General features: G+C 35.6%; 16 protein-coding genes and 6 non-coding genes across 26 annotated transcripts; 10 read left to right on the top strand and 12 right to left on the bottom strand.

Moving 5' to 3' along the window:
• The first annotated feature begins 17,815 nt into the window (after window positions 1-17,815).
• Window positions 17,816-24,257, top strand: LOC113781140 (nitrate regulatory gene2 protein). Its single transcript, XM_027327002.1, has 4 exons — window positions 17,816-18,812; window positions 19,082-19,257; window positions 20,752-20,975; window positions 23,342-24,257. The coding sequence occupies exons 1-4, from the start codon at window positions 17,828-17,830 to the stop codon at window positions 24,144-24,146; spliced, it is 2,190 nt and encodes a 729-aa protein (XP_027182803.1). The 5' UTR covers window positions 17,816-17,827; the 3' UTR covers window positions 24,147-24,257.
• Window positions 24,258-25,480: 1,223 nt separating this feature from the next.
• On the bottom strand, window positions 25,481-25,676 carry LOC113781810. Its single transcript, XR_003469715.1, has one exon. It is a non-coding gene; the product is annotated as a U2 spliceosomal RNA (small nuclear RNA).
• Window positions 25,677-27,647: 1,971 nt separating this feature from the next.
• Window positions 27,648-27,843, bottom strand: LOC113781871. The gene has a single exon (XR_003469770.1). It is a non-coding gene; the product is annotated as a U2 spliceosomal RNA (small nuclear RNA).
• Window positions 27,844-34,202: 6,359 nt separating this feature from the next.
• Window positions 34,203-34,398, bottom strand: LOC113781860. The gene has a single exon (XR_003469759.1). It is a non-coding gene; the product is annotated as a U2 spliceosomal RNA (small nuclear RNA).
• A 1,511-nt stretch (window positions 34,399-35,909) lies between these two features.
• Window positions 35,910-36,105, bottom strand: LOC113781849. Its single transcript, XR_003469748.1, has one exon. It is a non-coding gene; the product is annotated as a U2 spliceosomal RNA (small nuclear RNA).
• Window positions 36,106-37,791: 1,686 nt separating this feature from the next.
• LOC113781765 lies at window positions 37,792-37,987 on the bottom strand. The gene has a single exon (XR_003469671.1). It is a non-coding gene; the product is annotated as a U2 spliceosomal RNA (small nuclear RNA).
• A 4,518-nt stretch (window positions 37,988-42,505) lies between these two features.
• On the bottom strand, window positions 42,506-46,192 carry LOC113779406 (two-on-two hemoglobin-3). 2 transcript variants are annotated; one of them, XM_027324975.1, is made up of 4 exons: window positions 45,964-46,192; window positions 45,337-45,467; window positions 43,961-44,105; window positions 42,506-42,888 (listed from the first exon to the last, which is right to left on the bottom strand). In XM_027324975.1, exons 1-4 carry the CDS (start codon window positions 46,098-46,100, stop codon window positions 42,786-42,788), a joined length of 516 nt encoding a protein of 171 aa, XP_027180776.1. In that variant the 5' UTR covers window positions 46,101-46,192; the 3' UTR covers window positions 42,506-42,785. The 2 variants fall into 2 exon arrangements, with proteins under 2 accessions (XP_027180776.1, XP_027180777.1); XM_027324976.1 differs by having other exon boundaries at window positions 42,886-42,947.
• A 9,699-nt stretch (window positions 46,193-55,891) lies between these two features.
• LOC113780968 (serine/threonine-protein kinase AFC3) lies at window positions 55,892-60,418 on the top strand. The gene is made up of 12 exons (XM_027326766.1): window positions 55,892-56,186; window positions 56,392-56,515; window positions 57,220-57,246; window positions 57,335-57,488; window positions 57,581-57,629; window positions 58,052-58,166; window positions 58,339-58,430; window positions 58,511-58,655; window positions 58,935-58,999; window positions 59,106-59,203; window positions 59,322-59,424; window positions 59,614-60,418. The coding sequence occupies exons 1-12, from the start codon at window positions 56,085-56,087 to the stop codon at window positions 59,749-59,751; spliced, it is 1,212 nt and encodes a 403-aa protein (XP_027182567.1). The 5' UTR covers window positions 55,892-56,084; the 3' UTR covers window positions 59,752-60,418.
• A 237-nt stretch (window positions 60,419-60,655) lies between these two features.
• On the bottom strand, window positions 60,656-61,183 carry LOC113780716 (putative ripening-related protein 1). Its single transcript, XM_027326494.1, has one exon. It carries the CDS (start codon window positions 61,181-61,183, stop codon window positions 60,656-60,658), a length of 528 nt encoding a protein of 175 aa, XP_027182295.1.
• A 1,180-nt stretch (window positions 61,184-62,363) lies between these two features.
• On the top strand, window positions 62,364-64,548 carry LOC113779762 (54S ribosomal protein L24, mitochondrial). Its single transcript, XM_027325473.1, has 2 exons — window positions 62,364-62,758; window positions 63,785-64,548. The coding sequence occupies exons 1-2, from the start codon at window positions 62,559-62,561 to the stop codon at window positions 64,248-64,250; spliced, it is 666 nt and encodes a 221-aa protein (XP_027181274.1). The 5' UTR covers window positions 62,364-62,558; the 3' UTR covers window positions 64,251-64,548.
• A 1,337-nt stretch (window positions 64,549-65,885) lies between these two features.
• Window positions 65,886-68,853, bottom strand: LOC113781475 (putative pentatricopeptide repeat-containing protein At3g15130). Its single transcript, XM_027327418.1, has one exon. The coding sequence runs from the start codon at window positions 68,523-68,525 to the stop codon at window positions 66,447-66,449; it is 2,079 nt and encodes a 692-aa protein (XP_027183219.1). The 5' UTR covers window positions 68,526-68,853; the 3' UTR covers window positions 65,886-66,446.
• A 71-nt stretch (window positions 68,854-68,924) lies between these two features.
• On the top strand, window positions 68,925-70,683 carry LOC113781706 (pentatricopeptide repeat-containing protein At2g20540). Its single transcript, XM_027327673.1, has one exon. It carries the CDS (start codon window positions 68,925-68,927, stop codon window positions 70,551-70,553), a length of 1,629 nt encoding a protein of 542 aa, XP_027183474.1. The 3' UTR covers window positions 70,554-70,683.
• A 1,018-nt stretch (window positions 70,684-71,701) lies between these two features.
• On the bottom strand, window positions 71,702-73,527 carry LOC113779689. Of its 2 annotated transcripts, XM_027325372.1 has the most exons (3): window positions 73,252-73,527; window positions 72,173-72,544; window positions 71,702-72,097 (listed from the first exon to the last, which is right to left on the bottom strand). In XM_027325372.1, the coding sequence occupies exons 1-3, from the start codon at window positions 73,421-73,423 to the stop codon at window positions 71,877-71,879; spliced, it is 765 nt and encodes a 254-aa protein (XP_027181173.1). In that variant the 5' UTR covers window positions 73,424-73,527; the 3' UTR covers window positions 71,702-71,876. The 2 variants fall into 2 exon arrangements, with proteins under 2 accessions (XP_027181173.1, XP_027181172.1); XM_027325371.1 differs by having other exon boundaries at window positions 71,702-72,544; window positions 73,252-73,526.
• Window positions 73,528-73,712: 185 nt separating this feature from the next.
• TRNAL-CAA lies at window positions 73,713-73,796 on the bottom strand. Its single transcript has one exon. It is a non-coding gene; the product is annotated as a tRNA-Leu (tRNA).
• A 2,619-nt stretch (window positions 73,797-76,415) lies between these two features.
• LOC113781493 (DDT domain-containing protein DDR4) lies at window positions 76,416-80,800 on the bottom strand. The gene is made up of 11 exons (XM_027327438.1): window positions 80,733-80,800; window positions 80,515-80,625; window positions 79,890-79,976; window positions 79,770-79,807; window positions 79,588-79,669; window positions 79,219-79,325; window positions 78,991-79,144; window positions 78,795-78,887; window positions 78,552-78,666; window positions 77,762-77,804; window positions 76,416-77,148 (listed from the first exon to the last, which is right to left on the bottom strand). Exons 1-11 carry the CDS (start codon window positions 80,796-80,798, stop codon window positions 76,575-76,577), a joined length of 1,470 nt encoding a protein of 489 aa, XP_027183239.1. The 5' UTR covers window positions 80,799-80,800; the 3' UTR covers window positions 76,416-76,574.
• Window positions 80,801-92,136: 11,336 nt separating this feature from the next.
• LOC113780715 lies at window positions 92,137-99,004 on the top strand. The gene is made up of 4 exons (XM_027326493.1): window positions 92,137-92,328; window positions 92,439-92,649; window positions 93,610-98,534; window positions 98,912-99,004. The coding sequence occupies exons 1-4, from the start codon at window positions 92,137-92,139 to the stop codon at window positions 99,002-99,004; spliced, it is 5,421 nt and encodes a 1,806-aa protein (XP_027182294.1).
• Window positions 99,005-102,155: 3,151 nt separating this feature from the next.
• On the top strand, window positions 102,156-106,331 carry LOC113781216 (putative receptor-like protein kinase At3g47110). 2 transcript variants are annotated; one of them, XM_027327106.1, is made up of 4 exons: window positions 102,156-104,596; window positions 104,687-104,774; window positions 105,570-105,985; window positions 106,135-106,331. In XM_027327106.1, the coding sequence occupies exons 1-3, from the start codon at window positions 102,185-102,187 to the stop codon at window positions 105,980-105,982; spliced, it is 2,913 nt and encodes a 970-aa protein (XP_027182907.1). In that variant the 5' UTR covers window positions 102,156-102,184; the 3' UTR covers window positions 105,983-105,985; window positions 106,135-106,331. The 2 variants fall into 2 exon arrangements, with proteins under 2 accessions (XP_027182907.1, XP_027182906.1); XM_027327105.1 differs by having other exon boundaries at window positions 102,156-104,774.
• Window positions 106,332-114,050: 7,719 nt separating this feature from the next.
• On the top strand, window positions 114,051-115,064 carry LOC113780714 (putative receptor-like protein kinase At3g47110). Its single transcript, XM_027326492.1, has one exon. The coding sequence runs from the start codon at window positions 114,051-114,053 to the stop codon at window positions 115,062-115,064; it is 1,014 nt and encodes a 337-aa protein (XP_027182293.1).
• Window positions 115,065-120,605: 5,541 nt separating this feature from the next.
• On the top strand, window positions 120,606-124,088 carry LOC113781171 (probable LRR receptor-like serine/threonine-protein kinase At3g47570). Its single transcript, XM_027327043.1, has 2 exons — window positions 120,606-123,344; window positions 123,573-124,088. The coding sequence occupies exons 1-2, from the start codon at window positions 120,608-120,610 to the stop codon at window positions 123,971-123,973; spliced, it is 3,138 nt and encodes a 1,045-aa protein (XP_027182844.1). The 5' UTR covers window positions 120,606-120,607; the 3' UTR covers window positions 123,974-124,088.
• Window positions 124,089-125,604: 1,516 nt separating this feature from the next.
• Window positions 125,605-126,664, top strand: LOC113780713 (LRR receptor-like serine/threonine-protein kinase EFR). Its single transcript, XM_027326491.1, has 2 exons — window positions 125,605-126,522; window positions 126,638-126,664. The coding sequence occupies exons 1-2, from the start codon at window positions 125,605-125,607 to the stop codon at window positions 126,662-126,664; spliced, it is 945 nt and encodes a 314-aa protein (XP_027182292.1).
• A 383-nt stretch (window positions 126,665-127,047) lies between these two features.
• On the top strand, window positions 127,048-131,436 carry LOC113781267 (putative receptor-like protein kinase At3g47110). 2 transcript variants are annotated; one of them, XM_027327176.1, is made up of 3 exons: window positions 127,048-128,326; window positions 130,672-131,087; window positions 131,318-131,436. In XM_027327176.1, exons 1-2 carry the CDS (start codon window positions 127,126-127,128, stop codon window positions 131,076-131,078), a joined length of 1,608 nt encoding a protein of 535 aa, XP_027182977.1. In that variant the 5' UTR covers window positions 127,048-127,125; the 3' UTR covers window positions 131,079-131,087; window positions 131,318-131,436. The 2 variants fall into 2 exon arrangements, with proteins under 2 accessions (XP_027182977.1, XP_027182976.1); XM_027327175.1 differs by having other exon boundaries at window positions 127,048-128,341.
• Window positions 131,437-133,370: 1,934 nt separating this feature from the next.
• LOC113781299 lies at window positions 133,371-136,516 on the bottom strand. Its single transcript, XM_027327215.1, has 3 exons — window positions 136,244-136,516; window positions 135,509-135,676; window positions 133,371-135,389 (listed from the first exon to the last, which is right to left on the bottom strand). Exons 1-3 carry the CDS (start codon window positions 136,508-136,510, stop codon window positions 133,614-133,616), a joined length of 2,211 nt encoding a protein of 736 aa, XP_027183016.1. The 5' UTR covers window positions 136,511-136,516; the 3' UTR covers window positions 133,371-133,613.
• Between the last annotated feature and the right edge of the window lie 4,098 nt (window positions 136,517-140,614).

Raw genomic sequence — 140,614 nt, 5'->3', positions numbered from 1 at the left:
CCAGGTCAAAAATGTAATATACGAAACCAGAATCGCAAAAACAGGTTCACAAACCGCATTCTGGTTCAAACATCATAAGTCAGGCTACCTAAGTCCAAATCAAGTGATTCCAAAATCATCCGAAAGCTAATCGATTCCAAAGTCATCTGAAACCTAAGATACATCGATACAATTCATCAGAAGACCTCAACAACCAATTTTGAAATATTCCCAACCAAAATAACCAATTACAGACGCAATTCTCAAATTCGGGTAGAACCAGGGTAGCGGGGGTATTTCAGTCTTTTCACAAGTTACGTTGCTCCGATTGACCTGAAATTTTGCAGAAATCTCTAAAATATCATTTTCTACAACTTTCATGTTTTAACCCAAGGCTAATTCGGCCTCTAACTATGAGGTACTGTGCCGGGCAGAATGTAGGACATGAAATCCTAATTTTCCAATTTTCCTTCCAAAACAGAAATTTCCTGCAATTAACCACTTTTTCCACCTTCTAACTTTCTTAAATATCATTTCCAATCATCATACATGATCACATAATAATAATCATATGAAAACAAAAAAATCACCAATAATTATAAAACGTCACCAATTACACCAATATCAAGATATAATCCATAAAATTACATCTTAAACTACCACCAATCATGAATTAAACATCATTAGATGGAGGAGAGGGGTTCCTTCACAACTCACCTTAGCAACACAAGAGAGAGAGCAACTAGTCACCTTAACTTTCCAAACAACTTCACCAATCACCTCACCAACACTAAGTGAAGAGGTTTTATGGAACAAAAGCAAGTTTAAGTGGTTGTTTTGATGGATTTGAGCTAAATGGAAGCAAGAACTTGGAGAGTTTTCTTTCTTTCTTTCTTGGAGAGGGCCGGCTTCAAGGAGCTAATTTTTGAGTGATTTTTGGTCAATTTTGGAGTTATTTTAACCAAATGGTAAAAGGGTGAATAGTGTTCAAAAAGTGAAAACTAATCATATGGTGAAACTTGTCACCCTAGTTATTGCATCCATATCTCTTTGTTCCCTCTCACATCAATCCACTTGATAACTTCTAATTATCTCTTAGCACCCGATAATTTAAACCCAGTATCCGAAACTTAACCTAATTGGCCGAATTTTTTCGAACTTTCCGCACTAGCGGGTCCCACGTCCGATATACACTCTTAATTTCTCAAAACCTAATCGATACTAGAAAAATCATTTAAGAATTATATTTACTCATAAAACTTATTGTCACAATTTTTCGAATAAATAAAAGGTGGAAAAGCATGCAATTAAAAGAAAATAAAATCTAGCAATTACGAAAATTACGGGTTCTCACAAAAAGACTGCATGCTCACGTATTGAAAATCATAATCTCGAGATCATTGAATATACTGATTTCAATTATGTTGGATACTAAAATCAACATCAGACTATATCTACTTGTTGGTTAGAGGTACCATATCTTGAAAGAGTGTTAGAGAGTCACTTATAGCCTCTTTCAGTATGGCTGCAGAATTTATAATTTGTTATGAGGCATCCAATCATAAAATTTGACTGTAAAATTTTGTCACAGAATTACATGTAGTGGATGGTATTGAAAATCATTCAAATTATTTTGTGACAATAAGTCAGTAGATCTATATTTCAATAACAATAGGAGTTCGACAAAATCTAAACATATAAATATCAAGTTTTTGTCTAATAAAGAAAGAGTACAGAGTGGACAATTATCGATAAAGTATATCGAGATAATGTGACGCCCCCACTTCTCCCTAAGGCGAACCAAAGGGTATCCGCGGGATGTCTGCCCAACTCTCGCCAGGATTCGGTAAAATTCTCATTCAAACTTAATACAATAGTAACCAAAACGACAAGACAAAGTAAGAAAGTGCAGAAACTTCTATAAATAATATACAATCTTACACCACAAGTTCAAAATACATCAATTTTCAAAATATACAATTGCCAAAAGGTATAGTCTATTAAATTTGAGACCCTAATACAAAAGTACATTCCAAGGGTTTTCTCGAGTTTCACTCCAAATCCGTTCCTGTTAAGGAAAACAAATCTACGGGGTGAGCAATTGCTCGTGAGGCCAAGAAAAACACATGCAAGCACGTTGTTCAAGTAACAATCCCATTTGACGAGTAGAACAATGATATTCAAGTAAATAACAATTCGAGCTAGAAAAGTAAACAGAAACAATTCAAGGATATAGGAGCTCTCAAGAGCTATTTTTCACTTGCACGATCAAGAACCTCCACGAGTTGACACTCCGTCAATCGGGTAGGTGATAGTCTGTAGAACTTCACTTATCATGTTCCCGTTCACCGTTACATACCCCTGTACCGGGCCCGCCTGTCATTTGTTTGAGGCGATACTGCTCGATTATGCCAAGCAAGACCTCTCAATAAGTCAAGCTTATATTTTCTCACGGCTCGCAAAGGAGTCCGACCAAACCCGTGCCGGCTCGAGTCCAAGGTTGGCCAGTGAGAATTTAGGCGTCCCCCATTTAGCACTTATGAGTCGAGGAGATTCATTCCAACGACTTATGCAGCCATAGTACAAATAGTCACTTAAATACTTCACTTAATTCACTTAACAAGTCACTTCAAGCAATTCAAGTATTTCATGTCAAGTAATTCAAATACATTTCACTTAAATGAGAACGAGTGCGATAAAGTACACACTCGATTCAGCATTTTCAAAATATTCGATTATCAATCACGATTAACACGTAACACGTATTTCACGCATTTGACACTCACCAAGTAAAAGAGCAAATTATCCCAGTGGCCACTAAACTTTTCCCATCGTCGAGTTTTGGTCACTCAACTATTAAAAGTCTGGTTTTGACCACCAAACTGTATAAAAGGTAGACGCGAGGCCATTCTGTTAGATTTAGTCGTTAACTTCACCGATATATCTGTCCGCGCGATTTCCAATACAAAAGATAGGGTCAATTTAGGAAGTCGAAAATATCACTTGCAACTCTTCTTCCTCTTCCATGCATCTGTTCTTCTTCTTCCTTGCCTAAACCCAAACATCAAACAATTGACAATCAAAGAAAAACGCAACAACGAAGAATTTTGGGGGATTGAGCGACAGCAGAACAGGTTGACAAATAAGATCTTCATTTCCTGGAACGATGGAGTGGCCCAAGTGGGTGATTAGACCAAGGGGCCAGCATTTTGATCCATCTGATGCATACGGTAAAGTTTTAAAATCCCTAAATTTGTTTAGTTATCCACATCCCAGAATAGATTGTGTGTTTCATGTATGTATGGGCTACATTTTATCGTTGTTTTGGCTTTTTGCAATAAAGTATAGAGATTTCATAGTACACTAATTAAAGTATTCTTAATGCTGGAAAAAGGGGTTAATAAATAATTCATTCATTGAATTTGGGTTTACTAGTTTTGACTAAAATTTTAATTTTTTTAACTAATCGCATGTCATGCAGTGCCAGGTTCTTCTCTCTTTACCATACAGATGTATCATGAGGGTAAATTCAATTGGCAAAATTACAGATACATTGATGGGCATGTAGATTATGTTGATTTATGTGATGCGGAAACAATGTCTGTGCATGAAATAAACTACATGGTGGATAAATTAGGGCATTATGGATGTATGGTGTATTACTATGTTGAGCCTGGAAAAGATTTTCGAAGTGGGTTGAAGGAATTATCTACTGATAAAGCCATTATCAGTTTTTGCAATTGGGCTTATAAGCATAAAATCATGGAGGTGTACTGTGACCACAAGTCAAAGAATGAAATCAAGATGATGGCCACAAAGTCCCTTCCTTCTGATCTAGAGCTGAGTAAAAAAGCCGCAGTCACCATCGAGGAACTTGATGAAAATGGAAATGTTATTAGGGAACCTGGATTTGAACTAGTGCCATTTACAAGATCAATTGGCAAGATAGATGTTGGGAACTCTTCTAAAGAGAATGCCTTGAATAATGGGGATGATGGGGATGCAAATGATAGAGGAAATATAGATGGCCAAGTGGAGACTGATACTGATTCGGATAGAGACTGTGATCGCTTTAGTGCTGATAGGGATTTCTGTAGGGATGAAGAAATGTTAGAAGAATTGATTGTTGAGGGGCTAAAATCTGGTGTGGATTCTTCAAATACAGAGCAACCTAGATCTTCACAACATCCCAATTCTAATGTTGATTGTAATAATGCTGCACAACAGCAAGAATCAGTTGCAGATGAGCTAGGCAGACAACAACAAACAGCTGGGATGGATCCATGGTCACAACAATCAGGACTTGAAACTGAATTTGAACCTCAGCAGCAGCCTGAGACAAATGAAGAACAACCTACGGATGTGGGAACTGGAAACCAGCAGTCGCGGAGGAAGAAGCAAGTTAGAAGGAGAAGAAACAACAATAGAGCATCAGGAGAAGAGGCAGCTCCTCATTTAGATGATGTCCATGCATTAGATAGAGACACAGTGGTGACTGAGTTGCATAGTGATGCTGGCTCCTCAGATGAAGAGAATGATGATGACTGGAGGAATAGGTATGTTGACTTCAATCCGGAGAGAGATCTAAAAGACCCTAATTTTGAGTTTCACATAGGAATGAAGTTTGAGTCAGCTGAACAGCTAAGATTAGCTGTTAGAACATATTCCATCATGAAAGGAAAACCAGTAAAGCCATACACAAATGAAAAAAAAAGGTTTAGAGCAAAATGCAAACCTCCTTGCCAATGGTTTGTTTATGCTTCAGTTGAGAGGGAACTTGGGACAGCTGATTTGGTTGTCAAGAGCATGAATAATGAGCACACAAACTGCAGTCATGTATGGAAGAACAAGAATATTTCTGCTAAGTGGCTTGCAAACAAATACATGGAGAGGTTTAGATGTAATGTTGAAATGCCTCCAAGATTATTAAGACAAATAGTTGATGAGGACTTCAAAGCTGAAATTTCAAAATGGGTGGCATACAATGCAAGGGCAATTGCTAAAAAGGAGATTCAAGGGAATGCAGAGCAGCAATATAAGGACATATGGAGATATTGTGCAGAAATTAAGAGGACACACCCAAATACCACAATGGAAGTTATGTTTACTCCCTTCAGACAACCTGGATGCAACCAAAAATTCATGAGACTTTATTGCTGTTTGGGACCATTAAAACAAGGCTTTCTTGACGGTTGTAGGCCCATTATTGGGGTTGATGGATGTCACATAAAGGCTGAATATCGGGGACAGCTATTGACTGCTATTGGAGTAGATCTCAACAATGGATGGTAGCCCATTGCTTGGGCAGTGGTTGAGAGGGAAGCAACTGAACAGTGGAAATGGTTTTTTGAGCTGCTGAAGAATGACTTGCAGATTGAAAATGGGTACAGCTACACCTTTGTTTCTGACCAGCAGAAGGTATTAACTCCTTCCATTTGTATATGCACTGTACACAGATCTGTTTCAATTTAGTAATGCCTTTTGTTTGTAATAATGTATAGGGTCTTGACCGAGCATTATCTGAGGTACTACCAAACAGTGAGCACAGATACTGTGTGCAGCACCTGTATAACAACTTCAAGAAGAAACATCGTGGACTTGTCCTGAAGACAAAACTGTGGAACATTGCAGCAAGTACTACTGAGGGACTATTCAAGAAAGCAGCAGCAAATCTAAAAAAATTTGACAAGGGAGCATATGAATGGTTGAAGAAAGCACCACATCCCAGTCATTGGTGTAAGACTTTTTTCTCAGAACATACTCGATGCGATATGTTGGTTAATAATTTGTGTGAAAGTTTTAATGATCATATCCTTGAAGCTAGGCAGCAGTCAATTATCACAATGTTAGAGTCCATTAGGGTATTTCTGATGGAGAGAATACAGAGAAGAACAACTGCAATGGAGAAGTTTGAATTGTCCATTGGCCCACTAATTAAAAAAATAATTGATGATAGAGTGATAGAATCAAGGCAGTGGAGGACCATTTGGAATGCTGTGGTTGGATACCAGGTTAGGGGACCAAGAGGGGCCCAGTTTGTTGTTTATTTAAAGAAAAAATCGTTCACATGCAAACTGTGGGATCTATCAGGTATTCCTTGCTGTCATGCTATTGCAGCAATTCACAGAAATAATGGCGACCCCTATAAAGAGGTGTATGATTGCTACAACAGAGATCTGTTTCTAAAAATTTATCAAAATATTTTGTATCCTATCAATGGACAAGTAATGTGGCCTGAAGCTGATGGGGTGGATCTTGATCCACCAGAAAGGATAGTGCAACCTGGCAGACCTAAGAAGGCCAGGAGAAGAGATCCTACTGAAATTCAAAAGACTGGAAACAGGTTGCGGAGAACTATAGTCATCCATTACAGAAAATTTGGTGTTGCCGGCCATAATGCAGCTAGTTGCAAGGTATAGCAACAAGACAATCAACAACAGCAGAATCAGGATAGCGAGGAGTAGGAGCAGAACCAACAGCAGCAGCGTGTTTCTAAGAATATGCAGCAGCAACAGCAGAACCAACACCAGCACCAGAGTCAGCATGAACAGACCCAACACCAGAGTTAGCATGAACAGACCCAACAGCAGGACCAGAGGCAGCATCATTAGACCCAACAGCAGCACCAGAGGCAATATCAGACCCAACACCAGCATCAGATTCAGCATCATCAGGCCCAACAGCAGCACCAGAGGCAGCATCAGACCCAACAGCAGCACCAACAACACCAGCAGCAGGATCAATATCAGCAGCAGCAAAATCAGCAACACCAGCAACAGGATCAACATCAGCAGCAACAGCAGGATCTGCAACAGCAGCAGAATCAACAGCAGCAGGATCAAAAGTATCAGCAGAACCAATAATAACAGCAATTACAATCTGCTGTTGAGGAAAGTGAACGTGCACAACATCGACAGCAGGAAGAAGTTGTACAAAATCAACAACAGTCTCAGAGCCAAGGGGCTCATCAACAAAAGAAGGCAGGAAAATGAAAGTTAACAGATTCAGAAAAGGGGCGGATCAACGCCAATTATGCATATTTAGGTAAAGAACCTCATTTCACTGTTGGAAATTGGAGAGGAAGATGGAGTAGAGCTGGTACTAGAAGAGGAGGAACTTCAGCAACAACTACCAGAGGACAACCAAGAGTCAAAAGATGATCAACATCTGGAAATTGAAGAGGAAATAAAGCTATAGCTAGATTGTGACATAATTCAACTACATTTTACCTTTTTGTATGAAGTTTGTTTTGGATTTGATATGCTGACCTATTACGAACTTGGTCCACATGTACAAACAATTTATTTTGTCCAATCTACGCAGATTGTTTTATGTTAATGCAGCACTTCTGTTTAGTTCTTATATCTCTGTAATTGATTGATGAAATTAGTAGAACTGAAATGTATTGTTCCAAACCTTTTTTGACACCAAATAATAACTATTTATTCATGTGAACAATTTAACTTTTATACATCAAAATGTTTATACAGAGGGGTACAAAAGGGGCTTTATAAAGCCATTTGCCCTTTCCCTTTCAATATGCTACCATTACAACCAACTGAGTAGCTATTCTTCAGTGATTTTCAACGATGCCACAAATTTGTAGCATGCCACCAGAATTATCTATTCTCCTAACAAACATTGCTAAGACAACTATTAGCCAAGGCAACACTGCACATCGAATGAGTCGCTTATTGGCTGATTTGTACTTGGCAATTTCAATTTTAAGTGGCTTCATTTTACCCTCCAATTTCACAGCTTTTGCTTCCCACTTTCTTGCAGCTTTTTCAAATTCAACCATTTTTTCCTCCATTCCATTGATCTTTCTGAGTAGACCCGGTATAATCATTGTAGATCGAGCACACATTTCATCATCTATCCAACCCCAATAGCCACAACCATCCTTAAAAAAAAAAAATTCATTATATTTCTTACACAATAATAAATTAAGTATCTAAAAAGATGTTACAAACCTTCCCCAATGCGCATTTGGCAAATCTTCTTCCCGAATTTTGTGCAGTCCATGAAGTTATTATTATTGTCTTCATCCCACAAACACAAGTAGGCAAAATGGGTGCCATCGATGTAGGTGGCATGGATCTTGCTGGTCCGGCTCTTGGTGGCGTTGATCTTAGTCCTACTTCCTCTAATCCAAGTTGGGCTTCTTCCATTTCCTTCTCTTGTAGTTTCTCTCGGGTAAGTAATCTTTATTAGCTTTATACAAGAAGAACAAGAAGATCTATTTTCAACTTCCTAAATTAACCCTACCTTTTGTATTGGAAATCGTACAAACGGACAGATCAGTGAAGTTAACGACTAAATCTAACAGAATGGCCTCGCGTCTACCTTTTATACAGTTTGGTGGTCAAAACCAGATTTTTAATAGTTGAGTGACCAAAACTCGACGATGGCAAAAGTTTAGTGGCCACTGGGATAATTTGCTCCCAAGTAAAATAAGGAAGCAAGCACAATTGTGTGTTTAGGCGTCTCCTGTGAGATCCTCTTGAGTGCCTGAACAATTAATAATGAACTATTACACACTATAGCTTAAAATCCCTAATTATCGAGAAAAATTGCACTCTTGTACAATCTAAGAAGAAATCATGAAAATGAGCCTTAATTACTCGCAAATCGAGACTCAAAAGTGAGGTTTTAATAATGCAAAGAAATCTAATTTTTATCTTTGAAATCAAGTGCAGAACGGTCGGGCAATATCGAAGGAAAATGGAGAGTTCTAAAAACTCAATTTCCTTTAAGGTTGGAAATTTTAGATTTGACAAGCAATCTTTGAAAAATCGTATCTCACTCTCTGTAGGTCCAAAATTAGAAACCTTGGTACCGTTGGAAACTACTTCCAAAGTACTAAAAGTTCTTAGAAAATACTTTTTCATGATTCAAAATGGAAGACACTCAAATTTTGGCTTCAAGTTGCTAATTTGGACTACCAAGACAGTTCTGGGGTTGGTTTTTGGCCAACTTTGAAAATTTGGCAAAATTCACACAATGTGAACTAGCCTCTAAAATTTGAAACTCAATTAGAGTTATAATCAAGGTTTAAACCACCACAAACGGAACAAGAATCGGAGTTTTGAGCGTCAAGATATAGCAGCTCAAAGTTGCTGAAAATTTCTCACCAAACAAAGATTTTCCAGATTTGAACATAAACTTTGAGACTTCAGTTCGGCATCGAGAAGGACTTGGAATGGTACCAAATTTTGTAGTATTACCCTACCATATAAGGGCTATTCCTCTGTCAAATTTCATGCAAAAATTTGCACGGAAGGTCAGTTAACAAAGCCACTAAAATTCCAAGAATTTCCAAGGCAAATCTGCCTTGTACTTCCGTTTTCCTTTTTCTAGCTTTTGGCCAATGGAATCGACTCAAATCTGGTTCATTTATAAAGACAAGGTCTAAGAAACATCCAAAATATATTTGGTAGGTGATTAACACCAAGAGTTTCAAAATAACAAGTCCCAATTCAAAATAAGCCATTGGCTAGCCAAAACGTAGGGTTTTCTTTCTTTGAAGTAGGTTTGTAATTCTGCCACAAGTCACTCAATTCAACTTGGAATTGGGTGTGGTTGGTGGTGTTGGAAACTACATTCATAAAGCTACAATTTCTGAGAAGAAATTATTTTGAAATTCTATCCATAACTAACTCATATTCGAGCAACAAGTCGTAGCTCATAACAGGTTTTCTAGCACAGCAAAGAAAAAGGACAGGTGACTTTGAAAGGCTGGTACGGTTCACTCAAGTGGAATTAGGGGATACATTATATACCGTTAAAAAACTAAAAATGTCTAGTTTCAAATGCCATAAATGGCACTCGATTTCGACATCGGAGCAAAGAGTTATAGTCGTTTGAAATTCGCTGCCAGAGTAACTCTGGACACGTTTTCCAGCCATGAAGAAATTTCGAAATCCAAACATTTACCCAACCAAATCAAGTGAATTTTGGTGGAAACTTTCCACACAACCTATACAACATATTTACATCAAAATCAAGACAATTTGACCACAAGAAATTGCACCAGAAGGCGCGGCAAGGACAGGGCAGAACCGGCCCTTCCTCATGCATCACTTCCTTTGATTTTCTTTTCACTTTTTCCACTTATCTCTACTAGATTAACACTTAATCAACACAAATAACATTCAATCTCATCAAATCAGATCATCAAGTCCATTGTGGAATTTCATAGAGCCCACTCACATGATTTTCAACAATCCAAAGCTACCCACATGAAGCTACAAGTTTCTAAGTTTAATCTAACTTGCAAACGCTAAGATTCAAAGGTTGGATGATGATTACCTCCTAGATGATGATAAACCAGAAAATTTCGGTCCTTTGAGCTCCAAGAAAACCGTGAGAATGAAGCTCCTTTCCTAGTTCAAGATGATCTCCAAGTGGTTTTGAGTTTGTGGTAGAAATTTGAAGGGATTTGGTGCAAGATTTAGTGAGATGATGAAGAAGTTTTGGGTCTTCTTCCTCCTTGTGTGGCCGGCTGTCTTGAGAGAGAAAAGAGAGAGTAGAGAGTGTTGTTTAGCTTCTTGAGTAAGCTTGGTAGGTAAGGCCTTAAGGTGCACAAAAGTCAACTCTCCAATAGTGCGCGTACGCGCGCGTTTCGTGCCCATTTTCTCTCGGGTTTGTTTCACTTGTGCACTAAACCTCCAATGCACTTCCTTTAACACTATTATTATTCACTCTTAATAGTCTAAAAGTAAATGTCCAAAGTCCCTCAATTAGTCACGTGCGCGAAAACGAGAACTTCCGACTTGTACGCGTTAAAATGAAATTTCTAAAAAATTCTTGTAGCGATAGTATAACTAACTAATACTTGGGTAAATAATCATGAAAATAACTATTTTAGAAATAAAACATGAGTCCTCACATGAGTGTAGTATTAATTCCTCAAATCACCAGTTAATTTGTACCAGTGCGTCTTTCGGAAAACTTTCAACGCGCGCACAGTATAAGCTTAAATTTTAACGTACTCACATCTAATCTCTCAATTAACTTTTCTTAATCTACTATTAATCATTCTTAATTCTCCAAGATAATTGCACTCTCAGATAGAATATCGCCTCGAAACACGCGTACTCATTATTCCTCACTTAAACGAACCTTCGAAAATTAAATTTGCTAACGGGACGTTTTAAAAGCATAAGAAAGACATTGTTTCATATGAATAGACTTAAAATGGTTGAAATAAATTATTCGGAGAAAGCAGGTGAATAAATATTTAAATAAACCAATAACATTCGATAAAATAACAAAATTTTCGGGTCCTCACAGATAAACTCTACGGTTACGAATCCACTTACTAAAGGATTGTCACCCAAAATATTTGATGAGCATACTACTGCTCATATGGGTGTCATGTTATTAAGTGATGTTCAATTTTAATAAAAATTTATTATTTTAAATATTCTTATGATATTATATTTTTTGATTATTAATATATTAAGAATATTTTATGCATAAATAAGTTTGGATTTATTACACTATAATTGTGGTATGATTTGATCTCACAAATTTTAAGATGGATCAGTTGAAAATAATCATATTATGATCACATGGCATGAAATTTTCATGCTACACATCCACATCATGATTCATGCCATTCAATTGCATCAACATATGTGACCATTGATGAGTTGAATTACGAAATTATAACAAAAGTCATTTTGATCCTATGTTGGTGTAATCGATGGACCGAATTGGCTGTAGATACATTTTGATAATGACAGTAAAATTAAACTCATACGGTTAATTGCAAATTATAATTATAAGATTACACCTATAGCCCAAATGGGAGATTGTTGAATCCTTAATCCAACGTTGGATTTATATATGAATAATTATGTATTGCAAACTGTCAAATAAGATTAAATCCAATTAAAGTGATCAATTATGATTTGAATTTTAATATATCTAATAAAATGTGGACCTTTAATATGTAGAAATTTAAGGGTTATTTCTATTTCTATAATTGATTGAAATAGGAATCTGAAAGGTAACAAGAAAGTTATCTATAAATAAGATTATGGTCTCTACGTTACACGTTTTATTATTGTCATATTTTTAGTACCATAAAAATAGCTCTTTCCATATCTCATCGTCAGGAAAGATATCAAAGAAAAAATAAAGGATTTTTTCAAAGAATTAGCAAATACGTGTTGATCTGAAAGTCCATTCCAAAAATCTCTGGGGATTCAAGTATCACTTAGTCAACATGAATCCAAGTACGCTTTCACAATTTTGTTATTAATTTATTTCTTAATAATCACCATAAAAATTTTAGATTTAATAGGCGATGGTTTTCGCCAAAAGTTGATATAAGCAACCACTAGCATTCATCCTTACATAGAGACACTACCGATTAATATTTCTCCGGGACAAAAAAATCAGCCAATCAAAGGCAATATAGAAAATAGAAATCAGGGTCAACATTAAAACAACAATAATGAAAATTTCCAACATGTAGAGAAGGACAACAAATTTTGTATCAGATTGGGGAGAAAAAGCAAGAAAAGGCAAATATTTCACAAAAAAGAAAAACAGAAAGCTCATTATTTCTTCTTTTTCTCTGTCTCATCGCCACTTCTTTCTAGCCTTAAAATGGTTGGAATTCTTCTCTTATTTCACAAGCAAGCACGAATACACAATAACAAATGCATACAAGTCCACTCAAGAACAACAAAAACTAAAGAAAACCGCATTTTAAAAAAATGTTTGCTAGCTTTGTCTTTGCCGGCAAAAATGGCAAGCTGACCCAAACCATGGCAGTCGTTGTCCTTGCCCACCCAAAATCACATTTGATAGCTTTGTCTTTTGTTTTTCTTGCTAGTTTTAACTAATTTTCTTAATTTTATTCTAAAAAATGTTTTCAAATTTATCCTTTAATGGAAAGTTCTTTGGTTACAACCTTATTTTAATATGTTACAATCCAATAAAAAGTGGGGGTTTCTTACGCAGACAAGAATTTTCTTAGTCATGCTTTTTATCAGTAAGTTTATGCTAAAATTATTTCTTAATTCTTTTTGGCATTTTTCAAGTTTCTAAAGTGTTTATTTCCTTCTTTAGCTTAACACTTGGATGGGTAGTTTGGACGTAGAATTGATTCAGAGGCCTATCAAAATTAATTTAATATTTTAGCATAAACTTATTAAATAAAAGTAGAAAAAACCTTGGACGTGTTTTAGATATTGAATTATAACAAGTTAATATAACATGGATATTGGATAGATAATGATAAGACAAGAAATTCGTGTATGACCCAAATCTAAATAAACAAAAATTGTTTGTGTATTCTAACAAGCCAAAAATGTTAGGGATTGATGCATGAGAGTTTCTGCAATGCTGCCTATTGCTAGTATTCTCTAGTTTTTTGTGAAAGTATTGCTACTTCCTATTCTTTGATAAGGTATTCAATACTTTTCTATTGTTGTTACTGTGGGATAAGTTATCTGAAAAGGTATCGAATGTAAATATCCTTTTGATATTGGTTGGGTGATTTGGCTTTGTTTGCAAATTTTGTACTTATTTTCTAATTCCTCCTTTTGATCTCGGTCTAATTGTGACTCTTTGATTCCTTAATTGCTTTTCTAATTTCTTGGCTGAAATATTGTACATCTTACTTGATGGTTTCTCTGACCAATCTCTCCTTTTTCTCTAATCAAGCATGTTTGCTAGATTATGAATTTATTCATTATCCACGTACGACGTCTGCTAATTCTTCTTTCTCATTGTTATCTCCATCCACGAATAGATCTTGAGTTTTTTGAGAAATTATTCAGTATAGAATTGCACCAGATTTTCTAATTGCATTTGCTAAAAAAATTTAATATCGAAAAATTTTCATCCACAATCAATCTTTTAAAAGTTGTCCTCAATTGCAAGGGATGACCAATTGGAGCAAACTTCATTTTCTTCTATTCTATCATATGCGATCCGTCTTACAAGCCAATGATTGATTGCTCCTTAACCGAATGATTCTTATACTTGGGACAGACCAATGCTAACATTTGAGAATCATTCATAAGAGTGTAAAAAATCATTCGGTTATGGAGCAATTAAATCATTGGATTTCAAGACAGATCATATATGATAGGGTAGAAAAAATTGAAACCCGCTCCTATTGGCCATCCCTTACAATAGAGAAGAAGGGATGAGATGAGACTTGAGAGGAGAAAGGAGAAAGGTGGTAGGCGGAGAGACAAGAAAGGATGAGATGAGAGGAGAAAGGCCGGTAAGGGAGAATGAAGAGGGAGGATATGGTGGTGCTGGAAGGGTAAAGATGGTGGTGGGGTGCTTTTAGGGTAATAGGAGTTTTTTGAAAAAAAAAAAAACTATTGTATTTTTTGAGGTGTTTTTAGTAAGTACGATGTTTTAGTAACAATTTTATATTTCTAAACACACTAAAAACTTGGATGACAAACAGAGCCGTTACATTGATTAGAAAAATCTTAGAAGCTTGGTATATTATCCAACTAATATATCTTATTGTTAAATCTAGTTTATAACTATATGCCTAATTGGAAGGAATCGAATTACATGTTATGGCCTGCTAACTCCATCCCTACCATTAATTTACTTCAGAAATATGGAGAGATAACTTCAAATCCAACCTCAGTAGCCATACATTTTTTTTTGCTAATCTACCATTTGTGACAGGCTTTACGAATTAGTTCCTGCTTTGGCTCGAGCAATTTGTTAGGGATCTGCAATTCCATTAGATGGTTGGGTAGCGATCTCCCGGGGAGTTAGATTTTGGTTTCATTTGCTTACTCAAATACACTTGATGGTTTTCATCTAGTTTAATCAACACAATAACTTCTCATCAAACCAAGAAAAGATCCACCTAGAGAAAGATGGATCAGTGTGGAAGATATTGATCCCATGATGCATGATGTGTTTGCTGGAGTGAATTGTTTGTAAATATTACCTTGAATTCAAAGTCTATATATATATATTAGTTAATCATTTGAATATTCGTCTGGATTCGTTATACTTAATATTACTATATGCCTGTAAATAGATCATAGACCATTGTAACCAAAAAGTGAGAAATAAAGAAAATATTTCCCTAATTTCTTTCTTTATTCACCGTGTTCATGATAATTATTTCAACCTACGGGATTATCAACGTAATTAGGTCGACATGCATTGGATAACTACCTCCCTTTAGCCCTTTTCTTATGACACAACTAGACCTACATTACTAATTACATTTGATTAGTGAAGAATCATGATTATTAGCCGAAGTAACAATGACCCCATTACTGTTGATCATGATAGTAGGCTATGCCTTTAGCAAGGTAATTTTCTTCGAGAAATATACTATTAATCATTTGCCAGTGCAATGAAATTTTACAGATCATGAAATGATAGATATAAACATAGAAAGCCAATGATGCGTGAGGTCAGGGACAGCTTTTTCCTTCTTTTTTTTTTCTGTGAAGGAAACTACTTGTAAGGTACTCTTGAGTTTTACAGAGGGTTATGGAGTTAGATTAATTATGTTAGATAAAGACGAAGAGGTGACCAAAGTTCTAGAGGGGAATTCCTATGAAGTTCCTGTACTTCTAAACTGACAACATGATGAACTTGAGAAACCTAGATATAGTATTGTCTTTTAACTCAAGCATTAAAAGTTAAAAAAGAAAAATGTATTGAGTTTATGTGAAATGTTTGTTGGAATAATTACTTATGATTTGAGTTATCAAATAGCAAATTGGAATTATATTATCGAAGTATTTCTATTACATATGTTAGTTTAAAATATAAATTAATCTTTTTTACACTATCAATGATATATTGACGAGTTTAGATACTTACCACATTGTTTTAATTTGAATTTGAATATCGAATTTTACATATATGTGACTTGCATCAATACCCATTAGTCCATGTAATGTCTGTGCACGGAAATTTTACCTAATCAATTATATATTGTGCAGAATAGATCAGCAAAAGCCCATATAAGACTAGTGCTATTGATTCACAGCCATCAGAATGATGAAATAGAGACTAATTATGAAACTTGAAGGACCAATCTGGTTTTGCATTCAAATAATAAAATATGATTCTGCCGCGCGCTCTGCATATTCACTTTTGATACACCAGAGAAATGTTTCTCTATGCTATGCTATTGACAAGATAAAATTTCAAGAATTCTTAGGCAGATTTTTTTTTTTTTGCCCAAAAAAGACTTTCTTATTCTTGACACATAATAAGCACAAAAGTATAGGACGGTGAACCCGGCATGAAAGTTTGACTACTTTTTTTTTTTTCCATTGACATTCACTTATGCATCTTTTGATAAAATTTGAGTGACCTCACTTTTTATCACGAATAAATAACTCAATTTTAAATACCTTTACAAGGTAGTTTACCTTAACTTACATGATAACTTCTTTATCGTGTGGCTGAAATCCAAGTTTGAAAAATCTATCTATATTTAAGGCAATTCAATGTAGATTACAATAAAGGATGCCATCTGTTCTATGCCTTCAAATATTAATTTTAAGTATTCTATTTTCTTTTGTCTCTCTTGTTTAAACTCAAATAGTAAGAGTGTCAATTAGGTTTTTTGAGCAGGTTTTGACAAGTCTAGACTTGACTCACAAATAATACGAATTTTTAAATTTTAGATTCAAATTAAAAGACTCAAACTCAACTAATATTATTATATGAGTTTTCTATAAATTTATATATAAATTATTAACATTTTATGTCATAATATGTATAATTATAATTTATAGATATAATTATATATATTTATATACATAATTATACTGATGTGGGTTGAGTTTTAATTGAGCATGAACCTAGTCTGGCTCAAGGTAGGCTCATATTTGGGTTATATTTAAGTCTAAACTTTATCCAATCTGATTGAAATTTAAGTACAATTGGTTTTTTGGGATCAAATAGGGTGGGCTTGAGGTGTCCAACTCCGTTAACAGCAGGCAGTATATTATTCCGTTTGGGACAAACATTTCCGCAATAAACATCTCCGCAATAACCCAAAGGAAAGAGAACACAAAAAAGCCCAAAATGCAGATAGTGATAGACAGTTAGTACAAGTACAAACTACAAAACGCTGTCGTCCTACCTCGTGAAATGTGACCGTTATAGGAGGCTAATTTCAAAAAGGGTAATTGTAGACTGTAGACTAGAGATGATTGAGCTCCCAAGCTGCCATACACCCTCCCACATCCAACCCAACACACTCCCTGCACCATGCTCTGTATTCACTGCTCCCCTCTGCCCAAAATTTTTGTCCATATCTTCTTCTTTCCTTCCTTTTCTTTCTTGCTTTTCCAGTCATTTATTCATTTTCCCTTCCTGGCTTCCTCACCCCACCTTTCTCCCCCTCCAGTCCTCATCACCACCACCATCACCATAACCATCACCACCATTGTCCTTCTCCAGCCTCCTCATTTACACACACACACAGAGTGCACATTTTCATGTATTTTTAACTCTCTCCCCACCATCTTCTTCATGCAAAACCCATTTTTCTTGAACACTTGAAGCCCCCTTCCCCCTCCCCCACCCACTACCCCAGCAAAAAGCAAAAGCTGAGAAAAGGATCTTTACACCTTAACTGCATAATCTTAGCCTCTTGCAGACTCATCTGTGCACGTAGCCCCCATATTTATGTGATCTTTGGTGATTTTTCTGTCGAACCCATTTCGCTAAAATGCCCTGAGAATCTCTAGCACCATTTTTTTTTAATTTTTAAATTTTCAGACTGAAAATCCCAACTTTATTTAAACCTTAAAAGTTCCGAAAAGGGGGTTTTGAAAAAGATTGTGTCTTTTTTTTTTTTTTAAATATTGTCATGGGTTGTACACAATCTAGAATAGACAATGAAGAATCAGTGTCAAGATGCAAAGAGCGGAGGAACCTTATGAAAGAGGCGGTTTCAGCTAGGAACGCTTTTGCTTCAGCACATTCCGGTTATGCCGTTTCTTTGAAGAACATCGGCGCCGCCTTGAGTGACTACGCACAAGGCGAAGCGCCACCATCCGCCACCTCGGCGGCAGCTGTCGGCATTGAGCCCACATTGGAGCCACCACCGAGGCCTCCTCCTCCTCCTGGGTCCCCCCTACCCCCTCCTCCTCCTCTGCCTAACTTTTCGCCTTCTCCATCGCCACCGCTCCAGCGGTCCGTGACCATGCCGGAATTTTCATCGTCGAAGCTGATGAGGGTGAAAATGAAGGGAATTGACGAGGATGAGGATGAAGAAGAGGAATTTGAGGAGGATGATGAGAGAAATGGTTCTTCATTGAGGCCTAGAAATAGGCGAAATGCGGTTGAAGAAATAGCTCCCGAGACCGCTGTAAGGACGCCTTATACGCCGCCCCCACCGGAGAGTAAAGGGATGGCTTGGGATTATTTCTTTATGGTGAATAATATGCCGGGTTCAGATTTGGGGGAAGTGGAGGAAGAGGAGTATATAATGGAGGAACAAAATGGGAATGAGGGTGGAAGATTTAGCAATGTGGGTGGCAGTGATGACTTCAAGACTCCAGAGAAGGTTGGAATTGATAGAAGAGGGATGGAGACGGAGGAAGAGGTGACCCCTGTGGTAGTAGTGAAGGAGAAGCAATTTATGCATTCGAAGACAGCGCCTGCAGGAATTAGTGGAGTAGGGAATGGTAATATTGAGAAAGTAGTAGCTAGTAGTAGTGGTGTTGATTTCTTGAAGATTCTGAGTGATGTTGATGATCATTTTCTCAAGGCTTCTGAGAGTGCACAAGAGGTTTCCAAAATGCTTGAGGCTACAAGAATGCATTATCATTCGAATTTTGCTGACAATCGAGGTTAGTGACGCTACAATTTGATGGAAAGTAGGAATCTTTCATTGGTGTTTTCCACTAATTTTCTTTCTGTTAGTATAACACTCCTGATTGTTTTTGTTATTGAGGGATATCATGGTTTTAAGAGTCATCTTTGCTGTTAGTACAGTTTCTTTGGCATCTGGAGTGATGCAATTAAATTATCAAAGATTTTCTTGGTATCAGCAGCTTGTGACAAAAGTTTCGGGCTGGTCATTTTTCTTCCAAGTCATGAACTGATTGCCAATTTGCAGGGCACATTGACCATGCTGCAAGAGTCATGCGAGTTATTACCTGGAACAGATCGTTCAGAGGTGTGCCAAATGGTGATGTTGTAAATAATGATCCTGATGCAGAAGAATACGAGACACACGCCACTGTTTTAGATAAGTTGCTAGCATGGGAGAAAAAGTTATACGAGGAAGTCAAGGTACGCCAATGTCTTAACTGGTTTAATACTTGTTATAGCTTTTTTTTTTTTTTTGGCACCTGCTTTCTAGGGAATGAAAGGAGAATTGCTCAGTACAATGTGTGTTTCGATTACATAAAGTGTCAAAAATTTCATGCATTAATAGCCGCCAGTCTGTTGAACAAATGGCTCAAGTAAATCCTTTTACAGTTACATGATATTAGCTTGTGTTCAGATTAACTGTAGTTCTGAAATGCACATGGAGTACACGGTATGCTGAGGATAGTGGGATGGACTACAATTGGTTTAGCCTTTTACTCATGCCTTGAGTTTAAACGGGCTTGGTGTGCCAAAGTGTTTTGCATGGTACTTATTGGCCTTTTTTTTTCAAAGATGTAGTTTAAATAACTCTGACACATTAAAATTAAAAGTAATGTTGTAACCAAAATATGTTGTTTTGAGTTTCTTCTCGCCTCCCAAATTGTTAAATTATAGTTAAACCACTTGTGGTTGCTAATCCTTTTTTTGACTTGATCAGAATTAATGTCCATGTCCCTCCCCCCGGGGGGTAGGGTGGTTCGGGGGGAGAGGGTGTAAGTGAGAAGTCCCAGGTTTGAGCCTTGCCACTTACACGGTATGCTGAGAATAGTGGGATGGACTACAATTGATTTAGCCTTTTACTCATGCCTTGAGTTTAAACGGGCTTGATGTGCCAAAGTGTTTTGCATGGTACTTATTGGCCTTTTTTTTTTCAAAGATATAGTATAAATAACTCTGACACATTAAAATTAAAAGTAATGTTACCAAAACATGTTGTTTTGAGTTTCTTCTTGCCTCCCAAATTGTTAAAAACATTGGAACTCTATAGTTAAACCAGGTTCAAGAGGGTGTAAGTGAGAAGTCTCAGGTTTGAGCCTTGCCACTTACACAGTATGCTGAGAATAGTGGGATGGACTACAATTGATTTAGCCTTTTACTCATGCCTTGAGTTTAAACGGGCTTGATGTGCCAAAGTGTTTTGAACTGAGTTTCTTCTCGCCTCCCAAATTGTTAAAAACATTGGAACTCTATAGTTAAACCACTTGTGGTTGCTAATCCTTTTTTTGACCTGATCAGAATTAATGTCCATGTCCCGTCCCGGGGGGGGGTGGTTCGGGGGGAGAGGGTGTAAGTGAGAAGTCCCAGGTTCGAGCCTTGCCACTTACACTAAAAATATTTTAAAAAAAATGAAAGGTCCATGTCTAAAGCAATCTAAGAAAGCCTAGGTCCTGTGCTAACTAGGGCTTGTCACCTGTCTCAGTTTGCGATGTAGCTTATTCTGTAATGATGTTCTTTTGCATGATGTCGAATTGAGAATTATTAGCATCATTTGGATCTCATTCTTATTTAAACACTCTCACAGACTGGTGAACTTATGAAACTCTGCTTATTCTGTAATGATGTTCTTTTGCATGATGCCAAACTGCGAATTATTAGCATCATTTGGATCTCATTCTTGTTTAAACACTCTCACAGACTGGTGAACATATGAAACTCGAATATCAGAGGAAAGTCACTCTCTTGAGCAAGCTTAAAAAACGTGGTGCAAGTATTGAATCACTGGAGAAAGCGAAGGCTGCTGTTAGTCATTTACAGACACGATATATAGTTGACATGCAGTCACTGGATTCAACGGTCTCAGAAGTGAATGATATCCGTGACAAGCAACTGTATCCAAAACTTGTTGCTCTCATTAATGGGTGAGTTTTTGTTTGTTTCCTCCATTTGTTCTATCATCCTCAAAGACATGATAGGTTTGTAGAGAACAGGAGGTAGTTACTCTGAGCACAAATTTTAAAAATTTCTCCAAATATTGGACAGTAACCTTTCTTATGCTCATGGCAAAGCTTTTATTTGTTGGTCATGCAATGAATGCAATGACATGGTATACAATTTGGACCTCCACCTCATGATATCATTATTTGGTCCTTTGAATGGTATCAAATATCATATATTTTTTATGTGCTCCTTTAATTGAAATATATTAGGCTTGACATGCCAAAGGAACTCTCATTTGGACTTCCACTTCAATAACAGTTTTGGTCCTTCATATTGTAATTCTATTTGAGAAATGTTCTTTCTTCAATCGTTTGTGTAGCATGATAGCATTGTAATTCCACTTCTGTGTACTTTCTTCTTCCTTGCCAACTAGATAATTGTCTAATGGGTTCTATTAAACCAGAGTGCTAGACTTACTAGTGAATACTTTCCACAGGAAACAGATAGATTGAAGTTAGTTAGGTTGAAGTTACTCATTAACAGTTAATCTCGAGAGAGATACACTCTTAAGCAGTCTGGCTAATTATTGTTGATATGAATTGATTCTCTGGTTTGAGTTCTAAATTGACAGCTGGAGAATAGTAGCCCTCCAAACAAGTAGGTGATTTTAGGGGTGGCAATCGGGTCCAAATCAGGTTGGCGGGTCGGGTCCACCAGAAAATCTGTTGACCTGAACCCGACCCGTCAACCCATTTCGGGTCAAGTATGCTGACCCGAACCCGAAAATTTCGGGTTGGTGGATCAACCCGAAACTTAATTTTAATTTATTAATTTATCACTGTAATTTCTAATAAAATCAATTTCTCACAAAACTAATTACATAATCAAGTAATAAAAATTTAAATAAATAATTCCAAACCAAATCTAAAATAAATTAAACACCGTAAAAGTGTTTTATCCCAAACAGTATAAAAGTAAAAAATAATATAATATATTATTTGTCCAAATATAATAATTTCAACTTCACACAAATTAAATAAATTCATTTAGGATTAAGTAATTAATGCCTTTGAAAAAAAGAATAACTTAGTTTAGTTAGATAAAATTATTTTTATGTTTATTAAATTATTTTTAATTCGTAAACGGGTCATATCAGGTCATCACGGGTTGATCTGAAATCGACCTGTTTTCTTTTTGGGTTCAACCCGATTCTGACCCGAACTCCCGAAACCTCAACCCAAATCCATTAATTTCGTGTTAGGTTCGTGTCGTGTTTTCAGGTCGTGTCGAAAATTGCCACCCCTAGGTGATTTGATAGAGGAGATGGCATTTTAGGATGAGTTGGAGAAATCAAAGTTGATTAGCTAGCTGAGATACATTTAGCAGCAACTCTTGATGAGCCATGACAGAGAGAAGAAAACATTATAAACAGTAGCTAAAAAAACAGTGCGTACTCACAGAGAGAGAGAGGAGATTGTTCCACTAAGCAGAGCATATCTTCTCTGATAATGTCATCGTTAATGGCAAGCAATTTTGAAACACTGGCTTCTTCTTGGTTCACTCTGAGTCAGCCATCAATCGTAGTTCTGAGTAAAGGGGGATGGGCTAGGTCAAGGCCATTTAGTGGAATGGTTTTGTTCCTGTATCTTTAGTGAAACAGCAGGTTTTTCCACATGAATTGGATGCGTTGTCTTGTTTGATGTTGAAGGTCCAGCTCGTATAAATGTCTTTGGTGCTTCTGGAATCCACTCTGTGGTGCATCTGAAGATTCAATGGCAGCTGGAATTTAAGTCTGGATATTCCTTGCATTTTGTTTCCAGCTATTTAGTCAGATTTTTGCTTTTTCATCTTTTTTGCTCCTTTAAACCATAGGCTGGGCTGTGAGTGGCTACATAACTTTATTCAACCTCTTAATCAAGTTTTATCCCCTTTCACATTTGAGCATCACTTGCAATTTAGATCCTTAAAAGGGACACAGATGACAGTGATTTCTTTCTATAAAATAAAAACTGTCTATATTTTTCTTAAGCCTCTTCCCTCTCCCATTCTCCTTACAACTTTGACATTTGAGTCCCATCTTTTGAAAAAATCTCATTTCTTTTTTCATTTAAATGTCTGGGTCGTTCTATTTTTGCTTCTCATTTAAAGACTTTTTTTAAAGTGATTTGGCACTTGGTTCTTCTTTGCATGGACCTTGTACTGAGTATGTTTTGTGTAATTTTTCCTTAGTTCCTAACAATCTTGGATTCATTTCTGCTTAACCTTCTGGTCCTTAATTAGTATTATGGAATACAGTGAATCATGCTCTATCTGACCTGGAGTTTAATCTGTGCTTCTAATTTTGCAGGATGACCAAGATGTGGGAATCAATGTGGATGCATCATCAAGATCAGAAGAACATTGCTACTGACCTCAAATTGCTTGATGTTACTGCTGCTCCCAGAGAGACGAGCAAACATCACCACGAGCGCACTCGCCAGCTTTTACATCATGTCGAAGACTTGCATTCACATCTGGAAAAGCTCATGACAAATCAGAAACAGTACATCCATTTCCTTAACAGCTGGTTGAAGCAAAATCTCATCCCAATTGAAAGCAGTTTGAAAGAGACAATATCATCACCACCCAGATCCCAAAATCCTCCAATTCAACCCCTCCTTCAAATTTGGCATGACCATCTTGAGAAGCTTCCTGATGACGCCGCCAAATCTGCAATCCATACCTTTTCTGAGGTGGTCAAGAGAATCCTTGTTCATCAAGAGGAGGAAATGAAGCTCAAGGAAAAGTGCGAGGAAACGAGAAAAGAATATTTGCGCAAGAGCCAGGCTTTTGAAGACTGGTATCACAAGTACATGCAACGTAGAACTCCACATGATGATGCAGACCCTGATAGACCTGAAGAAACTAATCCCAATGACCCTCTTGCCGAGAAGCGGTTTGTGGTGGAGAGCTTGAAAAAGAGGTTGGAAGAGGAAATGGAAGCTCACCAGAAGCACTGCATTCAAGTGAGGGAGAAGTCTTTAGCAAGTCTCAAAATCGGGTTGCCTGACCTTTTCAGAGCTGTGTCAGATTATGCTGAGGCATGTTTAAATGCTTATGGTAGTTTGAGATCACTCGCACAGTCACCCAAGCCAAATGGAGTTTCTTCATGACTGTGTAACGCTTGCTTCACTATTAAGTTAGTACGTTCTTGGCTTTCCCTAGTAAACGCCTAATTTATTGTGGAAATACTTTTGTGCGAGTTCTACCTTGGAATTTTGTGAAGGCAGACTTTTACTGTTTTAAATTTGTTATGTTATAATAATTAATCGTTTGACTTGTGATGTTGTTATAAATATTTCATAAATAACTTTATTTAATAATTAGAATAATTTCATATAATGAAGATTTCATGAGATGATTGAGTAATTTTAATATTTAATTATACATGTAAATTTATCATGTCAATGAAAACATATAGCATTTGAAATCATGAATCAAAGTGGAAAAGTAATTAGCATTAAAAAAAAAAAAAGAAGAAGAAGAGTAATTGACTAAAAATCAATAATGTTAAAAGTCATAAATGTTAATATACCAGTGACGTTTCACTAAAAACAAAATTTTTTTTTTTTGGTCTTTAGTAACTTAGTGGTAGTGAGCATGAGTTTTAATTAATTCATGGAATCTGGAGGCAAGTTTAAAATAAGGGAAAAAGAAAAAACTAAAAAAAAAAAAAGAGAAAGCTAAATGAAGCAGAAAGGGCAAAAAAAAAATGCACAAAGTAAAAAACCAAAAAGAAAAGTCCCCGGCCATTTATTTGCAACTTTGTCGCATGAGCTTGGTAATCAAAGTCAACTGTCCGGCTGTTAGTCAAAATGGTCGGCTGGAACAAAAGATAAATGCAGCTTTAAACTCGGGCGGTTCTTCAACAACCGTTCCGATCTAATGGTTTAGTGGTTCAGCCGTCCGGTTCAGCACTTATGGGTTATAGGACTGAACAGCCCAGAAAATGGTCCGATCGATGGTTTCTATGGTCCAACCAAACAGTTCCGGTTGAGTTTTAAAACATACACAGTTTGTGTAGATAGCTACTTAAAAAAGTGTTATAGTATTTTTTCAAAAAATTATACCAAATAATTTACTATTCAAGCATACTTACACCAACTTGTGTGGATTTTTAGGGTAAATACTGGAGAACATGTTAAAAACTAAAAAATTGTGAAAATGGTTGAATTTTAAGGGAATTGGAGAAAATATTAGAAACTAAAAATTTTGAAAATGGTTGATTATTCTTCCAAAAAGCCAATGTAAAGGCATCTCTTTAACTATTTATCTAGAGACATTACAAACTTTCAATTAAATTCTTGATTTACACTTCCAATTAAGATTAACAAAATTCAGGATTTAAAACTAAAATTAAATTTTGATTTGAACCCAATTAAATTACTGCCTGATTTGTATCACAATTAAATTTTGATTTGTAACAAATTCTTCCAACTATGTATTTGTGGGGCGTGCCAGGCCCAGGCAGCAGTGCAAAGCCCAAGCGACACGTAAGAGCCGCAGTAGCAAGCCACTGTATTGAGCTCTTCCCCCAGACAAATTAATTTAATATCATGCAAGCCGATGGCTCGCGTATCAGATATTAAACTGATAAGAACAGATACTACACTTGATCTTAGCCAAAAGGCCGAGAAAGGTATGCTGTGTAACGTTGTTTCAGCAACCTTTTATAGTGCCCTGTTTTCGACCGGTCCTTTTACTCTTTCTATGTGGGATGGGAAACACCGACTTTCTTCTATTTGATCCAAATCCTATTTTCACAATATAATGGTTATACTCTGCAACTAAATTGGGAAGAAATTTTCCTATGGCAGAATCAAGGAGATAATGGTGCAACAATTATTATCTTGAATAGACGTAATTTTGATAAATATGCAATACTACATAGGTTTGAAGGTTGAGAAAGTCTTTGGATGGTTTTTTGTTGTGATAATTGGTTTGTAGTACCTCTTTGTACCACCCATGGTTGCTCTAGCACTTGGATTTTGGTAATTTCTGTTGCTATTCAAGTCTTTTGTTTTGGACCAAATCGAAATCTAAAATTATATACAGTAGCAGAAACAAGAATACCACATATGCGGAAAAAGGCTTGAATTGAATATATTTGCCATAGAGTTTGTTTATTGTAGACTAGTATGGTCGAGTGCACAAGGTATTGCACTGGCCCGGGGTATACAATTTGCCATTTGCTTCTCAGGACAGAAAACAATTCCAATATCTTGATACCAAGAACCAAAACTTTTTAAATTTTCTTTCAATAAATTTCTTGTAAATATGAAAGGCTGAATTGACTTGCACCAAATTTTCATTGCATAGGCATGTGGCATCTTTGTTTACATATATATATATATGTGTGTGTGTGTGTGTGGTGTAGAACCTCTGCCCAAATTTGGTTGCCTAGGCCTTTTTTAATAAATCAATTCAGCATTTAAATTTAATAAATTTATATCTTAACATGGTTAGACTATTTAGTGACAAAAAAATTGAACACTTGAATTAATTAAGTGGCTTTGAATTTTTAAGCCAAAATTTGTTATCAAAAATAAGTGATAAACTATTCACTTATCACTTAATATGATATAGACTCAAGTATATCATATTTAGTATTTAACAATTCAATAATTTAATGAATTCAGATTTCAAATTTTAGTTTTCAAACTTCAAGTTTTCTCTAAGCCATGGCATCAAGCATTCTGTCCTTTTCTTTTGGGTTAATAATGTCAATATGGTCTTTGAAAGTATTCCTTTTTTTTTCAACAAATATTAATTACACACACACCCGGAAAGTAAGGTGAATCCACAACCATACCCAAAAGGCAATTGCTGTCTTTGAAAGTATTCCAAAGTGTCAATTTTGGCCCTCAAATTGAGAACGCCTCAATTTGATTCTCCAAACTGAGTAGAATTTTCCAATTCAACCCTCATAGTCGCAAAAAAATGTTTAAGCTGGTCAAGTAAACAAATTCTGTTGAGCACTTTAAAAATAATATTTTAACACATAGTGAAATATTTAGTGCTAGAATGGTCATTTAAAGGATCAAATTTCAAAATTAGTAAAAACAGACATATTTCACACATTTAGTGAAATATTTCTTTCTAGATTGGCTATGATAGAGTATTATTTGGAATAATTACTGTAGTATTTTTTGTAATGTGATGTATGTGAGATAAAAAGATAGTTAGGAGTATAAAAAGATGGGTTGGAAAATATGTTTATGATGTAAGCGAAATATTATTTGGAATAATTTTCTATCGAAACAAACTCACTCCTGCAAATTATCGGTTTAAAAAGCTTTATCGCCAGTATAATTTGGAATCTGCTCTAATTTTTAAAGTATTTATCATCTCGAAGTGCGGCTGAACCCGAGAAAGACGTGAATTATATATCATCTTAATCTTTGACATTTTTCTGCCAAATTCTTTTGCTGCTATTTTAATGAACAAAGAGGTGCAAAAAATATGGGTAACTGCTACTTCTATTTTAAATGAATAAACATGCAAAAAATTCCCAAACTTCCAATTAAATTCTTTATTTAATTTTTTACACAAAATCAACAACACTTGAGATTCAAAAATCTTGATTTGTAGCAAATTTTTGTAACCTTGAATTGGTGGGGCGTGCCAGGCCAAGGCAGCAGTGCCATGCCAAGGCGACACACAAGAGCCCCAGCAGCAAGCTACTGTATTGGGCCCTTCCCCTAGAAAAATTAATTTAATATCATGCGAGCCGATGGCTCACGTATCAGATATTAAACTGATAAGAACAGATACTACACTTGATCTTAGCCAAAAGGCCGAGAAAGGTATGCTTACTAACGTAGTCTGAAGAAGCTTTTATAGTACATTTGTCTTCAATTTGTGCTTTCAACATGTCCAATGTGGGACTCGGGAACAACCGACCTTCTTTAGTTCGAACCAAATCCTAATCTTCATAGTGGCAATTTAATCAAGAAACAAGTAATATCCTGAGGCTCTATTTATTTGACGGGAAAGTTGTGTAAATAAGTATATCGTAGGAAAAGTGAAGTGAAGTAAGATAAAGGAAAAGAAAACTGACCTTCCTACATGTGTTTGGTTAAAAAAAATGATGGAAAAAATATAAATTTTTTAGTTTGTTTAGTCTAAAAGTTGCAAAAAATTGGTTTGTGTATTCATTAATAGAAAATATTCTAGATCGAACCTCTCCAGTTTTTATATTTTGTATACATAAAAACATGTAATAAATATAACATTTTGTATATTGGAAGAGTTATTTACCTCAAAATTAATCACACTCTTTAATAATAAGTTCATATATTATATGTGTAATAGTTATTTCACAAATATACAGGCACATAAGAAGAGCATAAAATGTAAATGAAACAAAATACTAACATCATAAAGATTCAACAAATTACTAATTAATTAATTATTAAAATAAGAATAAAATATCTAACTACGAGTTGGTTTTTTGAATTGTCGATTTAAGATGTTCTATTTGTGTAGAAGTTTAGAATTGAGGAAATAATTTAGAAAAAAAGGAGTTGTAAAAGAAATTGAATTAGTTGAAACTTTCCAATGACTTACTCTCCTATCGAGTTTTGCAAGAAAAATTTGCTAGAAAATTTATGTGACGGGTCCATAAATTTCCTAACAAACAAACATTTAAAACTTGCAAAAAAAAAGTTATAACCTAAGATTTTAAAGTGAATAATAGGTTGCGTGTGGCCTAAATAGTCTTTTTGAGCCCCTCTCTCTCTTTTTTTGCTTTACTCGTGCTCCTCATCACAACTCATCCCATCCCCAACCTAATTGTCAGACTCTAGAATTCAAACCTTAAACTTTGACGGCAAGAAGAATTCTAAAAACTGTTTCCTAATCCTTCGACCAACCCTAGTGGTTAACTTTTTTGAGCTCCTCATATGAATCCTTTTCGTCTCAACTTGGCTAGCCATATCCATATTTCAATAATTACAGTTGAATTACATGAAAAATTTTCCAGGTCTATCACTATTGCACCATCTTGATGAATGATGATTAATTTGCCTCCAGACCTTTATCCATGGCTACTGAATATTCCAGCCTTGGCTATTTCCCCATGGGGGTGATCCTTAGAAGAAGAGAATGACAAAAAAAAATGTACAAAAATGAGTGATGATTCCCGCAAGAAATCGGTGGCTACTCGAGAAAAGGAGCCAAGAAGCAGATAACTATGTCTGATGCGTCTTCAACCTATATAGTAAAAGCACAAAAGGATTCGGTGGTTGTGCTGATGTGGCTGCATTTCATTCGCTGGAGGGTCGTCGTCCATCACGTGGGGCTCGTGTGCTTTCGCTGGGAGGAGAATTCGGATTCTTGCTTTTGTCCGCTGGGAGGAGAAGTGCAATTCCTGTTTTTTGTCCAAGAGACGAAAATGAAGACCAGCTGTGCTGACCTGCTGAGACGAAAGTGATGGGCTCAATGTGAGTTTCCATGGTTTTACGATTTTGCCCTTCTTTTTAAAAAACAGATGCACCGTTGTTTGTTGATGAGCTCAACCTATTATCCACTGGATCCAATCTAAGACGTGCAATGGCAGAGAAAATCACATCAATTGAAGGTTGGTTAGTGGCTCGAGGATCACTTCCATCAAATTCTTATCTTCTTCCTCCCCTGATTTCTGTACGATTTGCGAATAGGGCTTGGTAAACACTCTCCATACCTGTCACTTACTTTCTTCTCTTATCAAACTCACCGGCGGACCAACAATTCTTCCATACCTCTCCGATTTTTTCTGTATTGTTTTCTCTAAAAATTAAGGTCAACAACAGAAAGGTAAGATATTTTTTCTCCTTCTGAGGAGTGGGTGCTTAGGATTTGATGAACGATGGGCTCGAGAAAGAAAATGGCTGGTAATCTTCTTCCCCTTCTATTCCCGGTTCTCCCTCTTGTTCTTTTTCATCTTCCTCCCTCCCTCGAGTTGTTAGGGCTAATTTTTTCTGTTTTTCTGAAAATTTTCCTAATATTTCTATTTTCTTGGCTAAAAGCAGCAAATCTTTTTTTTTCCCATCTCCTTCGTGTCCTTTTGTGAAACAATGAAGAAGGGGAAGGTCAATATTTCATCTCTGCTATCTGGTGCGAATTTCTTGAATGCAGATATGGTACTTTCCTTCCCCTTTCTTTCCATGATTAATGTCTCCATTTCATTTCTGTTTTATCGTTGATTTTTTATTTTTAATTAGAAGAAAAACTTTTAATATGGTCTGTGATGATGAATAATTGATGATTAGCTGGCTTTTAGATATTTATTTACCTGGTGTTTTGTTGTTCCCTTTTTTTTATTTAGGTTGGAGAAATCATCAAAAGGTAAGCTTTTTGTGCCCGAATTTCTTATTTTCTTGCTTTATGTTTTATCTTTTCCCCCCCTAATTTCTTCGCTTAAAGCCTCTTAGATCATTATTGGGTTGCTGCACTATTCTAATGATAGAATGAAGTTTGAAAGGCATTTCTACATTTAAAACAATGGTATTTTTTCAGCCTCTTAGATCATTATTGGGTTTCTGCACTATTCTAATCATAGAATAAAGTTTGAAAGCCATTTCTACATTTAAAACAGTAGTATTTCTTCGGCCAAAAATAACAAAAGATGCAAATATTTAACTACTGACCTCATGTTTTCTTAATCGCTGACCTCATGTTTTCTTAACAAAAGACAAGCTTCATGTTATCTTAGTGTTTCTGTCACATTTTTAGAAAAGTTGCTTTTTTTTTAATGATTCTACTATATTTGCTAGCTTGGTTAGGGATGATGTGTAATTATCATATCAGATTGTTTGGAAAGTTTGTTATGTTGTTATAAGGAGTACAAAGACTTTACAAAAATGGTAATTTATTCTTTATAATTTCCCCTTCTGGTTTCTTGTGTATTAGTAGAAATCTTATGTGATTTTATGTCATAGGGTGCATGGTGTTGTTGTCCGCTTGCTTAGGGTGGTTCAAAATTTTTTCATGTGTTCACCTATGGTGCAACAAAAGTAACTTTAAAAGTTTCTAAGTTTTAACTGTTTGCTATTTTAAGTTTTAGGTTTTTTGTTATCTATTTAAATTACAAACTATTTTTTTTCTTCTTTTTGTTATAGGCGTCTTTATTTTCTACTGAATTTTAAATGTTTGTTATAGGTTGAGCTATTAAAATTTGCAGTATGGTACAAAAGGATTGGGGGAATTGTTTTCTCGAGGTGAGTTTTATTTGGGTGTTTTTCTTGAACCAAAAAAAAAGGGAAATGGTTTGTTTAGTGCATCTAAGGTTTTGTCTTCCTTTTTTTTTCCTTCTATTAACAGATTTTTTCACTTGCACATTACTATAAGTTTTTGCTGTCTTTATGCTATTATTGGTCATTAGAAAGGTGCAGGATGAAAATTAATAATAATGAACTATTTTGTCACTTTGTATGCTGTCAAAAGAGGCAACCAAAATTTTAATGATGTTTGCTTGCTGTTAGAATATAACATCAGTGTATTGTTTTGTCATATTGTATGCTGCCACAACATAGAACAGGGAAATGATAGCAGTAAATTCGGACTTTGGTAATAAGCCTGACATAGAAACAACATTTTTAAAGTGTGATCGCTTGCTATTCTATTTATTAATTTCTAATATTTTGTGAAGATTGACAACAGCCAACTGTAACCATTTGCACCTTTTTTTCCCTGCGTACTTTAACATTTTAAATTGAACATGTTAATAGTATCAAACATAATTTTTCCCTCATTCATTTTAGATCTTAGCCTCTCAACTCAGTCATTATTAGTGATTCTTATAATTCCATGTTTTCGAGGAGTTGTGAATCTATATGATTGTTATAAATTTTTAAATTGTCCTATGCACTGATCTCATGATCATTATTTTTTATTATTTTTTATTTCAAATCAGGTTTCAAAAGAGTGGAAACCAATTACTGCAAATGGATAATGAAAGCAGCTATGCTAATCGGCAAGTACTCCTTCCACCGGTCAGTAATAGCCAATTGTAAGGCTCTTTAATCCTTTCATCATTAAAGGTATGCAGATTACACATAGCTACTGCATTACAGTTTGTAAGACTCATTAATCCTTTCATCATTAAAGCTACTTTCTCTATGTATACTCTGCATATGTTTTCATTCTGCTTCTTTCTTTTTTCTGTTTAATGGAAAACTGGCACAGCATGGATCACAACTTGTGTTGGAATGAGTTTTAAGGATGACGAGATTTCTATTTGGCTTGTCCAAACTATGAACGCCCAAATAACTTTCAATACACATGGAAAGTTTTATGCTGATATTGTCACTCTGTTGTTCACCATTTACCTAGGTACATATGCAGATATTGACATTTCATCTATTTTCATAGACCTTTTCTTACCTTTTTTTTTAATTATTGTATAAATCTTAAATCATGGTTCTTTACTGAATATTTTCAACAACTTGCAAATAATTGTCGTTTGCTTGTGTTGCTCTGTTACTTGTATGCATGTTCAGTTACATTCAACTTAAAAAAGGAATCAGACAGAACCACTATATGCCTTATATTTTGATCCATGTTTAGTTCTCATAACCTCCTCTTCTTATTGGCCAAAAAAATTTCCTAATCATCGACCACCTGTGCCTTCCATGCATGAGTAACTACTTGCACTATTTGTTTATGGTTGTTCAATGGCACTTTTCATACTAGAATATAAATGTTTGTTATCCAGAAAAGTAATGATGTTATTAAGAGTTTTTTTTTCTATTTTTTTTATAATACTGCATGTTATAATAATCTTCTCTGTAGTCTGAAGGAATTATGTCATTGCATGTGTTAGAGTTTGCTAGGTTTTTACAAGCAGAAGACTCAAAATTTTACATAAATTTAATTGTAGTACTTGTTACTTACATAGAATGGTAATTTTTGCCATACTATAAAAAGTACTGTTCTAAGAGTGTGTGACCTTTTTAGAAAGTTGGAAGGAGAGAACTGCAATTGGAGTTTTGGTGTTTAAATTCGATTTAAATATGAATTGCAAACTACTTTCACTGCTAAAAACTAACTCTTGTTTGTGTGCAGCTTCTCTCTCTAGGACCGATAGTCCATCACAGAAGAGTGAAAAGCTTTACCTTCTAGCTGTTGGTTGTTATTGAAGTGGTAAGTATTTAAGGAGCCTGCAGCTTGTATAGACATGTTTGGAGGTTAGTTCTCTGCTCCCATTAATAAAATTGCTCATAGTTTAACATGCTTACCAATATTACTTGTCAAAAGAAAGAAACTATAAAACATTTTGGTTCTATTCAAGAGTGGTGCTTTTATCCCATTGGTTTTGCCTTTGTTTGCTAGATTAAACCTGTTTGGAGGCGGGCTTCGTACCTTGAGAAGACAATAAAAGAACAAATTACAGAAGGTGATAACCATATTGCTTTGAATCCTCGGGATTTTTTTGTTCGGGTATGGCAATGCATGAAATAAAAGTTTAACTTATGGTGCAGATGACGTCATTGGAATTGGCATTTCAGTTACTACTGTGGTACTTATAGCTGGTGGAATTATAACTGCATTAGCTAGAAGAAAATCATGATGACGGATTGTTATTTTAAGAGTAATTTCCCTGATTTGCGGTTTCCAATCTTGGAAGATGATGCATTTTAACCCTATTAACTATGAACTGATGTCCTTTCTGTTACTTTTAGTTCAAGTCAAGACTTTGTAAATATATATTTCAATGGATTTCATATGGCACCTCCGGAAACAAAGCATATTATCTCAACTAAGATGTGTGGGCATTCTGGGCAAGCTGTAGCGGTGTTCACCTCCTAGTCATTCTTAATCAGTGCACCAATGTTGGCAGAGATGGCTCTTCGTTGATGTCAGAACAGCTGCCAATATTGCTAGGAAGACTACTGTTTTCAATACAAGATACTGCCAATCAATTATTACAATACAAAACCAGTGTTCATGAGAATTAATCATTAAGTGTACCAAGTACAAGCCAATCAATCAATGGCGGGTCAATTACCACCACATATATTCAGTTTTTTCCACATATAATTAGACACGTTGTGATTGGCATGTGCGCATAACATAAAGGTTTAGCAATTTCAAATTCAAGAGGTGCTTCAATGAGATCAATCTTTCTTTATTTTGTTGGAACTATGTTTAGTGAGATCGCAATGCAATGGATTTGTAACTGTGAATTGGTGGGGCGTGCCAGGCCAAGGCAGCAGTGCAATGCCCAGGCGACACACAAGAACCCCAGTAGCAAGCCACTGTATTGAGCTCTTCCCCTAGAAAAATTAATTTAATATCATGCAAGCCGATGGCTCGCGTATCAGATATTAAACTGATAAGAACAGATACTACACTTGATCTTAGCCAAAAGGCCGAGAAAGGTATGCTTCATAACGTAGGCTGAAGAAGCTTTTATAGTTCATTGGTCCTCATATTGTGCTTTCAACATGTCCAATGTGGGACTTAGGGAACAACCGACCTTCTTAATCTTGAACCAAATCCTAATTTTCATTCCGGCATTTTAATCAAACAACAAATAATACCCTGAGGCTCTATTTGTTTGACGGGAAAGTTGTGTAAATAAGTGCATCGTGAAAAAGGTGAAGTGAAGTAAAGTAAGATAAAGGAAAAGAAAATTAATTTTCCACACGTGTTTGGTTAACAAGAAAATGACGCAAAAAAATACAAATTCTTGTGTTTGTTCAGCTGAAAAGTCACGAAAAATTGGCTAGTGTATTCATTACTAGAAAATATTATAGATTGAATTTCTTCATTTTTGGTATTTAATATACATAAAAAAAAATGTAATAAACATAACATTTTGCATATTGGAAGAGTTGTTTACCTAAAAATTAATCACATTCTTTAACAATAGGTTCATATACTATGTGTGTGTACTAGTTATTTCACAAATATATAGACATAAAAAAAATATAGAATGTAAAAGAAAAAAAATTAATGTCATATACACTCAACAAATTACACACCTGAATTAATTAAGCGGCATTAAATTTCTTAGGTAAAATTTGTTCTAAAAAATAAGTGATGAACTATTCACTTATCACTTAATGTAATATAGACTCAAATATATCATATTTAATATTTAACAATTCAATAATTTAATGAATTTAGATTTCAAATTTTAGTTTTTAAACTTCAATTTTATTAAACACCCTTAGCTTTTCTTTGAGCCATGGCATCAAGCATTTTGTCCTTTTCTTTGGGAATGTCAATATGGTCTTTGAAAGTAGTCCGTCAATTCTGGCCCTCGAATTGAGAACGTCTCAATTTGATTCTCCAAACTGAGTAGTGTGTTCCAATTCAACCCCCATATAATCGCAAAAAAAAAAATAAAAAATGTTTAAGCTGGTCAAGTAAACAAATTCTGTTGAGCACTTTAACAATAATATTTTTAACACCTAGTGAAATATTTAGTGCTAAAATGGCCATTAAAAGGATCAAATTTCAAAATTAGTAAAAACAAACATATTTCACACATTAGTGAAATATTTCTTTCTAGAGTGGCCATGGAAAAAAAAAAAGAGCCTTTTGTTCTGCGAATTATCAGTTTAAAAAGCTTTATCGCTGGTATAAATTGGAATCTGCTCTAATTTTTAATGTATTTATCATCTAGAAGTGCGGTTGTACCCAAGAAAGACGTGAATTATATCATCTTTATCTTTGGCATCTTTCTGCAAAATGCTTTTGCTGCTATTTTAATGAACAAAGAGATACAAAATATATGGGATAATTTCTACTGCTATTTTAAATGAATAAAGATGCAAAAAATCCCCAAACTTCCAATTAAATTCTTTATTTAATTTTTTACACAGAATTAACAAAACTTAATATTTAAAAAATCTTGATTTGCAACAAATTTTTGTAACTGTGAATTGGTGGGGTGTGCCAGGCCAAGGCAGCAGTGCAATGCCCAAGCGACACACAAGGGCCCCAGTAGCAAGCCACTGTATTGAGCTCTTCCCCTAGAAAAATTAATTTAATATCATGTGGGCCAATGGCCCACGTATCAGATATTAAACTGATAAGAACAGATACTACACTTGATCTTAGCCAAAAGGCCGAGAAAGGTATGCTTCATAACGTCGGTTGAAGAAGCTTTTATAGTCCGTTTGTCTTCAAATTGTGCTTTCAATGTCCAATGTGGGACTTGGGAACAACCAACCTTCTTTACTTTGAACCAAATCCTAATTTTCATAGTGGCAATTTAATCAAGAAACAAATAATACCCTGAGGCTCTATTTGTTAGACAGGAAAGTCGTGTAAGTGTTTCATGGAAAAAGTGAAGAGAAGTAAGGTAAAGGAAAAGAAAACTGACTTTCCTATATGTGTTTGGTTAAAAAAAATGATGCAAAAAAAAATAAATTCTTTTGTTTGTTTAGCCAAAAACTCACAAAAAAATTGGTTAGTGTATTCATTAATAGAAAATATTCTAGATCAAACTTCTTCATTTTTTATATTTAGTATACATAAAAACATGTAATAAATATAAAATTTTGCATATTGAAAGAGTTATTTACCTCAAAATTAATCACATTCTTAAATAATAAGTTCATATATTATATGTGTAAATAGTTATTTCGCAAATATATAGGCATATAAAAAGAGCATAAAATGTAAAAGAAAAAAATACTAACATCATAAAAATTCAACAAATTACTAATTAATTAATTATTAAAATAAGAATAAAACATCTAACTACAAGTTGGTTTTTTGAATTGTAGATTTTAAGATGTTCTAATTTATGTAGAAGTTTAGAATTGAGGAAATAATTTAGAAAAAAAGGATTTGTAAAAGAAATTGAATTAGTTGAAACTTTCGAGTGACCCACTCTCCTTTCGAGTTTTGCAGGAAAAATTTGATAGAAAAATTTATGTGATGGATCCCATAAATTTCCTAACAAACAAACATTTAAAACTTGATTTTAGAGTGAATAATAGGTTGCGTGTGGCCTAAATAGCCTTTTTGGGCCCCCCCTCTCTGCTTTCCTCCTCCTCATCACTGCTCTTCCCCATCCCCAACCTTATTGTCAAACTCTAGATATCAAACCTTAAACTTGACGATAGGAAGAATTCTAAGAACCCTTTCCTAACCATTGGACCAATCCTACTAGTTAACTTTTTTGAGCTCCTCATATGAACCCTTTTCGTCTCAACTTGGCTAGCCATGTCCATATTTCAATAATTACAGTTGAATTAAATGAAAAATTTTCCGGGTCCGTCACTATTGCACAATCTTGATGAATGATGATTAATTTGCCTCCAGACCTTTATCCATGGCTACTGAATATTCCGGCCTTGGCTATTTCCCCATGAGGGTGATCCTTAGAAGAAGAGAATGACAAAAAAAATGTACAAAAATGAGTTGATGATTCCCGCAAGGAATCGGTGGCTACTCGAAAAGGAGCCACGAAGCAGATAACTATGTCTGATGCGTCCTTCATTCTTAATCAGTGCACCAATTTTGGCAGAGATGGCTCTTCGTTGATGTCAGAACAGCTGCCAATGTCGCTAGGAAGACTACTGTTTTCAATACAAGATACTGCCAATCAATACAAAACCAGAATTCATGAGAATTAATCATTGAGATAAAAGCGTACCAAGTACAAGCGAATCAATCAATTGCGGGTTAATTACCAACTACCAAATCCAAAATTAGACACGAATTCAAGGGGTGATTCGATGAGATCAATCTTTCTTCATTTTGTTGGGGACTAGGTTTAGTTAGAGGGCAATGGAATGGATTTGTAACTGTGGATTGGTGGGGCGTGCCAGGCCAAGGCAGCAGTGCAATGCCCAGGCGACACACAAGAGCCTCAGCAGCAAGCCACTGTATTGAGCTCTTCCCCTAGAAAAATTAATTTAATATCATGCAAGCCAATGGCTCGCGTATCAGATATTAAACTGATAAGAACAGATACTACACTTGATCTTAGCCAAAAGGCCGAGAAAGGTATGCTTCATAGCGTAGTCTGAAGAAGCTTTTATAGTTCGTTGGTCCTCATATTGTGCTTTCAACATGTCCAATGTGGGACTCGGGAACAACCGACCTTCTTTATCTTGAACCAAATTCTAATTGTCATACAGGCATTTTAATCAAGAAAAAAATAAGTGTATCATGAAAAAAGTAAAATGAAGTGAAGTGAAGTAAGATAAAGGAAAAGGAAACTAGTTTCTCACACGTGTTTGGTTAACAAGAAAATGATGCAAAAATAAAATACAAAATCTTTGTTTGTTTAGCTAAAAAGTCACGAAAAAATTGACTAGTATATTCATTAATAAAAAAATATATTCTAGATTGAACTTCTTCATTTTTGGTATTTAATATACATAAAAAACACATAATAAATATAACATTTTGCATGTTGGAAGAGTTGCTTACCACAAAATTAATCACATTCTTTAACAATAAGTTCATATACTATGTGTGTGGTTTAGTTACTTCACAAATATATAGACATAAAAAAGGAGTATAAAATGTAAAAGGAAAAAAATATTAATTTCATATACATTCAACAAATTACTAATTAATTAATTATTAAAATACGAATAAAATATCAAACTGCAAGCTAGTTTTTTGAATTGTAAATTTTAAGATGTTTTGATTTATGTAGAAGTTTACAATGGAGGAAATAATTCAGAAAGAAAGAAGTTGTAAATAGAATTAGTTGAGACTTTTCAGTAACTCGCTCTTACTCTCCTATCGAGTTTTGCACGAAAAATTTTATAGGAAAATGAGTGAGAAAATTTTATGTGGTGGGTCTCATAAGTTTCCTAACAAACTAACATTTAATACTTAGAAGAAAGAAAGTTACAACCTAGGATTTTAGAGAGAATAATAGGTTGTGTGTGGCCGAAATAGCATTTTAAGCTCCTCCCTTTTCTTTTTTTTCTTTTCCTCCTGCTCCGTGTCACACAAGACTCACAACTCTTCCCATTCACGATCCAACTACCAAACCCAAAATTTAAACCTCGAACTTGATAGCAGGAAAAACCCTTCCCTAACCATTGGACCAATCGTAATGGTTAACATTTTTGAGCTCCTCATATGAACATTTTCGTCCCAACTTGGCCAGCCATATCCACATTTCAATAATTACAGTTTTACTCTATATTAGGAACAAATAATTAGGACAAAATTTTCGAGTTGCAGAACCAAGAACAGTACGGTCTTCAATGATTATGATCTTGAATCTACATATCTTGATAAAAATATGTAGTATAGCATAAGTTGGACGGTGCAGAAATAGAGTTGGACCATCCTCTTGTAGCAGTTAAATCTGACATAGGTCTTTGCTAAGTAAATTGTTCAACTGCGAATTAGTCCTATTTATGTCTATGCCTCCAATTAAATTCCTCAACTCTAATTTTTCTTCTTTTTTTTTTCCCGTTGTCTGAAGCATCTGTCAAAAACAAAAATGTCTCAACTTTTTGACCTTTGAAAACAGCCAAATCCAAAAGTTGATATGCTGGTAAAAGCAGTGGGAAATCTCCATAGCACAAAAAGTGGAATTAGAGATGTCATAACAATATTAATTAACCTGAAAAGAAGAAAAAGATGCTCCTAAAACACCTTAAAAGTTAAAATATTAAACATGGACTTTTCTGGGAGAAGATGAGAGATCTTTCGGCTGGCTGTCCTAAACATGCTTTTAGAGATTCCTTCAATTGAAATTACGAATTAGCAGCCTAGCAGTTGCCGTCACTACCTAGTAATCCTCGTGGCCAAAATGATGGTGCAGCCAAGAATGCCTTTAACTAATATGGCTTTTCTGGGTCCATTATGGTTCTTAATTTAATTATTTGCTAGTAATTTGTTGCTTAAACAATTGATCTACTACTTGTTTGTAAAACGTGTTTTAGAAGTAAGAATATTGAATCTCTGTCATCCAATAGTGCAACTAGTTATTGGATATATTGCAACGAAATTGAACTTTTCTATTTTCTCTGTTCAAGTTTAACTTTTCACAGGAGTTCCATTAATCTTTTCTTTCAATGTATATGACGGGGCAAGAAAACTGTCTAAGTTGAAAAAAGTTAACAAAGCTACTGCATTGGTGGTGCTATAGAAGCTCATGTCCTAACAAGTACAGCATCCTGAATTACTTGCATTTATTTTCATACATGTTTGGATTGCTATTTTTAAGAGTTTTTGAAAAAAAAATGTATTGTAGCAATTTGATGCATGTAAAATAAAAAGGTGATTGGAAAATATGTTCACAAAAAACGTAAAAATTTTTCTGCAGAAAATCACGATCCAAACAAGGCCACAGAGGTCATGCTATTCTTTTCTGTAACGTTTCAATTTTATCGGATGTCCCCGAACAGACATTTTCATATGGTACTCTACTTGGTGTAAGTAGCAAATAGCAATGAAAAATTGTCATCACTTACTTCAAAAAGAAAAAAAGGAATTGTCATCACAAAATTGCACATAGTAGCAGAAAAGTATATGATTTTCGACGAATCTATGATCTTTCTTCTATGAAGTAATTATCACGTGAAGTATATGTAGCTTTTGCCTAACAAAAAAAAAAAGAGAGAGAGAAGGAAAAATGGAAAGTTAAACATTAGAAAATAAAAAGGAAAGTAGGGAAATTATGGCACCATCCTTGCATTACAAGCCTTTTTCTCTCATAGGAGTAGATTTTAATTTTTTACAACAAAGCAACCACTAACTTTAACTATATTCTATTATCATAAATTCTTTTAAATCGTTCATTGCAATATGTCATCTAGTAAATTATTCATTGCAATTAAAGTTGAGTCATATTCAGGAAATGTAAATGAAAACAATATATGCAGCTGTGTGCATTGACATGGTAATTTATTCGTGTTAAATTAGTGTCTATCGAGCATCGATCAGGAGAATGAAAAAAGAAAAGAATTAAACTCTAGACAAACAATTGCTTTAGTAGTGGCATAATTTTATTTTACAAGATAATTAGCTATTTTATTCATTTGCTGGTGAAGACAAGATAATGTGGTAAAAGTGATAAAGATGTTTTCTCAGTAGCTAGTTTGATAGCATAGTTTAGTTTAGCCATCTTTTCACGTCACACCAGCCGATTTTCTCAGATTCTCAAGTCTAGAAATGCTGTTGTAGAAGTTTTTAATTCGTGGATTTCCGTTAAAATCTGAGGATAAGCCTACTTTCCACAAATAGCTTATCTCTTCATTAAAGTAAGTCCTCGAATCTTCCCAAGTATGAAAGCCAAACTCTTGTATCCTCATGCACTCTTCCTCTCATTATTAAGGTCTTATGTAGCCTTATCTGAGCTCCAATAACTAACACATAAAGAACTTCCATATTGTGTGTAGAGCTCAAAATTTGCAGGTTAAATTACTTATTCTTGAGTAGCATTTTGCAATGAGCATCAGATGCTGGAACAAGTCCAGGAGTGCAAGCGTCCGGTTAGGCCAGGCCAGCTTTAATAGAGAATATGAGATTGAACCAAGGTGGTTAAAGTTCTGGAAAAAATTCAGAAGACGCAAGAAGAAAGATTGTTACTCTTCAATGTCAACGCAGACACCATATGATCCAGAAACTTATTTGCAGAATTTTGATGAAGGGTCAGGGACACTGGAGCCAGACAATCTCCTCAGGTCCTTCTCAGCTCGATATGCCAATCCATCAAGCTTGTCATGTAGGAGAGAGTTTCTGGTGGAATTATGCAATCACAGATTATCTATAGAGTAGCTGTGTTTTCCATCTTCTCAACAAAAAGGTATGTTTTGTATATGGTGGGCATCAGGCGTTTCACAGTTTGTAAAGACTGTATTTGTTTGTTTTTTTCTTCCCCTTTCTTCTCTGATGTCATTGTCTGAATGGAGTTTTGAGCTTTCTCAGTTCATCATTCAAGCCAATTAACTAGAACATAAAAGGAAAAGGAAATAGACCTGACCTTTGCTGGCTTTTTAGTCTTAGAAGCATTTAATATGCTCTCTTCTTCATCAGTTCTAGTGAAAACATTGTAGAAGTCATTTGCAACATTCCTATGGCCATGACTTTGTTTAGTTATTGCCACATTTAGAACAATCAAGCTGGGTAAAATGAGTAAAACTCTTCTCAAAACCAAGAGATGGAAAGTATCTTTGAGCTAATTTTCATCTCTTTTGAAGTCTCATCTGCCCCAGCAAGAGTTGTTGAATAGTAACTAAATCTGAAACAGTTTCATCTGCTTCCCTCCTGCTTTATCATCTTTCTTAAAGCTTTGGCCTTTTCTAAAGTACATGGGCTTTAACTTTTTTAGTTTCGCCATACAAGCAAAGCAAATAAATATGCTCTATAGCGAAGCCTGTGATATTCAGAGTCAATAAAGAGTTTTACAAGTATTGTCCAGTCCACTAGTTTTACATTTCAACAGTTAAGTTTGATTCGATCACAAGCAAGCGTATTAGAGCTCTGTTGAGAGGAGAACACGGGAACTCAATTGAAGAAATCTTCCTTGTGCCATCATCATCAGCTACTTAGCTTAATGAAATCTTCAATTCCGATTCCATGATGGGGGATTAAAGCATGTGCTGAGAGCATTAGTATGCCTTACATGGAAAGCATCCATCCAATGCAACACGAATTATAAGATTTCAGTTCGCAGTGCTATACATAAAAGGGAAGTATCAATCCCCTGCAAATGGAATTATCAATATTCAAGATTTCATTGATGACAGTAATGTTTTATGGATCTATTTCGTGTAAACCACGTACACACTTCAATTTTAATTAGTGTAACAATCAATCTTGTCATCATGAAGTTACACTGCACCGTGTTTGCCTGGATGCTTGCAATTCTTGCAAGGAGCTGCTTGATTCTGATTCTTCAACTCATCTCCAGCGACGAGAAAGAATGCAGTGTGCCTGGAATGATTATTTGGTAATTAACTATGATACAATTCATATACAGTAGGCATATTCAGCTGCCATAATAAATTCGGGATAATATCAGAAACCGCCCCTGGGGTTTCTCATAATATCATTCAGGTCTCCTGAGATTTTTAAAATCTCACTTGCCTCCCTTAACAGCTTGACAAGGCCAAATGTGCCTATCAAAGATCACAAATTGACAACACTACCCTTGCACTATTAATAACTACTTAAGAACTACTTAACCAAAAAGCCAAAACAAAAAAGAGAATTTTTAAATCAAAAAACGTAGATAAACAAAACAACCAAATCGCTACTCAATAGGGGGGCAAATTGGGTTGGGTTGTAAGGGGAGTGGGTCGTAAGTCCAAGACCTCCCATTTACCAGAAAAAAAAATTGCTATTCAATAATGATCCACATTTCTTTGTATCAAGGTGGTGGTGGGACAATAAAGTCCTTTGGTAAGTTAGATCTAGTGAAAGCCAACAATTTAGAAGGATTTTGGAAAGCAATTAGCACCTTGAAAATTTTTGTGGGACAGTTAAGGAAGTCAAGAAATTTTTTTAGGAAATATGTTTTAATACATGATGTAATTTAAGTTGTATTGAAAATTAAAATAATCTCTTCATACGTGTGATTTGTGACATAAATTCTACTTATAGAAAATTTTTTTATAAATAAGTCCATAATTTAAAAAAATTAATCAAAATATGATATAATGATGAAATATATATATATATATATATCTAGGAGTATACTATTTTTTTGGTTAAAACTTCATTAATTATGCTAGGTAATTGTTGTTGTATATCTAATAAATTACTCGTTATTGCATTTATAACCACTCACATTTTCAATTTTTTTCTTTTTAACCGTATTTTATTTTTTTATCATTGTTGTAAGCTTCATAAGTAGGATAACATAAAAATGGTATTGGCATAAAAAATTTATCTTCCTTGTATAAGTGAGATTTTCAAAACCTAAGGGGCATGAAGTGATATTATGAGAAATGTCAGGGGAGGTTCCCGAAATTATCCCAATAAATTGACCAGAATTGTATTGTACCTGAAAAAGTTCAGCATTTTAGTCTTAGAATCCAAGTCAATATCTGAAGTTGCGTCCAAGGCTTGTTGCATGTGGTTTAACCACCTCTCAGCAGCTCGATGGGTGACTGGAAATGGACGATGGCGTCCAATCAAAGCAGGATGGCCTGCAACAACAGTATATATCTGATCGATTTGATAATTTAAGGCATATAATGAATGTGAAATAAAAATTTTTGGCAAGTTCCTTCACCAAACATTATAAAAGCGTAAAACCAAGTGATAAGGAAGAGCTCCAGCCAAAGGGGGGGGAACTGATGGAAGAGAAGACAAAAGAATATTTTTCTCAAAGTTGAGTCCTTTCTTTTGCAAGGACATTGCTTTACATCTGCTATAAATTACATCAACAATACACCAAAGAAAGGAGCCCAATCCACAACAAAACCACCTTGTACACCAGGAATATATGTCCCACAAAAAAGGCTGTACTAATCAAGACTCAGAGACATAGGTACATCTATTCATGAGGCTCAAAACATTTTGAACCCGGAAGCATGTTGTCCACAATTATCTCAGCTTTGCCATCTCCTTTTTCCTTTTTCCACTTCATTTTGCTTTCATTTCTGGGCAGGGGGACAACAGGATGTGTCACTTTTAAACTGTTCATGGGTACAAATTCCAGGCTTCATGCTCAGGTGATACACACCATGCATTATGTCATTAATGCAATGAAGCCTTAGGTGATTCAGATCCAATCAAAAGGGAGTGAATTTACTCGTAAACTTTACATAGACGAAGGGACACTCTAATGATAATGGCATTCAAAAGCTCTCCACAATTGTTAAGCACAGAAATGTATCCAGTAATACAATATTTCATACTTGAAATACTTCTGTGACTTTCACAACCCAAAATGCCTAAATTTAAGCCATCGAACAATGACCCATTCCCTTACAGCTACCAGCTCAGAATCATCAACTTCAGATGTATCCAAACTAATTAAGAAGCAACTCCTTAAAATTGAGACTCAAAAGCTAGCTCAAGGCCTTGTAAAAGCCACCTAAAATTTCTCCCCCCATCCACACACCAAAACCGATAAGCATTAGAAAAAGTTCAAGTAGATGGCCAAACTACACGTTTCTTTTGATTTAGCAATTCTATCTCCACCTTGTAATCTGAGTTCTTCTAACATCATCTGGCTGGCTAATTAATGCACTTCACTGTACATGTATAATTTAATCTGTGACACGATGCATTGAAGCTCAAACTACGTGAAAAAACAAAGGATGATATCATGCATTCTCAACAACCATGCTCTGTTGCATTCTGCCAATTTGATGGAAGACCAAACCACAACCTTATAATCAATATAAAGATTATCCAAAATTCCTTGCTAACCTTTTCTCTGAGAGTAAAGAGGAGGCCCTCCCATTCTTTGCACAAAGAACTCATACTGATTTTGAATGGCATCTTCCTTCTTTGACTTTGAAAATATTGACCTAAACCACTCTTCCTCATCAGCATATACCCTGTTTTCCATTTTCAAAAACCCCAAGATTTATTAAAAGAGAAAAAAAAAACTATGTAAATTGATTTGTACACGTACTAGTTAGCAATGCCTAATATATAATAAGTTCATATATAAGCTGTATACCTAACCATATAGAAAATCTGAGTTCCAATTTTTACCAGTTCTGCAACCGATCTGCTCCCTATAACTCCAAAAATACTTTAAAATAAACACTAATTCCTTCAGTCAATTATGGTAATCATCATTCATCCGCAAACAGACACCAAAAAAGGGGAAAACAGATAAAACAGATAAAGATACAGGAAACAGATAAAACAGGAAAAAGATACAATTTTTATTCCCAATCACAGAGCAGAGATATAGATTCAGTTTATTTATTCATCTATTTTTTGGTGTATCATCTTTCCGTGGATTTCCCAAAAAACCCACTAATTCAATTAGCAAAATAAATCCCAGAAACAAAAGCAGAAAAGAAAGAATCCCGTGTTTGTGACCTCTCATAGAAGTTGGTGGAGAGGTTGATGAAAGTCTGGAGGCCGAGCTTCTCATAAAGATTGGTGCCGTCGATGGCAAAGGCGTCCTCAGCGTCCACCCCACTCCATTCCGCCGCCTTCTCCTGCAGCGACTGCATCTGTCTTTCTTGGTTTAGTTAGAAAATCACGATTTTAAAACTTTTAGCAATATGTCTTTTTCTTCTGCTGCTGCAGCTGCTGCTGTGTACTGTGTGTTGGAGTAATATATGGACGTTGAATGCAATTATAGGGCCGTAGAAATGGCGTGGGAAACACGCTTTTTGGTGGAGGATGAAAGGGACGTGACAAATTGGAGGTATGGATGGAGATTTTCAGGAGGATAATATCAGAAACCTCCCCTAAGGTTTCTCTTAATAGCATTTAGCACCTTCAGGGTTTTACAAATATCACTCACGTTTCCTATTAATTACAAAATGACTATGTTGGCCCTTACTTCTTACGTAACACGCACATCAAATAAATAGTTAAAAATTTAAAGAAAAATAAACAAAAGTCATTTTCTTCTCTTTTCTCTTTCTCCAATATTCTATCTTGTCTATTTTTTTGGATAATTATGTGGTTTGATTTTTCTTTTCGCAAATGATCATAAACTAAATGTGTTTAACCTTTTTTCAATTTGAGTGATTATGATATAGTGTGATATGATTTCTTTGGTTATTTTGATTTGATTTTTATAGTGATTTAGTAAAACTTAAAAGTTTGGATCATGGGTTGAGAAGAGATTGAAAAAAATAAGGTTCATAAAAAATTGGTTTTGATCATATAAAGTTGAATTGGTGTTATTGTATTTCTTTACAAGTATTTTTTTTTTGTTTCAAATTTATACTTTTACAAGTTATGACTTTATGACGTGGTGGCACTACTTAAGATTGCCTTTTAGGTAGTGGTTTTTAATAGAGTAAATAAAGTAATTTAAGAGTATTTTTGTTTAGTAAAAAGATCAAAATGGTAGTTTACAGTTTTTCAAAATTTTGTCATACAAATAGCAAAAGTAATGGAGGTAAGTAATATTTTTAAAATTTGAAGGATATTAAGTGATATTAAGAAAAATTTTAGGGAAGTTTCGAATATTATCCCATTTTCAGGAGGCGGTATGGAATTTTGATTTCTAATTTTCTTTTGGGTGACGACAGATTCCTTTCTGGGCTAGTTGGATTGGTGATTCTGTGGGCTGCTATGATCTCATGTGTATGATTGGTTCCTGGTTTATTTCAATTTTCATGGGAACAATAAAAGAATGGATAATAGCACTTAACACTCATGAAGTTTTAAAATATCACTTATCCCTTTTGATAATTATAAAATAACTATATATTAACCCTCATTTTATGCATAACACACATATCAAATAAACGGAGTTTAAATTTTTTTTTTTAAAAAAAACAAAAGCAAAAGTCATTTTTTTGTCTTCTCCTTCTCTCCAAGATTTTATTTTTTTTTGGATGATTATGCGATTTTTTGTAAATTATTGTAAACTAATTTGTTTTAGTGATTGTGATAGATTGCAGTACAATTTCTTTGGTTATTTGATTTGATTTTTATAGCAATTTAGTGTAACTTAAAGGTTTAGGTCATGGATTAAGAAGAGGTTAAAAAATAGGATTCATAAAAATTTGGTTTTGATCATTTAAAGTTGAATTAGTACTAATGTATTTCTTTAAAAGTATCTTTTTTATTTTTAAAATTTGTATCTTTACTAGCTATGACTTTATAATGTAGTGGTAATACTTAAAATTGTTTTTTAGATGGTTGTTTTTAATAGAGCAAATAAAGTGGTTTAAGAATATTTTTATTTAGCAAAGTAGCAAAAGACTAGTTTAGAGTTTTTAAAGATTTTGTCTCGTAATAAAAAAAGTAAGTGATATTTTCAAAATTTTAAGGGTATTAACTGATATTAAAAGAAATCTCAGGATAGGTTTCTAATATTATCCCATAAAAGAACTTCTGACTTTGTGGGGCGTTGACGTAAATGACTTAGTACTAGCTAATCATGCAGTGTGGACATGATGAGGTAACAGTGTGTGTATGGGTCTTATTCTTGGTCCCGTTGGATATAATTAAGGGACAATTACACGTACACTACCTAAGGTATGTGAGAATTGCACATATAGATCCCTGGTAGTTTGAGTAATTAATTTCACATATTTGTCCTTGCCCACTAAAAAATAATCTGTGCATTTGATAAAATTCAAACCTAAATGACTCAATTATTCAAGTCATTCACTCTCTACCGTTTAAGCTATAAAATGCAATCCTTCAAAATTGCCGCATCTCTCTTCCTTGGCCAACCTTCTACTATGTCTGACTTGTACTATCATCACAAAATTCATTTGTTGGTAGTCTAGCTCTCTTCATATTGCTTTCATCACAATTTGCCAATGATCTCATCTTTGCCTACTCTAACATCCAATACAATTGGACTCCTTCAAGTTAGTATGCAATATTCTTCTTTTTTTGTAATTATTGTTGTTTTTTATAACTTACTAATTCCTTCTACCCTTCTCTCTATCAAGTTTTAGTCATTGTCTTTCAACCTATGTTTGAATTAGCTGTTTTTTAAAAATTTCACTGTAACACTGTACATGAAAAATTTTTACTACAAAATTTTTTTGAAATATTTGATATATCGTATAGATGGGATGTTTTTTAAGTTATTGTGTATTAATGTAACATTATATTTGAAAAACTTGTTTCTAAAAAATGGCTAATCCAAAAGAAGCAATCATTATTTATAATAAAAAATTCCATGTGAGTATATGTGTTTATCAAGTGCCATTAGATTAGGTATTAATGAGCCTTTTTGAATTGGTATTATACGTGTCCCTTTTTTAAGCCCTCAATCTGTGACAGCCCCACCTCCCCCTAAGGCGAACCAAAGGGTTTGGCGGACCGCCTATCCAACTCTCGCCGGAACTCACTCACTCACTACAATCCTCAATTCAATTACAATATAAATCTCAAATATACATCAAATGTTCCTCAAATTTACATATCATAAGCGAAGCGAAAACTACTTCTAAAGCGTGGAACGTACACATACATCCATTTCAATTCCAAACAGTCACACTAGCCCAACTATTACACAAAATGAATCCAAATCTAAACTGTACAAGATATATGCCATCCAGTCCCACAAATAACGTAATACAAGCGCTTCCTTTGCCTCGAGCCCTGTGGAGGGGACAAAAAAATATTTTTGGGGTGAGTTAGAAGCTCAGCGAGTAACCAATAAAATCAGTAGTCAAATAAGTTTCACAATAGTTCATTTCAATGATGTCATGAATCAGGAATCAAATATACGTTTGTTGCCCTTGTGAGCCAGTGAAATCATTGTACTTAAACATCCAACGCTCAAATTGATCCAGTAACAGTGAAACAGTGATAGGGAGCCATTTGCTCCAAGTAAACAGTGATGGAGACGTTAGTGTCAGCACAAGACTTCCCAAGAACTCATTAAAGCCAAATCATGTCATGAACTCACATGCAAGCACACATGATATGCAATCGAGTAAATAATGCAAGAAACAATTCATAAGTAGCTTTGGAAATAGTTTGAGGTCACTCACCAACCACGGCTCTTAATCCTCATCCATCATAGACAGTTTTTCTCGATCAAGTCCAAGCTCTTCATTCTACCAGGAATTAACTCAAACTCACAGCGATTAAACGTTTTCAAAGATTGGACAGCACTTCCCCTTAAATTCCTTATTTTCCATCCTACAAGACATTACAAATCACATCTCAACTCAATCACAATAAAGCCCCAAAATCATGCACAAAATTACCTCATTTCTATAGCCGCTCAATAGGCTCAAAGTCATACAAGTACGAAATCAAACTAGGAAAATGTCCGAAAATGAAGTTTAAGTTATAAAACAAAAGACAGATTTGCCGTCGTTTAGCGTAACGGGCACAACCAAAGCTACGCTTATCGGATTGGGGTGAAATTCATACCGTTTCGAAGCTAAGGCAGAGGGTTACAATATTGATGAAGACCACTCAGTCCAGTTTGTAGTGTATCTAAGTCAAAAGTCCGGATTACAGAACCAAAATCTCACATTCGGGCTAGTTAACCGCATTATGCGTAAACGACAATAACTCAGGCTACCGAAGTCCAAACGAGGTGATTCCAGGGGCGTTGGAAGGCTAAGAATAGCACTACAACTTCCATGTTTTGATTAAATGCTAGTTTAGTACGTATCAAGGTGAACAAACGTGACCAACTTGGTGCACTGTCAAAACTGTCCATTGGACAAAACCTATGGTAGTCAGGGGTATTTCGGTCTTTTCACAGGTTACGTTGATCCGATTGAGCTGAAATTTTGCAGGAAACTATTAAAAATCATTCTCTACAACTTTTATGTTTTGATCTAAGGCTAATTTGGTCCCTAACATACTCAAACAGAAACAAACAGAACTGAACCATAAGAAATCTCAATTCTGGAATTTTCTCAAACCACCATAGAAATCACCAAATCCTCCACACAAACCCACAAAAGTGATATATAAACCATCATTAACCCTTATTAGCATCTTACAACATCAAAATCAACATTTCTACTCAATTGCTATAAGCTTTTACAAGAGTTCAAGGCTGCTTTACCTTCCAAAGGTGGGTTCACAAGGTTGCACTTCAAGAACCAAGTTCCTTAGCTTTCTTTTGCTCTAACTCCCAAGCTTGTTGGATGGGTTGCACAAAACCAGAATTTTTCTCTTGTTTCTCTCGGATTTTACTTTCTTCTTTTCTCCCAAGAGTTGGCCGAAACTTACCTTGTTTCTTTGGCTTTGGTCTTGTTAAGATGATTAATACTAAGTCCCTTGGTCAAAGTCCGCTACCTTTTTGATTAGCCAATCAAAATTAAGCTTAGGAATATCATGGAACCTTTAGGAAGTCTAGCAACTTGTAATTATCCAAAAGTCACACTATGGCCCAATTAAATTCACAATCCTACCAATTTACTCCATAATTTACATACTTGATATATTCCAAAAACCTAATTACACCTCAATTACTCCACTAATCACCCAATCACTATAATTGCCTATAATAAAATATGTATTGTCATACATAAACTCAATTACATAATAACCTTTTAGTCACAAGTAAAACTAGGGTTTTGATTTAAATTTAAAGTGTTCAATTAAAAAAAACAATGTGTTAAAACAAGACAAAAGAAAGAAATCAAAATTTTAAAAGAACGAGGGAAAAACATTGTCCTAAAATTCGGGGTATCACAATCACCCCTCCTTAAAAGAATGTCGTCCTTGACATTCCAACTTGTACGAATCAAGTCAAGAGATCCCGCAAAAGTCAAACAAGCATTTCCAAGCAAGCCTAATCCCACTTGTCTGATTTTCATTCCTACAAGAAATCACTTATATTTCATCAGACCCACAGTCCGGCATCCTAAACTTGAAGCCTGGGATACACTACAGAGATCGGAAACCTAAGCTCTGAAACCAACTGTGACGGCCCCACTTCACCCTAAGGCGAACCAAAGGACAGCCTGCCCAGCTCTCGCCGGGACTCACTCACTCACTACAATCCTCAATTCAAATACAATATGCATCAAATGTTCCTCAAATTAACATATCATAAGCGAAGCGGAAACTAATTCTAAGCGTGATACAAGCGCTTCCTTTGCCTCGAGCCCTGTGGAGGGGACATAAAATATGTTTTTGGGGTGAGCTAGAGGCTCAGCGGGTAACCAGTAAAATCAGTAATCAATTATACATTTATTGCTCTTGTGAGCCAGTGAAGTCATTGTACCTAAACATCCAACGCTCAAATTGATCCAGTAACAGAGAAACAGTTATAGGGAGCCATTTGCTCCAAGTAAACAGTGATGGAGACATTGGTGTTCAGCACAAGACTTCCCAAGAACTCATTAAAGCCAAATCATGTCATGAACTCACATGCAAGCACACATGATATGCAATCGAGTAAATAATGCAAGAAACAATTCATAAGTAGCTTTGGAAATAGTTTGAGGTCACTCACCAACCACGGCTCTTAATCCTCATCCATCATAGACAGTTTTTCTCGATCAAGTCCAAGCTCTTCATTCTACCAGGAATTAACTCAAACTCACAGCGATTAAACGTTTTCAAAGATTGGACAGCACTTCCCCTTAAATTCCTTATTTTCCATCCTACAAGACATTACAAATCACATCTCAACTCAATCACAATAAAGCCCCAAAATCATGCACAAAATTACCTCATTTCTATAGCCGCTCAATAGGCTCAAAGTCATACAAGTACGAAATCAAACTAGGAAAATGTCCGAAAATGAAGTTTAAGTTATAAAACAAAAGACAGATTTGCCGTCGTTTAGCGTAACGGGCACAACCAAAGCTACGCTTATCGGATTGGGGTGAAATTCATACCGTTTCGAAGCTAAGGCAGAGGGTTACAATATTGATGAAGACCACTCAGTCCAGTTTGTAGTGTATCTAAGTCAAAAGTCCGGATTACAGAACCAAAATCTCACATTCGGGCTAGTTAACCGCATTATGCGTAAACGACAATAACTCAGGCTACCGAAGTCCAAACGAGGTGATTCCAGGGGCGTTGGAAGGCTAAGAATAGCACTACAACTTCCATGTTTTGATTAAATGCTAGTTTAGTACGTATCAAGGTGAACAAACGTGACCAACTTGGTGCACTGTCAAAACTGTCCATTGGACAAAACCTATGGTAGTCAGGGGTATTTCGGTCTTTTCACAGGTTACGTTGATCCGATTGAGCTGAAATTTTGCAGGAAACTATTAAAAATCATTCTCTACAACTTTTATGTTTTGATCTAAGGCTAATTTGGTCCCTAACATACTCAAACAGAAACAAACAGAACTGAACCATAAGAAATCTCAATTCTGGAATTTTCTCAAACCACCATAGAAATCACCAAATCCTCCACACAAACCCACAAAAGTGATATATAAACCATCATTAACCCTTATTAGCATCTTACAACATCAAAATCAACATTTCTACTCAATTGCTATAAGCTTTTACAAGAGTTCAAGGCTGCTTTACCTTCCAAAGGTGGGTTCACAAGGTTGCACTTCAAGAACCAAGTTCCTTAGCTTTCTTTTGCTCTAACTCCCAAGCTTGTTGGATGGGTTGCACAAAACCAGAATTTTTCTCTTGTTTTTCCTCTTGTTTCTCTCGGTTTTTCCTTTCTTCTTTTCTCCCAAGAGTTGGCCGAAACTCACCTTGTTTCTTTGGCTTTGGTCTTGCTAAGAAGATTAATACTAAGTCCCTTGGTCAAAATCCACTACCTTTTTGATTAGCCAATGAAAATTAAGCTTAGGAATATCATGGAACCTTTAGGAAGTCTAGCAACTTGTAATTAACCAAAAGTCACACTATGGCCCAATTAAATTCACAATCCTACCAATTTACTCCACAATTTACATACTTGATATATTCCAAAAACCTAATTACACCTCAATTACTCCACTAATCACCCAATCACAATAATTACCTATAATAAAATATGTATTGTCATACATAAACTCAATTACATAATAACCTTTTAGTCACAAGTAAAACTAGGGTTTTGATTTAAATTTAAAGTGTCCAATTAAAAAATAATAATGTGTTAAAACAAGACAAAAGAAAGAAATTTTAATTTTAAAAAAATGAGGGAAAAACGTTGTCCTAAAATTCGGGGTATCACAATCAATCTCCATAACTACTAATGAAAAGCATTATGCAAAAATCTTTATATTTACCTCTCGCTATTTGTACAATGAGGAGTCTACTTGACTAGTTGTTGATTAATTTAGATGTTCTTAGAGATTGTGACAAGAATGGGATTAAAGGGGTGGTGTGGCTTGTGTGAAAGGCAATAAATTAGCGATCGTTAATTTTGATGTTTTTTAAAAAGGAAAATAGGATGGTGACGGTAACTTACCACAAAGTTATGGACAAATCATCATCACCAGTATATAACCAAGAAATTGCCAACTGGCATCTTTTGTACATTCAATTTGTCATTCTCTATTTTTGACTCAACACCTTTGTATTCTCCCTCTCTCTTTGCACCAGAATTCTGTAACTACCAAGATTAATCTTTCTATGGACGACAACATCATCATTCATGCCTGCTACATATCTCACTTCATCTCCTAAATATTTCTTTTTTCCCATCAATATTCTTTTTCAAAACTTCTACAATTTATTTAGCCCATTTAAATAAAATTGACGCATAAATAAATAAATGAATAAAGAAAACAATTTGTATAATTCAAGGAGCAAAAGAAAGCAAAACTATTCATGTAAGTTTGGTTTCATTCCTATTTGTGATCCATTTTCGGGGCACACTCATAAGTCCATTATTTAATTTTAGACTCACTGCTAAAGTGAAATGATCGGCATGAAATTTGTTGGATGCCAATTTATTATGGGTTGGTGGCTGGAGAATTTATTAATTTGGGTTGAAATTTGGGATATGTAATTTGAGTGGAGTTCAGAATCAAGAAAATTACTTGATTTGGGGTTATATTGATGGTTGTTGGATGTTTCAGGGGTGTTGTGGCTGGGTGTGGTAGTTGACTAGGCTACAACGGAATTATTGTCGTGGCGAGTCGGTGTTGGTGGATGGAACGATTGTTGGCCTTTTTTTGGTCATTTCCGTTTGGATTAGCGGTATTTTGAGGTATTTTTAAAAAATTTTACTGTAACAGTATCTATGAAAAAATGTTACTATCAAATTTTTTTTGAAATATTTGATTTAGTGTATGGATGAGATATTTGTTGAGTTATTATGTATTACTGTAGTATTGTATTTAAAAAACTTGTTTTTGAAAAAATAACCAATCCAAACGGAGGTTTTTAGCATTAATGGGTTGGGAAGACGTTTGTGAGATTTAATCTCATAGCGTCCATCATCTTACTACTACTCTTTTTATACTTTTTTTTTTTAAAAAGAGTTTGAGGTTGTAGAAGTTTAGCTTTAGGCAAAATATACATACCATTATTTACAATCCACACAAAATCTTTCACATTCTCACAACCACACAAAGCTATCATTAATCAATCTCCATTCAAAGGAAGGATTCATGGATTTTAGAGGAATTTTTAATAAATTTATTTAGAAGAATGAACTATTTACGAGGTTGTCAATTGATTCTTTTATAATCTATTACTACAATTAAAGGATAATGAACAAATTATATGCATGCAAGGATCAAAGGAAATTTTTGGCTAATTTTTCATACTTATAACTAGAATTGTGAAATGAAAGTTTTTTTTTAAATATTCCTCAATGCTTATTCTTTTAGTCCATTTTCTATTCATATTTTATGTAGTGTCATTATGTTAATAAAAAATGGCACGACAGCCTATTCTCCTCCTTTAAATTCATAAAAAATTTTAAATTTTAACTTTGTTGGACATTTATATATGGCAAGGGAAATAAATCGCAAATGACTACAAATTATTAGAAATCATTTTGAGGCAAAAGTTGAATTGAAACTCTCAAGTCTAATAGGTTTTAAACGGTTAAAAAAGGTACAACTATCATTATATCAGTAGGTCAAAGTGTATACAAATTGGGTATAAAATTTTTTAAATAAAATTTTTATTTTTTAATTATTTTTTATATCACATACATCACATCATCAAAAATAAGTTGCAATAATTATTTCAAATAATATTTTAAATATTCTTATATTCAAACTTCTCTGAACTCCAATCTGACCTCAGCCCAAAAGTACTTTGTCATCCCACTTGTACATCTGAAACCATTTGAGCCCAGCACCAAACAAATTGAGACTGTCATTGAGCCCAAAAACGGAAGGCCCACCTCTCGTCAACAGAAAGCTTACTATTAAACAGATCCGAATCTTCCATACCACAGATGAAATTCACAGATTTTCTTTTTCTTTTTCTGTTTCTTTTCTTTCTTCACTAAATTCTAGATTACTTTCCCCAAATTTTCCACCTGATGATAGCATCCTCCGAAATTCATGAAGTTTTTGGCTTAAATTTTCCATCTTGTCTGCAGAATTGGGTCTGATTGGTTGCAGAGAAGATCAAAATTTGCGCTCTTGAAGCCCCAACAAATTGCAGAAATGGTAGGTATTGAAGCCGAAGAAAAAGTGGAGCAGAGCCAACAAACGAGAAAACGACGCCGTCTCACCTGGGACGTAGCTCCTTCGGCAGAACAACCTGAGGTACAAGTTCTTTTTCCACTAGTAATCTTTTCAATTTCCAAGAATTAGGTTTAGGGTTTCTTCTTTTGGGAAATAGAAACCAGAAAATGTGAAATTTTCAGGATAATGTTTTCTTCTTTTTTTTTTTCCAAATATATATATTTTTAGTTTGTTGGGTTTATGGAAATTGTTTTCTTTTTCTTTTTTTCCCCCTGTTTGGATTTAGGCTGAAGAGGGAGAAAATGGGCGGAAGCGTTGGGCGTTGGTTCGCCACGTGTCTCCACCGAGGAGAGATGATGATCCAGAGGGGCATTATGTGTTTAGTATTGGGGAGAATTTGACTCCAAGATGTGAGTTTTTGTTTTGTTTCTTTTTTGGAAGATCTTCTTTAATATAACTATGGAAATGTTGTGGGTTTGTTTGTAAGATCTGTTGGACATACTTAAAAGTTTGCATGGTTTGTTCACTTTGGTCGTCTTTCTTGCTTTCTTGTGATTGTTAAGTTTTTGAGTTCACTGATGAGAGGTGAAATGTCAAATTTGGTTTAGTTTAGATCGATAAAGTTCTTAAGATTGGTTACTTCATTGATGATCAGTGGTGACGTCAGTAGTGACATTGTAGGTAATTGAAAAAGAATCTTTTTGAACATTGAGATAAACAACAACTTAACAAAATCACTCAATTTAGTTAGATTGGACTAAGAAAAAGAGTTGTAACTTGGAATAGTCATCGTCAATTGGAGCTTTTTTGTTTCTCCAATTGGATACTAGGAGTAAATTTAGGAGTTCAGTGCTTTGCAATTGCTTTGTATTTTCATTTCCCCGTTGGTAATGGTGATAGTGCAGGTTTTGACTGTAAATTCTAGTTCTTTTGTCTTGTTTTAGTTTCAGTATATGAGCATTTTCACATAATGCTATCAAGCTTTTCCATTTCTTTACTATAAGTTATTTTGGAAAATGGGTGTTATATTTTTCTAATACTGCTTGAGCTTGTTAAAATTTTGCTTCTTACAATCAAAATGTTGAGACCTGTGTTTCTTCGTCTCCTTATGCAGATAAAATACTCAGCAGGATGGGTGAAGGTTAGCTGTGACATGCCTGCTTATAACACGACCTTACCTTTTTTGTCAATTCTTCTTGAACAAAATCAGCAAGTTGCTAGTGCTGTAGGCACATTTGGCCGGGTTTTGGAATGTTGGGATCGTGAAGCACGAAATTATGTGGCTATAAAAGTAGTTCGCAGCATACACAAATACCGTGAAGCAGCAAAGATTGAAGTTAATGTACTTCAGTGTCTTGCTAAGAATGATAGAGGCAACTCACAGTATGTGATTACTATTTGAGCAGTGCTCTTTATTTCCACACCATAATTAGCAATGCTTGATTTGCAATAATATGGGCTTTCTGTATGTGCAGTTGCGTGCAGATTCGAAATTGGTTTGATTATCGGAATCATATATGTATTGTAAGTATTCCAGTGATGCTGCTTAAGCAATACTTAAACTTCTCTTTCCTTCTATGGCATTAAGTTTTGCTATTGTGGGGTTCCTATACACTTCTAGATGTTAAGCATAAGTTGTCTTGACTCTTGAGGCATTGAAGGATACGTCGAATGCTTCACCTGTCTTAATTCTTCCAGTCTTGCTTTTCAGGCTACATTCTACAGTCCTGTTTCTTGCAAACTCTTTAGGCTTTTTGGTCCTTTCTGGTTAAACTTTGACCACCATGCTATAGTTGTAGTGTATATGCATGGTCTTCTGGGTATATGTAGTTATTAGAATTCATTGTTTATCATAATTTACAGTTAATTTGTCAATAAGTCTGTTAGTAGCAATGATGGGAGCATGACAGACAATTTCGTTCAATGCATTTTAATGGTGTTATCAGGTGTTTGAGAAGCTTGGACCAAGTTTATATGATTTTCTAAAGAGAACTAAATACTGCGCACTTCCTGTGGATCTGGTTCGGGAATTTGCACGCCAGCTTTTGGAATCTGTAGCATGTCTGTTGACTGATCTTTGGTCCATTTGTTTTCTCCAAACACCATGTTGATTTATCTTTCTTACCAGTTGCCAGTTATTTCCTTTGGTCTTTGCTATTCAGGGTTTGGTTGTTTACTAATATGTTTCTTGATTCCATTTAAGATATTAATGATCATTTGTCATGTTAAACAGATATGCATGATTTACGGCTAATTCACACTGACCTGAAGCCAGAAAATATACTTCTTGTGTCTTCTGATTTTATAAAGATCCCTGGCTGCAAGGTGCATGGTCATATCTTGTTAAAACTATTTTATAACTATAAACTGTATTTCTTGTATTAATTAGCTCTTTCACTGTACAGACAATTTCAGATGAAACTAATGTCAGGTTCTTGCCAAAGTCAAGTGCTATTAAGCTGATTGATTTTGGTAGCACAGCATCTGATAATCAGAACCATAGCTACATTGTCTCCACGAGGCACTATAGAGCACCTGAGGTTATTTTAGGTAAATGGTCACTGCTGGAACAGAAACTTTAATATATTTTAGTTGTGCGCATGCTGCCTAGCCAAATTAATGGAGGCAGAAATTGCTGGAAATCTTGAATGAGGACAGAAAGTCTGTGTGTGTCTATATAGGTTGGCAAATGGGTGTGCATAAATGAAACTTTACTGTCTCTAAGAGGGTTCCTTTGAACATAGTTGACGAGTCTGTGAGCTGCCTTCTATGTATCTACGGACAAATACATGTATCTTACTCATCCTTATAAGTTTCAACTTCTTGCAGGTCTTGGATGGAGTTTCCCTTGCGATATGTGGAGCATTGGCTGCATACTTGTTGAACTTTGTTTGGTTGGCCTACTTCATATTTCTGTTTTTCTTCAATTTTCTTCTTCCATTTAACACTTTTAGGGGTAAACAACCTGTTAAATATGTCAAGCTTGTGGATATTGTTTAGGGTGAAGCATTGTTCCAGACACATGAGAACTTGGAGCACTTGGCAATGATGGAGAGGGTATTAGGCCCTCTTCCAGAGCATATGACTAGAAGAGCAAAGTAAGTAAAAATTTATGAGCTGCCTCCAAATATCTCACATTTCTCATTGACTGTTTTTTGTGCTTCTTTGCTAGTTTAGTTGTTCTTTTCCTTCAATTTTTTGGCGTTGTTTTTGCAGCCGAGGTGCAGAGAAATATTTCAAGCGATCACGGCTAAACTGGCCAGAAGGAGCAGTTTCAAGGGAAAGTATCCGAGCTGTTAAAAAACTGGATCGCCTAAAGGTCTTACTGGTTCCGTTCCTTTCTTCTTGCTTCCATTTTCCGCCTGGTTGCTTGTGCTTTTTATATGCTTGCCATTGAATTATGGATTAGAATAAAATACGTATCCTGAGTTCTAGTCAGCATGATTTATTCAGTTGTCGTTTCCTGTCTCAGGGCTCTTATCCTACCTACTTTACCTGTTTAATGCAGAATCTCATATCACGGCATGTCGAATTCTCCAAATCCTCGTTTGTTGATTTGTTGCATGCATTGTTGAAGTTTGATCCATCTGAGCGTCTCAGTGCTCGACAAGCTCTTGATCATCCATTCTTTAAGGACCCAACTTAAACGGCAGGGAACTGGGTAAAGAACAAAACTTCACCATGTTAATGTTTGTGGGCAATTTTGGAAGGTTAAAGGCGTGGGCTTGCCAATTGCCTGCATTGCTGTTCTGTTGTATATCTTGAGCTTAATCGACTGCTCAGTGCTCATTGGCATTGCTATTTCTTGGGCTAATCTATCGAGGGCCCAATTTCCCACTTTCGCCGAAAAAAAGCGTGAGAAGAGTGTAGAAACCTGCCTGCTGGGTTTAGTTTTAGAGTTGCCTAGTTCAGTCATCTTCTTGTGAAGATTTTCACGTAAATGCTAGTATATAGGTAGTTGGAATCTGCAGTAATAATCATCAAAGATCTTGTGCTTCTCATGATGGGAAGGCTTGACAACCAGAACATCTGCAACCTTGGGATCACGATGCTTCTCTTTCGAGCTTGTTAAATTCCTTAAATGTGGAGGATCAAACTGTACATTTACATCCTATGTGTGGTGTTTGTGATACACAAGTTTGTACATGTGGTGGAGCCTGGGTACCATATGGGGTTTCTGTTCTTTTCGTGGAAATTTGGTTCGAACGAAGATGGAAAGGAAGCAAATAAAGAAGATCCAGTTGGTGAAATAGTCAATTTAATGGTTACTATATGTCAAAACTAGTAAAATTATTCTCTTCCAACATCTTATATGTCATAAAGGCTTTTCTAGCTCTTAATCTGCTTTTCCAATTTGCTACTTGTACGTTTGCAAGTGCATCAATTCCACCCCAAGTCAATAACACGGTACTTAACTACACGTCTTTAGATAAAACGTTACATTCCTTGGGTCTTTAGATAAAATTCATTTTTCTGCGACATATAGCAGGAACCTCAAGTAGATCAAATAAGCACATATCAATTACATATAAATATAGCCACAAAGAGGATTAGTCCTCGGACCAAGTGATTTCAATAGAGCCAACATCATCAGGGTCAGAAATACCCAAGGCTTCCCACACAGCTTTTGAACCATCAACAATGTTGTTAGGACATGGAGGCTGGTAGTCATGGTCGTCATCACATCCCATAGTCGAGTCACATTCATCGACAACCATGGCTTGTACACTTCGACCATTATACCTAACGGTGATGTTGTTGAAGCACCTACTCCCTCCATCGTACCATCCAGTCGAAAGAGCCACGATCGGTATGCTATTGGAGTGGTAGTTGTCATCACACTCTGATGGACCGCCACCATCTCCACCCTTCTCGAAGCTATTTATAGTGAGAGTAGCTCTTGTTTCTGAAGTAATTGAAGGGGAACACTTGTATGTTTTGTACTTCTCGCCTGCCTTGCAGCAATCAGAATCATTTTCTTGATTGCATTGCCCTGGAGGGGGTGTTTTGCCTGTTATTGTCCCGCTTGGCCTACAGCCTACAGGCCCCAAGTTTGGTAGGCCTAGCCTCTGAAACATTGGAGTAATTTGGTAGGAGAATCAAGAGCAGTAAAAGGGATGCTGGAAAAGTAATGCTTCTCATTTTTGGTTCTTTAGGCATGCAGCAGGTATTGAAATGTTGTTTGATGGATGATGCAGTTACAGGATCGAATGAGGGGTTTATATACAGTTCTGGCAAGTAAAATGCCAAGACTGTGCTGAAAGATCATTTGGCTTGTGATCTCTTGCATTCAAGAAGTCCAAAGGAGAAGTCAAGCAGATTGTATATGGCTGTACGCGGCATGCCATTATCAGTGCGAGTGTGAAAGTCATCAGTCGCTAGGGTTGGTACGTCAAGAAGGTATTTCTCTTTCAACTTTACTTCCACGGCCGGATCAGGTCTTTTCCTGAATGATAATATGGCAACGTTAATAGTAGAAGTCATGACAAAAACTGACTTGAAGATGGAACATGGATAATGGTTGTCCCCATTTTTAGTCAGGTTATGGATGAAATATTTCTTGATGCTACTTTAGTTGTCTTGAGTAGAGTATAAATACCTCATTATTTGGGAAAAAATTATTCAATTGCATCATAAACACATTTTCTAATCATTTAATTTTCTTTCTAAACATCTTTTTTATTTCACATACATTATATCACAAGAATATTCTAATTTATTTTAAAAAACTGTTCAAAATGGTCATTCAACTAATCAATACATATTTTTTGTGATCAAAAGATGTATGTTTTCAATAGTTGAGTGACTAAAAATGAAAGTTTTTGTTAATCGAGTGCCTAAAAAACAGACGTTTTTATTAGTTAAATGATTTTTTTTCCATCAAGAGATTAAAAATGTGCATTTTTCATTTGTGAGGGACAAAAAATTATCACCACATATAAAGGACTTAAAATATACAAAATCAATATGTTAGAGACAAAAGAACAACATTTCACATATAAAGGACGTAAAAGATACAAAACCAACGTGTGAGAGATTATTTCTATGATTTTTTCAACAAAAAAAAAAAGACTTAGATACCAAGATTGGAGAATCTATATAATTTAGTGAATTTTTTGGCACATTAAAAATGAAAAAAAAATAATTTTATCAACAATTCTGAAATACCACAAATGCCCTCAAACATGCTCCTATTTTCAATTTTCACTCTCGAGTCACATGGCTGTAATTGTTAACTGTGGAAACAGGCAGATTTGTAACACTGAAAACCCCAGTGGCTGCTGTGGAAGGCAAACCCCAGAAGAGTGAAAGGGTTTTATAAATCCAGGCATTTGCAAGAAAAAAACCCTAATCAATCATCTTTACAATCGTTCTAATCAAACAAGATTTTCATATAATTAAGACGCATATACAGACATTCAAGAGTGTGAGTGTGGGAGAAATCTGGGAAAAATGTCGTTTAGGTCGAGGGAAATGGTGAAGAGGATAGTGAAGAAGATAGGGGGTGAGAAAAATCTGGCACCCGGACTCAAAGATGAGCTCAAGAAATCCGTACCCAATTCCAAGGTCGTCATGGGTCGGGCCCACCGCGGCCTCTACGCCGGCCGCCACATCCAGTTCGGCAACCAAGTCAGCCACGACGGCGGTAACAAGTCCGTTCTCCTTTTGCAACCTAAATCACATTTCATATCTCATCGCCATACTTAGACATCTTATTAGTTACTCCCACCCTGTTCATTTTCGTACTTTCGGTAAAGTTTTCTCATTTCGACTCTTTTTCTTTTTGGATTTTATTTTAAATTTCTGGGCTTTTCGACATTTTAGTGCTTCGTCATCTTTTTTTTGTTTATTGCGATTGTTTCTTGACCGGGAGAAATGCGTCCGCTGGGTGTGTCTGTGTTTTGGTCCTTTTCATTTTATGGGAATTTGTATTGTGTGAAAGATAGTGGAGGAAATTGGAAAGCGTGTTAACATGCAATTTACCGAATGTTTACTGTGTGATGCTTGATATGCTATGTGTTTAGAGTTGTATTTGAAGCTCTGAACTGTACATGGAGAAATTAGATACTGGCCGAGCAGATGCTTTGATGCTGAGAATGAAAAACTTTCATATTTCTGATCAAATGCAGTTTGACATATACCACTTTGGAGGAATTTAAGATGACATTGATACTTGAATTATAGTATTTCCAGTTCCTATTATTAATAGTCCAAGACCAGAGGTTTTTTCTTTTTTCTTTCTGTGGTGAAGTGTCTGTTGATATAATTATCTAAGGATCCTTGTCACTGTTTAGTCAATTGAATTATGATATGAGGGTGTGTCAAGGTATAACCATTGAAGTCATATGGAGATACAGAACTGGTAAGCAATTTTAACTCCTTGATCTTTCAAGATGCCAAATTAAGCATTCACTGTGTTGATAAATCTGCATCTCTGTATTCTCAATGAACTTTAGTACGAGGACAGAACAGGATTCAGTAGTGCTTTGTGCTAAACTGCGGGAATTAACCAAACTTTCTAGAGCAGTTATTGCAGGAGCATTTACAAGTTTTTGTGCTCTACATAGATTCATTTTGTTTTCTTTTCCCATTCTAACTAAAGGTATATCTAGGAAATTACCTATGAAATGATGAAACATTGACCTGCCAGAGAACTCTTTGTTTGGTTAAACTGATAGGTCAAGGAGGTCATGGAAGCCCAATGTACAGGATAAGCGGCTATTCAGTTACATCCTAGATCGTCACATTAAGGTAAAAGTAACCACTCATGCCCTCCGCTGCATAGACAAGGCAGGTGGTATTGATGAGTACTTGCTGAAGACACCATACCATAAGATGGACACTGAAATGGGACTCTACTGGAAGGCTAGGATTGAAAAATTGTATGAAGAGCTTGGCGAAATGGAGGTTGTTTTCTTTTCACCTGAAGATGAAGCCAAATTTGAAGAGCAATTTAGAGAGTTGAAGCTAGAACAGAGGGCAGCCCGCAGGGAAGCCAGGAGAAAGATGTATGGTTGGTCAGGTAAATCAGAGGCAATAGACGAAGGAAGAGCAGATGCCGAGGGAACTCATCAAGAAGCTGCCAGACATGGAGAAGGAAGCTCAGATGCTGATATTCATGAGCCCCAGATTGCCAATGCTTGAATGCTGGATTGTCTCTTGCAATGCTGTTGGATTTTAGTTATAGTTCCTTCACATTCTGAAACTTCAATTTTGTTGTATATTTTGCAATTTTGGAATCAACTCCCGTATGTCAAAGATGATGGTGCAATTGGCACTTGCGATATGACGCAGGAACTAGTAGATCTCTTTTAGCATATGGATTGGCATTCTTACTTAATGGGGTTTCTGTATATAAAAATGTGCCATCAGATTTGATAAAGAGCCTCTGCTGAAAGGGGGGCGGTTTTGATCATCAATATGACGTTCTTAGAAATTAAAAGTTAGTTCTATAATAATACATTTTCTAGCATCTAGCAATTCAAGTAATTTCCATCTCTGATTCATACGAGGCATCTTTTTTGTTGTTTCCCCCAAGGCATCTAAGATATGATCAAGTCATGTAGAATGTTCTTACCCAAAGGGTAATAACAAAAAAAGCCATGTAGAATGCCAGGTAATAATAAAAAAAGCCATGTAGAATGCATAGGCTAATCATGTACTGGTACAGCTGTGGTTTGTGACTACCATTCTTCATACTTGTGTTTCTGGTTTTAAAGCATCCAGTTCTTTATTACCCTGCGTCTCTGCTGTTCTGCGAGTGAAGTACACTGTGTCTTTAGAAAGTAATTTGCCTAAACGCATACAACTCGAAGGATGTTCTTGTACCAATCAACCTCTCGATTTCTAAGAGTTTGATTTTTTTTTTGTTTTTTTTTGTTTTTTCATCTACCAATCATTTACTGCAAAGTTCTTGTACCTATAATGTGCTTTTACCACCTAAGTGCTTGAAGAGTACGCTAGCACAGGTGGAAAAGGTCACAGCACACAATGACAATGCAGTGGCTTCCACAAGGATATCTAAACCGCTGAGCAGTGGCAGCTGCAAGGTTAGCATCCCATGTTCTGGCCAGCTAAAATGGAATGTTCTCTGGTGACTGATTATCTCTTCGCCATAGAAATTCTTGTCAACTGCCTCAGGTACCAGTCCAAAATTTGTGGGCATATGGCTAACCTAGCATTTGAGAGCTACAAGGCTGAGGTGAAGTTCCGACTTGAAATCCTGTTCTGCTTCCTCAATACTGGGTGTTTTTTGAGATGTTGGAGCTTATGGAGGACACATCATTTATAGCGCTTATGATTTCGACTGGAGCATATCTGATGATATACCCGCCTCAGTATTTCAAGGCTAAAATTGAGCACCGCAAAGCCAAAAGTTGGAATTTAGTAACTTTGTGCTTTTGATAGGGTAAAAAATCTTGTTTGACATGAGATTAACACACTCAGGTCGTCTAGAAGGTAAAAACTTGTTACAGCTGCCATTGCATGGTTCAGAAACCATAATAAACTGATAATTAAGGACATGCCTGCTAATGTTTAAACAATATTAGAAAAAAGCAAAACTGTCTCTTCCCCGTAATTGGCATCAATGTTGGCCAAGTGTTTTCACAGCATCAGTGGAACTAGCATTGCTTGTGATAGATAAGACAATTTACCATAATTTCCTTTTGAAAAAATAAGAGACGTGGAATGCTGCAAATTGGAAGAATGATCCATGGACTCTCTGTAGTCACAGATCAGCTGTGAATCTAATGATCTGTTTCATTTCAAAATGGATTACCCCAAAAATAACATATCTCAGATTCATTTCTTCAAATATATACTTGGAAGATGATTCATTTATCCTCATTGCTCTGTTCTGCATCAATTGTAGTGAGGCTTTTTAGTTCATGCGACTCACCTTTGGCAGCAGAATTCATCTATTCATATGGGAAGTACGGCACTGTCTTTCTTCCCAAGGATTTATCTACCTTTGGAGCTGACTCTGATTGCACTGGACTGTTCAATACTTTCTTTTACTGAAAGACAAGACGTCATATGGACTGAAAGCAATGGAGCTAGGAGGAGAATTCACAAAAATCTTTCATAAGGGACAACAGATAAAGTATCAATGGATATCTCCAAATTTGGAGAATGGAGCCTGTTCTAACATCAATAATCAGCCAAACTCTGCACAAACAAGAAAAGAGAGATTTGGGTGGATTTTGCATGTGAAAGACGGCGAGAGCGAATGCAGTACAAGCAGCTCACCTATTTTATCCTGTGGGGAACCTCTTTTCGGTTCTTCTGGAAGTCCTTTCTTTAAGCTGTATTTCTGTCTATTGTATTTCATCTTTCTGATTACCAGTAATCTTTACAAGAACAGATTCCATTTTCAAACTTATGGAACCTATTGGCATCTCTAACCAGAAACACCTTGTTCAAAATCATTGACAGACCCTTAATAAATTCATGACAATCCCCACAAACCCTCAAGTTTTTGAAAATTCGAATTGGCTTTTCGTCATCTAGTCCACCACAAACCAGAGCCAGTCCAATGGCCAACTTCTCACTGTGAAGTCTCAATCCTTCTTGCTTTGACTCCTCTTCAACATCGTGCAATGAAAAACTTGTGTCATATGCATAACCTATCTCTTCTTTCATTCTTTTCTCCATTTCTTTCAGAATATCATGGATGCTTTCAAAAAGTGGGTGTGCATCATCTCCGTTATAGAAGAAGTGGATCTGTTTATCAATTTCAACCCAACTACGTCCAGCTTCTTTCTTCAGGCCTTTTGCCTTCACTATTCCTCTTAATTTCTCGCACTCTTTCCAGCAACAAGCATCAGCAAAAATATTTGACATCATGACATAATTAACTGGATTGTCACTGTCCAAACTCAAGAGGATTTCGCCTACTTCTCTTCCAATCTCAACATCTCTATGAACTCTGCAAGCACTAAGCAATGTCTGCCATATGCCTATATTTGGTTTTAGAGGCATGTTCTCAATGAGATGTTTTGCTTCTCTCAAACGTCCAGCTCGACCTAGGATATCAGCCATGCAAGCATAGTGCTCTACCCTACGTTTTAGTCGATGATCATTACAAAATCTTCTGAAGTATTCTTGGCCTTCTTCAACAAGTCCAGCATGGCTACAAGCTGAGAGTATAGCCAAGTAAGCCACTGCATCGGGCTCAACATTTTCCGACTGCATTCTCTTGAATAGATGAATAGCTTCGGTACCAAGACCATGCTTTCCGTATCCCGTGATCATAACTGTCCAGGAAATGACATTTTTTGCCAGCATATCACAAAAATACCTTTCAGCTTCTCCTATCAGACCACATTTGAGATACATATCAAGAATTGAATTGGCTACAGAAATGTCTGTACGGGTAGGTTTCTTTTCTGCATATGCATGCATTTGCTTTCCCAGCTCTACAAGAGCAAAATCTGCAAAGACGCCCATCATGCTTGAGACTACAAACCCATCAACAGGAATACTACTATTCCGGAGCTCTCTGAACAAGTCCAGGGCCACAGATAGATTCACTTCCTGAGCATATCCTATTATTAGCGCTGTCCAAGATATCACACTCTTCAGTTCAACGTCATTAAACACCTTATGCGCTTCAAATAAACGTCCACATTTGACATACAAATCAATTAGAGACCCTGAAACGATTTTCTGGTTAAGAAAAGGGATTCCTCTCACGGTTAGAAAAGCATGGATTTGAGTTCCCTCAAGGATGGCTCCAGAAACAGTACAAGCTTTTAATGTGCTTGTGAATGTGTATTCATCTGGTATTTCTCCCAGTTTTTGCATCTTTTTGAACAACAGCAGAGACTTCGCACCCTCCCCTTCTAGGGCATAACCAGCTATCATCACATTCCAACTTATTAGACTTCTGATAGGCATAACATGAAACAAATATTCAGCATCAGATATTTGTCCACTTCTCGAGTACATATCAATGATCGAATTCCCAACCACAGGATACCACTCATATCCTCTTTTACTACACAAACTATGAATCTGCTTCCCGTTTACCAGAGCACCCAGAATTCCACATGCCTTAAAATTTGTCGAGAAAGTAAATTCATTAGGCTTAACGCTTGAAAGTCCCATTTCACGCAAGAGCAATAAGGGTCGTCTGGCATCACCCTCTTGCAAATACCCACACATCAATGCTGTCCAAGAGACAACATTCCTATCAGGCATTCTATCAAACACAGCGCGCGCGAATTCAATCCTACCACATTTTCCATACAGATCTATGATGTCGTTGTTGATCATCAAATCCAACCCATAACCCTTTCTCACTACAGCTCCATGAACTTCCTTCCCCTGATCATACAAAAAATTCTTGGAGCATTTTCTTAATAGTTCAGCCAATCTTTGACGTTCACTCATCAACAAACTTGCACCTTGCTGCATTATACTACCAAAATACTGTTTGCCTCTTTACCTGAATTTCTGAAACGAGAATCAAACAACTTAAGCACCACTTCTCGAGTCTTTTCCCTTTGACTTTTGAAACGCCAAACGATTGCCAGTTTAGTTACCGCAGCACCTCGACATGTCATATTCCGTTGTTCTGACAATTCAGTCTAGTGACCCTTTCTCGGGAATGAACCCCAAAATGTAATCTGTGAGACCTGTTCGATAAATTTCCTGAATGAGGAGTATCTATATGCATCTATGTGTTTGTTTATTTGTCTACATCAGAACTCCAAGTTCCAACTAATAAACCAGAAGCCTCAGCTGGCAGCCTGGTAGAGTTACTCCTACTTTTGGATAATTCCCAGAAAAAGTTTGGTTTTATTGAAGTTGTTAATGGCCAGCCAAGCAGGATTCTTGACAATGAGAGGGGTGGAAGATATGCTCTTGCCCATGTTAAGAAATTGCAAGAATATGTCACACTTGAAGAGAGTACATTCCCAAATGGTCAAGTTTTCTCTCGCACAAAGCAATTTCTTGGTGACCAAAATGGTGGATATTTGTGTTCAAATTGGTGAAATACAGTATGCAAGTTTGCTATTCAGGCAGGTTCTTGAGCCTAATATTTTCTTGTGCAATGCTATCATTAGAGCCTATACAAATAAACAGATGTATCTCTTGACAATAAATGTATACAAGCAGATGCTAAAACAGCCACAGGGTGAAGAGCCCATTTTCCCTGACAAATTTACATACCCTTTTGTTCTTAGGTCTTGTGGAGGACTTCTGAATGTTTGTTTGGGGAAACAAGTTCATGGGCATGTTTGTAAATATGGGTTGAGGTCTAATAGAGTAATAGAGAATTCAATGCTTGATATGTATGTGAAGTGTGATGACATGAGGGAGGCTCATAAGTTGTTTGACGAAATGGGTGAAAGAGATGTGATTTCGTGGAATAGTCTCATTTCTGGGCACATAAAATTGGGTCATTTGAGGAGGGCAAGGTCATTATTTGATGAAATGCCAAATAAGAATATTGTGTCTTGGACAGCAATGATCTCCGGGTACACAAAGTTGGGGTGCTATGGTGACGCTTTGGATGTTTTTCGGAGAATGCAAATGGTTGGTGTTGAGCCTGATTGGATTAGTTTGGTTGCCGTGTTGCCAGCTTGTGCACAGTTGGGTGCTCTTGAGGTTGGGAAGTGGATTCATTTCTACGCAGAGAAAAAGGGATTTCTGAGAAAAACTTGTGTATGCAATGCACTGATTGAAATGTATGCAAAATGTGGGAGTTTGAATGAGGCTTGGCAGTTGTTTGATTGCATTTCAGAGAGAGATGTCATCTCATGGAGTACGATGATTGGAGCGCTTGCAAATCATGGACGAGCTAATGAAGCAATTGAATTATTTGAAGAGATGATTAGGGCAAGGGTTGAACCAAATGAAATAACCTTTGTTGGTCTTCTATCAGCTTGTGGACATGCTGGTTTAGTGAACGAGGGTTTATGGTACTTTGACTCTATGAGAAATAATCATACCATAGAACCAGGGATAGAGCACTATGGATGTTTAGTTGATCTTCTTGGGAGGACAGGGTGCCTTGAAAGAGCTCTCAAACTTATAAAGAGCATGCCAATGGCGCCAGATTCAGCTATATGGGGTTCGCTGCTCAGCTCTTGCAGAATTTATCGGAATCTTGAAATTGCCGTTGTGGCAATGGAGCGTCTCTTAGAGCTTGAACCAGATGACACAGGGAACTACGTCATGCTTGCAAATATTTATGCAGACCTTGGAAAGTGGGACAGTGTTTCAAGAATGAGAAAATTTATTCGAAGTAAGAGCATGAATAAAACACCTGGTTGCAGTTCGATTGAGGCGAACAATTCAGTTCAAGAATTTGTATCAGGAGACGATTCAAAGCCATTTACCAAGGATCTGTATTGGATACTGAATCTAATAGCATCGCAGCAAAGTGAAACCAATGATCAGATAGATGCCATAACCATGTTAGAAGATATTAGATAAATCATGCATGGTCAGAGAAGCATTCAAAATTTACTTTTGCAGTATGCCGTGGAAACTGCAAACTGTCATTTCTGTGCTCTCTTCAGGAGTTCTGTTGGTGGAAATGGCTTTTCAGTAAAAACACATGGCACTTTGTTGGTAGAGGGTGATTTTCTACCTCTTTCCTCAACAAATTAGATGCAAGTTTGAAGCTTAAGCAGTTGCATTGAAGCTTGGGGGCTGGGGGCTGGGGGCCAAGCATCTTACAATTATTAAGCTATACAGCCCTAGAAGCATGCAGTTTCAAATTATAGAATTAGCTTTGGAAAGAAAGAGTCAGCTCAAAAAGATTTGGATATCCTGCTGTCAATGCCTTTTAGAAGGTACACTAACTTTAACAGCTCTGAAGGTTTCTTGCTCCCATTTGAAGGCATACCACCTTTTCTTCTAGCAATAAAGTTTCAACTAATACAATCATTTGGAAATGCTCTCTTCTCTTTTTTTTTTTTTAAACTCCAGTTTAGTTTGGTAGTTTAGGAGAAAGAAGAATATTTGTCTACCATCAATCAAAAATTTAAATTCAAGATGCAATCAACTATCACAATTTTGGTGTTATTATCAATCCAATCTTTGCCGGGTAAAGGCCGCTCGACTAACAGTATGTAATTACGTTCTCATAATTTTGGTACTTTAATCACGTTAACAATACTCTGACTTGTAATTACGTTTTTCTTTTTTGGCTAGGTAAATCAGTTTATATATTCAGTTAAAGTTTTCATTTGTAGGTTCTATTTCCGGGAAAACCGTTCCAGGATTCACATCATTTTAGTACACGCTAGAACAGCAAGCCTACAGAGGTCTTTTTGGTCAGTTACAAGTACGCGAATCACACACATTCTGCATTCACTAGATGAATGTCAAGAATTGAAAAATCGTAGTTCAGAATACTATCTATCACTGAAAAAATAGGAGCTGCTTAGCAGTTTCCACAACCCCAGAGTATGTTCTCCTATTCCTTGATAGTTATTAAGGGATGGTGAATCTCCAAGGCAAATCTTTACAAACTGGGAAAGCGCAGGGAATGAAATTCCCCTCAATTTCTGCTTCAGATATTATCATCTGCAGCAATAGAAACAGGACTCGAAAAACCCACAAAGTGCACACATCAATTTGAATCAAAGCATTATAATTTGAATTAACAAAATGATGAAGAACTAATTTTAACTATCTTAAATATTTGAGGCATTATTCTACATTCTACATTGAAGCACAGTAAAAGCTCCAAATGACAACAACTCCTCGGCAGAGATTATTAACTGCTACATGACAAAGCCAAAACAAATTTTACCAGTCGAGTTTTCCAGCCAAAGAAAGGCCACAAATAACCGTTACTGCATAAACGCTACAGTCCATGAAAATCGCACCTGTGACATCCTGCAAAAGGAATGCCAATTCCAGAGCACTCCCAAGTTGATCAGCCAAGCCAGTCTCACCAACCGAAGGACTGCTGGTTGGTTGCTGTTCAGGCCTCGCTAAACCTCTTTGCCTTTCTAGAAGCCGTGCTACTACAATTGTTACATTGGTCAAGAGAAGTAGATAAAGTGGTCTGAAAAATACAACGCTCTTAAAAAAGCTGCTACCTAATATTGGAAACCCCACAGAAGCCAAAACTACTAGTATGGCCACCACTAGGGCACACAAAGTGCGAGTACTCTCTGTCGCTACAATTTCCGATTTCACTGCCTTAGGTGAAACAATTTTGTGAAAATGAGATATTGCCTCAAAATAGTGGCCTTTCTGGGAGACAAAAAGCTGAGGATCCTGAGCTGGTGATCCTTTGCCATCAAGATCAAAGGAAGATACTTTAGAGGATTCCATGCTACTCTCACATTCGCGCATAATTGGTCCACCTCTGTCCCCAGTCATAAAATGCTCGCTAATTTCACTGACAGAGTCAAGACTTGGTGGCAGTGAGCCCGAGGATTTATCCTGGGTCTGGGGGGAAGCAGCGTCTGTGAATAAGAGAGTATTAAATGACAAAATGCCATAGACAAACGCAATATCAACATGATCTCAACTATCATACACATAAACTATTGCCATTTTTCTGGGATAACAATACCCATCTTTCTGAGAAACAGTGCAATGGCTGCATAAGCAGCAAGAATCATGTAGCGGAGAAGTTCACAGATTTCACCAAAATTGTCAGAAAATCGGGACTCACAGATATGGCGCAATCAGTAACTACTTTCTCGTAATTGGCTTGCTGCACTAAAACCTAGTATACAACAGATGAAATGAATTTTCTTCCCCTCTTCATCGCCATCCCGAACTCCACCAAAAGGATAGACAAATATCAAAACAGTAACAAGACAAAAGCCATCTTCACCATTACCAAAATCTAAACTTCACAGAGAAATTGCTAAAATCAAATTGATATCGCGAGTCCAGAATATCAATAGCAAGATGACAAAATATTCTCCAACCTTATATCCAGCTCAAGAAGTTATGCAGATGAAGAAACACATTCCCTAAAAACTTTTACTAATAAATTGGAAACCAAATCTCAACATCTTGGATTCAATTTGCGCACATCCAAATATCATATATTAAACGCGTTAAAAAAATTATGCTAATTACAAAAAATTAGGACAATTAAATCAGACAATGTGATAAGTTTTCATAAGCGGATTGCTAAGAAACGTTACTGCTCGTTTACCGTGGGACTGAGAAATCGACGGCGGACATGAGGCGGTGTGGGAGTGGGAACCGTGCGATTGATCGGATTCGGAATCGGATGGGAGGGTTCGGATTTGGCCGGTGATTAGGGCTATACGATCGGTTCCTCTGTCGACTATGCGACGTCGTCGACCTTCCCTGCCGCTGCTCATCCTGCAATATTCCTCGGTTGCTGCCGCAAATCTGTGTATTTGACGTTAGAAAGAATAAAAGAGAAATGGGAAAGACAAAATCAATTACTACAAAATTGTAAATTAAGTTGGAGATTTTCTTTTTCTTTTTTTTTTCTCAGAGACGAAATTGAAGTTAGAGTTAAAACTTAAAAGACAGGAACTAAAGAAGATATTGAAAATATTTTGTTTTCTTTTTTTAGTGCATAAAAGAATATATTTTTGTTTTGAAAATATAATAAATAACAAGGGGAAAAAGATTTGTGAAACGTGTCAGAAGTGGGATTTGAACCCACGCCCTCTCACGAGGACCAGAACTTGAGTCTGGCGCCTTAGACCACTCGGCCATCCTGACTTGCATACTCAATTTGCTGCTAATCGACATATAGGTCATATGGCTGTGAATTCAACAACGACCGCCGATTTATTCTCTCCCACTCAAAGCAGATTTTCTCCTCTTATTAAGGGGATTGTTATTTCTTACTTGAATTATGCTTTGGTTCTATTAGTCCTTCCTTTGTGAGATAATTTGTAATCCTCGACCCACAGCGATCTAGAAAGGTTTAGGATTGTCTTTGAAAATATCTAGACGAAACGTCAAAAAATCTTATCCAATACTAATTTATTTACCTAAACTACTGGTTTACATTATAGAGCATATAATAGAGAGGTAAATTATTGAATTAGGTTATGATTCCTTAAAAAAAAAAAAAAAAAAAAAAAGGTAAACTGTGGCCGGTAGATTTCTTAACATATTTTGTCCTATTTAAATTGGGATAATTTCAGAAACTATAATATCACTCAACTCTCCTAAAGTTTTTAAAATTTCACTTACCTCCCTTGAGTTAACATTTCTTGTAATATTTTAACCCTTTGGAGGAAATACAAGAAAGATAAAACTTTTGTTCTAATACTATTCTTATATTATCCTAGTTATGAAATTTATAATAACAATAAAAAATAAAGTAAGGTTAAATTTTTATAATGTGTAAATTTCTTAACGTAAACTATTTATTTTAGTTGTATTGGAACAAAAACAAAAATTACACCTTGAAAAATTCACAAGTATGAAGAGATTATTTTAGTTTTCAATACAACTTAAACTACACCATGAATTAAAATATCTTGACTTTCTTAATTGTAATTGTATACGAAATTTTTTAAGGTGTTAATTACTCTCTAAAATCCTCCTAAATTGTTGATCTTGATTAGATTTAATTTATTCATGTCCTTTGCTATTCTACCATGATTGCAATGTAAAGAAATATGGACTTTTATTAGCTAACAATTTTTTTTAATTTACATTTTTTGCTTTTAAAATTTTATTTTGTTTTGGCTTTTGGTTAAATAGTTATTAAGAGTAAGAGTAATGTTATCAATTGGTGACCTTTGATAAAAATATTTAGTCTTGTCAAGTTGACAAAGGGAGGTAAGTGAGATTTTAAAAACTTAAGAAAAGCTGAGTGATATTATGATAAACCCAGTAGAGGTTTCTGAAATTATCCTATTTAAATTTCTTAATTACACCTTTACCCCCAAAAACCTGTATCTTGCCTAGAGCTGTTAAACGAACCGAGCTGTTCGGTAGCTCGGTTCGTTTCGGCTCGTTCGTGTTCGTGAAAGGCTCGTTCGAAATTTTAAACGAACCGAGTTCGAACGAATTTTTTTGTTCGATTAATAATCGAGCGAACACGAGCATGTTCGCGAGTTTTAACGAACGTTCGCGAACATGCTAAACGAACGTTTGCGAACACGAACATGTTCGCGAGTTTTAACGAACGTTCGTGAACATAGACATAATTATCATTTGACAAATTTTAGGATTAATTTTATGGTTGGACTTTTATATTTGGAGGGCAAATTTCTTTGTTTTATTTGTTGCTTTTATGTTAATGTTAGTTATATAGTTACTAAATAATAGAATTTAGTCACTTAGTGCTTTAATTATTTTTTAGAATGATTAATAATTTGCATGGCATATTTAAGGCATAAAATAAATTGGATTCGAGCATTTCGAACATGTTTGCGAATGGCTCGTTTATGTTAAACGAGCCGAACTCGAACTCGAACTCGAACACGAATTTTACTTAACGAACCGAACACGAACACAGGTTTGGAGTTCGAAAATTAACGAACGAACACGAACGTTGTTCGAACTGCTTAACGAACAGAGTTCAAACATGAGATACTCGGTTCGATTCGGTTCGTTTACAGCTCTTATTTATTCTTGCCTGATCGCCATATAGCTTGCAATGAATTACCATCCATTCCTAACTACTGAGCTGTTTTCCAAATTTGGCATTTGAAATTAGAAATAAAGAAAAGGGAAACGAGTAGACCTTAACATACTTCAACGAACCTTACGAGGCGGCAGCAAAGCTGACCATAGAGGAGCAATTGATTGCCGAAGTACCTATTTCCTGAATGTCTCCTCTTTTATCATCCAGTAATACTAGCTTTTACAGGTTTACCAATAGAACTCGTACTGCCCTGTGATAAAGTTTGCTGAAAATGCCTTTACAAAAAAAATAAAAATGAAAAAAAGGAAGAAAAGAAGCCTGCTCAAATGAGTCTTCAGTGAGCTGCTTTCAATAGGGACCTCGCCATAAACCATTAATCCAACCATCACCTGTAGAACCGTCAAAGAAAACATGAGAAAGATCTTAGTAGTTTGTTGAATGGATTTAAAGACAGAGAAACAATAGTTGCAGCAGCAGCAGCTAGCGGCACCGGCAATTTGCTAGTGTATTACTGACAACAGCAATACTCCACTTGGCTTAACATTCGATCTTGCTTTTATATTCAGAAGATACGTTATCAACTCCAAGTTGTGCCCAGGTAGTCAAAGTACAACAGCTAGAACTGGTGCTAAGTATTCACCAACATACTGAGGATGCAAGGAGAATTAAATAAACTGCATTAGCTATCAAAATGAAGCCTTCAAACAAGGGCATCATACGGTTTAGAAAGCCTGATAATAGTGCCATGGATTTAAACATTCAAATTCGATCTAATAAAGTTAAGCTGATCTACCACAGCTTCTAGTATTTCCAATAGCAAACTACATTTTTACATCTGTCAAAATTTTGTTTCTGAAAGACAACACAATTAGTAACATCCCTTGTTACCTAACCTACTTCCAATCCCAATTCTTTGAGCTGCCTGATGCATCAATGTCAGTAGCAGCAGCCTGTGATGCGTTTCTGCAGATTCTTACTCTCTTGTTCATATCTTTTGGCGACTTTTCATCTTCTGAATCAGGGACAATACCAGACTCCAAAGCAGTGTTGACTACAGGTCGTTGCCTCAATCGGTTCTTTGTAGTTAAGCTTACAATTTCTGGAATTTTCATGTTGGTATTCCCACCATGTCTCTTACAGCCACGTGAAGCATTGGATTCATGGACTAACCAACCATCCAAATTACGGAACACAGGGTTTAAACTGTTTTTCTGGTCAACATTGTTGTTTCCCTCGAACAAATTTATTACCTCTTTGTCGACATCAACACCAACATCCTCAGAACCATCATTTGCATTCAGACCCAGATAAGTGAATTGATGCTTCTCAGAGTCGGTGTCACTCTCAGTAGACTGACTCTCCCTTGAGTGGCCAGAATTTGAAACATCAATAGAGAGAATTTGATCCTTTCTTCCCCGCACATCATGCTTCACTTCACACCTTAGCTGTTCAGTTGTCTTCTTGTTTCTGAAATGCAAGTGGGATTTAGCAGGAGCAATATCTAGCTAAGTTTGAGATATGTAACATCTCCCATGGCACACTAGTTTTGATGTCCAACATGGTATGATGGGACACTGAAGGAAGAAGTACCACTATTGAACCATTAAATCTCAAAATGATAAGAAAGCGATTAATAAGGCTAGAGATAACTGGAAGCTGCATGCCCTTTACACTAGAGTCACAGAGGCCCGTCAGGCATGGCATAATGTTCAGGCAGGGTTTACAAATAGAAAATGCTCTTCAAGTCAGATTAGTATGTCGAAGCTATGATGACTTGGAGGGATTATGACTGTCTTAAGTACATCAAAGGAAATGCTGATTGATGAAGTAAACACATTGAATTATGATTGCCTAAGTAGGTTTCTTCTTATTATTGGCATGCTTGAAGCAGTTTGGACCTTGACATAAGCTATTCTGGAATATTGAGACAGACACAAGTAGAAATGTCAAAGCAAAATTGTCCTCAGAGAAATTCAAATAATGTGCCAAAGACATCATTCAAAGGGTTATTGCAACTATTGAAGTGCAACCACACGGGAAATAAATATAAGCTATAGAAAGCAAGATTCAGGAAACGTACTGTGCCACATCTATTGCCTCCTCAATGGCTCTATCATATTCTTCTGCAGAATATTTACATATTAAAACCAACTCAGCTTGAAAACATAGTAGCAAAATCATATGTATCAATAAGTAACGCTGCATATAAATGAGCAAGGGGTTTGCCAAAACAACTAGTTTTGACTAAACTTCAGTTTGTTTTTCATCTATCAATGCTTGCAAAAGTTCCTTTTTGGTCTTGGTTGCATCAAGCTTATGGCTCTTTCAAGCCTACATTAACTAAGGTGTAGCATCTGATGGACAAAATCTATAACTGTTTCACATTAAAAAAAAAAAAGAGTGAACAATGTAAGAACCCACTTCCTCAAAAGGCTTGACAAGAAAAGTAAAGAAAAAAGCCGGCAGAAGTTCAACAGTGGAGTTAAAAATGCAACTCTAGTTCATTGCTACTGGATGCTTACACATTCTTTGGGGCAAGATCACTAAGAATTAAAGTTTACAATTAAATAGTTACAGCTGGATAGAAGTCCTGGTAATCTTGTCTCAACTAGAATGTCTAATTCGAAAAAAGAATATTCTATGAGTATTCTTTTCCTTTTCTATTTTTGGGTCACTGGGATTAAACCATGTAGGCCCCTATATCTGTCAAGTCTGTACACTTAAATTCTGTAATCCATGATGTTTGTACCACTGCATTAAAGAGGTTCACATGCACAATCTTATGCTAAGTTTGGACAGCAGTTTGACAAGTGGAGTCATATGGAATAGGTTTGGAAAGTAAGTTAGATAAGTGGTACGACGTGCCATACCAAATTTATAACTGACAGGCCTCAATCTACGGCTAGAACGAGTTATTGCCAAAGTTCGTGAAACATTCAGAAGCCTTTCCTTTCTTTGCTGCTGCTTCAGTTCCCTTTCTTTCTTCTGTTTAAGGAAACTAACAGAGATGCATTAACACCGCAAAAGCAATGCAGAAATACTAATGTTGCTATACCTACAATAACAACAAGAAACTTTAAGTCACGCATATGAAGGAATTTCAGGGCACTAACCTTCTGAAGTTTCTCAAGAGCAGGCATAATATCAGCCTTGACAGCCTTGCCAACTGCTACTTCCAACTTAACTTTACTAGAAGAGAACGCATTCTAACAATAACAAAGAAAAGAACATTTTCATTACTTCTAGTACTCAAAATGATCAACTGAAGGATAATGTTATTTCCCGCTTTGCAGGGCAACCATGTCGTACCAACACTTCACGAAATTCCTCAAAATTAGTTGCAAGTGTCTCCCAGTGAGAAGTTATCCCTAGCTTGTTTCCCTTGACCTTAGCTTTTGGCTTAAAGTCAAACACTTGAACTTCCTTGTAAAATCTGTGACCAATGACTGCATTGCCATCAGACCTACCACAAGAAAACCTTAAATAATTTTATCCATAATTTTCTCACATTTTTCAAGTGCACTGTTGACAGATTACCAGTACAAAGTCCCATTTCCATCTCCCCCAAGCTTCTCCTTTTGAAAAGCGGAAACTTCACCTCCACTTTTTATGTTGTCATTGATATAAAACACAACATCGTCTTGCTGTAAGCAAACAAGACATGTTATATTGACAGCAAAAAAGAAAGATATCTTTAAGGTCATACCGAAAGAAACTGTTACTTGAAAAGCAAACTTCTTTGCTTATAAATCAAAAGATGTTAGCAAACATGTGTGACTGAAAAGCAAAAGATTTTATACTCTTCAAGACAATTCAGTATTCCGTATTTGCATGGATGAAAACCAAAAGACTTCAGAGAAATACAAGTGGGCATGTGAAAGAAAAATAAAGGGGAAGATGTAATACATCAGCTCGAATCTCACAAAGTGCTTTGAGAATGAATAGGCGAATCGTAGGATCAAGTTCCTTGTATCTGTTCATCTCTTCTCTGGGAAAGTTCGGCCATCACCAAAGATAAGCAACTACTGAGAATTATCAGCCTAGAAGACATCAGGCATGAAATGTACCCAGAAACTGAAATAGCATACCCCTTGCCAGCAGTCAAAGGAAAATCTCCTTCGGCAACCTGCAATAATTAGACATTTCAATCTATTGATTTCTTTTGAATTACACCAGATTTGCTACATTTTAAGTCTCTAGTGGCCTACCCATGGCCACCACACTGAAAGCTTCTTAGAAAGTATAGACACCCAAGCATCAGAAACATGCTGCACCTTGCTTGGTGGGAGTATCCCCTGACATAAGGTTCAAAACATAAGACAAGTGATAATCACACAATAGGTTAAGAAATCTATAGCAGTCAACTTTTCTCAGATTACATTAAACATCTATGTCAGGAAACTAGGCATTCATTTGCAAAATGCAAAATAGGGAAGAAGGTCATTAATTTGAAAGATAAAGAGTATCTAGGTTCGTAAAATAGCAGACATATTTGTGTTACTCTCGCAAATAATACCGAGATGTGTTCTAATTGCTAGAACTCTCCTAATTACCCTTCCAATCGCAATACCTTAGTTCATGGTGCAAGTGAAACCACAGTAAAGAAAACGATCAACACTTCTTTTTCTTTTAACTCCAGACATCAAATGTTCGATGATTTGGCAAAATCTTTGCTTTCGCGAATATAAAACCGCGTTTAACAATTATTAGTTTGCGTTGAACCCCAGTCATTAAGAAACTGCCAAGTACTATCCATTATGCAACTTTTTCTCCCTTAAATATAAATATGGAAAGCATTAATAGAAGGAAGAAGCGACGGCAGAAGAAGAGAACCTTCAAGAGGCAAATGTGAAGCTGAGCAAGTGAATCATTTGGTTCGATGAGCGCCGACTCGATTTCTTCAGCTGAAATCTTCAAATTGCTCTTGATTACGGGCTCAAAAACCTGTAAAAAGCAGCAACATTCTTCAGAAAGTTGCGAAAAAGATAAAAAGGCTTGGATTTTCATTCTAATCCAAACGATTTTGAAAAGAAGGAAGGAATTTTATTTACGTTGAGGAAATTGAGGATGGAAGCTAACTCCCAGCGCTGACGCAGCTTTTTCCGTTGAATCTCCATTTCCGAGTGCAGTGGCGGTGGCGAGGCTTCCGCCTCCACCTCCTTAATAAAGACAACGTCCTCGTCCTCGTCCTCGAGCTGGTGCAAATTCTTGGCTGTCGCCGTCGCTCGCTGCCGAGTCACCCGCATATCTCTATGCTTTCATCAGTTTCATGTACTCTGTCAGTGACAACAAATTTTTTTTTTTAAGCATAGGCTGATAGAGACAGAGACTCTGTGTGTGTGTGTGTGTGTGTGTGTGTGAGGGAATTTATGGATTGTGAGTAGGAACGGACTAACGCAGAGAAAGGGAGAAAGGGATTGCAGGTTAAGGAAATCGTACGCTTTTAGAAGAAGAATTGGGGTTATGGTCATGGGGAAATTTCCCGCCCAAATTTTAGGTGCTTTATTTTTCCTTTTTTTTTAGTGCATATATTTTTTGTTCATTTTATTTTATTTGATTTTGTTACACGTTTGTTTGGATAAGAGTTTATTTGGATGATTTATTTGAAATAATTACTGTAGCACTCTTTATGATGTGATGTATGTGAGATAAAAATGTGATTGAGAAGATAAAAAAGTGATTGGAATTTGTGAAGTAAATTATTTTACTTCAAAAATTGTTTGTCCAAACACACCACATTGGGGTGGGGGCCACAGTGCGCTCTAGGTGCGTTTCGATAAATAATTTTTGAAGTAAAATAATTTATTTCACAAATTTCAATCACCTTTTTATCTCACATACATCACATTACAAAAAGTGCTACAGTAATTATTGACTCCTTTGGTCAATGTTGTTTTGGTGTTTACTATTTTGTTGTAAAGTTCAATTTGTGTTTCTTGGACAGATCCTTTCATCGCATATTTGTATAATGATATACACTTTTTTTTTTGTGTTCTTGAACACTCATAAAATGACTGACATTTGCCAAGATTTGAGTCTCTATTTATAGCTTATATTGTGTTTTATTGAGTTTATTGCCACAATAATCTTCCTCTTAAAAGATATTTCCAAACTAATGTGGTTACAAAATTTATTCCCTGGTTTGGATAGAGTATTATTTGGAATAATTACTGTAGCACTTTTTGTGATGTGATGTATGTGAGATAAAAAAGTTGTTGGGAATATAAAAAAGTTGGTTGGAAAATGTGTTTATGATGCAAGCGAAATATTATATGTGGACTTTAAATATGGAAAATTAATCATGCTTAAACTTTCGCTCTTATCTTATTTCATTTTGAGAGGTAAATCCCGATTAAAATGTTAATAATTACTATTAAGAGCTTAGTTGTTATTCACATTAGACGAATCATTAATTATTTTTCAATAGTTCTAATTTTACTACTTCTTCTCTATTTATTATTCATTGTCTACCTCAAGGCAATTCTTGTATATTTGGAATTTAAATAGTCATAACAACTAAAAAATTTTCTTACCATGTGTAAAATGAATTGCCATACAGATAAACTAAAAATATTTAGAGATCTATTGTGTTAATTCATGATTTGTCACTGTTAGAATGCACAATGATAACTTTTCCAAATATCAACTATTAACCAACCTTGGTGTTAATTCTAGTGCTAATCATTACTTGCTTAGATTCTCTATGATGGATCAAAAAATGCAAGACTTTTTTTTTTCATTTCACTTTTCCTTTAAAATCGAACTTTTATAGTTCATGTTAAATTATGATCATTATCTTGAAATATTTACTAGTGTGTCATACAATCAATTTTCCAAAATTTTTTGAAATGTATAGTCCAGTGTTCATCGTGTATGAAATTGCATGTAACAATAAATAAAGAAAGGAACTTGCGATCTAACAATTAAGAATAATGCTAGGGACGAATAATGGCAACGAAAGAATAAAAGCGAGATATAGCCGGAATATAGGATATATTATGGTGAGGTGATCCCATAAGAGTGCACAATAGGTAAGGTATGGCATTATTGTTTCCATGAAAGAATAAATTTTTTTCTGCAAAATTGTTGCAATTCAAGGAATAGTTGATAATTTTAAAAGACTAATTAATATGGATTTACTTTCCCTTTTTAGTTTGCCTGCATTATGCGTGTGGGGCACCAAATAGAAACAAAAAAAAGCTTGTCATATAAGGGAAAAAATAATTACAAGTAATTCTTTTTTTTAAATAGGAATCTTATGTGGCAATAAATGGATTAACAAGGGAATAAAAACTAAAAGATAAATACTTTTTAATTTTTTTTTGAGAAAGTAGATTGTTTTGGCCAAAAACTCGTGTTTTATTATGACAACTTTTGTAAAACTATTAGTGCAACGCTTTTTTTTGAATTCGATTTTTCATATTTAAAACAATATAATCATTAGACAATTTATACTGAAACTTAATAAAAAAATTGTCAAGAAATTGCAATCCTGAAGCGAAGCGGCTGGTGTCTTTTTAATTATCTTTTTGCACAACTTGAACGAGTAGATCTTTGACCTCGATTTTCTTTCCCTATAAAATATTTGTGCATGTATTTTATGCAAAAGAAGCCTTGATCATTAATTACAATCATTGAGTATATTTGGATAGGGGATTATTTGGAAAAAAAAAGTTGAAATAGTAATATAGCATATTTTGTGATGTGGTTTGTACAAGATAAAAATGATACACTGAAATCATAAAAAAGTGATTGAAATACGTGCTTATAATGTAGTAAACAATATACTCCCTCCGCCCGGTTTTGTACTTTTGTTAGTCTTGGTTTTTTTTCACACAGATTAAGAAAGTGTAATTAATTTGGTTGGAAACATAAATTTAGATTAATAATTTCCTAAAATACCCTTATGCTAATCACGAAGAGTGCCAATTAATATCAGTTATAGCTAATGGTGTCAATAAATATTAGTTACCGCCAATAGTGCACCCTGATTGTCTCAATTACCGCCAATAGTGCCAATAAATATCAGTTGCTGCTAATACTCCATTTCATAATCCATTTCAGGCGCCTAATACTCCATTTCATTTTCAATCATCCGCCAATAGTGGATTCAACATTTGAGAAACAACACGCTCACGTTCTTGAGAAGCAGATACATAGCCATCTTCTTTTGGTAGAGTATTTAAATCCAATAATGGTCTCACCGATTTGAACTTGGGCTGAAAATATTCTTGCACTTGAGAAAAAGTAGATTCATGCTCTTCAGTTGTAGGAGCAAAACTATCTTCTTGTGATGGAACATTTACGTCAATTGATGGCTTCACCGATTTCAACTTGGGCAAAAAAATCCTCAGCATTTCAAAGATAACTTGTGCACATTCTTGACTCGTTGAGATGAGATCATATTCTTTTGTTGGTGTTTCATCAGAAAAATTGTGAGAATATGGATGGTTTTTCAAATTTTCACTCATGATTTTGTAAATAATGATGGCATTATTTGTTTCCCTCCTGATATAAATAAATTTCAAAGAATAACAAAGATAGACTTTTCATTTATCTATGTATTGGAAAAGCTCAATGTATTCAATGTAGTGGGTTAGTATTTAATAACAATGTATTAATAACAAGATATTTAATAAGGGTATTTTAGATAATTTGAAAGATTACTACATTACTTAATGGGAAAGTGGACTATAATTTGGAACAAACGAAAAAGGAAAACAAGACTAACAAAACGGGACGGAGGGAGTATATATTTGCAAATAACTGGCAATCCAAACAAACCAATTGTAACTTCTCAATTTCTTGATGGTTCTAAGGTTAGTCTTCTTACACATTAGTAAGATTCAATGCATACCATATATACAAAATTTAGATTTCAAATTTAAATTATAATTAATTGTCATGTATCTAAATCCTTCAGAAGGCGTTGTTTGATGTTGCCTGGATTTGGCACTTCCCGGTTCCAATGCAAATCATGTCAAAGGCAATTAACACCACGCTTTTTCTCTTCAAATGATAACTAGACGTCATTACAGTGACCCCGCTAATAACGCTTTCGTTATGCGGTATTAATTGAAGTGCCGCTAGTTCATATTTTGATTCCAAAACTACCCTGCATCTCATATTTCCAATAAAAGGGGAAATTTCTAAAGTCAAGACTCATTTGGGGCGTAATAGAATAAGTTCTAAGGTCAAGACTCATTTGGGGCTTAATAGAATAAGTTTATTTAAGACAAAAGTACATTAATCCCATAATAAAAATTAGCAATCGTTAATGGCACACCATTTTTTCAAAATACATTCTCACTATCTTCTTAGTCATAAAATAATAGATTGTTTAAAAAACAAAGTGGATTTGCTAGCCACATATTTTTAGGGGTGTAAACGAGTATAATTAAATCGAACATTCTAATGTTCAAGTTTGTTTAAAATTTTATTCAAAATTGACTTGTTTATTTTTTAAACTAAGGTTGAGCGAGCTTTTATCGAATTTGAATGTTATCGAATATAAAATGCTGTTTAATCTTAATTTAATTAGTTGGCAAATCAAACTAGAATAAGCTCTTACTAAATCAAACTCGATTCGAATATCAATTAATTTGATCCATCTTTCAAACGTACATATTTCCAGTCCTATAAGCTGTAAGTGCTGGAAATTGCACAAAGGCAATGGATAAATCTGCTAGAAGCACTGGTTGGAGGAAAAAAGGAACAGACAATTTGTGATGAGCGTGATGGTTAAATTTAATTTAGTGCTTAAAATTGGAAATATGCATTTGGGTAATCATTAAGATGCACAAAAATGTCTTGTCATTGTAATCAATGCAAATCACCATTTCAGTAACAAAATATGCTCTTATTAAATACATCAGTCCAACGGATCAGAACACAAAAAGCACTTGAGATCCCAAGTGCACAAAAAGCACCACGGACAGTTGCTCATTTTTGTTGGAAATGACATAAAAACCTATAGCCTATATTCTCTAACACTTTGAATACCAAAATTACCCCTATAGCATAAAACATCATCGTTTTGCATTATTTTTGTTAAGACCAATGCCCTTCTGATTAAAGTTGTGAAGTTCTACTGAAGAATAATGAACAAGTCCAAAAATAATAGACAACTCCTAACCACAAAGATTAGTACTTAAGAGCTACTAAATAATTTATACTCACTGGAATTTATAAAAATAATAATTTTGAAAAATTTCCTCCATTATTAATGGTACAACAATCCAGGACTGATGTAAGAGTAGTGAAAATTGAATAAATTGAAAAAATGGAATAGAAAGAGTTAGCGGAAAATGCATAAGGGGTAATTTCATCTCTTAAAATAGTTTATAGGTTTTTTGTGTCTAGATATCTTTACCTCCATTTTTATCAACTTTTAGACGGAAACCAAACATAGAGAATAAATTCAATCTCTTCCATTTCATTCCAATCTTTTTCTTTTTCTCTCATTATAAAACATAAAACAATTCAAATAAAAAGAGACCAAATTTCTTCCATTCAATTGTTTCCTCCCATTATGTGTTATGGTGTAATAATCCATTATATGTAAAACTTATCGTACACACGAATAAGGGCCAGCAGTAGAAGCAAAATTTTTCTTAAAATGGTTTAAAAAACACACAAGTTTGTTGGATAAATAATTATTAAATTTATAGTAGTTTTTGTGATTTGATGTATATGAAATAAAAAAACGATTGAAAAATTATATTAAAAAATACATTTATAATAAAACATTTTGTTTCAAAATTTGACTAATCCAAACAAATCCCCAATCAAATGGAAGTGCCTTCCTAGTCGTGATTCTTTCCTTAAAAGACACGGATTAAAGACTTCTACAATTATCACCAAGAATTTTACTATACAATGTTGGCATTAATTTAATAAATAGACACTAGTATAAAAAAAAGTAAATGCTAATATAATAACATACAAAAAACATAACTTGTTTCACTTATTAAAATTGTGTAAAAAAAATGCAATCTTAACTATCCAAATGTAAATACATCCTTTTCTCACAATAAATTGCATTCACGGTTGTGATTACAGAGAACATTGAATCTTAATCCTAATGGGGCCATGGTAAAATGCAATCAGTCTTGATATTCTACTCTAGGTCAGTTTGGAAAGTATATTTTTTTGGATGTTTATATAAAATTTTATTGTAACTTATTATTACGCCAGTAGAAAAACTTGTATGTTTTCAGGGTTTGGAAAAATTAAAAACTTTTCTTTTTTCTTTTTCCTTTTCTTTCTTTCTGTTTTTTTTTTCCTTTCTCCTCCACACTAGATCAGCTTCTTCTACCTTTCAATTGCCAGTAGCTATCCCTCTTTTTTTTCCCCCTTCTCTCTCTCTTTCCTCCCCCCCCCCTCACCCCTCTCATTCTCAGTCTTTCCTATCTCTTTCCTTATTTCTTTCTCCCCCCTCCCTTTCCCTCCTCTGGTCGCTCATTATTAAGACTGACAATGGGTCGGTTTGGATCTGGACCCAATAATTTTTTTCAGATATGGGTTGAGAAATAATTTCGATACCCGAATCTGGACCTGTGCCTATTTATTCTAACAAAAAAAAAAAAACGGATCGGATATAGAATATAAGATTATGACTCGTATTTGACTCGGATCCGAACAATACATTAATAATTATAAAATATAAATATTTTTAAATACATTCTTTTACTAAATTAACAAATTAATTTTTAATCGAATTAACCAAATTACCTGTATCCCATATGAAGCATCTAAGAAATTAGGATTTGAAAGAGGCAAACTTGTTTGGCTATAAATGTATTCATCATAAGTTGCATATAAGTGCTTTTTTGCTAAATATCCTGGAATCATGTTGGGTTTTTTTTGCTAACATGAATAAAATAAAATGAATTATATATGTTGGGTCATTTCTTTTCGGGTAGATCCGGATCCAACCCGGGACTCGTCGAACCCGAATCCGAAATTCTAAGCACAAGACCCGTCGAGTATATGGATCGGATCTGAATCTAGTACATTAAAATGATTTTTGGATCTGAAATTTTCAATTCCGACCCAAACCGTTGACAAGTATACTCATCATGCGGCCAACTCTAATCATGTGGCTAGACTCCCTCCTTTGGTCACTCATCATGCAACTAGCTCTGGTCAAGTGGCCAAAGAGAGAAGGGTGAGAAAGAGAAGGGGAAAGAGGAATGAGAAGGGGAAAGAGGAAGGAGAAAGGGGACGGAAAGAGAAAAAGGGCCAAAAAAAAAAAAGAAAGGAAGGGTGCACCAGCACCAGTGCAGCGCCGACATCACCAGTGAGAGAGGTGAGAGAAGCAAGTTGAGATGGGAGGGGTAGTGGTAAAAGAGAAAAATGGTGTGTATTTTTTATATTTGGGATGCATATTTTACAAATTTTGGGGTGTTTTCAAAATTACTGTAGAAAAAATTGTTAAAAAATTTATCTAATAAAAATCCGCTAAAAACACGCTTTCAATCATACCACTAAATATCTTTCCTATTACACTTAATAAAGTATAATCCGTATGCCATATTACTATTTTAATATCGTGTCTTTTATTACATATTTTTTTACTGATTACACTCTACAAAATATAATAGTATGGACTTACAATCATATCACATATTTATATTAATAATTCACAATACATATCCCATAAATTTGAATGCTTTTAAATTTGTCAAATGACCCACAACCAATCTATTCTATGTGTAATGATCACGATGCACATCAAAACTATGCTATTATCACTACTGTACTCCAACTATGAGATAGGGTATAATGCTGGGTGTAATAAGCCCATTGTGAAGGAAAAATCATAAAAAAGTCCCCATAAGGTTTGTGGTGTTTTGTATTTTACCCCATAACATTATTTTTTTTTATATTTTATCTCCTCTATTAGTCCATCTCAACTAGGCCTGTCAACGGGTCGGGTCTAGACCCGGATCCGGACCGGATCCGTGAAATTATTGCGGGTATGGGTAGGAATTTAATTCCGTTTCCCGGATCCGGATCCGGATCCGTTTTGTGTCAAACAAAAAACGGGTCGGATACGGAATATAGTATTCCGACCCGTATTAGACCCGGATCCGGATATAAATGAATTAATAATTTAAAAAATATATATTTATCAATATAATTTGATTAGGGTGATGTATTTTAATAAAGTTAATTTGATTTCTTTTCTTATTTGGTTTTTTCTTTGCATTAGTTAGAAATTAGTTTACAAATATATTTTGTTCTCATTTTTATTAGAAATTATAAATTTTGGTAAATTTGTTCGGGTAGACCCGGATTCGAATCCGGGACCCACCGGATCCGGATCCGAAACATAGAATAAAAGACCCGTCGGGTAAACGGATCGGATCCGGATCCGGCATAGTAATTCGGGTCCGGGTCCGGAATAATGAATTCCGGCCCGGACCCGGCCCGTTGACAGCCCTAATCTCAACAAATGATTTGTTGAAACATTAAACTAGACGAAAATACCCCCATTTAAACAGTTAAAATTTTCAATGAAAATGCCCCCGTCTATTATTTATAAAGAAATATTTCCTTCAAGATCATAAATATTTTGTTATCATTTCCTCATTGATCAGAGTCTTTAAACTTTCAAGTGCTACATTTGTAGCCGGAAAAGGGAAAAAATGTCTCAAACTTCTTCAAATTAATTTTGTTATTCTTTCTCTAGATATTATTGTTTATCACAACATCTAAAAGAACCAAATCAAAAAACTGTGGATGTGGTAAAATAATACCCTTAAAAAGATCATAGATACCGAAAAATTTCGAAAGGAGATTTCTTGAATGTTCAAATTATAAGATATAATTTGTACGATAAATTAATGTTTTTTTTAACTTTTAGATAGAATAATTTGACAAAGCAAATTTTTTTTTTGAATCATCAAGTTTATGATTTTCTTATTTTTCTTTGCAAAAATACGTTAGCAAGGGCATGCTTTTTCCTTCCAAGGAGGGTATTTTTGGGAAAAAAGTATTGCCAAATCCGAACTGATAGGCAATTTTATCTATCCATTATTGTACAAGACATACCATTGTCGTTTACTTGTTAATCGTCACTATAGTTACTACTTGAGTGCTTTGACTACCAGTCAAACGGATCAAGTGCCAATAAAATAACGTCTGGGCGTAAATTGCAAAATACAAAACACATGGGACTATCGTGAATTTTCCCATTGTGGATGCCTACTCCAGTAAACAACAAATGCATGAAAGGAAGCACAAGCATCCACCGTACCGTATCTATCTTTCCTATTCTAACTGTTGATGTGATCGACTGAATACCGATGGGACTTTGCATGTCTGTATTGATATAATTACTAGTGAACTATATAGCACAGCCTATAGCTAGGATACTGCGTTGAAGAAAATGCAGGAAGGCATTCATTAGGGAGGAAAAAAAGTGGGGATTCAATTTTCCGTTCTTATCTCTGGTTGTACCGAGTTTCTACTAGTACTACCTGCTTTTTAGCTGCTCCAGCCTCCAGGTTGTTTTGTGGTGGTCTTCTTTTGACCGGTAAAATTGAAAGCTCTTTCCCGTTTACTTGTGTGTGTTTTTTCTTCTGCTTCTTTTTGGTAGTGGATTGTCTTCTTTTTTTTTTTCCCTCAAAAAGAGAGAGCATTTTTTAGTCTAAGATATCCTTGGTGGTCATATGTTAGTGTCGAGATTCTTCAATGATCGTTAATATATGCTTCATCTATGGCTATTGATTCTTTTTCTTCTATATTCTTGTGAATCTTGTTGTTTCTCGTTGGTTCTGCATCCAGCTTTATCATGCATGCAAGTGCTTTTTTGTGGTGCGTCTGTGTATCATTTTTGCCTTTTCCCCTTTGCCATTAAAATAGACAGCATTGTCAGATAGCAACAGCATGATAATACAAGCTGTCTTCTGTTACTTTTTGTTTTTGAACTTAATAGATCCTAGTCGGGCGTCGAGGCCTTGTACGACTGTCGTCTGAGTAATTCCTGTGGGAAGATTGATCTTGTTTCTTGAGTTTAGTGCCATATTTGGTGTAACAAAAAGTCCACATTACCAATATTAATTCAGTGGATCTTTCATCTGCATGTTGAACTCCTCTAATGCATTGTCAAATGACAGATTTTAACTGGATTTACCTTCTGTTTCCTTATTATGTTAAGACTTGGGTGATTGCACTCTCTTGTCTATGTGTTTACGAAAGTATGCTTATTACATTCTCTTATTCGTATCTTGGAAAAATATGCTTGTTTATATTTGGTTGATTTGTTAGACTTAAAACATGCTCGTTTGTATTTATAACTGTAGTTGTGTTCTGGTTTCTTGTTATGTTAGATTTGGCTGACTAAGGGCTGTTTAATCGGCTTTTGGCAATGGCAAATCTAAATTGACTATGGTTCTATGAAATGGGACGGTCAAAATTTTTAGGAATTATAAATAAAGGTTCAGAAAAATCGGTACGCTTGTTTATATCTTTACCAAAACTACATTCTCTTGCCTTTTGACCTGGCTTTTTAATATTTTACTATCTCTGCATTGAAATAACTTGAACATCAGACAGACATGAGTCGTACTGGCTAGCTTCTTCTGCCTTAGTTTTCTTCACTTACTATCAACTGTTGGTGGTGATAGCTTTATAGTATGTACTTCTCATTCATGTTCTTTATTTATATAACTAATTTCCATTGCTCAAAATCCTAGGCATTAGCTGACCCTCGTTGGTATTGTAATACTCCTGATTTGGTGCCAGCTACAAATCCATATGATGAAATTCTCATGGTCTGTATAACTGTGCAACCATCATTAACACCACCAGTTTCATTCTTTTAGATAGGAGAGTCCTTTTTAGATACCAACATGCACGTCTCCTACTGAGCAATTTGTTGCAAGATTCTCTTATAAAAAACTTTTGTTTGAAAGACTTACTGATATCTTGATCCTTTACTTCATTTATGCATGAAGTGATGCTGACTGTTTACATGTTTTTATTTTCACAAGCAAATGCTTTAGAAACACCAAAATCATGACCCCAGATGGTGCCTAGTTCTAAAGCGTCTTTATTGAGAACCACTTCTAGTGATTTAAGAACAAGTCATAAATAGCATTACATTGCTGTGAACTAGTATTTTTCCAGTTAATCAAGCCTGAGAGTTGACATAACTTGTATCCAAATCGAAGTATGTTACACCGAAGCATTGATACTCTTGCATTGTTGACCTTAAGTCTAATCTTCACTTGGTTGATCTAAAGTATAATCTTCATTTGGGTGATAGGCATTTCAAATAATGTCAACTACCAGGAACCCGCTTCTTCATCATTACGGCCTTTGATGCTGTTACCTGGTTTGCTATGTGCTTTGGGCAAATGGTTACCTTACTATCTTCATAAAAAATTAGTGGAATTTAGGTCATTTGAAAGATTCGGTGTTAGGTTGAAGAGAAGAAGTTAGGCAATGGAAAGAGTTCGACCATATATTTCAAAAACTGAGGCTGCAAGGAGACATGTGGAGGATATCAGGAGGAACAAGTTCTCTATTGGTGCAAAGGTCCCAAATCCTTTGATGAAAGACCTCCACAATGCTGTTGCAGGCCTTTCATCGGAGCTTTACACCAAGGATATCCATTTCTTGAAAGAACTAATTCAGGTCCCATCTTTTCCCTAATTCCGCTTTGTTTGGATTCAGGCATAGATGTACCATATTCTGTCATATTACAAATAGCAATTCTAATACTGCATACTTGTTTCTCATGCTAGAATGCTGAGGACAATGAGTACTTAGAAGCAGTTGGACCAAAGCTTGAATTTGTTATGACAACAAAGGACATAACAGGTGTTGGTGCTCAAGCCACATTGTTGGTATTTAACAATGAGCTTGGGTTTTCAAAAGCCAATATCGATGCTCTTTGCAGTATTGGCCAGTCCACCAAGAAGGGCAAGAGACGGCAGGGCTACATTGGGGAGAAAGGTAACAGAGGTTTCATTATTTCTGTGCCCTTCCTTCCTTAGCCAAGCCTAAAAAATACAATTTTTTTTTCAATTTCAAGTCCAGTCAACTATATCTTGATTAAGCACTCTTTTTTCTGAGTATTATTCTGTAATAGTTGCATATAAGTTCTTGCTGTCGTGGAGACAAGGGCTATGTATGAAGTTTTTTGCTCACTTGTTTTTGGGCAAGTATAGTATACATGGTGCAATGAATTTATTTATTCATGTTTTTTGGGTACAAACTCATACAAGACTTAACTGGGTAATTCTCTGTAGCAAAACAAACCTACCAAAGACACCTATTACTCTAGAACTGAATAGAGGTAGTAGTCTAGGGTGATATATCTCATGCAACTTGTTAACTGAAAGTACTGCTCTGGTTTAGAAGCTCCGCCATTTTCATTAAATCAAAATGAAAATTTACTGAAATAGCATTTTGATCGCAATTGCATGTCATAATTTTTGAATGGAGGACATTTAGGTATTCGACTATGCTAATTAATGAGTATAAGGGGAATTATTTTTGCTGATCATAGTCAAATATAAATTGCTGTTCGAAAAAGATAAGTTGATTTGAGATGAAACTGTTGCCTGAAATGGTTAGTTTATGTCAGAGGATTTCTGTTCATACATATTATCAATGGTTCATTTGTGCCCCCCCTTAAAAAAATTCTTAGTTTGTAACCTCTGATTCCATACGAAGACTATCTTGTCTTATAAGTAAAAGCAGTAGGATTGTTTACTGTTCTGTCTAGCATCTCATTGCTGGTTGAATTTTTCAATTTCACGCTTTAGGTGTTGTGTGGACAGGTCTTGCCATCTAGGAACTGTAAAATGGTTTGAAGTATAGTGCATCAAAAGAGTTCTGCTTAATGCATGTCTGCCTAGTTGCTATATTTTAACATTTCAAGTCCTCCTAATTGCGATTTAAAACTCGCAGGAATTGGCTTTAAAAGTGTGTTTCTTGTGAGTGCCCAACCATTCATTTTTAGCAATGGGTATCGAATATGCTTCAAGGAATTTCCAGATGGGGATTGTGGAATAGGTTATATTGTTCCTGAGTGGGTGACGACCAGACCATCTATCCAAGATCTTCAGAGTGTTTACAAAAGTAGCATCGTTCTGCCCACCACGACAATTGTCCTCCCTCTGAAAGCTGAAAAGGCTGAAACTGTGAAAAAGGAGCTATCACAAATCCAGCCTGAAGTCCTTCTCTTCTTGCAGAAGATAAAGCAGTTAGCTGTCTGGGAAGATGGTATACTGTCTTCGAGGAACTCACTTTCTGCAGTTTCCATTTCAAGTGAAACTAGTCTTGTCCCTGCAAGAGGTCAAGTTGCAGACTCCCGACTACTTCATATATCTGTTCAAGAAAAACATGACAACAGTACATCCAAGACCAGATGCTCTTATTACATACATAGGCAAGCCTTCCCAGTCAAACCTGCTTGCATTGTGGAACAAAGGAAGGATGTAAAGCAGTGGATGATATCTCTGGCTTTCCCTTTGGGTGAAAGGCTGAAAAGAGGAACTTCCTCTGTTGGAATCTTTGCATTTCTGCCGACATCCATGGTGACCAACTTCCCCTTCATGATTCAATCCGATTTTATACTTGCATCTTCAAGAGAGGCAATACTTGTTGACAACAAGTGGAATTTGGGAATCCTGGAGCAAGTTCCATCAACATTTGTTGGAGCACTAATTACTTGTATCAAATCTGCTGAAATCATTAAGCTGCTTCCAGTGCATTGTGCGCTTAATCTTTTGCCTGCAAAAGAATCCCCGTTTGAAGAACTTAATAAAGTTAGAGAGTGTATCAAATTCATGGTCCAATCAGAATGCATTGTTCTTTATGAGTCATTTCTGGATGAGCCAAAGGTATTCTGTCGTCCAACTGATGTTCTTAGGATCTTACCGAAGTTCCGAAATATCTTGACCCGCATCAAAGAAGACAAAATACCTCTTAATGCTGTTTCTTCTCAACGGAAGTTTGTTTTACACAATCTTCTTGATAACAAGATGTACGATGAACTTCTGAATTTTTTGGGTGTACCATCAGCACATTGCAGTTATGATTGGTATGGAAAATGCATTAAAACTTGTAACCTTTTATGCCGAGCTTCACCAGATGTGTACATGGATCTTCTTAGCTTTCTTGCTGAGTACTGGGAATATATGCCTCTTAAGTCTGTTGATTGTCTTCCTCTACTGAAGTACATTATTTGGAATGGGGATGTCTTATCTTGCAGTGTTGCACAAATTAAACAAGAATCCTTGAAAATTCATCTTGTTTGGTCATCTGAAGAGCATGCTTGGCTGAGCAAATGGAACCTCGAACTAGGTTGCCCTAATGACTTGTTTTTCTGTCCTGATTTCATGGCAACTGCACTCCTGAAAGATGAGAAACACAATTTTTTGAAGAGATGGCTGACTTCTGCATTGGGTGTTGTCATTACTGATGCATTTAGCTATGCTTTGGAAGTGGTTGGCTTTATTAGAAGAACAAAAGATCCAGATGTTGCGATTTTGTTTGCTCATTTTGTATATCATAGTTTTATGAAGAAATACCTTGGTTCGCATAATATTTCCAAAGTTCTGCTGGCTATGCCTATAGTTGATAAATCCGGATATGTGAGCCTTTGTTCTAGGAGTCTAGTACCTGCATATATGGGGACGTGGGTGAAGCTGTTTGGTTTGGCTAACCCATTCAGTGTTGGTTATGAGACTAGTAACAAGAAGTCAATAGAACAACATGAGGTTCTTCATCATGCCAATGGTGGAGATAATAGTTCTTACTGTGGAAAGTATGCTGAGCTTGGAGATAGTTATTTAGAGGCTGCAGAGTTTGCTGGTCTCATTACTCCTGAAAAGGAGCTCTTCAACTTTCTTGTGATGCACGTCAAAGCTATAGACTTGCCTCATATACTACCTCCTGATGATGCTCTGCAAGTAGCTTCTACTCTACTGACAAGTGAACAATCTCTGTTGCTTCTGGATTGGATCAAGAAATTGAGATCCCAGCAATGTCAAATAAATGGATGGCCCAAGAAATACGAGATACCTCGAAGATTTATTGAAAGTATTAGGAGTGGAAAATGGATGAAAACATGCTCCGGCATTAGCTCTCCCTTACATTGCTATCTTTATGGCGGAAATGAAAACGCTGTTTTACTGGAGCTGGGAAAAGCTCTCAATGTCTTGTCAGCTATTGATGAAGTGTACTTTTCACATGCGGTACGATCATTCATGGATGAGCTGGTATTCATTGGTGTAAAAATTGGGAGTGAGAATATGTTTCAACTTATTACTGATCATCTGAAGCCTTTGCTTTCCTCTAAAATGAGTAGCAAATTGGCAGTTTTAATTTTGGGCTTCATTAGGTACTCCAGGGAAAACAATAAGCTTGATGGGAACATGAAGAAATCTCTGCAAGAGGGAAAATGGCTTAAGACTCTTCGAGGTTATGCATCTCCTGTTGGATCTGTACTCCTAACTTCTGCTGAAGAAAAGGCTGTTGCACAAATTTCAAATTTGAAGATTGTTTGTAGACCTAAATATGGGGTCAAACTTGCTTCTTTCCTGGATGAACTGAAGTTTCTGGGTGTCACTGTGGATTTGGAAGAAGTCTATAAGCTGATTCCTAAGCATTTGAGATTTCCAGATAATTTATCTAGTTTGACTAAGGATTCTGTGCTCCTGTTGCTTAAGTGCATGCAATTCACAGGTGCTGATGCTTTTGAGTCTACACGACATGTCTTTAGCCAATGTTGGATGAAGACGACATCTGGCTTTAGATGCCCCTCGGAATCTGTATTATTTGATCCTATGTGGGATCACTTGCTCAAAGTGGTTTCTTTACCCATTATCGATGAATCATACTATGGAAGCAGGATTAGATCTTACAAGGAAGAACTCGAGGCAATTGCTGTGATTGTAAATCTTGATTCAGCAAGCAAGCTAGTCGTTGATAAACTCAAGTTGCTGATAGCTTCAAGTGGTCTGATTGGCACCAAGGTGATCTCACTTTTGAATTTTCTGAAGTGTGCCAAGAATGAAATGCCTTGTCTGGTATCCGCTATTGTTAGTTGCTTGTTAGAAGAAATGTGGCTGAAAACTAACAATGGCTATAGCTACACTTCACATGCTATCTTGTTTAACTGCGAATGGGCAACTGTTTCCCAGTTAGTGAACCTTCCTGTTATCGATGAGACTTTTTATGGAGATGAAATCTACAATTTCAAGGAGGAGCTGAAGATGCTGGGTGTTGTGGTCAATTTCAATAATGGTATCCCCATCATTGTACGTGGGCTGAAGCTACCGGAAGATCCATCACTTGTTACAGTTGACATGTTCTTGTCATTACTTCATTGTGTAGCCTCACTTAAAAGTGATAATTCTTCTGACCAGTCTCTACTTGAAGATCTACTCAAAAAATTGAGAGCGGCTAGATGGTTGAAGACCCATTTAGGCTACAGATTGCCCCAGGAAGCTCTTCTTTATGATCTGGACTGGGAGGGCCATCTAAAGTTACTTGATGGGCCATTCTTGGATCAAAGTTTCTACAGGAATCTTGATTGTGTGGAAATGGATGCTCTGAGGATGATTGGTGTTAAGACAGGTCCACAAGAAGTTTGCAATTGGTTTTTCCAAAATTTTACTTCTCTAGTTCAGACTTGTCAGGTAAAGAGAATCTATAAATTCATGTATAAGTACCACTGGACTCCAAATTCTGAAGATAATGTGACATGTCAGTTGTGGGTCCCTGATGATCATGTTGATGTTTGTGGGATGTGGTTGGATACTGTGACATATCAGTGGCGGATTATCTCTGATCATCATATTAAAGACGGTGGTAGATGGGTGGATAATCATGATTGCGTAATTTCTGATGATTGCAACTTATTTGCTCATCGGTTACATGTTCTTGATAAGTTGTATGAGATGGAGTTGCTGAACTTTTTGTCCTCAGCATTTTCTGTCGCTTGGTGTCCTACCCTTGACAAATATATGGACCTTTGGAAATTTTGGTTGGAAAGTAATCACCAAGTGACTTCTGTGGAGTTGAAATCGTTTTGGGGATACATATTGAGAAACTGGGATGACTCTACTCTGGAGATCCTTGAGAGAAACATAAATGCTTTTCCTGCAGTTGATGTCTCAGGGGGAATCCAGTTGGTGGACAGAGGAGAAGTTTTCATTGCTGATGACTTGCAGCTTAAGAAGTCATTCAAAGAGTCTAGCAAGAGGCCACTATTTATTTGGTTTCCCCAAGATGATTTGAATTTTCAAAACCGACTATCTGAAATTTACTGCTGTCTTGGTGTTCAAAAACTTTCAGAATCTGTTGAATGTTTGGTGAATGGCGATTTTCATCAGATGGATCCTGAGGACAATATAATTGGGAAACTGTTAGTCAAAATAGTTATGGGCTTTTTGGCAAGTCGAATTAACATGCCATTAGGTGCAAGGCTGAGGAAGGCTAAGTCTCTCCTTGATCTCCCCATCTTTGGAACTGATAAGCCTTTGGAGGTTACATATTCTTTACAAGTACCTTCATCAGGACCAGAAGTGCATGTCGGCATCTATAAGAAGGTCTTCTGGGACAGAAACTCAAAGAGACTGCTTATTCATACACCCAGTTGGAGCGGTGGCCAAAAAGACATTCAACTGGTGACTGATTATGCCAGAGCAATATCAGAGGTCGTTTTATCCAATTGCTCGGGTCATGTGGACTTGTGCCATATAATTAAGTTGGGCTTTGCATTTGGGTTCCAAGAGAATGAGATTGATGAATTGCTGATGATAGAAAATCTTGCTGTGTCTTCCGAGGACACAGACTTCATTGACCATGTATTTCCACCCATTAAGGTCCTTCCTCTTGACAAGCTTATAATGCCATGTACACCAAACACCAACGTTTCCAAGAGCAAACCAACTTCTCTTGGCAAAAGGAGTCGCCTGAACTAATACTTTTCTAGCTGCATCATTCTCGTATATGCAAGCAGCATAGCTTAAGGTAGATGTTTTCTGCTCATGGTGCTAGGAAGTAATAGAGTAGGAAGTATTCGTTGCATGTTTCTGCCCCAAAAGAAAGCAGAGCTGTTAAGTTTAGACATTTTATTTAGCGGATTATTATCAGATGCAATGTATCATGTCTTTGTTGCATTTTTTTTGTGCATTTGGATATCCTTGAATCAAACTCATGCAGGATCAATGACTCACTGTACATTACCATATTTTTGCAGAATTTAATAGCTTCAGTTATGGATTTTGCTTCGTTTGTCTGGATGATGTTTGGTGCTGTTTTTGGCTTACTGAAGATCCATGCAGACTCATAGTTTTGGTTTCTCTGAATCTACTTCCGTGAGCAGATAATGAACCCAGGTATTTGACCATACTGATTTTTCTTTTTCGTATTCAGTGTTTATTACTTGAGCTTCTTCCGAGAGATTTCTTGATAAATGCATGGTCACCAATTAGCAGCCCTTGCTTGTTTAGTGGTTGCCAACAGGGATCCTGGATTGGAAAAAACTTAATTTACTACATCTTTCGAAGCGAATCTGATAACCGAGAACATATTATACTTGCGTTTCTGCTTAGGATACCATCTGGTTGCTTCAGATGTTGTTATGCTACTTTGCCGAGTTCATTTCAAAGGAATTGCAATTTACTCCATGTATGATTGACATATCAAGTACCCAATCCTGAGACATCCTGGGATCTACATTTTGCCTGAACACTTGAAATTCTTAATAGTATATATGATAGCATATGTTTGCAGTTAGTGCTTGAGAGATGAAGTAAAACCAGATGCATGGAATTTGTTCAAGAGTACAATCACTGGCAATGCATTTAGTTCCTCACAATTACCTGAGGTTGCAAACTGTCAAATCTAGGATAAAGCAAAATCTATAAAGATTTTCTTTGGATGTTTTGCAGCTGATGGAAGGACTATCACAAATCTTGAGTGGAATCAAACTGCACAGGTTGTTGGCTGTGATGGGCAAACTGTAGAATCTGGAGGAATGACATCTTTTTGTGTTTTGTTGGACTGTAAAACGCTTCTAGCTTTATGGCCTGCCCTGTAATCTAACTTGGAGGATTTGTCCAGTGTCCTTTCTAAATTTGGATAATGCAGTGAATTTGTCTGACTTCTGCTGGGATGGACGGTAAAGTATTTGTGTAAAGGAAAATGCTGTGAAATCAGTAGTCAGGTAATAACTACCACTAAGTTGCTGTTGCATCTTTTAATTCTGATTAACCTTTTGATTGTCTGACAATTACACATTTTCTACTCGAAAATTTAGTCTATGCACCATAAAATACTATACACCATAAACATATTTTCCTGATTTATGTAAACTTAAACAAAACTATCTTTCACACGAGTCTTAGAGTTAAAAAATAAAAATATTCGAAACATGTAATGTTCAGAACTCCAGGAAAGAGTTGGTGAGCTGCAGAGTTACAGATCCTCAGAACGCAATTCTTAGCTTAATTTTCCATGAAACTTTCTTAAAGCTTACTTTGGATTTGAATTTAGACATCAAATGAGAGCACTCGTCTATAGTTTCCAATTAAAGTTTCTTAGTCTACAGTCTACTCAAAAGGAAAAAAAAGCACTGAGGAAGAGCCATTGCAATAATTTCAGAGCATGGAATCGACCTTCAAGTATCGACCCACAGATGTTTATGGGATCTTGTTGCTAGAGATGTTTACAAGAAGGAGGCCAACTGATCATACATTTATGGATGGATCCAAGAAACAACTGCAACCCCCCCCCCCCCCCCTTCCAAAAAAGAAAAAAAGATTTCATCCGACCTCACGAAATTAACTGAACTTGTTTCTGATTGATTTCGACTAATGTTCACATGCATGAAAGTGGAAAAAGGTTTGTCAGCGATAAACAGACCTTGATTTGTAGCTGCATGACGAAACAATGTGTATAACTAATGTAGCTAGCTAAATGCTTGATTGAATTAGATGTATTCAATAAAAATATCTCTAAGGCCATTATGATATTATGATGCATCTGTATCTTGCCGTAAAATCTTTCTGCTGTTGATGTCTACTACTGGAAGTCTGAATCTGCAGTTATATCTTTGTTAATGAACTCAAATTTTTCTAAACCACAACAGCTGCAGATTTTCCTTCGGATTTTTCCTGTTTTCAAATTAAACAAGAAATCTTGAAACTTCATCTAGTTTGGTCATCTAAATTACATGCTTGGCTTAGCGAATGGAACCTTGAATAGGGTTTGCCCAAACATGTTTTTCTGTCCTAGTTTCATGCCTAATGGAACCTTGAATAGGGTTTGCCCAAACATGTTTTTCTGTCCTAATATCATGCCTAACCTTAAAGAGATGGCTAACTCCTGCCGTGGATATCGTCCAAGATTACTTGCATGAGCAGCGGACAACCAACCTAGGTACTAGACCGTACTGGTTTTTCTTCATGGGGTTCAAAATCCGGTAGTTGAGCTCATTCTAAGAGATTTCTTGATAAGTGCAAGGTTGCCAATTCTGTTTGACCAGCCCTTGGTTGTCCATATGTGCCTAGTGCCAACAATGCTGCTCAATGTGAAGAAAATAAGTTCACTGGTTTCATCTGTTTCAAGGGAATCTAGTAACAAAGAATCTAGAATCCCTCTAAACTCCGACCGGGTGCTTCAACTGTTGAAACTACGAAAAGTTTATATATAACTTTTGAAATCATATGACGGTTATGTGAAAAAGAGAACTTATATTGCAGGGGCTAAAGTATAACATACTCTTAACAATATGCTACTAACACAACTCTGATCTCAAGAACAAAATGATACAGGGGAGAGAGAGAGATTGGGAAATGAAAAAACTAAAAAAAAAAAAAAAAAACTTAGACAAACAAATAACCAAGCTGATGGAAATACCTTCTGGATCATAAAAGAGAAGGAAAAAAGTAACACTATATAAACAATAAAGAGTTGAAAGAGAATCATAACAGGTGGATACAATTTGTAGTGTACATTGAGTCATAGTGCGTTTTTAGTACTTCAAGTTGGCACACAAATCACAAGTCAAATTCAGGTTGCCATGATGCCATCCAGTCCACCAGGCCTCGATTTCTTAGTGCATTTTGGGTGGTACTCTGATAGCAAACAAATGCTATATGGCAACATCAAGTGTGAGTTTACTAGAGTAAATGAACTTGTTTTATGGGCAGAAGACTTAGATAAGTAAGTCAACCACAACCAGGCATGTAGAGGCCACAGGTATGAAATTAAAGCAACATGGCGCAGACTGCATGTAGACCAATTGACTGATTAAGTCAACCCCAAGTCCTAGACACTTCACAAGACATAGGAGTAAAAGATCAGCTGCAAATACAACGCTCATTCTTCAAACAGAAGTAGAAACATGGAGCATCCAAGTTCCATTTCGTGGGAATTTTCAGCAGCAAAGATTTTGCTGCTGCTGCTGCTTCTCGTTGCCCGGAATTTGTCACCACATGCCTCAGCAGAAAGTGGAATATCTCAAAACATGACTGATCTACTTGCTTTGCAAGAGTTGAAGAGCCAGATATCTGGTGATCCAAATGGAGTTCTGAACTCGTGGAACCATTCCAAGCACCATTGCCAATGGCAAGGAGTCACATGTGATAAGCGACATCAGAGGGTCACAGCCTTAACTCTGTCAGGTATGGGCTTGTCTGGTACCATATCTCCTCATATAGGTAATCTTAGCTTCATGAAATCTATCCATCTTGGAGAAAATAAATTTCATGGTGGGATTCCCCAAGAAGTCGGTCTCCTGTTCCGTCTAAGATTTCTTAACATGTCCAATAACAACTTAAAAGGAGAAATTCCGGTTAACTTGAGCTGGTGCTCAGAGCTCAGAGTCGTAGACTTGATATCAAACCAGCTGGAAGGAAAAGTGCCAAATGAGCTTGGGTCTTTGAAGAAGCTTGTGGCCCTTTACCTTAATGAAAATAATTTGACAGGTGAGATTCCTCGGTCGCTTGGAAATGCATCTTCAATGACAGAACTTGCTCTCGCATACAATCACTTGAATGGGAATTTGCCAAAGGAGTTAGGCTTGCTTAAAAGCTTATCATGGATTATAGTCGGGGTAAATGGCTTGGTTGGTGACATCCCTTCCTCTGTTTTTAACATATCTACCCTGACATCCTTTGTAGCAGTGGAAAATATGCTCCACGGAATGCTACCAGCCAACATAGGCCTTACCTTACCAAATCTGGAAGAGTTGGAACTCGGTGGAAACCAATTCCATGGCAATATTCCAACTTCTATTACCAATGCCTCCAAGCTTCAATTCTTAGATTTGTCCCAAAACAAATTCGAGGGGCAAGTACCAACTAATCTAGGAGATTTACCAAATCTTCTGGGGTTAAATCTTGCAATGAATCTCCTAGGAAGTAACTCTGCTGGGGACTTGAGTTTTCTCCCATCTTTGACCAACTGCAGCAGGTTACATACACTTGACTTCCCTTTGAACCATTTTGGAGGTGAATTACCAAAGAACATCGGTAATCTCTCATTGCAACTCACCTATCTTCATATGGGATATAATAATATCTCAGGAACTATCCCTAAAGGATTTGGAAATCTTGTCAATCTAAACATATTGAGCATGACACAGAACTCCTTCACAGGAGGCATTCCAGGTGATTTTCCTAAATTGCAAAAGTTGCAGGCCTTGGACCTAGCAGAAAACAAGTTGTCGGGACAAATACTATCCACACTCTGCAACATTACCTCTCTATACTATGTTGGCTTATCCAAAAATAGCTTAGAAGGTAATATTACCCGTTTTCTTGAGAATTGCAAAAATCTAGGACAACTCTCCCTTTCCTGGAACAACTTCAATGGCAGCATATCTGCACATATCTTTGGCTCATACTTCTCACTAATTAGTCTAGACTTGTCTCATAACTCATTGATTGGTTCCTTGCCATCTGAAGTAGGAAAATTAAAAGGCCTCAATGAACTTGACATTTCCTACAACAAATTACATGGAGAAATTCCAGGAACACTAGGTGATTGTTCAAGCTTGGAGGAGCTTTACATGCAAGGCAACTTTTTCCAAGGAACAATTCCAATGCATTTGGCTTCTCTAAAGGGCATCCAAAAATTAGACCTTTCAAACAATAACTTGACTGGACCGATACCTCAAGGTCTAGAGAAACTTATGTTTCTGAAATATCTAAACATTTCTTTCAATGATCTTAACGGTGAGGTACCAACTGAAGGAGTTTTCAGGAATGCAAGCCAAATATCATTAGCTGGAAACAGGAAACTTTGTGGAGGAATTCCCCAACTACGGTTACCACCATGCATCACCAAAAGAAAGAAGAAAAGCAGGCATTTACTAATCATAGTTATATCTGTATTTTCCCCAGTGGCTCTGATTTCAATGATCTTGTTAGCATATATTATTGCATATAATAAAAAAGCCAGAAGACATGGGTCATCAAGCAAGCCTTCTATGGTTGACAAGCTCTTTAGAGTTTCTTATCACGAACTTCACCGTGCAACATCAGGATTTTCTCCAGAGAACCTAATCGGTTCAGGAAGTTTTGGACTTGTTTACAGAGGAAGGTTATATGAACATGGAGACAGGCTTATTGCTGTTAAAGTCCTTGACCTGCAAAAGAATGGGGCTTCCAAAAGCTTCAAGGCAGAGTGCAAAGCATTAAGAAACATCCGCCATCGAAATCTACTCCCTATCTTGAGCTACTGCTCCAGCATTGATTCCAAAGGTCTTGACTTCAAAGCTCTGGTCTATGAGTTTATGGGAAACGGAAATCTTGACTTGTGGTTGCATCCAGAGACAGCTGAAATGATGGGATCAAGAAATCTAAATCTCCACGAGAGATTAAATATTGCAATTGATGTTGCTTCTGCATTGAATTATCTTCACTACCAATGTGAGGTACCAATTGTTCATTGTGATTTGAAACCAAGTAATATCCTTTTGGATAATAACCTTGTTGCTCATGTGGGTGATTTTGGACTAGCAAAGCTTCTTGCTTCAACCACTGATAGTTCTTCAGTACAAGGAAGCAGCAGTGCTATAGCAGTAAAAGGATCCATGGGATACGTAGCTCCAGGTAATAAGTTTTCCTATTTTCAGTAACTAAAATCATATGGATTGTCAGTATTATATGTTTGTGAAATATTGACTTCATATCTTCAGGTACAGATGGTAGCTTATATACGTTATCTGTGATGTATAAAATACGGTAAAATAAGTAGTCAGGTAGCCAGTTACCAACTCCAATGCATCTAAAATCTAGCAACTTTTACTCAAAAAACCAACATGTGGACTTCAGTCACTTTACAGGTTACTCCAAACATTTGTTTTCCTGCTCTCAATTATGTTCACCTAAACTTACTAATTGTCAACATTACAACATTAGCAAGACTAAAGTGAGAAAGTTTGATGAAAAACACAATTTTCAAAGTTCAAGTTCTAGGAAAAAGTTATCATCATGGACAATTCTTTAGCTTAACATTCCATGACATATATTTCAAGATTACTTTTCATTAGACGTCAAATCAATACACATGATCTATACTTTGCACAATATCTATTCATTTCATGCATGCTCTATCATCTTACTTAATTATTTTGCAGGAAGAAATTTTAAAATTTTTTAAAACTTTTTTTTAAACTTGTTAATGAATGAGAAAACAACTAAAGAGTTCAATCAGTATTTTTTTTAATTCGTAAAGATTCTTGCTTTTCTTAAAAGATATTCATTATCTAAAAAATTTATAAGTTATAGCAACTTCTCCATATGTGCTTTTCATTCTTAGCTTGCAATTTCAGTGTACGGTTTACACAGACATTTATCTAAGAAAGGTGCAAGTTATAAATTCCTTTTCTGCTGCAATAATTTCAGAGTATGGAATGGGACTTCAAGTATCTACCCAAGGGGATGTTTACAGTTACGGGATTCTTTTGCTAGAGATGTTTACAGGAAAGAGGCCAACTGATGATATATTTATGGATGGATTGGACCTGCATAATTATGTTAAAATGGCCTTGCCTGATCAAGTTCTTGAGGTTGCGGACCCAATATTACTTCTTTCAAAACAAGGAGATGAAATTGAAGAAGAGTCTGCACAAGTGGGATTAGACAATGATGACAAGAAGATGGAATGCATCACTTCAATATTGAAGATTGGGGTCGAATGTTCAGCAACATCACCAAATGATCGCATGCATATGGGGGAGACAGTCAGAAAATTACATCGCATTAGAGATGGCTTTCTTGGTGCTAATCAAATAAACAAAGCAAATCTCGATATTTGACAGGTATGTATCCTGGATATCATTCTTCAACTTTTGATTGATCTGCCTGCTCAACTTTTTGGCTTTGCTGAATGATGGTAATTTTTTTGCTTATGTTCATAGCATGAAAGTGGAAATGAAGGGCACGTAATAATTAAAATCTTGATTTGCAGTTTCATGATAGTTGAATGATTCAGATATCAAACTAAAATTTCTGCTGAGGAGAGGAACAGATTGAAGAGACATTTAATACTTGTAAGCTGAGGTGATCGGATGCATCAATCAACAGAGTTCTGTAGGTGACTGTCAGCATATTGTTATATCATATTTCTTGATTTAAAACTATGAATTGTCTGTTTCACGGTTGAATCTTTACAAAGCCTTTTTAGATCACATAACTGTCAAAATTTTTTTTTTTTTTTCTGCTGAACCAATTAGTACTAACAGAAAGCAACTTGTTAGCTTAAAAGCTTTCACAGAATATGCAGATTGCTTTCAAGGAAATTTAAAACAAAAAAAAAAAAAGCTTTATGACTGCACACAGATTTAAATTATTTCCAGTAAATTTACAGCTGAATTACATGGTAGATAGAAATTAATTTTGTTATAGTTGAGCAAGTGAAAGCTCGAAAATAGTATAAATTTTTTGAAGATCCCTACGAGAAGAAATTCAACAGAAACATTTAAAAATCCCTACTCCCTCACCTTATTAGCTTCTGAATTCAATCCCAAAATTTTATCAAATTTATTCAATTCCTTACCCAAAAGAGTAAAAAAAAAAACACAAAGTTATAACTTTTTCATAAATTACACAGAAAACTCACTTCAAAAAACAAAACTGTTTTATGTACTCAACAAATTTTTTGGTTCATTTGTTGCGTTCCACCGTTGACTCTTTCAGATGACCACTAATCTTTTATTCGACCAAGCCCTCAACAAACATCACAACAGCCATCCTTTAATTCGAACTAAAGCCCTCTTAACAATTTATATAATTAAGGTCCTAATAAACAAAACTTGACATGGAAAATGCTAGCCCTCCCTAAATAATTCTATCCATAGTTTATTGCGGAATTGATAAATTCATTTCATTTAAAATTTAGCCTAATTTACTCCTTCCTAGTAAAGAAGAATGGGTGTGATGAGGCTAGAGTTGAAGTGAGTTCATCAGTTTCCCAATTATTCAGATTTTGATCACACCATCTTACCTTGTGAGTTGCCATAAGATACAACAAGGTAACTAATAAAGTTGCAGTACTCTAAAATCCATCAAATATCAATATGATCCATAAACATAATCGATATTTTCTTCCTTCAAGATGCTAACTATGACATAGTTAGCCTTCTAATAATGCTACCTGTCACACAGTTAGCCTGTCATAACACGCATTTCATCAATGCCAGCTACCATATATATAAGCAACTAGTCCTGTTAAAAGTAACATTACACAAGAATTCAACGATGTAGTATCCATTTGGATAGTGTATTATTTGAAATATTATTTGGAATAATTACTGTAGCACTTTATGTGATGTGATGTGATGTATGTGAGATAAAAAGGTGGGTTGGAAAATGTGTCTATGATGCAAGCGAAATATTATTTGGGATAATTGAGGTATCCAAACAAATAACAATTTTTTGCATTCATAATACATCAATAATATACATATGCTCGTGCCTTTTTAATATAAAAAATAGCTTTTAAAGTCATAAGAGGTTGACACTTTTTTTTTTAAAAAAAAAAGATTAAAAATACATGCATTACTTACCTTCACGAAGTGAGCTAGCATCCAGTTCAATATCAAATAGTCCAAATGGAAATCACCTACGCATAACAAAGTGCTTAATTAAATCTTAAAGACTTTTATCCATATAAATTATCATAACAAGGACCTCAAGCACTAGTCCTAAGTAATAACCTATAATAAATATCCTGCTTTTTTCCGTTATGACACAAGGATCAATTTTAAAAGTTCACCAATTCTTGTAGATATAGAACGAGGTTAAGATCTTTACATGTGCTTAGAAGTCCTTTGAGCCTAGTTTTCAACACTCAATTTCGGGTTTTCTACACAAAGATATGATGGATTTATTAAAGTAGTACAGAGCAGTCGGATCGTAACTGATTCAGCCAACTGGTCTGGTTCACTAATTGAACTAGCATTGGTTCGCCCTCAGCCTCCGGGTCGGTTTCTAATTGGCCCAAATGACCGGTTCTGCCCCTTAATTGATCCAAGGCCGGTTTCACACTGGTTTAACAGAGAAAAATCGAACTAAAACTCTATTTTCTTCTCCCCAATTCATTTTAACTCAATCTAATCATCTCCCAAGCCAAAAATCAACCCAGGACCATCATAATTAACCCAAAGCTCATTTTTAAACATCAACAACAAAACAAATATATCATCTTAAACCAAATGAAGAACCCATTAGATCTTAGAATTAACATACAATAATTCCAACTAATAATCCACCCAAGTTACCTATCAACGTAAAATATGATCAACCACCATAAATCCTAAATTTAAATATCAAAGGAAAATAAGCACTTAGTCAAAACTCAACATCCAAGCAAACCAACCAAAATCCACCACATCATAAGTCAATTTATCAACCAAATGCCCCAACCCGAATTAAACCATAAATAAACTAAAAAGAACAACTAACTTATCTTGACTAACTGACAAAGAAGGATATTTCTTGCACTTGCATTGGAATCCCTTAACTCTTACTTTGAGAATTTTAAGAGGAAATGCAAACCTTAAGAGGAAGAGAAAAAAAAAGAAGAAAAAGAATAAACTATTTGGTCGAAAGAAGAAAAGAAAGAGAAAGGAAGGCTTCTGCCACTGACAATTCAGAATTGTACAACAATTCTCTAATTTCTTAGCATTCCAATTTCCACCCTAAAAGTTTTATAATTGACACCAAAATCCTTATAGAAAATGCTTGGGTTACACTTTTGTTCAAGACAATTCCAACTACGTAAAACTCCCGATTGTTACCAAAAGAAAAAACAAAAACAGCTCTAATTCATTATTTCGTGCAAGAAATCAAATTCAGAGATGACAGATGTAAATACTGAACGAGAAAGTAAAAGCAGTTCGATTGGGAGACCACCATTTCTGCGGCCGTTATATCTCCCAAGCGGGCAGGTCCTCTTCTACTGTAGATTTCAAACTTCAATAGGGTACGACTCACTTCAATATTGAAGGTTGGGGGCCGAATATACAGAACATTACCAAACGATCCGATGCATGTAAATGAGATTGTCAGAAAATCACATCCCATCTGAGTAGTAGCTTTCTTGGTGCCAAAGTAACCCAGGCAATTCTCAAATTTTGAAAGATCTGCAACTTCTTTCTCTCGCATTGTTGTGTCGGAGCTAGCAAAGAAACAATTTTTTTTTTATTTTCCCTAAATCTGATTTCATTCGACCTCACGAAATTAAGCTCAACTTGTTTCTGATCGGTTTCTGCCACACAAGCATGGAAGTGGAAAAAGGTCTGTCAGGGATAAATAGACCTTGATTTGCAGCTGCATGACGAAACAATATGTAGCTATAGGCTTGATTGAATTAGATGCAGTCCATAAAAACATCTCTGGAGCCATTATGATATTATGATGTATCTGTATCTTGCCGTAAAATCTTTCAACTGGAAGTGTGAATTTGCAGTTATATCTTTATTAATGTGCATGCTTTTTAACTCCTATATTGCTTCACAATTATTAATGCGTCCAGGGGTGGAGCCAGAAAAAAATCTTAGTGGGGGCAAAAATAACATTAAAATTTTTATCCACTATTTTTTTAATTTTTTAAGCAAAAAAAAAAAAATAAATAAAAATTCACCAACAAGTACAAATGATATGTTTCTTTCACGACGAGTTTTCATATTTTAATAACGGTTTACAATTTTCTCATTTTCAACTTCACGAAATATATTTTTCTCAATATAAAGTAACTAAAATGGGGGGAAATGGGGGACCAAAGGAGGGAAGTGAATGATATAAATTTTGTGACCCATTCTTTCACATTTTTTCTAAAAAAACTCTGGGGCACTTTTAAAATTATGTCAAAATTATATAAGTATTATAGGAATTTACGGGTCCCTACTGCCCCCACTTTAAATCCGCCCCTGAATGCGTCCCTGTTTCATACACCAAGAAATTCCTTGGGACATAATTTTTTATTCTGTGACACTATGACATAAAATCTTTTCTAAACCACAGCTGCAGCAGATTTTCCATTTTTGGAATTTTTTCCCTGTTGTCAAATTATACAATAATTCTCGAAACTTCATCTTGTTTGGTCATCTAATGACATGCTTGGCTTAGCAAATGGAACCTTGAAGAGGGTTGCCCAAACAACACGTTTTTCTATCTTAATTTCATGGGTGCCGTTGAAGAGTTGGCTGACTTCTGTCGTGGGTGTCGAGGTCATAGGGCTCAAATCCCCCTATTCTCTGCTATGTTTTCAGAACCGAACCGGGTATCGACTCGGTCAAGGTCAGGGATCAGGGATCAATGGGTTCAACCGGATTCGATCGGGGTTGAACCGGATGACGTCATAAATAAAAATTATTTAAAAATTAAAATATTATATGTAAAATACTTAATAACATGTTAATATTAATAAAAGTATATTCATATATATATTTGATATTTTAAATATATTTAACAAAAAAATACAAAGAAATTAGAACAATCAAGTAGCAATTTATATTTTTTAATGAGCATTAACAAGTTTAGAATTAAAATTATGGACTTAATTGAAAAATAATACCAAACTTTAAGATAACATTTATAAAGTATGAAATATTTGAGGTATATTAATAATTTTTAATAACATAAGGGTCAAAACATAATATTAAAAATATTTTGACCTTTAAAAAAAAAAAAAAAAAAAAAAAAGGAGAGTGAATTGGTTAAGCCTGAAATTGGTGCCAACCTCGGCGGATAAAAAGAGTCTGTGAGTTAAATGGAGAAGTCGTGGTTGATATAATATGTGTCTACGTGTTTTCTTCCATCATTAAGTGAAAGAGATCATGGACCACCGACCTTGGGGCCCATCTTGGTGGAACACAAGGAGTGTTTGAATAGTCTATGGCTTCTGACACGATGATTCTGCAAGCTTGTCCTTTATGGACTTCCACCTTTATTCTCTGCTGTGTACCTGGTCCGAAGCTCCCCAACCAAACCAAGCGAAGGGGCTTGCAACTGACCCGGATCTATATTTTTTCAGCCAAAACGGGTCAAAATCCGGTCAAATCGGGGTTTTGACCTGATTTGATCGAGTTTTTAACATTTTGATTTTTAAGGTCAACTCAGATCGGACAGTTGATCGATTTTCGATTCGATCGATTGGACCGGCCGTCCGATCCGAGTTTAAAAACAGAGATTCTCTGCTGTTCGCTTCTTTAGTCCTAATCCTTCCTACTAGCAAAACAAAAGAAAAAAGAGAACTAAAAGATAATCATAAAAGGTGGCACAAAAAAAAAAGAATTAAAAGATAATCATAAAATGCGGATATAATTTGTAGTGCATTTTGATTCATCTCTATCAGCTTTTAATGAATTGAGAAATAGATTTAATTGTCCATCACTTTGATATATTTAAGGAATCCTTCAAATAATTCAAATCGAAGTAATTGAATGTCTAACTCAGACCTATATGATACGACCGATCAATAAAAATATCCTGCCTTTATCATATATTCCATACATTACACTAGATACATATCATATTACTATTCATGCCTTGGTGGTGAAATGGAAGACACGCACTCACCTCAAGTTGGCTCACAAGTCGTCCTACAGTCCACCAAGCCTCGATTTTATAATGCATTTTGAGTGCTTTTCTGACTGTAAGCAAATTCTATATGGCAACATTCAATTTGAGGTAATTAGAATAAATGGCTTAATGACATGTTGCTTTTTGGTAATTAGGTGTTAGTAACAAATAGTTCCTGTATTCATGAAACCTAAATTGCACTTCCAAATAGTAATCTATGTGTTTGGATTACAAAAAGATAATTATGCCTTCATTGTTAGTATATTGTCAAATGACAATTTTTTTTCTCTTTGTTTTCTCAATTCCTACTATGAAATACAAATTTTGATAATAATATGCTAAAGAACTTTTTATGAAAAAAATTTAATTGTCATAAGAAATTAAAAAGTATATATTTATTCTAAGTAATTTCTATTTCATTAACAAATTAAATATTTAGTATAAATATTTTGCTGATTTGTTCTCTTTTCCTTTGCCCTCTTTTTTCTTTATACTTGCTAACAATTTATTTGACACACACACACACACACATAGTTATTTTTATTGTTGAAAATCTAACTATTGTAAATTATTATGAGACCTAAAAAATGTATATTTAGTAATAGTATTTTGTATAATTTCTATTTTTATTAGCAATTAGTGCAGTTACTAAGATTGCGATTAACATCTGTTGACAGCAAGAAATGTTTTCTTTTTTTTTTTTTTTCCAGCAGACAACAAGACATGCTACTTAAGGGAAGAGATGAAGTTGCTAATTAGAGTTGAAGATGGGGATGATATAACAAGAAGACTAAATGAAACCAAGAGAATTCTTTTTCTGCATTAGGTCAAGAGTGGAGAGTAAAATGAAGAGAATGCTTTTCTATATTAGGTCAAGAGTGGAGATCTAGTTGACCTGAAAAGAAGACTAGGTAAGACGAAGAGAATGCGATTTAGATATGTTAAATTTGATTTTGTATGGTGACTAAAACTTCTTAAAATCTTGTAGCAAAGTTGGCCAAGTTTGGAAGATCTCAAACTAAAATAGTAAAATGGAGCAAGTCAGCGTTTTCTGGGGACCAGTTATCAAATTTCTGTCATCAATGGATACTAGGTAAAACATTTTAGAATCACATTGACATGAGTAGAAAGAGTATTAGAAGATGAAGTCAAATTAGAAGATGGAGAAGGAATAAAAACAAGACCAAGTAAAATAAAGGTAATGTTTTTTCTGTACTAGGTCAAGAGCAGGGATCAATGCATATCTCTGATCTCACTGTAAGTTATTTGTGCTAATTGACCTGAAAAAGAAGACTTGGTAGAACGAAGAGAATGAGATTTAAAAATGTCGATTCACTTTTGTATAGTGATTGAAAATTGTTAAAATTTTATAAGTTCCCGCAAAATTGGTCATGTTTGGAAGATGCCAACTTAAGATGGAGCAAGTTAGCTTATGTAACTGCAATAGTTTACGCGATTTGACATTGTTTTGTATTAGAACCATAATGATACGAGAAAGAATATTGGCTGACCCGAAAATTCCAGAAGTTGGGATATATAAACAGTACAACGTTGTTTTAGGACAACAGAGACGGGAGAAAGAGCATTGGCTTGACCAATCCGAAAAATTTCCAGTGGTATTGACTCGCTAGTTTGTTGCAATGTAATTCAATCCAATTTTCTCTCGGGGAAAACTGGAGCTTCAAAATCCCACTTCTTGGAGATTTTGGTTATCATCAAACAGAATTTTGATCCTGCTTCTGGTTTTAGTTCCCATCAACTTGTCAGCAAATCATGCTTCAGCAGCTAATCGATTTAAAAATGAGACTGATGGACTTGCCCTCCTGGAATTCAAGTGTCAGAATATCTAATGATCCATATGGAGTTCTCAACTCATGGAACAACTCACAACACCATTGCCAATGGCAAGGAGTCAAATGCGACAAGCAACATCAGAGGGTGACAATGTTGAGTTTGACAGGCAAGAGCTTGTCTGGAACCATATCTCCTCATATTGGAAACCTCAGCTTCATGAAGTTTATGCAACTTGGGAAAAATCAATTCCAAGGTGAGATTCCCCAAGAAGTTGGGCGCCTGTTCCGACTGAGATATCTTAACCTGTCAGGTAACATATTGAGTGGAGAAATCCCAGTTAATCTAAGCCGTTGCTCGCTGATGAGAACCATTGATCTGTCTAAGAACACACTTCAGGGCAGGATTCCTGCTCAGCTAAGCAATTTGCAGAAGCTTGAAATTCTTTATCTTAGTTAGAACAATTTGGCAGGACAGATTCCATCCTCGATAGGGAATATATCGTCATTGATGCAGCTTGCTCTCGTGTTTACGAATTTGGAGGGCAATCTGCCCCTGCAGATGGGCTTTTTAACCAGCTTATCTAAATTAGGAGTTGGAACAAATAACCTGTCTGGTGAGATCCCTCTCTCTATCTACAACATTTCAGCTCTTGTTATCCTTTCACTAACAAATAATGACTTCTATGGAACTCTTCCAACCAACATTGATCTCCTTTTACCAAATCTGCAGTATTTGTGGTTGGGTGGAAATGAATTCTCTGGCAAAATTCCAATTTCAATCACGAATATTTCTGGGCTTATCTCACTTGATCTTCCGGTCAATAACTTAAGCGGGGAAGTTCCAACCAGTATAGGAGATCTGCCATTCCTGGAAACTGTAAACCTCGAATGGAATCTCTTAGATAGTAATTCGGTGGGAGACTGGGATTTTCTTGCATCATTCACAAACAGCAGCAACACAATGTCTCTTGAAGGGAACCATAATAACTTTGTAGGCAAAATACCTAAAGTCATGGCAAACCTATCCTATCAACTTACTAAATTAGGTATCGCAGGAAATCAGTTATCAGGAACTATCCCAATAGGACTTGGAAATCTTGTCAATTTGTATTCCTTGGACATGTCAACTAACTCTCTTTCAGGTCCAATTCCAGGTGATTTTGGCAATCTTTACAACTTACAATATTTGAGCCTAGGAGAAAACAAGTTTTCAGGAGAGATATTATCCACTCTAAGTAACATTACAACTCTTTCTGATGTATACCTGTCAAACAACAAGTTTGAAGGCAATATATCCGGGAATCTAGAGAAGAGTAAGAGTTTGCAATTCCTGGATGTATCTAATAATGACCTAGGTGGCATCATGAACCCACAATTTTTCAGCATTCACTTGTCACTAATATATCTGGACTCGGCACATAATTCACTGAGTGGGCCTCTGCCTCTCGAAGTAGGAAGGTTGAACCACTTGGAAGTATTCAATGTTTCATACAACAAATTTTCAGGACAATTTTACTCTTAAATATTTTAATGAAATTCTCTTATTTGATATGCGTACACTTAGAATGAGTTTTAAAATTATTTGTTAATTCTTTTTCCTTCTTATTCCTTTTTGTTAATTTTTCGCCAATGAAACTGTAGAACTGTCATTATTGCCTCTAGTTTCTATTGTAACCAAAAATTGAACTAGTGATTTTTTTTACGAGTTAATTTTATATCTAACTCAATGTTTTTGTTGATCTTTGTTTTCTATTTTTTGATATTAAAATTGACATAAAAATGAAAAAGAAATGGCCCAAAACAACTACTAAATTATGATAATTCCATTACGTGAAAAATTAATAAACTTTAAATGAATTATTTCAACATTTTCTTTTCTATCTTGTAAATTTAAATCCATAATAAAATAACATCAAAATGTATCCTATTATAGTAATGAAATTATTATTATAGTTGTTTATCACATAGTAGATATGGACATGAAAAATTTGGCACCTTTTCCTTATAATTATACTAGATCATCTGATAATTGTATAGGAAAATAAATTAAAACTCATTATACAAGTGCATTTTTGGGTATTCATTTAAAATTTGACCAAATCAATATTATTTTAATGTTTTGTTACTACAACTATCAAATCAAGGGAGGTAAATATGATTTTTTAAATTTCAGGGGAGCTCAATGAAATTGTCAGAAACCTCTCCTGAGGTTTCTGAAATTATCCCCAAATAAAAAGCATAGTATAGATGCAAGTAATTTGTAGCAGGTTTAGTATGTTCATGAATAACTATTATTTTGGCAGTGCAATCTTTTTTTGCTTATTGATTAATTATGAATTGATCCAAGGTGTAAATAATTGAATAATAATATTTTGACAACGTATTCGCAGTTGTACAAAGAAATAATTGCATTTGAAGTATTTATTTGCCATATTAGTCTTTAAAAAGTTATATATACAAAAATGGTGTGGTGCAATCATAAATGCTAAATACTACAACTCATACAAAAGATGAAATGTATTCTCTGGGATGGTAATAAATTTATGATGTGTGTGATTATATTGACATCGGTATTCTTTTAAGTTGAAATAAAAGGAAAGGTACCATAGTGCATTTGCGCGTTAGTGATCTATTACTATGTAACAAAATTAATAAGTTAACCAATATAAAAAGTGAATTAATAAATGTATTGAAAATTACTATGTACAATAGTGCAAGTGTATTGAAAAAGGATAAATAAAATTAGAAGACAAGGATAAAAAGAATAACTCAAATGCATTAGGTGTGATAGAGGTTATTAGAAGAGACAAATTATAAATGAAATTAGTTGGAAGAGACTTAGATGAAAAAATAAGTAGAACTCAAGTATAACAAATTAGTTGTTATACAATCAAAGTTGATAATGTCTATATTGGTAGAGCATAAATGATTAATTCTTGAAATAATAATTATGGTAAATGTGTGTATGCGTGTGTACATGTGTATATGTGTATGTATTAGTAACCATGACGAAGTCGAATATTCCATATAGGTGCACTTTTGGCGGATATGAGAAGTGGGATGTTATGGGCTGTATGTAAGAAGGTTGTGAATAAAAGTTATAGGATGGAAGCGAAGAAGAGTTAAGTATTATCGATTTTTTTTTTTAGTGTAAGTGGCAGGTCTCGAGCTTGGAACCTCTTACTTACACTTCATCTCGCTTACTATCTAATTCATCCCTTCCTCTCCAAGTTTCGTCCATAGTACAAGTAAAGTGTTCACGAACATGTTCGAGTTTGGTTCATTTGAGTTTGAAAAAGATTGATGGTATAATAAATGAATCAAACTCGAACACAATGCTAGGTTCATTTAATAGTCGAGATGAGCACGAACCTGTTCACAAACTATTCGAATAGTTCGTGAACACATATATAATGACAAAGAATAAATGAATAGCAATATAAGTATATTTTCAAATATAGGATATATATTTCTTGTTTCATAAAAAAAGTAATTATACATGAAGTTAATATTATTTAATTTGTAAAACAAAGAAGCATAATTAAATTTATTCTAAATCATGAATGATTTTTAAAATGCATAATTAAATAGTTTTCAAACTGAAATTGGAGTTAGAGCTCAAGCTCAAATTCGAATCATTTAATTTAACAAACTAACGACGAATTTGAACTCGAACATATATGCAAATTATTGAAGCGAATTTGAGCAACATTTATGGGTCGTTTAATATTCGATCAAGGTCGAATGGCACTCATATAATATGGGAACAGATCTTGAACATCATGTAATTAGATCGAGTATCGATTTAACTCGTGGAAAACATATTATACAAGTAGCTCAAATTCGAATCATTTAATTTAACAAACTAACGACGAATTTGAACTCGAACATATATACAAATTATTGAAGCGAATTTGAGCAACATTTATGGGTCGTTTAATATTCGATCAAGGTCGAATGGCACTCATATAATATGGGAACAGATCTTGAACATCATGTAATTAGATCGAGTATTGATTTAACTCGTGGAAAACATATTATACAAGTATAATAAAAGTAAGAAAATCTGTGAACCTAGTAAAATTAAATGGTAGAGAAACTAAATAGAAAATAGATGGCTGATCGCCTGCTAAGTAGAAAAAGGGAATAAAATTTTTTTGGGTAATTTGGCAAAGAGCAAACCAGTTCCCGGGGGGGTATTTGTACTTTTAATTTGCAAACACAGTCCCCAGTGCTGATCAATTTGAATTATTTTAATTATCCGTTGCCATCTCTACCCACCACTAGGCATTCACGGGCCCCATGGAGAACACCTCACTCACTTTCAAACTGGTGACAAATCGGTACTGTTAGGCTGCAACGAAGGACGAGGGGCCTGGACGGTTGTCAGAGACAACCGTCCCAGGCAGTTCACGGCCTGGATGAGGTCTCAAAAAATTTGTGAGGCTTCAAAAATTTGTGCGGCTCAAATCACGTCTTGTAACTCGATTTTCACGTCATATGGAACCCACAAAAATATTGTTCTAGTGTTACTCGCTGTTATTCTATTGTTACACTTTGTACAAATGATGTTACACCATGTACAAATGATGTTACACCTTCCGGAGCGGTTGTTCTGACAACCGCTCCAGCCCCGCGTCCAGTGCAAGGAAACATCAGATACTGCCCTCCCCATTATTGCTACAATGCTGCTGCGGTGGCTCATTGCACACCACGTCCTTCGAAACCATTGCTTTACTCTTGCTGGAGACATCTGTACTGTCTCCACTATATAACCATCCTTTGTTAAGTAAAACCTTTTGATTGTCATTGTCAATTGGGATGATAAATGATGTTATAGCTGTCAGATGTTATTATTAATGAATTCAATACAGCGTTGCCTACTTGAATAGCCATTCCTTTTAATTTTCTTTTCTCACTTTGAATTTTTGTGTCGTGTACTAAAACTTTTTTACACAAACATGTTTATTTATACAATGCTCTCAAGAAATTTGTGTGATTAAATGGTATACATTTTACTTCATTTCTTTTCACTTTTTCCATGTTACAACAGTACTAGCCCATTGCTATAAAAAAAGGTTAATTATAGTTTGTTCCCTTGAACTTGATCCTTTATAACACTTTGTCCCCCTGAACTTTAAATATATATACTTTGCCCCCTTCATTGATTAAGTCAAACATTAATGATGAATTTTTCATCCAAAATTTTAACAAAATAACATTAATACCCTTACATAATAGTTCTAGAATAATGCTATACTTTTAATTGGAATATGAAACATTTTACTAAGAAAAACACAAAGTCATAAGAAAAATTAAAAATAAAAGATGGTATAATACCAAAGAATTGAAAAATTCTATTGTGGAGAAAAAAAGAATTTAAAAATTCCTAAAGAATCTGCACAAATTTTTCATTGCTTATCTTTCTTCCTTTAAATTGTAAGCGGATTAGTTTTGATAATTTTCATTTACTATATAACTTTCACAAGATTTTCACGAGTTAATAAGATGCTATTTGATAATTTTATACCACATTTATACCTTGTTTTATATTTTGTTTGCATTCTACATTAAAAAAATCCAAAATTCCTCTAAATATATTTTTATTTTTAATCATGTTTTTATCTCATATAAAACACATTAAAAAGTACTACAATAAAAAATATAAGCAAATAATTTTCATTCCAAATGCACAAATTAATTTTATTTTTTTAAACATAAGTATTGCTATGGCATTGAGATAAACACATTGAGTTGGTTAGACTTCTTTTTTGTCAATTATCTAATTCATTTTAGTGCTAAAGGATCAAAATGCATAGTATAATTGAGTTCAAATGCATTTAGCAACTATTAAAGAAATAGGTATTTATTATATTACAATTATTATGTGTGTTTAAGAATTAACTAGGGATATTTTGGTTACAAAAAATATAACTTCGTTTTAATCCCGTCAAAAAGTTAACCACAATGAGTAAAGTGTATATATTTGGAGTTAGGGGGGGCAAAGTGTCACAAGGGCTCAAGTTTAGAAGGGCAAAGTGTAATTAATCCTGTAAAATTTCGAAATCTCTTAACACAGAGCAACGTCAAGGAAGAATGGAGAAGACAAACGGAACCCCCCCCAACCACCCTCTTCCAGCAGGGAGAACCTCATGGAGCTCCCTCTGGCCAACTTGTCAAAGATGGGGCCGTTAATTGTTGAAGACGATAAGAGCAAGAGGGCCGGAAAAGTTAAAATCACAACTCAGCAGAGCAGACAAGTGATTGAAAGCTTTGGATCTTTCCTAGAGCGGACGAGCATTGTGTTTTAGTGGCATGTAGGCTTAAAAAGCAAGTCAAAGAGCAACAACTTGGCCCTTCCCAGTTATGGTATAATGGACCATCTCTAGCACTAGTATTTGTGGGGCACCATCTCCAGTATAATAGACTGAGAAAGCTAGGGGGTGCGTTTACAGTGCAATATTTGGAAGTTATTTGGGAATTTTTCAAGGAAAAACGACCTAATAATACTTTTCTAAAATATGATGTATATAAGTCAAAAAAAGGTGATTGAAATAATTGTTGAATGAATATTCCCCAAAAGCTTCAAAACCCTGGAGATCCACCGGTCACATAATGGACTAGTGGTCATCAGGAATTGGAATATGTGGTACAAAATGTGAATACGTGATCCACTTTCTCAATTCATTTTTGTCCTAAATTGGAATAGCCTTCTAGTAGTGTTCACATTGATTTTAATCAGTTATTGATTTGGTTTTTTATTCATAAAGTGGCTCTTCATGTCTTAAAATTTCGCATTTTGTAGAAACATTTGCATGTCAAAATAATTGAACAAAGGCCGAATTGTGAATACTGTATGATAGTGCACACTTCCGAATACAATGTCTCTCATTACCAGGTGCCATCCTGGTTTGTTAACACCATCTAGTTAGCCGCCAGAAGAGTATTCCTATATCTTGTTTGGCTATATATATATATATATATAAACAGCAACATTGATGAATGTTTACATTAAAACATCAAGTATCAGCTAGCTGCTAATTCCTGCCTCATTCCTTCATAAAAATGGAGCCTCAAACTATCATGTCTTGGGGGTTTTGGTCATTATCAAGAAGCATTTTGGTTCTCTTTCTAGTTTTAGTTGCCATGAATTTGTCAGCAAAAAGTAATGCTTCAGCAGTTGATGGATTTCGAAATGACACCGATCGACTTGCTCTGCTTGAATTCAAACATCAGATACTTGATGATCCGCATGGAGTGCTGAGCTCCTGGAATCATTCTGAGCACCATTGCCAATGGCAAGGCATCACATGTGATACTCGACATCAGAGAGTCACAGCCTTAACATTGGCTGGCAAGAGCCTGTCTGGAACCTTCTCTCCACATATAGGAAATCTCAGCTTCATGAAGTCTATCCAGCTCGGGGCAAATCTGTTCCATGGTGAGATTCCACAAGAAATCGGTCGCCTGTTCCGGCTAAGATTTCTCAATTTGTCAGGAAACACCTTCAGTGGAGAAATCCCTGTTAATCTGAGCCATTGCTCACAGATAACAACCATTAGTCTATCCAGGAACAGATTACAAGGGAAAATTCCTGTTGAGCTAGGCAATCTGAAGAAGCTTGAAAGTCTTTATCTTTCAACTAACTATTTGACAGGAGAAATCCCTTCATCCATTGGGAATCTGTCATCATTGATATCACTCTACCTTGTATTCAACAATTTGGAAGGGTTTCTGCCAAAGGAAATCGGCTCGCTAACAAGATTGTCTGAGTTAGTTGCTACTACAAACCAACTATCAGGTACGGTACCTGATTCCATCTACAACATCTCTACGATGACTAACTTTTTACTAGGAGGCAATTTCTTTCATGGAAGCATTCCAACCTACATTGGTCTCACTTTCAAAAATCTGCAAACACTGTCTCTTGGGAAAAACAATTTCTTTGGTCGTATTCCAGTTTCGATCACCAATATTTCTGGGCTCAATGCACTTGATCTTTCAGACAATAAATTTGAAGGACAAGTTCCAATTAATATTGGAGATCTATCGAATCTTCAATTCTTCAATCTTGGAGGGAATATCTTGGGAAGTAATTCCACGAGGGATTTGATTTTCATTTCATCATTAACAAATAACAGTAATCTAAGGACTTTTGCCATTGACGGTAATAATTTTGGAGGCACAATACCTAAGGTCCTGACAAACCTTTCATATCAACTCACTGGATTAGGCATGGGGGCAAATCAATTATCAGGAACTATCCCTGAAGGATTTGGAAATTTCTTCAATCTGTATGCTTTTGATATGTCATCCAACCATCTTTCAGGTGAAATCCCAAGTGATTTCAGTAAATTTAAGAACTTGCAATTTTTGGGTCTAAATCAAAATAGGTTGTCAGGGGAAATATTGTATAACCTGTGCAATGTAACCACTCTATTCCATCTGGATTTATCAAGTAACCTGTTTGAAGGCCACAATATAGTTGGAAATATCCTTATGAACTGTCAAAACTTGCAAGAGCTGGACATATCTCAAAATAAACTCAGTGGTGTTATACCACCACTTTTTTTTGAGATGCACGCCTCACTAGTATATATAAACATGGGGAATAACACATTCAATGGATCTCTACCTCTTGAAGTAGGGAAGCTGATCCACTTGGTTGTTTTCAACATTTCCTACAATATGTTTTCTGGGGAAATACCTACCTCACTTGCTGATTGCTTAGACTTGGAGCATCTCCGTATGGAAGCCAACTTTTTCCATGGAATGATACCATCCAAATTGCCTTCTTTAACGGGCATCCAAGAAATAGATCTGTCAAGTAACAGCCTGACTGGACAAATACCAAGAGACCTAGGAAAACTTCAATCACTGAAGTACCTGAATCTGTCCTATAATGACCTTGTAGGCGAGATTCCCACTTCTGGAATTTTTGCAAATGCAAGCCAGGTAACGTTGATTGGCAACCACAAACTTTGCGGAGGCATTCCCGAATTAGCTTTACCAACTTGCCCCATGATCAAGCCAAAGAACAATAAGAAGTCTAAGGTCATTGTAGTGTTGTCAACGGTTCTACCAGTAATGGTTTTGGCTATTGGTACAATTTTTCTGTATTACGCGGTACACCAGAGAAGAGATAGAAGGAAGAAAGATTCATCTACCATGCACACGGGAGGTGAAAAGCTCTTAAGAGTTTCTTATTTTGAGCTCAAGCATGCAACTGCAGAATTTTCTGCTGATAACTTAGTTGGATCAGGAAGTTTTGGCGTTGTTTACAAAGGCAGGCTAGATCAACATGCAAACAGGGTCGTTGCTGTTAAAGTTCTTGACGTCCAAAGAAATGGGGCTTCCAAAAGCTTTAAGGCTGAGTGTAGAGTATTAAGGAACATTCGCCATAGAAATCTAGTTTCAATCTTGACTTACTGCTCCAGCATAGATTCCAAGGGTCACGAATTCAAGGCTGTAGTGTACGAATTCATGGAAAATGGAAGCCTTGACATGTGGTTGCATCCAGAGTCTGCTGAAAGAATGAAATCAAGAAATCTAAACTTTCATCAAAGGTTAAGTATTGCATTGGAGGTGGCTTCTGCCTTGGATTATCTTCACAACCACTCTGAGGTAGCAATTGTTCATTGTGACCTTAAACCAAGCAACATTCTTCTGGACAAGGACCTTGTTGCTCATGTGGGCGATTTTGGATTAGCAAGGCTTCTACCTAGAAACACTGTAAGTTCTTCCCAAGAGGGAACTAGCAGTTCTGTTGTACTAAAAGGAACCATTGGGTATGCAGCTCCAGGTAATTATCCTTCTAGCTATATCTGCATAATAAAGTCTTGTATGACAGTTTTCAATTTTTTTGTCCTACAAAAAAGTGTAATTTATCTATTAGACGAGATAAGATTAAAGCATTCATGTTATTAGTACAATGGAAATGAGCGACTCATACAAAATGTAAATTATCTATTACAAGAGCCATAGATTCTTTTTTATTTGCTATGCTGTTGATCAGAATCAATATTTTCAGAGTATGGGTTGGGGCTGGAGGCATCAACTCAAGGGGATGTATACAGTTATGGCATGCTTTTGCTAGAGATGTTCACGGGAAGGAGACCAACGGATGCTGCATTTGTCGATGACTTGGACTTGCATAACTGTGTTAAGATGGCTTTGCCTGAACAAGTTTGGAAGATCGTGGACCCTTCACTCCTTCCGGAAGAAGTAGAACAAAACAGACAAGTATATCAGGTTGATGCAGAGGATGAGGATGTACGTTTGTCAGGTGATATAAACAAGGTGCAAAAATGCCTTGTTTCGATCTTTCAAGTTGGACTGGGATGTTCCCAAAAATCATCCAAAGATCGCACGGACATGAAACAAGTCACAAGAGAATTACATCTCATCAGAGATGCCTTTCAAAGATGTTAATTAGATACCAGCAGGCAGTGGAGCTTTTGAAGTATTTCTATTGCAATAAAAACTTGGATAATATATATGCATTAGTACAGTTTGAAATGCATAAAATGCATCAATGTTTTGATCATTGCAGAGCTTTGATAAATGAGGATTTTCCTTTTGTCTATTTTTCTGGTGCAATAGCAGCCGATAATCTAGTGAGACAACAGTAACTCCAGAATAAGCTCAATTCACTAAAGCAGCCGATTGGAAACAGAGACAAGTCTATAAATTAAGGGCAAATTCCACTTTATCCTCCTATGATTTAGTGTTTTTTTACATAACCCTCATATGGTTTCAAAAGCTATACATAACCACTTCATGGTTTGGATTAAAGTATCAAAGTGACGGAAATGATCATTTGTGACGGAAACCTAAAATATCAAAAATACCCTTATGTAAAGTTGAAATTTATTTATTAACCAAGGGGGTTATGTGTATATTTTGAAAACTCTAAAGGGGTTAAATGGTAAAATATTAAACTATAAGGGAGTTATATGGTAAAACACAAAAATCATACGGGGTTAGTGTGTTATATATTTATAAGGGTAATTTCGACATTTTTAGAGGTTCTGTTACGAATGACTATTTTCGTCACTTTGACACTTTAATCCAAACCACGAGGGATTATGTATAACTTTTGAAACCATAAGGGGTTATGTAAAAAAGCGCCAAACTACAGGGGATAAAATGTAATTTACCCAAAAATTAATCACCTGTAAAATTGAAAAAGATTACTACCCAGAAAATCACTTATATCTATAAAGAAGAACTCCAATGAGATTTCTGTTTAGTGATGAAGATTGAAATCAGGGATTTCAAATCTCACCATGATCAATTTACAGTTCTGACCTCTAATTGCATTTGAGTCAATAAGAATTGGTCCCTCGGAACACTTGGACCAGTCAAACTCATAGCTCACCAATCGTGCGCAGTGTGGAAAGGTTTTCCCAGTCAGCCAGTGCCGTTGTCCGGATAATAATGATGATATTTCACAATGCGCACGATCTTAAATTAGTATTGCACAATTAGTTTTTTTTTTGTTTTTTATTATAAAGTTATATATATATATAAAAGAAACACAATAGTAGAAGTAATATAATTAATCAAATAATTTATAAATAAAATACTACGAGTCAACTCAGAATTAGTGGAAGAAAAGACTCGCAAGTAGTGAGATTTAAATCAAGAATTTCATAAATTAGTTAAGTCATCTAAATGTCACACACATCATCTATTAGTATTTCAATTACTTGTACAAGTAGGTCTAAAGAGTGGCGCATTGTCACTTGGACCGAAGAGATTGAACCAGATTTATTTATTAATTTAGTGGCTAAAATTGAGATTTTAAAAATTAAAAATTTTACGTTTAATTCTCTCTTCCCCACTCCTTTTTTTTTTATAGCTTCTTAAATTCCATCCTTTTTCGAGTTTCATGCTAAAATATGCCAAGATATTATGTCCCATTTGTTCCAACTGTTTGGGCTTATATAAGCAGAACTACAAGAATCTGTAACAGCTCAAACATTGTTCCCATTCCACAGAAACTTTTATCACTCAATCATCAGTTTGTTGCAAATTAATCCATCTTTCCTTCGAAGCTAATGGAATTTCCAATTACCAAGTTGCGATTTCGCTCATCGACATTAGCGAACATTTTTCTCTTCCTCTCAGTTGCCATGAACTTTTCAGTAAGCCATGTTTCAGCTTCCAAAAAATTTCAAAATGAGACTGATCGTCTGGCTCTGCTTGAATTCAAGAATCAGATATATGATGATCCGTTTGGAGTGCTGAATTCCTGGAACCATTCTCAACACCATTGCCAGTGGGAAGGAGTCACCTGTAGTACTCGACATCACAGGGTCATAGCCTTGATTCTAAGGCATAAGCAGTTGTCTGGAACCATATCTCCTCATGTCGGAAATCTAAGCTTCATGAGGTTCATGGAACTTGGGGGGAATCAATTCCATGGTGGGATTCCCCAAGATTTTGGTCACCTCTTCAGGCTAAGAGTTTTGAACCTGTCAGGAAGCGCACTCGGTGGAAAAATCCCAGCAAACCTGAGCTACTGCTCAGAGTTGATAACAATTAGCCTGAGGGGGAATAAGCTGGAAGGGAAATTTCCCATTGATCAGCTAAGCAATATGAAGAAGCTTGAAAATTTAAATCTTTTGTCAAACAATTTGACGGGACAGATTCCCTCTTCCATTGGGAACTTATCATCATTGATCCGAATCGGTCTCGACTTCAACAATCTGGAGGGAAATTTGCCCATGGAGATGGGGCTCTTGAAAAGGTTGGTTCTATTAGGAGTCGCTGGAAATAAACTATCTGGTATAATCCCTGCCTCTATCTTCAATAATTCAGCTATTACGATCATTTCAGCATCCGACAATTCCTTTCATGGCAATCTTCCAACCAACATAGGCCTCATCCTGCCAAATCTGAATGCATTAGGTGTTGGGAAAAACAAGTTCTATGGTAACTTTCCAACTTCAATCACAAATGCTTCCGGGCTCGAGGTACTTGATCTTTCCAAAAATAAGTTTGCAGGCCAAATTCCAAGTAATTTAGGAGAACTGAAACAACTTCAAATATTATATCTTAATGATAACCTCTTCGGCAGTAATTCTACAGGAGACTTGGATTTTATTGCATCACTGACCAACTGCAGTAATCTCAGAATTACTGACTTGGGGGGCAATAAATTTGGAGGTAATATACCTAAAGTCACGGGCAATCTATCAAATCAACTTACAACACTCTACCTAGGAGGAAACCAACTATCGGGAACCATCCCAGAAGGATTTGGAAATTTTTTCAACCTATTTGTACTTGGCCTTCAAGAAAACATTCTTTCTGGGGTCATTCCAAGAGATTTTGGCAAATTACAAAACATGCAAGGTTTGAGTCTGCACCAAAATGAGTTGTCAGGACAGATAGTCTCTACTCTATGTAATGCCACCGCTCTATACTATCTGGACTTATCATTTAACCAGTTTGAAGGGGGCAATATATTTGACAATGTTCTTATGAACTGTCAAAATTTGCAATATCTGGATATATCTCACAACAAATTCACTGGAATTATATCACCACAATTTTTGCAGACGCACTCATCACTGATGTACTTGAAATTTGGTGAAAATTCGTTTATTGGTTCTCTGCCTCCTGAAGTTGGAAAGCTTATACACTTGGTGGATTTCAATGTTTCCCACAACCAAGTTTCCGGAGATATACCCATGTCACTTGCTGATTGTTCAAATCTGGAGAATCTTTCCATGCAAGCCAATTTTTTCCAAGGAACAATTCCACCAAATTTGGCTTCTTTGAAGAGCATCCAGCAAATAGACCTTTCAAGTAATAACTTGACTGGATCAATACCAAAAGAACTTGAGAAGCTTCGATTTTTGAGGTACTTAAACCTTTCCTACAACGACATCGAGGGAGAGATACCAAACAGAGGGATTTTCATCAATGCAAGTCAAATATCATTGGTTGGCAACAACAAACTCTGTGGAGGCATTCCAGAATTGGAGTTCCCACCTTGCCCGGTTATCAGAGGGAAAAACAGAGGAAAGCTGAAGGTTATCATATTGCTGTCTATTCTATTACCGGCAACGCTTCTGGTTCTTGGTACAGTGTTGTTATATTTCTGCGTTTGTCAAAAAGGAGAAAGAAAAATGGCAGCCGGATTCTCTAGCATGCCCACAAGAGTCGATAAGCTCTTGCGAATTTCTTACCATGAACTTCATCGTGCAACTTCAGGATTTTCTCCAGAAAACTTGATTGGTTCAGGAAATTTTGGAGCTGTCTACAAAGGAAGGCTAGAAAAACATGGCAACAAGCTTGTAGCAGTCAAAGTTCTTGATCTTCAAAAGAATGGGGCTTCCAAAAGTTTTAAAGCCGAGTGCAAAACATTGAGAAGTATTCGCCATAGAAACCTCGTCTCTATCATGAGTTATTGCTCCAGTATTGATTCCAAGGGCGATGAATTCAAAGCTCTAGTCTATGAGTTTATGGAAAATGGAAATCTTGACCTGTGGCTGCATCCTGAGACAGCTGATCAAGCAACAAGCTCAAGAAGCCTTGGTCTTTCTCAGAAGCTGAATATTGCAATTGATGTGGCTTCAGCATTGCAGTATCTTCACAACCATTGTGAAGCAGAGATTGTTCATTGTGATCTAAAACCAAGTAACATTCTTCTTGACAATGATCTTGTTGCACATGTGGGTGATTTTGGATTGGCAAGGCTTCTCCCAAAACCCATCAACATATCTTCCGAGCAAGGAACCAGCAGTACTATTGCTATGAAAGGAACAATCGGTTACGCAGCCCCAGGTAAATACAAACTTTTATGGTCAAGATGCGCAACGGATCTTCTGTCCCACACTCTGTGCCACTTTTTATTATATTATTATTTCTCCTACATAAACATCACGTTTTAATTCTTTTTTTGTTTCCTTAATATCCAATAACTATTAATTGAGTAATACACAAAATTTAACAAATTCAAAAAATCAAAATGCATAAAAAATGAGATTTTTTATGAATTTTCTGCTCTATTTTTTAATTTTCTATTATATATTGCTTTTTTGAAACTGCTGTATTTATTTTTTATTCAATTAATAGTTATTGAATTTTAAGAAAACAAAAAAGAACTAAAACATGATGTTTATGTAGGAGAAATAGCAATATAATAAAAAATGAGACAGAGAATGACACAGAGTGTGGGACAGAAGATCCGTTGCAGTCAAGATGTCACTTAAATTGTGCACAAACTATTAAGGTTTAGATATAAAAAATAGGGCAAATTATATTTTACCCCCCTATGGTTTAGTATTTTTTGTACATAACCCCCATGGTTTCAAAAGCTATACATAACCCCGCATGATTTGAATTAAAGTGTTAAGGTAACAAAAATGATCATTCGTAACGAAACCTTTAATTCGTAACGAAACCTTTAAAAAAATTGAAATTATCCTTGTTTAAAAATTAAAATGGCTGAAATGATTAAAACATATAAACATAATATACTTAACGCACTAGTCCGTATGATTTTATGTTTTATCATATAACCCTCTTATGGTTTAATGCTTAACCCTATAACCCCCTTATGGTTTTCAAAATATACACATAACCCCTCTGTGATTAATAAATAATTTTCAACTTTACATAGGGGTATTTTTGACATTTTAGGTGATTCCGTTATGGATTGCAAATTCTATTACTTTGACACTTTAATTCAAATCATGAGACGGTTATGTATAGTTTTTAAAATTATAGGGGGATTATGTACAAAAAATACTAAATCACAGGGGAATAAAGTGTAATTTGCCCTAAAAAATAGAGTACCATTATTTGGCTCTTTAACACATTCTTTATTTCATTGTGAAGCGGAGTAAAGAACTTTGGCAGATATAATAGCTGATTCTCTTTATTTTATTTTTTTTCCTTCTCAATTTTGTCATGTCACACTTTCTCTCTTCTCATCTCGTTTAGCATATTTAGAATAACTTTTTAAAATCACTTTTATCTCATTCTTTGATTGTTTTTATATGTATATATATGTGTATACATATATATTATTTGTTTGTCATTTATCATTTTCAACCCTTGATTTATCATATCATTTGATAATTCCATGAATAATCAAACTCGCAGAGTATATATATATATATATATATATATATTTTCGACACAGGGGTGTCCGGATCAATCTTTACGGGGTCCGACTAATCCCCTACGGCCTGGACCCGGCGCCCCAACCCGGCCCAAGCACTTAGGATAACAAATATATTCACATGGAGATAGTTGTACTGTTGCATTTTTTTTTTTGGATAATGCTATTTCGTTCCTTAAGATTCTTTTTCAGCGATTTAAAAGGAGAAAAATTTTAAACTCTTTCTCCCAAGTTCTATGATCTGTTGATCTCATTTTTCTATGGGATAACACAGAAAATATACATAGAGCTTTAATGTTAAAGTACATTTTGAACTAACAAACCACATTAATAATTCAATAATTCAAAATTCAAATTGAAACTAATATGAACTAACAATAGGGTAAAATAAGAAGGATAAAGTTTGTATACATTGACACAAGCGATGTTGGATGTATGGCAGCTAATTACCATTTGAAAATTGAATGTTATGTTTTACATACGTGGCATGCATTTAAATCCACTTGTGTATACGTTGTCAGTGAATACAAAATTTATCCAAACAAGAAAAATATACATATTATTGAAACAAGTGGCAAGAAAATAGTGGCATGTCCACTATGGAGAAGAAAATAAAAAAGCAAGCAAAAATGAAAAATAAAAAAAGATGAGAAATAGCAAATAAATTCATGTCCTTAGTTTAAAAAAATTGTAAATGACTTTTTGTCAGGTTCTTGGATGATATACTCTGTATATTGACAGTTAGTTTTAAGAAGTAACTTATTGATAAAACGATTTTGGGGGACAATAAGCAATTGACCCAGGTTCGTAGTGATTCACTTTTAACAATTTCAGTTACGTCTCATTTACGAACTAGTACTTAGTAGCTATGTTTAATTTACCCCAATCTAACAATTGATTCAGTTTCAGTCCCTTACATAATTTTCCCTATTATCTTTAGGTTTTCTTGTATAACGTAACAATAATATATCTAAAAACAAAAATACAGAGTATGGAATGGGTGTTGCGGCATCAACTCTGGGGGATGTCTACAGCTATGGAATTCTTTTGCTAGAGATGATCACAAGGAAAAGACCAACAGATGATATGTTCATGGATGAGCTTGATCTACATAATTTTGTTAATAGAGCCTTGCCTGGACACGCTTATGAGATCGTGGACCCTTTGCTTCTGTCTAAAGCAGGTGATGAAAACAAAAGAATGACTCCTGGAAGGGATGAAACTGATGGTGGAAGGGAGATGGATTGTGTTATTTCCCTGTTGAAAATCGGGCTCAAATGCTCAGAGAAATCGCCAAATGATCGGATGCACATGAATGAAGAAGTCGGAAAATTGCATCATATTAAGGATGTTTTTCTTGGTGTCAGGGCATATCAAAAAAATCTTGAAGCTTAATAGCCACAGGTACATACAAGAATTTAATACTGTTCACAAGTTGGAAGTTCATTTCTTCTATATTTTAGATAAGCAATTTCATTCTTGATATAGTCTTACAAGCTAACTCATTCTTTTATTCAGAATCTATTTGAGCCAAAAGCAAAAAGAAAACAAAACAAAAGTTATGTTTTGTGCTCAGTAGAGTGGAAAAAGGATGTCTTCTTGCAGGTACTAATGCATAAAATCTTGATTTGCAGCTGTTTGTTTGTTGGTCTGAATCTCCGAGCTGAAGTTGCTAGTCTGATGAGTTGATAACGAAGACACCTTTGGCTTTTTATTTGGAAAAATAAATGGATGACTGGAACATATATCTATAGTCCTCTTCTTCTTTTTTTTTTTTCCCATATATATAGGAATTGGATGTTTTGAAAGGCAGCCAATTCGCTCAATCCATTATGTTTTCACATCATTATGCTTTCGTATTATGTTTGGGTCTTATGCTCCCGTATTGTACATTAGTATATAATAAATTGTACTACATTTTTACAAGGTTATGCCCTCCTCTGAATGTTGATTTTGCTGCCATATGAAATCTTACTTGTGATGAGAAAACACCAAGGGATGGAAGGTGGGAATCAATTGTAGGAAAATTACCCTCGGATCCTTGTTAATGGTTAAAATTCTTTAAAATTGTTTCGGCACCTTTTTATGATTCGAGTGGCTATTTTGCCACCAAATGATGCCTCAACTTCACAATGTTTCTTTTCACTTACACTTCTTATGTAAACACCTATTCACATGAAACAAAACTTTGAAGAATTGTTAATTCTTGAATCATAATAATTCTAACTGTGCAAGATCACATAAAGGATTGATTTATTGCAGAAAATCATTCTTCATATTTTAAAATATTCTAAAATTACGCTCTATTATTCTAACCGATTTGTCATAGTAGTGTATATTATAGACAAATAAACTTTGTCTTATACTAAAAGGTCTTTACCCATCAAGAAAAGTGAAGTGGACATTAATAGTGACAAATATAGCGTCAAGAAAAGTGATTACTGTAATTTATGATTTGAAACCTTTTCTATCTTTGTCCATCTCCCTAGTATTTGTACGAGGAGACTAAAGTCTTCTAGTCCTTCCAGAGTAGACATGCAGGGTACTAAAATGCAAGCTTAAAATTATAGACTTAAAAAGTAAGTCAACAGCAACTGTTTGGTCCTTCCTACCAAGTGGTTGAATGAAGTGGACAAGTCATTTAGCAGACTCACTGTCATGGGCATGAAAGAATAATGAATTGTGGTCCACCAATGTAGAAATGAGTGAGAGTATTCAGATTGGTTAATATTGACGACCTAAATGAGAAGTTAGAAAAACTTTGAGAAAAGTCTAAAACAGTGTCTCTAGTTTCGAGAGTTTTAACTTTTTTTAGGCGTTGAGGGTCTGAAAATTGAATAATCTCCGTATGCTCAAAAACTGTTGGCAGAGAAATTTCATTGCTGCTTCTCTCAAACACATTGAGATTCTTAACTGAAGTAGAAAGGGAGACGAAAGACCAAAACAAAGCAAAACGGACAAGGTCATCTCAAAGTGTTTGGCAGAGTGTAATTTATTTCAACAAAATCCAGTGCCTTGTTCAAGTCATGCTCAGGGCACGGAAGGAACAACAAAATTATATAAAATGAAATAACAAAAGTACCAACTCTCTCTAAATAGAGTCCACCTACAAAAAAACGATTCTAAATTATGACATTCTTAAATAATAGATACAAACACGGAAATTTCTAAAATCAAATAGATGGGTTATCTATTATTTTGTTTCTGTTGATTAAATCATTTCCGTTTAGTATTGGATTTTTCCTCTAAATATATCATGAGTGTTAGATAATTTACAGTGTTAAAAAGGCTAGACTATTATCCTTTCAATTAACTCAATTCATTTTAGGAAGAACTTAAATCCAAACCCTTTCATGCTAAATTCACACTTTATACATGTGTTAGACACTTATGTCCTTAGCTTTTAAACATCAAATCAAAACTTTTTTATAGTAATATCTTTTCTAAAGAAAAATATTCACACCCTAATCGTTATTGTGACTTTTATATAGAAATTCCTATTTTTTTAACATATCTTTTATATAGAAAACAACTTCTTATGCTACAGGGACGAGGGGAAAGACCAATGATATGACAACAGGTGATTATCACTTCTCGTGTAAGAAACTTGTGAAAATTTGTTCATTAGCTTGCCAAGTTACTTTTCAGGTCATGCTACTGATTTAAATCTTAATCGTGATCAACAGAAGCAAAATTCACACGAGGGGATTTCAGGAATGATCAGTTACACATGCAAAAATCATCATTTCCTTGGAATCAAATCTTTGCTATGGTTTAGCTACAGTTCTTCTACAGGTCGGTATCTATTTTTTTTTTGGTAAGAAAAAGTTTTGATAGGTTCGACTCCGATCACCACCACGGGTCAAGGCAGGCCTCCTGAACCATAGTTCATTTACCGAGATACTTACAGATCACCCACCAGCACAACTCTCACATCGGTAGCGGAATTCGAACACATAATCTTTTGTGAGAAAGTGACCCGTTATTGCCAACTGGTCCAACTTGCGTTGGCATGGTATCTACTGCTGCTGCTAAAGCATGTATCTTGCTAGAAATGTCATGCAAATTCACAAGGCTTGACGGGTTCTCCCACTGCACAAGTTCTTTAATAGCCTTCTCAATCTCTCTGGTCTCCCTTACAAGGCCGCTCATGCAGAAACCAATACAGCTCAAAATCAATGCAATGCGGCTCTTGAGCTCCTTCTCACCTTTATCAGCGTGAATAGCCTCAAGAAATTCGTTGCAATGCTGAAGATAATAGGTTAGAGTTTTCTCAATGGTCACTTCTTCTTCTGAACCTGGTAATTTCATCATAGAAGGGATTTTTGGTGATTTACCCGATTCAAGATCAAGGGAAATGTTTTTCCTTTTCATCTCTTTGTCCAATAACACGAGTGATTTTACCAGACTGACCTCCTCAAAACACTTTATTGAAGAGTCAACTATTTCCTTGAAAATCTTGAGATCAGCATTTATCTTGCTCATACTTTCCTTCCACAAATTGGTGTCCATTCTTCCTGATTCTTGATGGAGAAATTGAATTGCATGAGTGATGAAATGTAGGAACTCCACCATCTCTGACAAGGACACGGAGAGCTTACTGTAACAAGCACTGTAAAAAGGCAAAAACCAAAAATTGGGTTCCACCTCAGCTTCACCAATGAATTTTCCTAGTTCATTCACTTGGAGTTTAAGCTTTTTCAGGCTTTCCTCCAAGTTGGCCTCGCTGGCAGTGAGACTAATCGCACCAATAGAATTTCGCATCACTTCAAAATTCTTGGAGAGCTGAACTTTCGCTAGAGCAAAAGCTCTTGTGGGCTGTAAAACAAGTTCTACCACGATTGAACAAGATATTCCAATGAAAGTTTCTGTGATTCTTGCTATTGCAAATTCACTTGGGGGACCAAAATCTTTCCTTCCTAATAATAGTACTGCCCCTATAACTGCTGAAATTCCTCCCGCCTGGCCATACATATGGCTGCGCCGTAAAAAGCTACAGAAAATGAACCATGGAAGAAGGGATAGAAGCTGTATTGGAACATATTTTCCAAAAATAAAGCAACCGAATACGCCATAAACCATTCCTAATACTGTCCCCTGAGCCTTAACATTTGCAACTTTAAATGCTGGTTCTCTGGCTGATGCAAGGCTTATGGCAACTGGCAATCCCGCCCAAAATCCGTTTTCCTTGCTGTATAATGATCCAAAGAACACAGCTAGGCCTAATGAAAGTGAGCATTTGAAAGCTGGCATAAGCCTGCTTTTGTTGATGTTGATGGATAAGCTTCTCCATATCTTTATGAAGAACCATTTCTCCTGTTTTCCTGGATCAGTTGATCCTTCTTTGATAGAACTGATTGCTGAGGTGGTAGCTAGTTTTGCTTGTAGCAGCTTCAAGCAAAAAAGGAAGAAAATAGAGGGTAATTGTCTATGGTTTGTTGGGACGGTTCGAAGAGTTTGGAGGGACTCAGCAATGTTTTCTGCATTTGCTTCGGGGACAGTAAGGGGCATGCTTTTAATATGACGCGAAATAAGCTCCTCAATTCCTGCTAGATCATATTTGCGCTCTGGAAATGGTACGGAACCATTGGACAAAGCAATTTCCATCCCTCTTAAAGGTGTCTCAATTTCTTGCAATATCTGTCCTGGATTCGTGCAGTAAGGTTTCAAAAATTTGACTGGAACCCTTCCCCATAGCATACTTTCCTGTTTCACAGGGGAAAGAAAAAAAAATCATCGTAAATAGTTAGTGCCTATGGTCCAATGCCTATAATAGAAGTTGTAGCCCCATTAGGGTAAGGATACAGCTTTTCAAGTGAGCTTACCTGCTTGGATTTGATGCTCCTAAGTAATTTGGTTCCCGTGCGAGCCAAGGACTTGGATTGCAAAATCAGTGCTTGTGCTGATGTTTCGTCTTGTGCAGAGAACGCCTTCATAAGGACCCCTACCCTCTCCGAAGCATTCTTAGTGTAAAGCTTGAATTTCTTCTTTACCTGTCTTCCCAAAAATAAATAAATAAATAAAAAAGGAATAATTCTCGTTATGGAGCACGTGCTTGAAGTACGGTTCAATATATTTTTGACATCACATGAGACAAGAATGGTATATCCTCCGTCACCTAAACTAATAGAATATTCGGTGGACCGTATTTATAAACTCACTTATAAATCATGTGATAAATACTTTGACAGCTTGAATACGTGTATTTTCTTACGTCATTATGCATTACCTATTTATTTCTTACAGCATCTTGTATTATTAGGTCTTTTTTATTATGGACCCGATGTATGAATACATCAAGCGACAGATACGTGAGTCCTACATTCACATGTGAGAGTCTGTATATTTGTGTCTTGACATACTCATGAACCCGGTCTATAACTGACCTTCTCATGGTCTACAAGCAATCTTGTCTATTCGAGAATTTCCACTAAACTATACAGTATTATACAACGATATGAGACGCTATAATAAGAATACGGTCGGATATGCTTCCCAAAACAAAAAAAATAAAGAGAGTACATTCGGGTAATAATGTTTACAGAATTTCAGGAAATTACCTCGTAACATGCCAAGCTTGGGTAAGGAAGCAACGAGGCCAAAACACAAGCCACGGCTCCAATAGCCGTACTGGCTAAGACGTGGATGGGGTGCAAAATAGGGTCAGTTTTGGGACCATTGATGAAAGCTAATACGTAGACAACAACAATCTGGCCGAGTGCTATACGCTTTGATATCAGGTGGCTGTTTTCAGGCAGCACCACCACAAATGCGCTAAGCGCCACCGCAACGGGGGTGGTGCAAATGGTTAGCTGGGCTGGCCCCATTAACCATAAGCTAAGGATGGCAGGACAGACACCAAAGACGGAAGCGTACAAGGCATGCCCACAGCCACGGAAGGTGTCCTCCACTGTGGCATCTGTGACAAGAAGAATTGCTGTCACGTAGGAGAAAGCGGGAAATGCTATTTGATGCTTAAATGAAGGCAGGTCAAAGAGGGTGATGCAACCAATAATTGTGCAAGCTAAGGCTGTTCGGAAGGCTGAAGCTATGCATGATCTCCATGCTGCTCCAGCATGATCCGATTGAAATCGTAGGATTGACATTATTATTAACTTTTGAGGAATAGGAGTATGCAGTTCTTGTTTATTCTGCTCCTCAAGTTCTCCTGATTGGCAAATGCAGAAGAATGGAAGAGAATTCAATTCAGACGAGAGGGTAGATACATTGTGGGGAGGGTACATGGAGGTTCTCTCTTTTGTAGGGGAAGCAATGGATCGCTTGAGTAGCTTTGTGGACACTGGACTGGGACCCTCCAGGCGGCTGGGTCACTAGTCGATTTTGCAAATGTAAGAATTTTTCTAATTGGATTGAATTAGTATCGTACCTAGGACGGTAATTGATGAAAATTGAACTATCAAATAGGTAAATTGGTATTCTGCCATGCATGTATTGTATGGTATAGTGTGGTTCATAATCATCCTAGTGATGCTGATGCAGTAATATCACTCCTGTTATCGTGTAATTTTACAAAATCCAACAGTATTTGTAACCAATCATTATTGACTATTCCAACCAAACATTTAACGTCTTGTGCGCTAATGTAAGAATTTTCTCCTACAAAAAAAAAAAATTCTTGATGCAGGAAAGATGAACGTCTGCCTATTACCAAATAAATTCTAGATGCTAATAAAATATAGGACAAATTCCACTTTACCCCTCTGTGATTTAGAGTTTTTTACATAACTCCTCTATAGTTTCAAAAGCTATACATAACCTCCTCATGATTTGGATTAAAGTGTCAATGTAACGGGAATGATCATTCGTAACGGAGTCACCTAAAATGTCAAAAATACCCTTATGTAAAGTTGAAAATTATTTATTAACTAAGGGGGATTATGTGTATATTTTGAAAATCATAAAGGGGTTATATGGTAAAGTATTAAACCATAAGGGAGTCATATGGTAAAATATAAAAATCATATGGGATTAGTGTGTCATGTATTTTTAAGAGTAATTTCGACATTTTTAGAAGTTCCGTGACGAAAGATAATTTCCGTCACTTTGACACTTTAATCCAAACCATGAGGGGGTTATGTATAGTTTTTGAAATCATAAGGGGGTTATATAAAAAATGCTAAATCATAGGGGGGGTAAAATATAATTTGCCCTAAAATATACGTAATTCTCCGTTAATAACTGACATCGATCGGAACGTAAATTGTAATTCTTATGTTCCATGGCGGGCGGGCTCACAGGCTATCTTTGTCTGGCTTGAGACTCTACATCTACAAGTTGGGTTGTGTCAATAGGAACAACGACAAGAAAAAGGACACATAGGTCAAATTTGGCAAAAGTTATCCGCTAATTACCTCTCTCACACGTACAACACACTCACTTGAACCATTCCTGTACGTCCTACTAGAGGTGACAAATTAATCAACTTAACTAAATTTATTCATACCCGTTCACGAATAGATGAGTATGGGTATCTTAAATTTTTATATATGGGTATAAATGGGTTACCTAATAATACCCATACCCATCAAATTGGTATTATTGGATAATCCATCAAATCCAATTAACCCAATTAGAATTCTCTTCCTCCCAAGTCTCTTCGTTTCTCCCACCCTTTTTTTTTTCAAATTTTTTATTTTGTCATGATGTTAACTACTTTTGTTTCATTATTATTATTATTATTATTTATTGGTTTTATCTTATTATTTTATTTTCTCTTAGTTTGTTAACTTGCTCATTTTTCAGCATTACCAATTTATGGTAAATTTTAGCCTATTTTCTTATCTTTCTAAAATGAAATTTTAAATTTATATATGAAAAAAATATTAGGGGTTCAAAATTTTTGGATTAAGTTTTTATATTAATTTTTATAGTACTTAGTTCAAATTTTTATATTCTTATTATTCAATTATTAAATAATAGGTAATTTTGTGACATAGAGTATAAATGAAAAAAAATTGATAATTAGACTTATTGAACATTATAAGTAAATATTTAAAACTAATGATGGGTACAAAGAGCGGTATAAATTGATAACTTAGTTTGCAAAAATGAATTTAAATGAGCTTACCAAAAGTTAAAATAAATGGGTTATAAATGGATAATTGGGTTACCCAATTCATTTTTTGACTTACCCATTTATACCCATTTAATTAAATGGGTATAAATGGGTTGACTCACTTATACCCATTACCCATTTTATCCAACCCAAATCCGCCACCCATTTTGACACCGCTACGTACTACCCAGACAGCAGAAAGATTTGTCGTCAAAATAGAACAAATAATTCAACAAATCCAAAGTCTGCCCGACGATATGAACGTGCTCCTAAGAGCTGAATGTTCATCATGCATGTGACCACATTAATTTAAGTGTAAGTGAGAGAGTTTGCACTTAGAACTTCTCACACAGACTTCCTATCTCTTAGCCTGTCAATGGGGCTATTTGAGTCGGATTTTAACAAACCCAGACTCATTTCGTATAGTTAGTACCACTCTCAGATTTTGGGTTATAAGTTTCGGATTAATAAATGTGAAATTTATAATTGACTCACAAAAATTTGGCTGTGAGTTTAATTTGGGTTTAGTTTAAACTTACTTACTGCTCATTAATTTTCTCAATATAAGTATTATAACTATTAAGTTCTAAAACTAATTTAATATCCACAGGACCATAGCATTAAAACTATATACAAACCAGTAACAGATAACAACTCATTAAAAAGTATATAATCAAGAATTTTTCAATAATAATAAAATATCCAATTAATTCAAAGTACATGAAAAATAGTAATAAAACGTGAACAACAGTAAATACATCTTCAAAGGTCCTCAATTTACTCATACTAAGATTTGTGTTTCTGAATCTATAGACGTAATTTTGTATAGTTAATATTTCTTATATATATTAATATATTTTGACACATAATGTATAAAGTATTATTATTATATATTTATATCAAGTTATAATTTTATCGGGTCAATATCTGATTTAAACCTAATAAGGCCCAAGTTAGGTTCATATTTAATTCGAGCTTAATATTTAGATCCAAACACATCTATCTTAACGAAAGATTAGGTTCATTGGACTTTTTCTCGAGCCTAGTAGGCCAAGCTCAACTTATTTCAATTTCATTGACAATCCTATCTCTCCTGAACCACTCAACCCATCCCTCCCCCACCACATTAAGTTATTCCATCAACTTGAAGCAAAAATCCAAAACAAGCCATCAAAGAAACGTAGGAATAGATATATTAGAAGTCTGCAAATTGGCATTGAGTTTATGAGTGCTGATGTGTACATTGATGACTCCATAATGACATGACATCGATACGTCATAATTGGCCGTATTGTCTGATTTACTTTTCGTCCCAAGAAGGAACACCTTCTGGTCATCCACATTGAGCATTGGTTCTGCTAGTGTGCCCAATATGCAAGGCCAGAAAATTAAATTGCTTCTGCCTTTAATTGACCCCGCTATTAGTTTTTGATTTTTTAGGTAAAACAAATTAATTTCTTGAAAAAGCAAAATTATGAGTAAAGACATGACCATATACAAGTAGATTACCACATCGACTTCCACCAAAAGGGATTTGTATGAGAAAGTAATGGGTTTTGGTGGATGAATTTCTCTGTGAATTTCTCCTTCTGAAGTTTGCCATTTTCTTGAGACAGAAATGAACGATGAGAATGTGTATTCTATCTCATTCCTTAGGGCATAGATTTCAAGCCTGTCAAAGAACTGGACATGATGTTCTGTTCTTCTTAGGAAACAGTAGAAAGCTTCCCGTACGAGGCTTTGTTTGTCAATCTGGCACTCAGTAGCCATGAACTCTTAGTTTTTGTTGTTCCTTGCATGCCCTGAGTATGACTTGAAGGAGGAACTGGATTTTGTTGAAGTAAATTACACTCTG

This window comes from Coffea eugenioides, chromosome 8 (genome assembly GCF_003713205.1).
Source record: "Coffea eugenioides isolate CCC68of chromosome 8, Ceug_1.0, whole genome shotgun sequence".
Lineage (NCBI taxonomy): Eukaryota > Viridiplantae > Streptophyta > Magnoliopsida > Gentianales > Rubiaceae > Coffea > Coffea eugenioides.
The sequence above is the reverse complement of the archived record's forward strand: the minus strand, read 5'-3'. Positions and strand labels throughout refer to the sequence as shown.

What these genes read in the sequence shown, in the direction of transcription:
- LOC113781140 (XM_027327002.1), top strand. Translation starts at nt 17,828, where the DNA reads ATGGGTTGTACACAATCTAGAATAGACAATGAAGAATCAGTGTCAAGA. An exon ending in AGTTATACGAGGAAGTCAAG is followed by an intron (nt 19,258 to 20,751) that starts GTACGCCAATGT and finishes ACACTCTCACAG; the next exon opens with ACTGGTGAACATATGAAACT. An exon ending in CTTGTTGCTCTCATTAATGG is followed by an intron (nt 20,976 to 23,341) that starts GTGAGTTTTTGT and finishes CTAATTTTGCAG; the next exon opens with GATGACCAAGATGTGGGAAT.
- LOC113779406 (XM_027324975.1), bottom strand. Translation starts at nt 46,100, where the DNA reads ATGCAGTCGCTGCAGGAGAAGGCGGCGGAATGGAGTGGGGTGGACGCT. An exon ending in TCTTTACTCTCAGAGAAAAG is followed by an intron (nt 44,106 to 45,336) that starts GTTAGCAAGGAA and finishes CTGTTGTTGCAG; the next exon opens with GCCATCCTGCTTTGATTGGA. An exon ending in AAAATGCTGAACTTTTTCAG is followed by an intron (nt 42,889 to 43,960) that starts GTACAATACAAT and finishes TAATCATTCCAG; the next exon opens with GCACACTGCATTCTTTCTCG.
- LOC113780968 (XM_027326766.1), top strand. Translation starts at nt 56,085, where the DNA reads ATGGTAGGTATTGAAGCCGAAGAAAAAGTGGAGCAGAGCCAACAAACG. An exon ending in ACTCAGCAGGATGGGTGAAG is followed by an intron (nt 57,247 to 57,334) that starts GTTAGCTGTGAC and finishes CTAGTGCTGTAG; the next exon opens with GCACATTTGGCCGGGTTTTG. An exon ending in TACTTGTTGAACTTTGTTTG is followed by an intron (nt 59,000 to 59,105) that starts GTTGGCCTACTT and finishes GATATTGTTTAG; the next exon opens with GGTGAAGCATTGTTCCAGAC.
- LOC113780716 (XM_027326494.1), bottom strand. Translation starts at nt 61,183, where the DNA reads ATGTTTCAGAGGCTAGGCCTACCAAACTTGGGGCCTGTAGGCTGTAGG.
- LOC113779762 (XM_027325473.1), top strand. Translation starts at nt 62,559, where the DNA reads ATGTCGTTTAGGTCGAGGGAAATGGTGAAGAGGATAGTGAAGAAGATA. An exon ending in AGCCACGACGGCGGTAACAA is followed by an intron (nt 62,759 to 63,784) that starts GTCCGTTCTCCT and finishes TTAAACTGATAG; the next exon opens with GTCAAGGAGGTCATGGAAGC.
- LOC113781475 (XM_027327418.1), bottom strand. Translation starts at nt 68,525, where the DNA reads ATGCAGCAAGGTGCAAGTTTGTTGATGAGTGAACGTCAAAGATTGGCT.
- LOC113781706 (XM_027327673.1), top strand. Translation starts at nt 68,925, where the DNA reads ATGGCCAGCCAAGCAGGATTCTTGACAATGAGAGGGGTGGAAGATATG.
- LOC113779689 (XM_027325371.1), bottom strand. Translation starts at nt 73,423, where the DNA reads ATGAGCAGCGGCAGGGAAGGTCGACGACGTCGCATAGTCGACAGAGGA. An exon ending in GTCGATTTCTCAGTCCCACG is followed by an intron (nt 72,545 to 73,251) that starts GTAAACGAGCAG and finishes TCTTATTCACAG; the next exon opens with ACGCTGCTTCCCCCCAGACC.
- LOC113781493 (XM_027327438.1), bottom strand. Translation starts at nt 80,798, where the DNA reads ATGGAGATTCAACGGAAAAAGCTGCGTCAGCGCTGGGAGTTAGCTTCC. An exon ending in CCATCCTCAATTTCCTCAAC is followed by an intron (nt 80,626 to 80,732) that starts GTAAATAAAATT and finishes TGCTTTTTACAG; the next exon opens with GTTTTTGAGCCCGTAATCAA. An exon ending in TTCACATTTGCCTCTTGAAG is followed by an intron (nt 79,977 to 80,514) that starts GTTCTCTTCTTC and finishes ACCTTATGTCAG; the next exon opens with GGGATACTCCCACCAAGCAA.
- LOC113780715 (XM_027326493.1), top strand. Translation starts at nt 92,137, where the DNA reads ATGGAAAGAGTTCGACCATATATTTCAAAAACTGAGGCTGCAAGGAGA. An exon ending in TCTTGAAAGAACTAATTCAG is followed by an intron (nt 92,329 to 92,438) that starts GTCCCATCTTTT and finishes TTCTCATGCTAG; the next exon opens with AATGCTGAGGACAATGAGTA. An exon ending in ATGTATTTCCACCCATTAAG is followed by an intron (nt 98,535 to 98,911) that starts GTCCTTCCTCTT and finishes ATATTTTTGCAG; the next exon opens with AATTTAATAGCTTCAGTTAT.
- LOC113781216 (XM_027327105.1), top strand. Translation starts at nt 102,185, where the DNA reads ATGACTGATCTACTTGCTTTGCAAGAGTTGAAGAGCCAGATATCTGGT. An exon ending in CATGGGATACGTAGCTCCAG is followed by an intron (nt 104,775 to 105,569) that starts GTAATAAGTTTT and finishes CAATAATTTCAG; the next exon opens with AGTATGGAATGGGACTTCAA.
- LOC113780714 (XM_027326492.1), top strand. Translation starts at nt 114,051, where the DNA reads ATGCAGCTTGCTCTCGTGTTTACGAATTTGGAGGGCAATCTGCCCCTG.
- LOC113781171 (XM_027327043.1), top strand. Translation starts at nt 120,608, where the DNA reads ATGGAGCCTCAAACTATCATGTCTTGGGGGTTTTGGTCATTATCAAGA. An exon ending in CATTGGGTATGCAGCTCCAG is followed by an intron (nt 123,345 to 123,572) that starts GTAATTATCCTT and finishes CAATATTTTCAG; the next exon opens with AGTATGGGTTGGGGCTGGAG.
- LOC113780713 (XM_027326491.1), top strand. Translation starts at nt 125,605, where the DNA reads ATGGAATTTCCAATTACCAAGTTGCGATTTCGCTCATCGACATTAGCG. An exon ending in CAAATGCTTCCGGGCTCGAG is followed by an intron (nt 126,523 to 126,637) that starts GTACTTGATCTT and finishes GTAATTCTACAG; the next exon opens with GAGACTTGGATTTTATTGCA.
- LOC113781267 (XM_027327175.1), top strand. Translation starts at nt 127,126, where the DNA reads ATGTACTTGAAATTTGGTGAAAATTCGTTTATTGGTTCTCTGCCTCCT. An exon ending in AATCGGTTACGCAGCCCCAG is followed by an intron (nt 128,342 to 130,671) that starts GTAAATACAAAC and finishes ACAAAAATACAG; the next exon opens with AGTATGGAATGGGTGTTGCG.
- LOC113781299 (XM_027327215.1), bottom strand. Translation starts at nt 136,510, where the DNA reads ATGGGGCCAGCCCAGCTAACCATTTGCACCACCCCCGTTGCGGTGGCG. An exon ending in CAAGCTTGGCATGTTACGAG is followed by an intron (nt 135,677 to 136,243) that starts GTAATTTCCTGA and finishes TTGGGAAGACAG; the next exon opens with GTAAAGAAGAAATTCAAGCT. An exon ending in GGAGCATCAAATCCAAGCAG is followed by an intron (nt 135,390 to 135,508) that starts GTAAGCTCACTT and finishes CCTGTGAAACAG; the next exon opens with GAAAGTATGCTATGGGGAAG.